This window comes from Sander lucioperca, chromosome 21 (genome assembly GCF_008315115.2).
Source record: "Sander lucioperca isolate FBNREF2018 chromosome 21, SLUC_FBN_1.2, whole genome shotgun sequence".
NCBI classification, from domain to species: Eukaryota; Metazoa; Chordata; class Actinopteri; order Perciformes; family Percidae; genus Sander; species Sander lucioperca.
Window position 1 is genome coordinate 24808545 of NC_050193.1, and position 143668 is coordinate 24952212.

Here is a 143668-nt window from a genome sequence, read left to right on the forward strand (position 1 = left end):
TGGACTTTGGGCTTTTTCACTTTGTAAACCTATAACGTGCACAAAAAGATACAGTATATAACACAATAAAGGAAAGGGGAAAAGCCAAAAAGCATAATATGAGCACTTTAAGGGCTTTGTCAAGCTCTCCACATGCTTGATTGTGCATTGTTCACATTTGTCTTGTATGTGCATTTTTTTGCACATAAACATACATGTGCAATCCGGCAGGAAAAGCTAAATTGGCTTCAAGAGATCAAAGCGGTAATTTAATCAGTCTTTCAAACAAAGGGCAATTTGTGCAGGAAGTTTTGATTGAAAAGCCTGTGCATCAGCGTAAGGAGCCACCTCCATGGCAGCCTGTTAGCTGATTAATACCCCAGAGGACCCAGTAACCAAAGACCTGCCCATTACTACTGCTGTCTGAGAGGGTGAGCAGGGAGGGAGGGGTCGGAGAGGAAAGAGGGGCGGATAGAGAGCAGAACGGTGTGCTACAATAAATTACCTCCGTTCAGCACACACACTTATACACTGTAATACTTTTATTTGTGCTCATAAAAACAACAAGCACTTGAACATAAACCATAACTAGTGCAAAAGACTGCTGGGCACTGTTTTTCCATGTTTACACACCACACCCAAGTAAGAACACAAATAGCAGCACCTCCAAATGTCATTAAAACATTGAACATTGAAACAGAACATAGCAGCACCTTAGCAGTAGTCATTTCACGGCACTCCCCCAAATCTCTTATTAAGACATTAAAGACGAAGGCAAATATAAACACAAGAAGTGAACATGTACGCAGCAGTTTTTTAAAATTATGTATGCCTACAATGTCAATGTGTCAAATATTGTTTGGTTAGAGTTAGGCAGCAAAGCACAACATTTAAAGTACTTAGATTAAGAAACAGACAAAGAAAATAAAGTTTAATGTTAAGTTTCAGTTGAACATACCATTGCTATGGCAACCACTACTTGCACACTTGTTTTATAGCAAAAAAACTGACTTTGTTACATTCGTCGCTGTTACCATAGATCTATTATAAAAAACCTGGATACAGTGTTTGAGGCGAAGCCCTGTTCATTCCCAGAGAGTTGCTCAGTGGCACATGAAGCCTTCATGGAGCCAAAAATGACCCGGATGATCGGCGCTGCTTCCGTATTGTGCGGCCCATAGAGCAGGGACACTAGAGACCTCCGCCAGCCGAGCCGGCTACTTCCAGTTTAGCTCTCCACTAACTTGAACAGGGATACAATTGTTTAATCGTGCAGAATGGATCAAATTCTGATAGTGATAAGAGTCATTTGCGGGTGTTGTGATGGTTAAAAAAAACCCACTGATTTACATACATGTCTTTCACCATGTAAGTTAATGGGAAAAAGTCTTTTTGGGCCAGAGGGCATCACGTGCCGGCCCGGGAGTTGCAATTCCACAGTTTGATCCGCTATGTTCGATTTGCTTCAAAGCCTGGTGCACTTCCTGGGGTCCTGTCCGTTACTAGGCAAATACTGATTGGAATCTTTTTCTTTCTTTCTTTTTCTACTCCCCCAAATTTCTGCAATTTGCTAACTAAGCTAGCATTGTACTAGCTGTCTAACGCTAATATGTTGCTAATAAAATACTCTAAGAAACTGTTAATATACAGTTGGGCTAACCATAGACTGTATTAAATATGACTGTATAAAATATGGACGTAGTCTCCGTGAAGTCACCCATAGGTTTCTGAAGAGCCAAAATGAAGCTCAAAGTGGGTTCCAGTAGCTCCGACGGTAGCGATCTTGGCAGTGCCTGATGTCCAGACTGATCTCATGAAGTGGCGTATGTATGACACACCAATCCGTATGCCATTTTTGCGTGTTATCAAGACGCATAATCGCTTTTTAGCATGTTTATCAACGTTGTTTGGCCTCCATTGACATAATTACATGTGAATTATCGCCGTAGTATGGAAGGTGGCGGATGGGTAAAACACAGGACCCTCACCCAGGAGAGCAGGGATCGTGTCCCGCGTGTGGTGTTTATTAACCTTTTTTTTTTTTCTTTTTTTTTTAAAGCCTTCGCCAATATTCTTTTCCTAAACCCAACCGTTTATTGTTTTCCTAAGCGTGTGATGTTGGTCACCGTCGTGTTTTTGTGTTACTAAAGCCTTTCCCAATGTTCTTTTCCTAAACCCAACCTTTTTTTTTTTACACGCGTGTGACGTTCTCGCGATAGCATGGCATGTTCTTGCGATGACACGTGTGTATGTTTACATCCGCTGTCTACAGCGTAGACATACACGTGGATAGCTCAAAATGCGTACAGATAACACGCCATTTGGCTTTAGGAAAGCGTGTATGTTTACGCAAAGTCATGATGCCATGTTGTGATGTCAGGTAATCCAAAAGTGGGCGTAGAGGTGGAGTGTGGATGGAGCTGAGGTGGGCTGAATGAAGCCTACAGTCTATACTCGCCTCTTCTGATGGCAGCCACCTGTCATGTAAAGTGGAACTCCCTTAATTATGCAGAACTTTAAGCCCGAATATAATTTAAACGGGTGAGGGTAAGTGATTAAAACATTTTTGCTATTAGCTATAGAGACCAAAACCGTTTTTTTTGTATCTGTTTACATGTTTAATTCTGCTGTAAAGTTGGGCATTTTAACATGGGGGTCTATGGGGATTGACTCCCTTTTGGAGCCAGCCTCAAGTGGCCACTCGATGAACTGCAGTTTTTGGCACTTCCGCATTGGCTTCAATTTTTCAGCACTGGAGGTGCTTTTACTCGTGTGGTCTCTGTGTACTTTTATGTTTACTAGATTAATTACTGTGTTGTTCTTTCTTTCACTGGTGATTCTTTGTTTGTTTTTTGGCAATAGAAACAGTAATCTAACACTGGTCAAGTTTCCATCCAAATGTATCAAATTTGAACAGAACATCCAGGAAATCGGCAAAAGAAAATGTATGCAGATCTCCATTCACTACCATTATGTGAATATTACGAGTTAATCCAAGTGTAAAAACTTTTTAGCAATATTTCAACTTTCCATTCTGTTTGTTTTTTAAGTACAAATTTAAAATGTGCATAAAAAACAGTGGCTTGAAATACCTATTTAGTCCATACTTTTGTGAGACAAGATTCCTTGTAATGTACCAACTATTTTCAAACACCTTCAGTCAAACTCTTTTATGGTATCTCATCTTTTTCAGATTTGCTATCGATATCATTGAATATGTTGTCAGCACTCTTACGATTGCTTCCAGTAAAAGAGTTCAAGACTTCCTTGTCTTCAACCTTTATTATTTTCTTCTTTGTTAAACCTTGGCATTGGACAAACATCCTGTCCTGCAGAATCATCCAATTCATTTATAATAGAAAAAAGCTTCTATTATTGATTCAAGACTGAACAAAACTACAACACACCTCCAAATAAAACTACTTTCTACTACTACTTTCTAATTCCAACAATAACAAAATCTGGTAGCTCTGCTAGATAACACATTATTTTCCAACAGAGGAATTATTATATTTTCCAAGACATTGGAACATGCTGAATGACCTTATGTCCTTAATATCCCAAACAGCCACCAGCACAGTGCTGCTGTGCTACATACCTCATTAAGTCCATTAATCCGGTCTTGTGCTTCTGCTGCTACTCATATGGACCTTTTTCATTATCTGACTGATTTACTGCTAAGGATCACTGTGTCCAAGGGACACTTGAATATTCTCTGAGGTCGAGGAAGAAGTTTGATTCCTGAGTCGGAGCGTAGCTCAGTCCTGTGTGTGAGGGCTTGACATCTACAGTAAAGCGTATAATGAAACGGCATTTTGACTCATGCTGCACTGATCGGAGGTCACTAGCTCGCTATGATGTGATGCAGGAATTAAATGTCAATGAGTATTTAATCGGATTCTGCACAGAGGTGTTGCTGGATAAGGTCGCGCCGAGTATAACGGAATGTTGTTATGTTCGGTGTAATGTGTTTTTTAGTGTGCTGTTCTTGCACAGGCAGCTTGGCAGTGATGTTAAAACTATCATTATTTGACGTGCAGTGGAAAAAATATTTTTACCTTTTTTAAGAACTTATTCAAGGTAATTTGTTAGCTGTCGTTCTTGGCAGCATGCAAAAGGTTGAGATATAATCACTTACTTTGTCCATCAGCCAGACTAAACACATTTTTACGAGGTTAATCAAGAACATGTGGTTTGGGGATAATCCACCCTAATATCTCTCTATCAAATAGATAATAATAATAATAATAATAATAATAATAATAATAATAATAATAATAATAATAATAAGTTTATTTGATATAGTACCTTTTACAAACAGAGTCACAAAGTGCTTCACATGATAAACATTTGTAAAAATACAGTACAATCCAACAGAAAATAAACAAGGGAAAAAAGAAGATAATTATTGAATGACCAATGAAAATCATTTCAATGATTAAAACCTAAAACCCAAAGTTTACAAACGAGTCAAAAGCAAATTTAAACAAATGTGTCTTCAGCTGCTTTTTAAAATCTTTAACAGAGAACTCCAGACCATGCAAAGCTTTATAAGCCAGAACAAGATCTTTAAGTTGGATCCTGAACTTGATCGGAAGCCAATGTAATGAGTATAAAATTTGAATGATGTGCGACATCTTGCTGGACCTGGTCGACAGCCTAGCAGCAGAGTTCTGGACTAGTTGTAGACGGTCCTGGGACAACTTGCTAGTGAAAATGGAGTTGCAGTAATCAAGCCGGGATGATATAAATCCATGAATGATCATCTCAAGCTCAGAATGCGAAACAACAGCTCTAAGTTAGGCAATGTTTCTTAATTGAAAGAAACATGTGCGGGTCAGTGATTTGATATGATGACCAAAATACATGTTATTATCAAATATAACACCAAGATTTCTCAGTTTGGACTGTACCGCTGAAGAAAGGGACCCCAAGAGCTGAGTAACCTTGGAAGCTGTAGTGTCCGGAGAAACAATAAGGACTTCGGTCTTTAGATAGATACTTTATATTCCTTAAATAAAATATCTGAGTGGGGGATTTTTATAGGAGTGTATAAATAAGATCCTTAACCTGAGAGGAGTGAGGCTGGTGGTCCATTTGAAAATCGTAAAAGAAATGCCTGACAACTGCCTCTATTCTCTGCACACACACACACACACAGTCACACACAGAGTCCACCCACTGACCCTGTTCTCTAACATCTCCATTAACCAGAGCACAGTGTGATTTCATTACATCAGGCCTAATTGTGTTCGCTGCATCTCAACGTGCTCTGATAGAAACAGTGGCGTGAGGGCGGCTGGAGGAAAGAGATGATGGGAGCGGCGGCGGGGACGCAGGGCAGAGGGGATGTCAAAGCTTTTATTCGCTGACTTTTAAAAAGCTCTCCATTCCACACCACTGCATTCCCCCTCCGTAGGGCTGAGAGCATGTCTGCGCTGAGAAAATAACCTTCAGCCTCTGCGCCGCCTCGCAAACAAACCCCCCCGACGTTATGTACTGGTCTCTGCACTACAGGCCCAATGAGATGCAGTGTATTTTCCAATTTAATAAAGTAAGAGAGGGAGGTGATGGTTGTGGTTTATCAACTCATACTGGTGTGTGCATTTTCTTCGGGTAACAGGAAATAAGACGTGGATGAAAGCTTACCAGAAATGGATGGAAATGGTGAGAATCAGGAATTGAAAATGACGATTAAAGAGGGGCATAGGTTCTCCAAACTCATTTATAAACTGATTTACATAACTACCTTTACAAAGCTTGATTATGTTCTTACTTCTCTTGACAGCTGGTGCCTATTTACAACTATTGTGAAATCAATTTGGACAGCTGCAAAATAACAGCAATGAGAGCAGGGCCTGGTAGAGACCTCACTATTTGGTATAAGAAGAATTAGCCCCCTAAGGAATAAAAGGCGAGGTGATTTTTGGTCCGTCTGTGCCCGACACCTGACACAGTTTTGCTTTTTACTCCTCCGACTGGAGCTGAAACACCTGCTGTGACTTTGTGGAGTTTCGTTCACATGTCAGTCAGTCTATCCAGACACCCACTGCTGTCTCAACTGTCACAACACAGCAGAGACTGAGGTCCTGTCTGCTAATTTCAGGGCATGACCTTTTGTCTGGGTGTGTTCAGACACATCTGTATGCTGGTATGTTTCCTTAATGTGGTACTTGTCAGCCCCGGTGTAACTTGAATGGAGATTATTTTCAATAGTTAAAACCCATTTTGGTAGGGTGGACAGAAAGTGCCAACTTTCTCCCACTTTCTCCCCCGAGGAGATGAATCCTAATATTACTTTTAGTGATCCCCTGACTCTTCCTCTAGCGCCACCATGAGGTTGACGTTTGGCAGCACGGTGGCTCAGTGGTTAGCACTTCTGCCTCACAGCAAGAAGGTTCTGGGTTTGAATCCAGATCGTTCCGGGCCTTTCTGTGTGGAGTTTGCGTGGGTTTCCTCCAGGTGCTCCGGTTTCTTCCCACCATAAAGACATGCATGCTAGGTAATTAGGACTACAGTTGAAAATTAGCCGACTGGCTAACACTGGTGCATTTACAGAAATGTTGATTAATGTGCATTGTCCTAATCAAATAAACTTACAAACAAACGTTTGTGGTTTTTACCCCCTTAGGATGAATTCTTATCACTTTGGTGATCCCCTGACTTTTCATTTAGAGCAATGACCAAGTCAGAATTCTTAAAATCCCAAAATGTTTACCAAAGTACTTCCAAAACTGACATTCCCATCAGCCTCAGCTGTACTTTACGGTTGGTGCTAATTTGGTGCTAATTTTTGCTTTTACTAGCAACCATGTTAACATTCTAAACTTAGATGGTGAAGATGTTAAAAACTATACCTGCCAAACATCCGCATGTTAGCATTGTTAGCTAATAATTAGCTAATAGCATTAAATTGTACCTCATACAATTTTGTGTGACAAAGAACATTGATTGATGGGCTTTGTGATGTTGATATTAGCATTTGGCCTAAGTAGAGCCTCAGAGCAGCTAGCATGGCTCAATATTTCAGACCTCCAACCTTTGTCAAGAAATTCGAAACAGTAGAACTTGTCCTTTTAAACCTCTTACCTTTGATGAGCTAATCAGAGGCACATGGAAGCCACTTTGAGTTAATATGGAACCACCTCACAAGTTATAGTTGCCTCACTGCAGGAGGGAGAAAATACAGGGAGGTATTTAAGGACAAAGAAACAGGTGTGGCTGAGGAAAAAGCAAGAGGACAAAGAAATAAAAGAGTGAAGTAAGGAAAAGAGAAAAAGAAATAAACAGAGACTCCCTCACAAACAATAAGGCCAAGTAGATCTGAAAATAATAAAGATAAACTAACAGAGATTCTGCCAGCAACTGCAGCTTCTCTGTTCTTTCAATTAGGTTTTTACAGTAAATACTTCTCTGTGCAGCCGTTTGTGGGATCACAAACTGCTCCCTGATCTGCAGTAAAAAGAGGAATCTACCCCCAAACCAGTTGAAAGGCCTGTGGTTAGCCGATAGCTTCAACTTCACCTACTGCTAATATAACGCTGCAAATGTTTTCAACCAGATTTTAAGTTTACGATTCGGAAACTATTTCATTGAAATTGCATCCAGGCAGGTTCAGTGACTAACCTTTGAAGAGAACTGTCAGGAGATTTTATTGTGCTTAATACAGTGTTAATCCAAGGCAATAATGAAACCATTTACAGATGACAATGCCTATTTTTATATTTTGTTTTAAACGATTATTGCTTGTAACCATGGTTGGATTAAATACCTCCATGGGTGTGTGAAATCTGACCTTTAACAACACAGTACATTGCAGGTAATGTATGTTTTGTGTTTCCCTATTACATTTAGCCTAGTTTTTTTTGTTTTGTTTTTTCAGCACAACCTATAAAACCTCCATGTGCTTTATACTGTCATACACAGCAAAATACTGACCTATGGATTTGGATTCAAGAGACAAAATTAACCATTTAAAGTGCCCATATTATGAAAAAAACACTTTTTCTGGGATTTGGGGTGTTATGTTGTGTCTCTGGTGCTTCCACACACATACAAACTTTGAAAAAAAAAACATCCATGCTGTTTAGAGTGAGATACGGTTTCTGAATGTGTCCTGCCTTCAGTCTCTGGGTGAGCTGTTCAAAATCGGCACGGCTTGTGACGTCACAAGCCGAAACGAGCAGGCTAACCGCAACCATTAGCTCATAGTGTTAGCGTTAGCATGCTAACGCTAGCATGCTACCTCGTTCTCAATAGCAAAGCACTGCTACAACACACACAAGTTCACCATAATCTCCAAAAGAACTACTTACATGTGCGCCCTCATTTAGAAGTCTCCCAGCTAATCCTGCCTTGTAACTGACCAAAGTTGTAGAAACAGCCTTTCTTTTACTGTCTATGGAGCTAGCTAGCTGACATGATCTACATCTGAGCTACTGGGCATGTGCAGTGCAATCAAAGATAGTACAGAAGAAGAAGAAGAAGAAGAAGAAAAGAGGTCTCACTCTGTAGCTAAAACAGAGACCAGCTGAAAAGAGGATCTGCAGCAGTGAGAGAGAGCGGTGCAGTACAACAAAAATATGGTGTTTTTTGAAAATTAAACCATGTAAACCTATTCTGGTACAACCTTAAAATACAATTATGAACCTGAAAATGAGCATAATATGGCTGCTTTAAAGCTCAATTTCTTTCTTAAAAGTTGGCCAGTGAAAATGTACATTAAGTGGGTATTTGTGCCACCAGAATGCCATTTGTACCCTGTACCGGGACTTTGCCTGTTCATTTGCATTTTCCCTGAGCTGACACTGATAGCAGTGACATTGATATTAATGCACACCCAGGATACAACAATGATTCATCCATTGTATCTCCTGTACAACGACCAGAGAAAGTGCAGCAAATCGCAACAAAAAATAGCTGTTTAAACTTTGAAAGCTCCAAAGAGAAATCATCTAATTCTGCAAACATTTTGAACATAGTTTTTAATTATCAAATCTGACATAATTTCATTAGAATTGCATCCAGCAGGTTCAAATGTTGTACCTTTCTTGCAGCCTGCTTAACTTTTCCAAGGAGCTTCAGGAGAAGGTAGTTTTCTCTGGATGGAAATAACCTTTGGATTTATAGGAGGAATGAGTTTGCACACGCAAGAAATTTGACTTGGAGCAACTGCTTTCATTAATATAAAAATACTTAAAATGGGTGTAAAGATGCAATTGAGAGTAGATTTAAGAGAGTGGAGTGGGTTTTTCCCTAGTTTTAGACCAACAGATTTTCCACTTAACTGGATCCAAAAGATCTCAGTTAGGAGAACTGAGTTACACATATTTTACAGCCATGCTCCTGATTGAGCCTAATAATATCTTTATGATTAAGACGTAAAATCAGTTCCACATTTGAAATAATGCAGTTCTCTCTCCGGACCTGGATAATGTTTGGTTCACGGGTTGATGCGAGTCGATGGAAAATGTCCGTGGATGGACGTGAAGGTGAAGATGAGCTTGCCCCATACCAAAGGCACCATGCAGAGGAGAGCATCTGCCGTCTGTAAACTGCAGAATACATCAGCCGTGATGACAGCAGTGGATGCAGAAACTTTTGAACTACAGAATATGGTGTACGCCTGCAACACATGCTGCACGTTGGAGGCGGGGTTGTTATTGGGAAGAGACGTCAAAGAGTCTGCATCAATAGAGACAACAGAAACAGCCAGAATACATATCAGTGGAAGATTGCGTGTACATCAGCGTTCGTTAGTCCTGACTATGGCTTAAACCAGTTAAAGTTTATTACTAAAAATCCCCAGTGACCTTTTCCTTTTTCAAATCAAATGCCTGTGCCATCCTAATTATAGACTCACAGTAATACAAACAGCTGAGTGACGCCAGACTGAAAGTGCAGTTTACATAACTAACGTTCTTAACTTTGCCATCACTGAGCTCATTATACAGAAATGGAGAGCTCTACGCTGCACACAATGCTTTCATCCAAACCCATTAATGCACTTTTTGCATTTACGTCCAAGCTCACTATAGAGACGGCGAGTTGTGATGCATTTGAGTGATTTCTTGAGGGTGGCATTTATGAGGAACATGTCCACTCTCCTGGACGGCCCTGCAGACATAAACTCAGGTCTTTGTTTTTGATCTTCCCCCAGCTGTCTGATGCATTCATTCACTTCTTTCAGCAGATGCACTCATACATGAGTCACTTCATTTTTCATGTTGAGGAGCAGCACTATGACACTCATTGTCAAATCTGGCCCAACAGCCCTCTCTGCACAATGTGACTCTTTAGTGCATTAAGCCACCCATCTCTACGCAGACACATTTAAAGCCAGACGGTAACAAATTACTCTTATCACGATGTTGTGCATTAGTGGTGCATTATGCTGCTCTTAGCACGTAATGTTGTTGTAGTTGGCACTGAATACAAATTACGTCTAAATGATTTGCTTTATGAGGTGCTTTTTTTTTAGGCTGTTGGAGAAATCACCTCCTCATTTATGTTTAAAGGTTCTGACATCGCAATAACAGCGCCCTCACAGTTTCACTGCATGTCACATTGTGCGAGATGTGTCAAATAAAATCTTGCTTGCTATCTATGTCAGACTATATGTTTTCAGCTTTGAGGTATTTTAGAAGAGAGGAAGATGAGTCTTCAGCAAAACAAAAAAACAAGCTTTCGCCATAGTGCTGGTAGTTCTGTGCTCCGCGGTGTTTTCTTCTGTGCCAGACTCCCACAAAATGATTTTGTTTTGCCTTCATCTTTTTCATTTTTGTCACTTCGGGCTGTATTCAGGTTGTTTGATTCAGAGATGTTGGTGGTAGCTATTGTCTAAGTCTAAATGTACTGTATTTTCTTTGCTGATGCTGATTTTGCATTACTTAAATCAAAGTTGGTTCAGTAGGACCTCAACGACCTTGTTTGAAATATATTTTTTGTGGCCCATGAAGCCTATGTTGTTGTAGGTTCCAGTCTCTATGCCAATACCACCAGTGCCATAAAGCTAACAAGTGTTCATTTGTAGTTACTCTCCTCACAGCACTTAGTGCGATAATGCAGTTTTAATCACTCTCTCTACGCACAACTTAACTGTCTCTGTATTGTAGAGTGAACAGGGCCTCTGGGTATTTTGGCATATTTAATATTACAAAGGAGAGCTTCCATATCGCCTCTACAACCTCTCACACCCATTGATTAGATACAGATGCAGGGTTTGTCCAGTTGTCCTGCTCCCCTGCCATCATCAAAGACAAGAAGTAGCTAAGAGCGTGTCCTGAACCACTAGCCAAAGTAACAGTTTCTCTGCTCTGGCTGTTCAGTATCAGCCGAGTGCTGCTCAGAGAGAAGGAGTGTGACACCAGAGAGGAAGGGAGGGGAGGAACAATGGAGTCTAATATAATACAATTTAGTAGGACCACTTTCATAAAGATGGTGAGTGGATCCACGTGGGCTGACTAACGACAAGCACAGCTGCATCTGTAGATTTGCCCAATCCCTCAGCTCATAGAAAATGATTGTCTGGCCTTCACTTAGTGCTCCTTAGGTTCGGGTTTGCTGGATGTACCTTCTTAGCTTGCAAATGTTCTATTTTTCTTTGGGTAGACAATCACTGGGTCTATTCATAGACATTTTAGATGCCATTTGGCATCAACATGTCAAAAGGGAAGTAAAATATTCATCCAATGTCTGAGGAGCGGTTTCTAGATGGAAAACAGCTTTTCCAAGCATAGCTCAGACACTGGGTTTCACATACTGTGGTGAGATATTTTTATTATATTACAGCATTATAAATGTGCTATGGAATACAATCTCATTGATAAGTTAACCAATGCTTCACAGTTTACTGGTGCAGTTACAAATAAATGTAATGACGTCAGGCCACTTGGAAACCACTAGCTTTCCATCTGTAAAGGTGACTTTATGTTTAAGAGAGCCCACAATGAGTGGCGAGCTTTAACAAGGAATTGTGACTCAACAGCAGTTTGACTCCATTTATAGATCAACCTATTCATGCAAAGCCAGCATGCTACAGTGAAATCCATTGCACCATGTCCATTCTTCATGAGTTCCCATGCTGTAACAACACAAGCTTTTTCTGATCAGACTGTGGGGTTCAGGGAGTCTCTGCAGGTTAATGTGAGGTGGTGGGCAGTCGGGGGTCTTTTGTTTCACACCCTGTTTTTTTTTTTTACTCTGGGCGGCCTAAAGGGAAACTAGCAAAGCTGTTCAGGGATCCAGTGGCGCTTTAGGAAAACATGGTGTTAAAAAATGGATGGGAACACTAACTTCTCCAGACAGATGTGTTGATAAGCCCTCAAAAGGAAAATCTTCAGTGTGATGCTGTGAGAGGCATGAGGCAGCAGTGGAGAAAAGAGAAAATGGGACAGATGGGGCCAAAAAAAAAGAAAAGAACAAATACCAGAAAAAGATTCTCTTCTGCTCAGTTTGACTTGCAGCTCAGTCATATTATCTTTCAGACTATCCCTTTATCCCTCCCCCTAAATTAGCAGCTGTCAGACCCCCTCGCACTGTGCCGCTGATTGATGACCTCATCTGGGAGTTAACATGACACACTTTGTGTCAACTTTTCAGACTGCTGCACTCAAGTCTGCCTTGTCCTCTTTACTCAATATCTTAAGCCATTCATTACTTTGCCGCTTATTGTTACCTGATCGCTCAAAACCTCGACCCCACGGCCACGCAGCATGTGGCGAACAGACAAAGGCACCTAATTCCTTTGGCCAAGTAACGGGTTATAAATACTGTCAAATGCAGAGTTCTGTTAACCAAGACGTCTTATGTTTGACTCAGTGGGTTTCGGTGAGGGTGAGGCTTCTCAACACACCCACATCCTCATGGTGTTGATGAAGCTGCAGAGCTCTGATTGATGACTGCACGTCCATGCCGGTGCTCCGGGGTTCATTTACAGTTTGGGGGTGTCCTCTGAGGAAAACCTCTCGTTTCCTGCAAAGACACAAGGGTGACGTATGGAAGGGTTTTGGTTTTAGTAAAAAAATTCCACTAAGTCTTGAGACAGTTCTTATCTCAACTTTGTGTTGTCTACTTTCTCACCGTAATGGATCTTGCAGTTTTAATCACCACTTTATCTCATTAAGAAGAGTCAGCAGTCAGGGATTGGTCAGCAGAGGATTCTAGTGGGAAAATAAAGTTGTTTTTTTTATGGCAATATGTTGACATGCCAAGTGCATTATGAAATCCAGCATTGTTTCAGCATGGCTTTTCGGAACAATAAAAGCCACTGTGGTTGGTGTGTGGTTTTTCACAAGAGAAGTAATTATCCATTAGACCTGTCAGATATATTAGATGTTCTGTGGATGGTCAGCCAAAATGCATGTGTGGGATTTTATTTTTTTCTGCAAGTCAGCTCGTAATGACAGGTAATGAGCTCTCATACATGACCTAAATGAAGGTAAGAAGTAACAACAACTCCAAATCACGTAACCGTCCTTAAGTGGTTTGATTTGAATCTATATATATATGCTTTAGTATGTATGACATATATAATATTCATCTCAATTTTACTATATATATATATTTAAAAATAAACGCCTTTTGCTAAATGATTTTTCAATTGTATTTTTTTTTTTTCAAGGTAATGCGATTTTAAGTACTGATATATTGGTTCTGCAATAGTTTAATGCTTGTTTTTTTCCTGTATTACATTTACTGTCATGCATTCTTGGTTAGCTGAATGTCAGCAGTCTTTTCCAGCTAATCTTTTCCAGCTAAACCACAAATATTGGTAACATGCACAGTTCAGTTTTGTCCACATGCCATTCATATGCAAATTTTACAGAAATTCAAAATGAATGCATTACAAAAATCCGTGAGACCAAAGAAACATACTTCCAGATTCAAATTCTTTAAACTATTTGTAATTCAAAAGTTTTATGGCAGATGCTTAAAGCTGTTACTGAAAAACGAGGGAAGGAAAAGAAAAGTTGTGATTAATCACTTTAAAGGACAGTCTTGGTATGACAGCTGAGAAAACGGCAAGCATTTGTATTGACTTTTTATTATTTCTTCTAAAGAAACTGCCTGTTAAGCCTGATGCCTCTCAAAGTCAGGGAAAGAAGAAATAAATAAAGTTTTCCTCTGTTCAAGGACAGGACAGACAAGGCAGATTTTTAGGGCCAATAACTATGTATGTTAACAATAAAATGTCAGACTTTCCGTAGCACTAAAAGACAAAAAAAAAACACCATAAATTACCCACACTTAAATGAAATTAAAAAGTTGAACTGATGGTGGCAATAGAAGAAAGGTTAAGGGATCATCCAATAAGCGATTACAATTCATCCTGATGGGAACATGTGTACAGGAATGTGTGTACCGAAAGTCATGCTTCCAATAGCTGTTTTACTCAAACACAACATGCCAATCTCATTGTGGTGCTAGGGGAAAGTCAGGTTATTAGGGTTGATCCTCTGGAGACCATGGGTATCTGTACACAATTTCATGGAAATCCATCTAACGTCTAATGTTTTTCTTTTCACATTACTTTAAAAGCCAAACATGTCAACCTGCTGGGAGTCTAGAGGACAAGTCTGATGATCTCCAAAGTCAATAGGATTCATCATCTGGGGACCATGAATGTCTGTACACATTGCAATCCATCTAATGCATTGTTGAGATATTTCAGTCTGGACAAAAGTGGTACAGCAACAGCAGTTCAATAAAACAAAGTTTTGGGTAATTGGATGAATGAGGGTGGAGGATGGAGGAAAGAAAAAAGGTACAAAGGAAAAACAAAATATCTCGCTGATGTAGCATCTCGCTTCATTGTCCCCTCCGTGGTTCTTTTACTGAGAAGCAAAGGAAACAGAAAAAAGGTTAACATTGGAGTAATGTTAGAACTGAGACAAACAAAAGACAAAAGAGTTTGACTTTTTACCAGTAGGTAGACGTGTGCTCTTTCTTCCACATCCAAAATTTACATTAGGCTTATTTTTTATACAACAATGCTGTTTTTTATAGAAAAATGGCCTTTCAAAATGTGTATGTTTTTGTCATTTTAGGAAAGCAAAGCCACTGTATTTTCCTTCCGCTTGGCTTTTCAGGTATAAAATTGGTTGAGGGAGGCGAGTCGCTGTAGGCCATCTCCTAGTCTCTGCCTTTATAAATGATGACTTTCCCCCAATAGTGTTTATTCAGAGAAGAGCTGGGAGAAATGGAAATAATTCCTTCCGCAGGGAGACAGCCGTACTTTATTGTCTCAGTGTAATAGTCTCTGCCTTAACAAATGCAGGAGATAATGCTTTATTATAAAACTGATTTCCAGGTCCATTTGCTGGACTGAGGTGTGCTGTGGAGCAGAGCGAGCTGTCTGCTTACTGTCACCCACGCAGCCAGATCGGTGCAGATACAGCAAGACGTGCTGTGGGTACCCAGCATCTCCGACCACAAGGAGATAGCAACCCAACTTCTCGCTGGCTGCAATCTATCTTATTGTATCTTCAAAAACATCCCTTTCTCTCTCTCTTATTTACAACACCTTGTTCATCAGAAGCACTCCAGTTGCTGACTTGCCCACAGACCTTCTACACACACACCGGATGCCACCTATCTATCTTTTTATGCATGCGTTGGATATTCAGTATTCATGAGGCATAGTGCTGAAAGCATCTGGGCATTGCAGCTGCACCAACAGCAGCAGAGGGTCTATGCAAGAAAACATGTCTGCATGTATTGGTGTTGACAGAAATAGAGTCTATTACAAGGTGAGAATGGCAAAGTAATGAGGTAAAGCTGATTGTTACATTCGCTTCGCTTGAAAGTCAGATTCTGTTTGTAAAAGGGAGGTTTTGAAAGCAGGAGTTAGATCTCTTTCACTGTTTCACTTCATGTAACTGATATCAACAATACTCTATGAAGCTCAGACCAGTGTAATGATGTAAGATCACTTTACCTTGCCCTGTTTTTCTATATATCATCCACTGGTGTGATGCCTCTGATCAGCCTCAGTACCCCGAGGTAGTGGTTGATATGGCCGTCTGTATGCAGGGAAAAGGCATAATTTGTTCCTGCAAATGCTTAAATATATGTTTGTATGTGTGTGAGCTGTTTATCTGTTTGTCATATACAAACTCTCATCAGGATGAAAAGCCAAGATGATTAGAGAGGAGAAATGCCTTGTCTTGTAATCAAAACGGAGGAGGTGTGTCTCACAAACATTAACACAGTGTGTGTTCTGTCTGATTGTTTCTGTCTGCTTTCTATTTAAAATAATTTCTGAGCACATAAGACCAGGTGTCTCAACGTGGCACATATAGCATCAGAGAGGCCAGAGGAAGAAAAAAAGTCTGTACATTTATTGTTGGCAATGCAGATATTTATAGTAGTAGTGGTTTAATTTTGCCACCTGGGGCTCACAGATAAACATATGGTGTAGTGCTGTTATTGTGGTTTGTGTGAATGATACTCCATCACAAAGACAGAGAGAGTTATAGGGTAGTTGCATCATCTGTCGGGTATATACAGCAAGTCAACTCACAACAGCAATGGTTCACAACCCAGACTGTCTGAAAGTAAGACAATGAACACAATGTTGTAACAGTTAATACATTTTGTCTTAATCCAACAATAGGATTAATATAATCAGCCCAATACGAATGTAGTAAATCCAGTATTAAGAAATCCACAAGTTAAAGGAACGAGTCCACTGTCAAAGCTGCTGCTGGAGAGTTCTTTTTGTGTGTTGCATGAACCTTCGAGGCACAGGTTGGGTTCAGTTACTATTTCTAAATGTAATTTATTGACAAATTTCTTTCTTTCGCTCTGACTTTTCCAGTTGTCTGTGTCCATGTGTCTCATGGGTTGCAAGAAGATTAGTCTGACTCACCAGATGTAGACTGTTGGAATACGCCTGCCATTGGCTGCCTATTTTAAATGGAATTTTAGATACACAATGTCCAGTGGGAAGAGGTAAAGAGACAAAATGTAGCCTGCGAGCTAAGAGTCAGTAATGGGCCTGCTTCATGTCTCAAATGTGTCGGTATCAGCCAGACTCAGGGCTGAATTTTAGGGCCCTTCAGAAGCATTTGCTAGTTTAATATTCAACATCCAACATAACATTCTTGGTATGAGGAAGTGGTCAAAAACTAAACGGTAAAAAAAAATATTAACATGAAAAGTATTCTTTGAAATGTAAATGTGTTCAATTCATTTAAAAGGTGGCCGTCTATATTGTTTCCCTTTGCTGCAAAGTATACTTTTTGTTTTTTCTCGCATTTTGTGCATCTACACTGCGTTTCCTTCGAATGTAAGTTACTGAGTTATTTTGGGGTTTTTTCTCACATTGAAATGGCACACTGTCACTTTCTGCCTTGTTTACTGTGAAACAATGTGATCTACTACATAAAAAAAAAAGTTGTACTGGGCATAAAGTAGATGGTGCTTACATTACAGTCGCATTTTCATTTCTCTCCCTCGGATGTTGAACTGAGAAAAGAAAATCTAACCCTGCCCTGAAATTATTCATCTCTGTCTTGATACGAGGCGACAGTCAAGTAATGGATGTGGGCAAACTGAATCCCACTGAGTCTCACTCTAACGTTTCATTAGTCAAATATGCTGTCCAGTCACACTACTTTATAGCAGAGCAGGAAATAAGCAAATCAGACCCATGCACGGAAGCATATGAGTTTTTTTAGTGACTCTAAAAGTAGAGCGTTAAATAAATAAGAATAATTTAACTAAAGCAAAAAAAAAGGTTTATTTAAGAAGTAATCGGTCTGGTTGATTACCTGTCATTAAAAGAGCAAACCTTTATACAGTGAAGTTGACTATATGTTTACCTTTTCTACTGCAAAGGTGTAAATAGAAGTAGAGGTCTGTATACATATGGATTTGATTTATGGATTTGGACTGATCATAAGATATATTTGGTACTGTGTGATACCTAGAGGGTCATATTTCTAGACCGAGACAAAACGCTCTCTCTTCTTTTCATCTTCAACGTGTCTTAGAAGTCCCACGGCAACAAGTGCAACGTGATAAATTAGAATAAGTCTGACTGATGAGGGTTTGTGGTTGGGTGTGTTTGACTTGGTGGGTCGTGCTAGCCACCAGAGTGAGGTGTTACAGGATGGGGCTCCCACAGCTGGCCTCCATCACTCTCAGGTCTCATTTCCCCAGTACCACTTCTATCTTTTTCGACTCTTGTTCCTCTGTCTTTATACATAAATCTTAGTGAGTTGGGACAGGGTGGTCCCCTTCTTTCTACGTGGGATGCAGGCAGATGGGAGAGGTCAGGGGTGGATTGGTTGATTTGCTTATGTGTTAACTGCTGCTGTGCCGGATGGTTTCCTCGTGTGCCCCACACGTGATCCAGAGCTGTTATCCAGGCCTGCAGCCAGCTCTCCCACACTGATTTCTCACCCTGCAGAGACCTGTAAGAAAACACTGATAAATCAGAAACCTAGAATGGCCCCCTGTTTCCAGTTTGTTCTGTGTGCGTGCAGTGTTTTTATTCTTCTTTGTTTTGTATATTTATTTGTCAAGTGTTTTGAAATCACAGTGAGGAGTTCAACCATTTGGAGCACATTGAAAGACCGATTCACCCCTTCCTACACGGTGTGGAAAGATGCCTTTTTCCCAAAAATATCTTCCCTCCGGACGCCAGCTCACATTGTGTGCAGATGTAGATTGACTGAGCCACAGTCCAGGATGTGTCATTACAGATGTGTATCAGTGTTTCAGCATTTTGATTTCACCCCAACCTGCATTGAAATGGGAACTCTGAGGTGCGACATGTAGTGTTTTATGTTTTCAAAATGAGAGCCACATTTCCCATAAATTCTTGTGCTTCCTGTCTCCGGGGACTTAACTGTTTCTCCCTCCCGCCTGTTGTCACTTCAGTTATTTTAAAGAGAAAAAGGAAGGATAAGAACTATGACAATCCCATATGCATTGAGATACTGTAGTCTTTTGAGATGCAGATATGGCATGTAGGCAAACAAAAAGCTTGTAGCTTGCTCCAGACAATGTCAGATGAAGGCAAGATAGCCAAAAACGTTTGCTAGAGAAGACTTGTGCAATGTCTTTTACTTTCAGACAGGATGGGAACATCAGTTGCGCATGTTTAAGTCAGAAACTTTGTTAACTCGTCCATCCACCCCTAAGAGGCTTTGCAGTGTTATCATGCTACTTCTGTCTTTGCACAACCAGAAAAGAGCTTTTATCAGGTGAACGTAAACATGGTGATTTCGAGCTTTTGAACATTGACCAATTATGTCGTTTTTATGGAGAGCACAGTCTCTCTTTGTGCTTTGATGTAAGCTGAATACAGCTGTCGTCCTCTATAAAGTGGCAAGCCAAAAACTTGTCAGAGCCACTATTCAAACCCGAGTATTTGGAACTGAAAAGCCAGATTTTCTTTAAAAAAAATAGCTTTCTGTTTTTCTGTCTTTGGGCTGTCAAACAATCAGACGTTTATCGGTGTTTTTTTGCCCCCAACGGCTCCTTCCAGGCAGCGCTGCCTGGAATGCACTAGGATTAGGCAATGGTTAAGGTTAGGGTCAGGGTTAGGGTTAAGGTTAGGGTTAGGTGCCTTGGAGACAGCGGTCGCAGCGCTGGCTGGAAGGAGCCGTTGGGGGCAAAAAACACCATCGAGCCAATCAGACACGATGTTACACCGTGTAAATTTCAGTGCAGCAGGTGCTGATAGAGGCTGTCAACAACATTCATGTAACTGCTAGTGTCTTAGGCGGAATCCAGCAATCATTTACTGATTTAAAATTGCTAATAAAAACATAAATTAACAAAGGAGCTCCACAACAGCAGCACAGACATTCATCTTCTTATAGCGGAATGTGACATTTCTTTTTGGGTTGAGTTGTGTTTGAGTTTTATCGCCCTGAGCATATTTTAGTATGTGTTTTTGCTTTTCCTACAATAGGCATGTCTGTTTCCTTTTATCTATTTAAGACTTTTTTCTGCCATTTCAGCTGACTTGCAGTCTTGATTTATCTTGACGGATGGAAAATGTAGTTTGATTAGTGTCTCCATATAAGTGCTCCCTGCTGATCAAATTAAAATTCTGCAGTCTATCTGTCACCCACCATCTCAGTGTGGTTCGCTGCATTCAGGCCCTTCATATAGGAACTAGTCAAGGAGGGAAATACGCTGTACAGAAACATTTCACACTGTTGATTTTGTTTTGCTTTTAGAGACACACTTGTCTACAAAACCAATGAAGTAAACATTGAAGTACTGATGTTAGAATTGTAGTGCATCCCCAAAATGTTTTATTGTATTTGGTGACTTCCCTCCTCTTCTGCGTCCTCTTTTGTCCTTTCTGTTTCTGGAAGATTTTATCACTGAGGATTAATCTGGTCTCCACACAAACATGCATACTGTATAGCAAGCACTGAAAGTGTGTCTCTTTTGCTATTTTTTAGAGCTAAGTGCAGGTTTTGGTTTTTAGCAGTATGTGGTCACCCTTAGATTGGCAACAGTTATTTTAGATTTATTGAGTTGTTGCATATTTTGTCTCACTCCTTACTTACTGTGAGCTCATCCCAGATTTAACAGTTGGGGGTGTTGCTTAGATATTTCTTTATCTGATAAAGGTTGGTGACACAACCATGAATGTAGCAGGGGAAAACCCTGTTGGACCCCAGAATGTTTAAGTGGCGATAAGACTGCAGGGAACCACACTCTGGGTCCAATGGACACACACATATGTTCCTGCTTTTGACTGTGGTTTGGCTGCCAGTCTGCCACGCCATACTTTCTGGTTTCAGCATTTTATTTTCATTTGCTTGAGGTAATTTTCACAAATGTTTTTGGGTGTTTTGTAAAGAGGGGGGAAAAATACTAAAAGTGCATTTCTTTAGCCTAACATCAAGTCTGTGTGACATACTGTGGACATTTCCTTGAGATTTTGAGGTCTTTACAGTCGACTTTGGTAATAATTTGAATCATTTCAAATGTTTCTCTATTAGAGTCGAGCTTACCGAGGTTTCTCTAACCCTCGTATGATGTCTTCATACCTTTTTGTATTGTGAATATGAGAAGAAAACATAAGCGTATTTCACAAAATGTCAAACAGTTTTTTTTGTTTTTTTTTAACACATTTAACATCAAATTGCTCTGTGCATTTAAACATAGCCAGCCTTAGTTTAGCTACAAAGACAAATGGGAGACATAATGCAATGACTTCTCTGTTTATTGTATTATAGATGCTCAATTCATTTGCAAACATTTTAGTTGTTTTTTTTTACATTTTATAGTGTATTGTTGTATCTTGTATCAACTCTAAGAAATTCACATTTACACAATGCATTTTACATTAGTAGGTAAGTACAGGTGACATTCAGCTTTTTCAGGAGCAGGTCCTGATCCATCTGTTTCAAGTTTGTAACGATTTTCATGTTACGGCAGATTACATGTCTCGTCGCCTCTGGAGGTACATGATGAAACTTACTGTACATGCAAAACCTCTGCACAGGAGAGGTGATTTCTATTGACTAATAGCATATGTGAGTTTTAGAGTAGACGTCTCAGGTGTCATGTGTATGTTTTTGTACTGCTACATGAACCTCCTGTTAGTTGCAAGTATTTATAGCATGTTAACATACAGTATGTCTTCATTGGCAAACTGTGTACTGTAAGTCTCTCTATATTTGTGCCAGGTTTATACAGTTTGCTTGAGTCTCCAAAGTTCGTCTGAATTCTGTTTACTAAAAACCTTTATTAGCTCTCAACATATCAAAGAAATGCACAACAAAATCATAAAATAAGTGGAAAAACTGCACAAAAAAAATATAGTCGAACTTCTAAACTTAAAGACCTGACACTGTACACAGGCACTTGAACTGTGGTACACTCTTTGAGTGCATTCATATTACATCTAATAAGTGCGACAAAATAACATATTTAGAAAAAAATACTGACTCCAAAAAGTATAATACTAGTCAGAATATAAAAAAATAACAGGAAAGACAAATTTACAACAACAGAATGAGGGCAAACATAAACCTTATCCTTGAATGTGTCTTGCATATTTCTGTTTATATTCAGGTTGTACATTCTTCCATTGTGTGTCTCACTTCACAAGCTGCAGGAGAAAGAGAATAAGTCGGTTCAGGGTGGATGAGTGCGCTGCTCGAGGGTCAATTGGGCCTCAGGGGGCCACAGAGTCGAGGATTTTCTTTTCTTTAAATCAACACTCTGGTCACTCATACTGTAGCAGCGTCTGCTTTAATGTCACTGCGACAGCTAGGATCAGGATGAATCACACCAGCTCTCTCAGTAGAGGAGTGAATCATACACTGTGTGTGTGTGTGTGTGTGTGTGTGTGTGTGTGTGTGTGTGTGTGTGTGTGTGTGTGCAGAAGAACAGCAGTGTTTCATTAGTTTCCATTCATATCGCTGCACTGATTCCAGATGAATCACAGGCGAAGAGACCACAAACTTTAATTTTCTTGAGATGTTGGTGACCATGCGACCGATCCATGCAGCGTCGCACATGATTTAATGACTCACTTTCTCTGTCTTCCAGACATTTCTTATCCATCCATTGCTCACTAAACTCTACAAGCTCTGCCGACAAGTAAACATATCTTAGTTCGTACAGGTATTTGCTTTCTTTGCCAGAGTTACATAAGAAGATAGATACCTTGTCAAGAAGTTCTGGTCCAGCTTATCACCAAACATGTTGTGTTTTACACTTGTGTTTTTTGTATTAAACAAACTAGATATAATGTAGTAATGAGTAAGTTTTCAAGGTCCTGCTAGGTGGATTTTGTGATCTCTGGACAGAGTCAGGCTAGCTGTTACTCCCGTCTTTATACTCAGCTAAGCTAACCAAATGCTGGCGGTAGCTTTGTATTTACTGTACGGGACATGAGAGTGGTATTGATCTTCTTATTAAAGTCTGAGAAACAAAGTGAATAACTTTTTTTCCCCAAAATGTCCAACTATGTCTTTAAATTCAGTGTCGGAATCGTGTCGGAATCAGCTAATTAGCATATCAACCCGTATCTTTGTCTTTTTTCAACATCAACAGCTGCTTTATATTTGTACCTGCCTACCTACCTACTCTATCATACATCTACAGGTTGTTTACAGAAATCATCTACAGATCTCTTGATAATCTTTAGTCACACCACAACAAGAGGTACCCTGAGAAAGTACACGCTTCTGTAGAAATGAATGCTAAAGCAGTGCAGTCAAACTCTGCTACACTATACTTCTTTTACTAGATATCTATGTTGACTTCTTTTACAGTTACTGCAAGCAGCGGGAGGGAGGCAGATTAAAGTGGTCCTGCGTGATAAAAGGTGCCACCCTGCCTTGCAACTAAGTGCTTTTATATCACCATGGCGATATAGTAAATGTCAGTGGCTTCAGACTTAGATAAGGGATCTGTAATGTCATGCTGAGGCTTCAAAGAGAGCCGTGTCGCCCCTCTGTTGTCCGCAGCATTAATCCCGATGAGACGTGGCTGAGCCGAGCCAAGCAGAGGGTAAATGAAGCTGAAACCCTGAGGTAATTACTACCTGCCTGTCAGGACGTCTATCTAATGGGCCCCGTGTTGACGTGAGCGCCGCCGCCACCGATGCATTAGCGCCTCTGCACTGTTTATCAGGCTCTATCACGCAGACAGAGTCGTACGCAAGACTGTAAGAGTGAGTGTGGAGAGGGTGGGTGTCTCTGAGGGGTGTCCCAATTTTCCACTCAGTAAGCGTAAAGAACGACAAATGGGATTCCTTTTGTACAGTTTCTTTTCAGTACCGAATTCATTGAAGCATCTGTTTAATGAGCAGCTCTGTATACTGGGTCACTGATGGCGTCATTAGACAGCATCACAGTGAGTCAGCAGAGCTCCACTGTCCCGAGATGTTTTTCTTATGTCAGGGCCATGGAGGCACCCTGCTGAATCAGCCGTGTAACTCAAGCCACAAAATGAAAGTAATGCACCACAAACAGGAGGAACGAACATTATGGGGTGTTACATTATAAGCATGAAATTCAATCCCTGGAGGCGCTGTGAAGGGGTCAACGTCGAGTTCCGGAATACACATCTCACCCAAAGAAAAAAACTGTTGATAACCGAGCGGGCTGCGCAGCTATTGACCTTTGTCTCAAATATGAGTCATTTGCATCTGTCGGTGCAGCCAATCTCAAACAATGACACGTTTTACAAGACAACATGCCATGAAAAGCGTCTGTGGCTAAATGATAAAAGAATAAGGAACTTCAGAAGTTTCGGGAGTGACTCACGGCTCCCCCGCTGCTTTTTGTATCGCAGATGATGGCGGGGGTCTAATAGAGGGAATTCTATGGAGAGAGACAGAGGATTATCAGAGAGTGGGACGCCACAGAGGAAGATGTGAGAGAAACAAAGCTTGGTCTCTGAGGAAGAAAGTCTCTTTGAGGCACAAGGAAAAGAAAGAGGAGATAATGGAGAACCTTTCTACCTATTTACCTGTCAGGCACATATGTTTCATGGCGAGTGATTGTGGAATTAAGGGGACAATGTAAAGCTTAAAAAGGGGCTGAGGAGTTAGTGAGAATTATGTCATTATTAGATACTGGAATAGTCAGTTAATACGAGATGCCCTGGCATATATCTATGATTATGTATCTGCAGTGACATTGGTACAGATATTGGTTGATATTGCCGTAGAAGTTGTGTCCAGGCACACACTGATTGATAGAGTTGGACTCTATATGCAGGGATGAAGAGTCAGACTGTGGCCCAAAGGTGCTGAAAGGTCCATACAAGTCTTTGCTCCTTTGTCCACTTCTGATATGAATCAGTCAGTTTGACGTTTCCATGTGGTCCTCGCCCCTGCTTTCTTTTTGGTCCACAGTTCAAGTCCCTGCTCTCCTCTCCCCGTCCTTAGCTCTGAAGCCTCCTCTTCTTCTTTTTCTTCCTCTTCCTCTTCCTTTAGACTTCAGGAGAAGGCGTGTCAGGCTGGGGGCCGCCATCCACCCTCACCACTGCAGAGAGAAAGTAAAAATGAACATGATTTGTGGTGATATTTAAATAAGCGGTGGTTCGTGAACATTATTCTTACACACACAATTAAGCATATTCTCACTTGTACCAACACAGTCTTCTTGTGTTTCCCACTGAGCAGCTCTTCTTAGTAAGTGGGAAGTCCTTTGATTAAGGGCACCTTGATTAGTGTCTGAATGTTTTTCAGTGCGATTCCCTGCCCACAAATATTATAACTTCCTATCCACCAAAAACCTTCTGCATGAAAAAAAAAACAAACCCTGATAATCACCCTTTTCCCTGCAGGGGGCCCTGTGGTGTCACTCACTCACTCACTCACTCACTCACTCAATCTGAACCTCTTAAACTGGAGTCATTAGCCGGATGAGGATGGGAGACAAATGCACTCTTTTCCCACAAACCTCTTAACCTGTTGTTCATTGAGGGAAGCCATGGAAACGCCTCGGGAATGCAGAGGCATTTCTGAGAGGACCCACGAGTCCGGTGGGTGTATTCTAGTATCAATGTATCCTTGTGCCAGGGAAGTTTACAAGATGGTATATTTTAAAGAAGAGGGGGATTCTTTTGTCGAGTTGTAATGTCATACCTTCCCTTCGGTTTTCATTCCTTTTCCCTTACTGAAAATCTTCTTCCTCACATTTTTCTGTTATAAAATACACTTTGAGTGCTATACTCTGCCTCTCTGCTCACTGGTTCTACCCACATTGATTCTGTCCAGTGACGGATAGCACTCCTCTCTCTTCCTTTCAGTCTAAACATACACGACAGGCATCAGCAGTGACAAAGAGCAGAGAGACACAGATGCTGGCCAATGCACAGCCATCTGTAACGCACAGGAACAGGATCAGTGGCTTGCACCTGTACTTCTACCTTCAGTGCAACTGTTTCTGTTTCATTGCACCTCATTTTGGAGGCAGCGGTGATAATAGTGGCCACATGGCTGTCCGATGTTTTCAGTCCGACCTCATTCCAAGAATCAATACAAGCTGTCTTTCACTGAATCAGTTCAATCTGTTCTGAAATGTGAACTCACAGCAAAGCTTTGTTACCAACTTTCTTTCTTTCCTTTTTAATCAGCACATTGAGGCAATCCTGATTGGACCCTAAGCTACGATAAAACCTTTTAAATTTGCTGATTGGGAGGGAATTTGAGATGGTTTCATGGTAATCACAAGAACTCCTGGGGAAAATTGAATAGACATTGGGATTGTTTTACTAATTTGAAAAATATATTACTTGTTTTGTTACTTGACTAATCGCTCCCTTGAGAGACAGTACTTCACTGCATTATTTTATTACCCCAAATTCCATGTACATATTATAAGTCAATGAGCCCCTGGGCACAGTCACATCTTACCAACCACAGCTCCAACCCTTTTACTCATTTGCATCTTTCTCCAGAGTATTGTGTAAGATAATGATAACTCTTAAAGACCCAGAAAACGTATTTTCTCAATTAGCTTCTACTATGAGAGATTGGATCCCACATAAACACAGTATTTTTTGTTGTTGCCAAAGTTAGTTTTCTTTATTTAAATATAGAGATTTATGTAGTTATTTTTGTCTCTGTGCTCATTGGTTTTAATTTCATTTGTCAGATCTGTTAAGCAAATATTAAAGCAGCCATATTATGCTCATTTTCAGGTTCATAATTGTATTTTAAGGTTGTACCAGAATAGGTTTACATGGTTTGATTTTCAAAAAACACCATATTTGTGTTGTACTGCAGTGCTCTCTCTCTCACTGCTGCAGATCCTCTTTTCAGCTGGTCTCTGTTTTAGCTACAGAGTGAGACCTCGTTTCTTCTTCTTCTTCTGTACTATCTTTGATTGCACTTCACATGCCCAGTAGCTCAGATGTAGATCATGTCAGCTAGCTAGCTCCATAGACAGTAAAAGAAAGGCTGTTTCTACAACTTTGGTCAGTTACAAGGCAGGATTAGCTGGGAGACTTCTAAATGAGGGCGCACATGGAAGTAGTTCTTTTGTAGATTATGGTGAACTTGTGTGTGTTGTAGCAGTGCTTTGCTATTGAGAATGAGGTAGCATGCTAGCGTTAGCATGCTAGCGTTAGCCATAGCATTAGCATGCTAACGCTACGAGCTAATGGTTGCGGTTAGCCTGCTCGTTTCGGCTTGTGACGTCACAAGCCGTGCCGATTTTGAACAGCTCACCCAGAGACTGAAGGCAGGACACATTCAGAAACCGTATCTCACTCTAAACAGCATGGGTGGATTTTTATCAAAGTTTGTATGTGTGTGGAAACACCAGAGACACAACATAACACCCCAAATCCCAGAAAAAGTGATTTTTTCATAATATGGGCACTTTAAGTCATCTTTTATCTACTCCCCAAAGGCCTCCATGTATTTTCTTGAAATTTTATTCTTTTTTCTGCTGTCAAATATAATAAATGGTTTTACTCATTTGGGGTACGTTTAGCGTTAAACCTAAAGCATGCACTATGTAGCTGTATTATGTAGGGGGAAGAAATGATCCGAATAAAACAAAAGTTAATATTTTGAATATATTTGATCAGACTCTGCAGATTCCAAAGCATCAGGAGAAATTAATGTGATTGGGACATCTCTTCTTTTGACTGAGCCTTGTGACTTTCCAACAAGAAATGCTTCGAAAACAAAAATCTAGAAGGGCACTTGGAGAGCGCAGAACTCCGCCAAGGCATGGCTTATCTCACAATGTTAATGCAGGGTGAATGTTCCCAGTTGTGGAACAAATTTCTCCAATTTTTCCGACACCACATGAATGCAGCACAAACGCCCTATCTCGCAATGTTAACGAAAGTGAAAAATCATTTGTGTTTTCCATAATTCTGATCCGCTTCACATCTACTCAACCATGAGAGCTGGGTAACTGTAAATACAAAACACAAAAGAAATTGTCTCTTAAACAGCGCTATCATTTATCAATCTGTTCATCAAACTACTTTGCCCAATTTAACTCACGGATCTCCAGATGCAGTGGGAATGCAAAAAGGAATGTGGAAAAAAATGGATTTCTAGTTCTTTAGTGTATTTCCTGAGTCACTGAGCTCTGGCTTTGGGACCCTTGGGCATGTGAACTGTAGGCCAAAAATGAGGAAAGAACATGTGAATCCCATCACCTCTAAATGAACAAGGCAAATTAATATTAATATATTCTGTTAATACACTACATATATCTATATTATTCTTACTACTAGTATAATGTCACTGCTACTACATTGCACATATCTGTACATGTTGATCATACATTGTTCATATTACATAGCTATATTTATTGTGCTCTTATAACGCTGCAATATATTTCTTGTCCTGCCTATGCACCACCTGTCTATACTTTGTATATCACATTGCACTTTTCTGCTTTTTTTTGCACTTCTGCTTGGACGCATACTGCATTTCGCTGTCTTTGTACTTGTACTCTGCACAATGACAATAAAGTTGAATCTAATCTAAAATACTGATTACTGTATGTCTAATGTTGTTGTCACCCAACAATGATGGGAATACTTCCACACGAAGAAGTATCATCAAAATGAGGGAGAAATTATGAGTCATCCATCCTCTATTATTGAAATTGCATTAGTAATTTGTTACATGACTCAGCTACATTATTACTGTAACTTTCTGCTGGATAGTGTTACGCACTGGACGTACTGTTGAGCTCCTGCAGGTCCCTCAGTCTCTTGTCCATAATCACAAACGCAAACTAAACTGGAACCCCTCTATAGCTGTTAATTGCAGTGTTGTAATAATGACCCTCCTCCCTCAGGCTTTTCAGTAAGGCTCACATACACCTGATTCATGAAGCATCTCAGTGCATTTTGGAATGCATTACATTGTGCTGTCTACATAGAAAAGTTTATTTGAATAACAATCTGTGTTGTTGATATTCAGGACTGTACGCTTGCTGCTGCATGATTTTCAGTCAGTTTTAAAAGCTCGAACACCAAGATGTGTACCCCTTCTTTTTCAAAAATCAAGATTTAACCCTCCTTCAAATTTTCTTTTTTGACTGACATTTGCCTTGATTCTATTTTGTGTAGACTCTGAGGTCAAACACAGGACAGTAATGCACAGATGGGCGATGGGAGTAAGGGCTTAGAGTCTTGTTTAAATTTTAAACACATTCAATATGCACGATTTAGAGGGGGAAGCAGGCATGGAGGAGTGCTGCACAGATAGACGGTCCTTTTTAATGGAGATGAGCAGACAGAAATGAGGCAGAGTACTCTTTATGTAGGAGCGCTCACCCCTCACCAGTGACTCATGCAGGGAATACCCTCTCTGAATGTTGTCAATCAAAACACAAGACATTTTCATTGCTCTATTTCTCTTTTTAAAGGCTTATTTCACTTGTTTTGACTGGAGGTGTTCCCATTATTTTAGCCAGCAATAAAATATGGTTCATTGGAAACAGGAAACCCCCTGCGATTATTATGGATTTATTGTGCATATTCTCACCCTCTCGCATATTTTAACAGAACCAGTTGATTGTGGAAGAACCAACAGCCCCCAGCACAAGAGCATTTGCTGCCTTTTTAATGGCTTCCGTACCCGCAGACGCTGCTAATGCCAATTAGCACGTGCTAAACGCTGGCACTGGATCAGATTTTGAAAAGCAGCGAGACCAGGCCTGGATCCCGTTTCAAAACACCTGCTAATGAGACAATTAGTTAAAGAGGCGACAGGGTTAACTGGGCACTCATCTTCTCAATGAACCAATCCCAAGCTCTTCCCCCAAAAGAAATTCCTTCTTTTCTTTGACGTGCAGCAGGCTTTGCATTTGTTGAGTGAAAGAATAGAAAAAGGGACTCAAACAAAACAAAATAAGCTTTTCCCAAGCCTCATTAGAATGTAATAGTTATACCAAAAAAGACACAGTGATGCTGATTGTTCAAGGGAGGATGTATCAGCTGAATGGCTTGTTAGCACATTATTATTCCTGCATAACCATTTCGAGGCCTTACTATAATTCACAAGAAGACTAGGAAGGAAACATATGAGATCCTTAGAGAGAAAGTCTGGGAGAGAAGCATGAATGACTGAATGAATAACAAGATTAGGACTGAACTTAAGAGTTCTTCTTCAAGTAAAATGCCTCTCAGGTTTACGTGTACAGTATAGTTCGAGTGAGAGCGATAGTTTCATCTCTTTAATGTGAGTGCTATTTGAGTATTTGAGGTCACATCTCATTCCTGCAGCACTTGCTTTTATTCTCCAAGCTGTTTAAAGGTTATCCTCTTTATGTAGCCACTCTGCAGTTTCCCGACAATGCACCAAGCCTCATTTTGTGTGTGTTGGTACCTAGTGTGAGGGCTGCTAATAGGTCTGAAATATAAATATTAATACATAATTCACCAATTTTTCTCTTTTCATCGAAGTAGGAGTAGTTGGTTTTGGTCTTTTCATGGCATTTAGCAATAACTATAAAGCATGTCTTATCCTTCAAATGCAAATATATGATTAAATACAAGAGATTTGGAAAATGTGCACTATACATACGGACTGTTAAAAGCAATACAACTAAACACTGCACTGCACCGAAAGAAGTAAATTAAGCTCATGGTAAGTTGCTTTATAATAGATCTCTAAAGTGCATAATGTTGTTTTTATCCCTCCAAGCCCAGCATGATCTACTGAGTTAATCTCCCTAAACCTTTTTAGATTTTGTCTGGCTTGTAACACTACATGGTAAAGTCTGTCCCACAAACAAACACCCAAAATACTTTAAGAGTCAAACAGAGACAAATATAGATACAGAGGAGTAGTAAGAGTAAAGGCAAGTATAGATCAAACATATGCAGTTACGTACTTTCCTTATACATTACATGTTTTAAATGAACTGCGCACTAAGATAGAAACTATGTCAACATCTGTCAGCGCTGTATTCTTCAGCCTCATACTGATGGTATAGCTCAACAGTTATGATTAGGAGGCATACAGCCAAACTCATGTTCAGTACGCGCCATATATTCATGTTACTACAGGTGCCTCAATCATATTCTCTACATTCCTGCAGTCTAATACATCATGCATGTAAGATTTGGCTGCTCTTGGCAGCTAGGTGTCCTGTGCATAGGTGATGTATTGTTTTTGATCGCAACCCCCAGAAATGTGTCTTTTATTCCAGGGAAAAGACTTTCACACTGCTGGAGAACCACTACACACAAAATCAGAGTATCTTGATGTAATCGATAAGGACAACTAGAATATCACAGCATCAAGGAGGAATGTATTCAAGCTTGGAGGAGTGTCTTATGTTAAGAGTTTCTGTTATAAATAAAGTCGTGGGTCCGGGCCTGGAATCTTGACTATATTTAACAGATAGTAGATGTAAAAATGTTGACACGCCTTGGGGTTTAGTTACAGTAACTGACGCTAGGACTGGGCAATTTGATTGAAATCCATATAACAATATTGATTACAATATTTTCCACACTTTATTAGTTATTATTATTATTAGGTTTATTAGGTAAATAAATTTGTGATATTGGGTTATGTAAATTAAATGTACTTGATAGGTTACAATAATATTGGGTTGTCACCCAGCCCTAATCAATGCTCTGGTTCCATCATTAAAATATTCATACTTCTGTTAATCACAAAAACAAAGAGTGAGTTTTATGCTTACCTATCTGTTCTTGTGTGCGTGAGTGTGAGGGCTGAGCCTGGACTTCAGCCTGGGCCTGCTGCTGCTGCTCCTGCAGACTCTGACTGTCCACCGAAATGCCGCTGTCGCTGTGCAGCTTCTCTCCCTCCGGCGTCACCATCTGGTTGTTTGTAGCTGCGCGGTTATTAGCTGCCTGCTTGTTCTGCTTGCAGCTATTCCACCTGTGGAGAAACGGCATGTCAAAGGAGGATAGCGATCCCCTCGATAGGATTCATGGTGTGATCCTATCTCTAGGTCGATATTTGGATTTCACAGCAGTTATAAAACAATAATGACAATAATTGTTTTCAGATTTTAAGAGGTGGTGTGTCATGCTAACGTTTTTTACTTTTTTTGCTTTTTCCAGGAAATATCTTAACCATTTGTATACTTTCGAAAACTAAACCATACAAAAGGAGACAACAGCGTTAGTCTGCTCTAACATCAGCTGCAAACATTAGCATGCCCGGCTAACCATTTCAGCTACAGTAACAGAGTGTTTCCAAGGGAGCAGCTAATTGCATTAGCTTGTTGGGTTACAGGTTATCTAACAAGAAAAGCCATTTTCACGACCAGCATCTGCACAGTGTTGTATTTCCCCACTGTGTGGAAGCTGCTCCAGGATTCTATCAGAGTTCAGGCTCTAGCGGCTCTGTCCTGCTCTTTATTGGACTTGGGGAAGTTAAATTTACACTCCAGCAACCCCAGCCAACGTTACCATGGATTACGCCATGTTTGCAGAACGCATCAGTTAGTCCTCATCCTAAAAGCCTTTTCTCTTGACATTAAAAGTGAAAATATGAACATACTGTATGTATGTAAGTATGTAGAGTAAGCGGCCAAACAGGCTTGTGGTAGAACAAAATGACAGTCTGATGTTTCATTGCACACTGCAATACAAGAACAATGCTGTTTCTTTATTAAAATGTCTTCTACATGAACTGTTAGATGAGGATGCTGCCTTTCACCTGGGGTATGCCTGTAACCTTCAAGAACATATTCAAGACCCCTTTTACAAGATTCTTTAAAACAAGTGAGCTTGAAACATTAAAAAAAGTCTAGGTGGAGACTGCATTCTTTTCATTCAAATCATGGAGCTAACGTTAGCTTATTTAGCTAGCTGACTACAGTGCCAGTCGGCAAAATCAACAGTCGCCCGCTAGAAATGAGGATGCTGCTTTTGTCTGCCTCTATCCGACATCGGGAACTCCCTGTTCTTAGAAATTACTATGAATTTTAATTATAAATCGTTATCATTGTAAACTGTATATTTACGTATAAAAAAAGATACTCATAAGAAGTTCACAACACATAAAAAAGCTTTACAGTTCTCTACTAATGCTTCTCTTTGAAAGATTTTAATTGAATTACTCAATCAATTAAATTATTCATTAGGTATTGAGTTGTACGGTATATTTAACACCTCTCAGTGTTTTACTTATTCACATAATTTGCAGTCCGTTTTCTGCATGACAACAAATACATGAGGATTATTAGCCAGATGTGTGCGTGACTCTGGCACTCGAATATCCCCCGGTCGGCACTTCTCAAACAATCAATTCCACTAATGAGCTTGTTTACTTGTTTTAGATGTGTTTCAGCCTGGGCTTGTATCTGTCTGTATGAGTGCTTGCATACGTGTGGTTCGTGTCCTCATTAATGTGTTTGTGTGTGACCTTTTGTAATGCATTAAGTGTTGTGACCTTTATTTAAAAAAAAAAAAGCTCATTGTGGTACATTTGAGTGATTCTCTAGAAGTGGGTCAAAACCTCTTTGACCATCGCAGGCATGAACATCTCACCACCTTCCTGCCTTTTTTTTTTAGCCCAGAGCAACATCTGTCACTCTATCCAACGCCACCCAGCAGGCTACTATCTCCATCACCCTCTTTGTCCTAGATTATATTGCGGCTGAGGTGCAAAACCCAATTGTGCTAATGTCTTTAACTACAAAGCAGCTTTTCATCCCGTTCTTTTCTACTAACTGACCGCTTGAAAACGATGTAGGCCACAAGGCCCACCACCACGGCAGCCAGGATGGAGCAGTAGATGGGGATGAGGTTTTCGTTGAGCCCGTGGCCGAGGAAGCGAGGAGAGCCGGCGCTGGACGTGGTCGTCTGTCCTCCTGGCAGCGGGCTGTCGGAGCCATCAGGGAGGAAGTAATTGGTGAAGGAGGGTGGAGACAGACCCATATCGGAGGTGGGAGAGATATATGTTGGGAGCAGAGGATCTATGTGGGAGAAAAGGGAACATCTGTGAGAAAAGAAATGCCTAGATACAACTGAGAAAGAGACTAAACTAACTACTACTACTACGGCCATTCTAGCAGCTCTGTGAGGCTATATTTTATTTGCTGACTGGGTAGCTCTAGAATCAATTAAGTCTTTTCTTACAATAATACATCATCAATTAGTAAATGGAAATACTCAAGGAAAAAATACCTGCGATTTGTACTTGTGATACAGTGAGTAGCCTAAATGTTCTTAGTTACTTCCTACCATTGTGTGTTTAGCAGTCATAATGTTCAAGTTAAATTAAGTAGAAGGGCAATTGGTTCAAATGTTCACCATTTTAATTGAGTGTGTTTGCATGTTTACATTTGCTAATTGGCACAAAACAGAAAGTTTAACGTGATGATGGTGCTACCATGAAAATTTAGAGGATGCCAAAGTAATTAAAGTACATTTCACCCTGAGTAACATGAACCTGTACCAAATCTTTTTCAAATTCATGTTCAATGTCAAACTCATACTCTCACAAGAAAAGACAGAGTATCAGCAATGTTCTTATGAGTCATCATCTGAGCACCATGAGTATATGTACCAAATTTCAATCCAGCCAGTTTGTGAGATATTTCAGTCTGGACCAACCAACCTACATTTCCATCCACAGAGCCATGCCACTTGCATGATTTAAAAAAAAAAGAAGAAATCATGACGAGACACTTTCATATCTTCTCTGAGAGCCTTCTCTGAGTTTGTTGGGGGTTTTAGTCACCAAGTCCCCAACCAGATGTCTCATACACTGCACACATGTGGCAGCTGTTTCAGATAGACAGATGGGTTCTGGCTGAGTTGTTGTGTGCAAAAAGAAAAGGAATGTTCCTCGATGAGGGGGGCAAATATCTGCCCCCCACCAGCCCACCACACACCAGGCCTGTGCCCTGCAAGCCAGGTCTCTTCTCACCACGATCCCATCTATGTGATCTCTGCTCATTGCATGACATCAAGGCCATATGGATCCATGTAGAACAAAGTCGGGGGCTTTAGGGAGGTCATCACTTTGAGTGTAGCCTTTGCTGAGGCCACAGAGGCAGGAAGGCTCTGTGCTACTGGACGGGTCTGGTTTCTATCAAAGCAAAGCCTGGAGAGAGGAGTCATTTTCATAAATTGTCCTATTTCCTCTTTCTCTGTGAGCTCTATTAATGATTCAGTGTAATTTCCTATATTGCAGCAGCAGCACCATGCCCACTCTGATGGGCATGACTTGTCCTGAAAACACAGTTTATCCATCAGATCTCTCCTACAAGTCCTGTCATATTATACTTTTGTTTTGAATAGCGCTGTAACTAACACTGCAGTGATTCTGTCAGATGGTAGAAAAGCTCAAAGAGTTGTCTGCAGGTTATTCGCTCCCTCAGGGTACGGTACAGCAGGAGAGAAGAGGGCCTGTCCAGCCAAAATCAAAACTCCTCTGAGCTCAGCAGCCTGGTGGGGATGGAGAATGTGCAGCCTGGTTCAGATCTGAGCCCGTAATTCCCAGCAGAACCTCAGGCTGCTCCTCATTAGCTTCGTACAGACGCTCACAGGTTTAACCCTGTGGAGACCCCTGAGGCTTCCTTCAAGGCCAAAGACTGGGACGCTCCATCCCAAATTATTAAGGGGTTGTCCTACTTTACAATTGTTCCGTTTTTTAGGGGTTAAACTCTATAGTGTGATGATTTACAGCGAGCGAAATGGATCACTAACTGGTTGCCATGTATTGTAACTAGATTTCAGTCTTAATTTTTAATACATTACATTGACTCATTCAGTATCTTTAATACTCACACCTACTAAATATATTAATACTAGATCCCTTTTCCAATCTACAACATATTTCAAAAGTAGGTATAACTGACTATATATACATTAGTGTCATTTTAAATCATAGCGGAAATTTTAAAAACTTAGTGACTAGTAATTTGCACATTGCACATTTTCTAATTTACGTCCACGGGCATTGAGGCTAGCACCTCAAGTCATTTTCATATTTGTCCAGGGTTCCCACAGATATTGTGGACAATCACATCACTATTGTGTATGCTGAATGATTGTTCTAAACAGAAAAGCTAATTATCTGCTCGGACATATGCAGGCTATTCCTTTTAAGTGAAGAATTTTGAGAGGGTGATGTGGTCAAATACAACAGGAAGAAGAAATTCAGCAGACCATCACGGACAAAGGCTGTCTACACGTATATTCTCTTTTCACTGACATGGCAGATAGTCAAGTTTCTCCACATTGATTGATTTGTTGCATAATTTACACACGGTTACTCGCTTTAATAGTCCGATGGGACCTTGATGGGCAACTTATGTGGACATATTTAAAAAAACTTCTGCTGGGCGTTAAGAGTCCATGTTGGTCTCTCTGCCTGCGTGGTGATGACAAGGCATTGCTGCCTCGTGTGGCGGGGGGGATTGGTTTACTGATATGGTAGAAAGTATCTTTCACGGACAGAAAAATACACCACATGTGCATGCCATACTTAGAAACACAGAAATAATGCAGAGGCCTATTTAAAGCTGTGCTATTGATTCGGATCTGTCTAAAAGGAGGGACCGCTCAGAGGAGTGGAACACGGGTGTCTGTATTACACGCATTTCTTGACCTTTCCTGGGATGTAGTCAGGTTTCCTCAGCTCCGCCTTACATCACCCAGCTAATGCAGGGCTGGCTAATGGTATTAGCAATGCAACACGAGCTTGCAAATAGAATAGATTGTGAATGGGAAGGTGTGAAAGTGTGCAGACGGTCTGCCTTTATATACAGTTTGTCAAAGAGGCCTTTCCTTTACCACACAGGGCTATCATTCATCCTGTACTACCGTGAGTGCCTTTCTTTGGTGCAATGACATGTTCTCTCCATGCAGATGTCTATATTCTTCAGTCACACTTGAGGACTCACCGTAAATTGTCTTCCTCATTATGAGCCAAGATGACAGCTCTCCTGGGAGTCTGCTTCACATAACACTGACTCAACACAGAGCTACAGCTTAAGTACAGTATACTACATCTTTCCTGTAAGTCCCCCTCTTTCCCTCTTCTTCTCAAGGCTGATGTAGAAAACACGACTGGCTGTAGACCAAAGGATAAACCTGGGGCTCCAGAGGCTGCATACCTCAGCTGGAACAGAATGGGAGCTAAAAGGCTGCGGTGGAGCTTTAACAATTTAATTTTGGCTTCAGTGGGTTTAAAACACTCATGAAGCAAAATAAAACTAGCCCGGGATTTTATGAGCGTGGGGCTGTGTGTGCAGGGAGATGTGTTTATTAGCGGGGTGTGGACGAGAGGGGAGAAAAAAAGATTTAATTTTTATGAGCCATTGAGGTCTTTATGGTGAAGTTAACCCCAGGGTCTTGTGCAGAGGTTAGTGTCTTGGCTTCTGCCAGTTCAGGGTGGAGATGAGCAAATATCAGGCGCAGCACATGTACAATGACCTCTTTATCAGCCGCCAAACACTCCCTCTCTCTCAGCTCTGCCTCTATCTCAATCTTCCTCTGTGTTTGTCGCCGGACGCACACACATCCATCACACTCACACACTACAAATTATTCAAGTGAGCGCTCTGTCTTCTATTAGAGAGGGTTAATAGGAAGAGCGGAGGGGAGGGTAGACAGAGAGGCAGAGTGTTGGGAGAGAGTGAGGAGGGGGTTCAAATGAACAGAGGAGCTGCTGTAAAGTGCTCTGATTAGTAGGAGTAATTATACTGCAGTGGTGAAGGCGCTGAATGCACACTGGCCACCTTCCACCACTCGGCTAGCCGAGCCACTCCAGGGCCACTGTGGGAAGAGATAGAGAGAGCAAATGAAGGGAGGAGGGGCGAGAGTGATGAGCGGTGTAATAAAGAGAAAAAGAAGTCTGTGATTATCTGTTCTTTTTTTTAATCTTTTCCTCTATTGTTCTCGAGGACAAACACTCGACCAGGCGCTCCACACTTTGATGTAAATCTCCTCCACTGGAGACTGAACAGCACCTTTTGGAAAACTGACAGAGACCTTTCAATAAAAGACGCAGGAGGTGTTTTCAATTTCAGATCAAAGAGGTTCACACATGTGCGGGGTCCGGAGTTTAATGAAAAATGTACAAGTTAAAGCGCGCTTGGTCGAGTTAGCCTGCTATCAGCTGTGATTTTGGATGCTCATAAAAAGTGTTTGTGTGTCTGAAGCTGGAGACGACCGTGTGTGTGTGTGTGTGTGTGTGTGTGTGTGTGTGTGTGTCCTGTAGTTGAGTGTGTGTGCTCATAGAGGTCATTCAGCGAAACCTGAGCATAAGCAGAAGAAATCCCAGGACTCGAATCGACCCCTCAGCATAGAATACCAGCACAGCACATATGCTGCAGCTCCCTCTGTCTGTTTTCATCTCTATTTCTTTCTCTCGCCCTCGTTTCGTTTCTGTCATGGTATCATGTAATTTAGACTTGGTGACAGCTGGATATGAACTGGGGATATAGGGATTTGAAAATGCCCCAATCATATCTTCTTCTTTTTGAACTGAATGCAGAAGAAAGTGAGAGAACAGGATTGGAATAAAAAAAAATATTTTCCTCACCTAAAAAATACACAAACAGGATGTCAATCCCAGCAAGGCAACTTCCTGTTTGCTGTAGAAAACATATCTGCATGCATCATAGACCACCATGAAAGGCCTGGAAACATCATCACCACCACAAGTGACTACAGCCATTACCCACAGGCTCACTGGTGCTATATGACAGGGCTCTCCTTTCAAACGGACGTCCCACAAGGTCACTTATCTCCAGCGGCTACCGCTACATTACTATCGCCTAGGACGAGGCGGGTCAAAGGTGGGACCAGCTGCATGGGTGGGCGCTAAATGGGCAGCAGAAGGCTGTATTGTGGCCTACCGTACATCAGATATGTCTAGAATACAGTAGATATTCTGCGTGTTTTAGGGGGCATAGGGTTTGTTTTGATGGCTGTCAGTCCTGTCACACAACAGCCTGATGAGTCTTTCAGAGTGGACATGGCTTTCTCCTTGACTAGACTGCATGACTGTACAGCAGAAGTCTTTGTTAGATATATGTGGAATTTGGGATCTGAGGAAAAAAAATAAGGCAGAGTTTTCAAGCAGCAGGGAAAATAGTCATTCCTGGCATCTCACCATGAGAAATTTGGTATGCACACTTGCTTCCAGGACTTCTACAGAGCTTTCAACTTCAGACTTGTTGCATTAGTTCAGAAAGGTTTTGGGATTTTTTTCTTATGTCCTTGCTTCTATTCCATAAAATCAACTGAACTTTGATCTTAGCTTGCATGGACACAGTTGTAGACGTTGCCTGGTGCCATGACCCTTTGTTATTGTTATTTAGCATCATCTTTCCACTCAATCATGTAAAACTGAGGTTGACGTGAATTTCTGAGATGAAATTTCATTGCAATCCAAACAATAGTTGTCAAGACATTTCACTCAACACCACAACCTGCTGGTGGCACTAGAGGAAATCTGTTTCATGGCAAAAGCTACTTAAGTTTGGGCCAAACAGGTGGACGGAGAAAGAGTCTGACATTTCCATCATTCATCATGGCTAAAAACTGCACAAAAAAAAAAACTATCTCTGTTTGTGCTTGAAGTACATCACCTTAGTACTTTTCTGTGTCCTGTTGTAAATAAATCTTGGGAGATTTCATGCAAAACTTGACCTGGTGGCACATGATTTAAAATGCCGAGCAGAAGCCACAGTTTGAATAGTCTTGTTTGTTTTCGAAATAACTGTGGTGACAATTTATTGATGATCAAAGTTTTAATGTTGCGTTTCTGATGGTGTGGACCCCACTTTGGAAACCACTGGGCAATGTTATTAGCCCTTCTTCCACCTTATCTACCACTCCTGCTCTTATATTTCCCCATTCTATCTCTCCTCTGCCTGTCAGAGCTATTACAGTCTATTAAAAGAGGAATGTATACCCATCCTGCAGTGCGAACGCATCCTTGTTACTATGGGTTACTAACAGGGTGTTGACAGATTTTTGAGGTTCATTAACTTGGTGGATCCAAATACCTATCAGCGTATTAGGCCGTGGAATTCCTACCAAGCACATGGGAGATTGATAAATGCCCTGCATTAGCAAGTGCTTGTGGTATTAAACGCTTTCTTACATACATTTAATCACTCCACAACGTAAGTGCCTCTTTGGTCAATGCATGCATAAAAAACCTCAAGTGGAAGGAAAAGAGCTTTTTCCCAGGGATGGACCATAACCACAAACTTCCTCTGAAATCAGGGTCTGTTGTTGGGAAAAGGTTTACTTTACTGTCCTCACTTATCCGATATTGCGTTAAAGGAAGATAGCAGATTTGTATCAAGGAAACCGAGAGCAATGCCACCTAAGGCATTTTTACCTTCCAGATTTGAACCTCGTAGCCCCCCTGATGAGCTCGATTTCATGCCTCATCCGACCTCAGAATTTACAGCTTCCTTAGTTACAAGCTACCTCTACTCTTAAATACAAGCAGCTCGACTCTGCTCCTTGCATGTTGCCTTCTGCTTTGTGGGAGAGCAGATTATTCATTGTCTCTGTGTTGACACTGCAGTAGTCTTTGACCTTTTAATGCTGAAGCTTTCAACTTCCTGCCATTTGAAAACATGACCAGCACCGACCTCTGACCTCGCCTGTTCCAAAAGACACATGTGGGAGTCACTGGTGGCTAGATCGAATGTGTGATTGAGACATATATGAAGGCTCCTACACAGCTTTGAAATTCCTAACAGTGTGCAGTATGTGCTCTGCTTTTCACACCTAACCTGATTGATGCCGCTCGAACAAACTCTGGTGCACTTGACTGATTGGCTCAGTTAATTTTGGCTCGTGTGAACGTAACTATCAACTATCCCTCCCCATTATATTAGAGTACGAGAAGCTTAGTTTCTGTCAGGTCAGTTATTGTTTATGTCAGGTGAGGTCCAGTTGCAGTTTCAGCTAATAATACTTTCAACCACCTATTCCACTAGAGAAAACACATAAACCCATAATTTTGCAGCAAGACTTTATTTTAAGGGCTGCAACTAATGAATATTTTCTCAATTTAATCAATTTTTTGGTCTATAAACTATTATCTAAGCCCAAGGTGACATCTTCAAGTTACAACCAACCAACAGTACTGTCACATTAAAAAGAAAATAACTTTAGAAGACATTTAGAAGTGTGAAGAGTGTTTAGAGGCAATTATGCCTGTAGAAACACTGCCACGATTAGTATTAGTCAAAATAGTTGCCAATTAATTTCCTGTCAATCGGCTGATCATTTCAGCTCTTTCTTCTCTGAGTCTACGTGATGCTGATGATGTCCAATGAATGATTTACCCGTCGGTCATAAGAGTTCATGTTTACACCTCTTGGTTTGTTTGTAATAAGTCAGACAACAGTATATGTCTTTCTTTTATTTGGTCTGGACCGAGTTGCGTGAACTGAAGGTGTGAAAGCGACCTGCGTGTGTGGCAGACTTACTGTGACAGACCGAGTCGCTGTTTGGTGTGCACACAGCCAGCTGTATCTCACTGTCCTCCTCATCACAGATGGTGCAGGGCAGGCAGGGGTCGAGGGAGCTTTCGCGGTCGGAGAAGGTATCATCCACGCACTCCTCGCACACCGTGTCATGGTCGTGTTCGCAGTGCGCGAACACACCCTGGCCCACTGGGCACACTGTACATGGCTCGCACTGGCCGGATAGCCCGTTGAAGAAAAAGTTGTAGTTGCAGACGCAGATGGCGTCGTTGGAGTCGGTGCAGGGCGTCTCCATGCGCATCAGGCCGGTACACTCAGTGCAGGGCCTGCACTGCTCTGTGTGACTGTAGTTCTCTGAGAAGGTCTCACCTGCAGGTGAGAGGACAGGTCAAAGGAGACGAGACAGAAAAGTGAGAGGGAGGAAACAAGAGAAGGGGCAAAGAGTTAGACATGGAGGTTAGACGATGGAAAGAGCAGGAAATATGAGGAGCTAAACAGTGAGTCTAATGATATTAATCATGTTTACTGCACATTCATTAGAAGGGAGGACACATTGATCCACTGGGCTCTTAGTGATTTGTGCTCCGGGACGAGAAAGGTGCTTTTGTAACGGAGCGAGTCAAAAGCCTGCAGTGCTTATTACGATATCGATCCCAATTTGTTTGTGCTATGCCGAGTAAACTGCTTTGAAGTGCAGGTGCATCAACATGCTTACGCTGATGTGCAGATGATAAAGACTTGTGTTTAGTATACCCAAGTGATCAAGCATTCAGTCAGGTATATTTTAAGGTGAGTTAAGAGAGTGTTGGGAGTCATTCTGCCAAAATGGGGCATTTCTGTCTTGCTTGAATTAAGTTTGTGTAAATCTTTTGCCAATAGTTTATTCACATTGCTAGATCTAAACTCATCTAAACACATACACATTCTGTTGGATTACCATTATATCATCTATAATGATTAATTCATTGCTAAATAGAAAATGTATTCAGTATATTGTGTTCTTGAATATACTGCTGTTCGAGCCATTCATACAGAAGATAAATATTTGTCAAAATGATTTATGTATTGTTTAATTTGCTAACCTAGTTATTAACTTCCTGTGTAGAATATTGAATTAGGACCAATAATGACCTCAATCAGTTCTTGCTTCTAATTGGTTAATACTTATGTCTGTCTTTGTGAGTCCGTTTAGATGAAGCTAAGGAGCCTGGAGAACACACTAGTCTTTGACTTTGCTTAACGTCTTTCCTCCGCCAAGGAGGTTGTGTTTTCGTTTCGGTTTGTCCCTTTGTGGGTTTGTTTGTGTGTCAGCAGGGTTATGGAAGAACTAATATTTATCATTTTCCCTATTTTCATTAAGCATGTTAGCATGCTAACATCAGCTAATCGGCATAAAACGCAAAGTAAGCTGAGGCTGAAGGAAATGTCATTAGTTTTGCAGTCATAAACCAAAGTATTTGTCAAATTTAAACTTTTACCTGATGAAGGATTACCAAAGTTATTGACTTTGGGAATCATACATATCTGTACAAAATGTCATTGCAACGCGTCTTGTAGTTGTTGAGATATTTCTGTCGGGACAAATGTGCCAGCGTGGTTCAAAGTTTGTGTTAGTTGCGGTTTGTGTCAAACATTTGTCAAACAAATGTCCTGCAAATTGACTGCATCGTCTTCCCCATTTTAAAGAACAACAGCATTGAGATAGAAGACCACAGCTGAGTTGTGGAGATCCGTGTTGAACAAGCAATGCTGACTAATTGCCCGCTGCTTTTCAATTACTTCAAACACTCAGATTTGCTCTCCAGGAACGTTTGCATCAGGAGGATTCGGGGGAGTTCATCGCTGAGGAAGTGATGACCTCAAATTAGTTTATTCTTACACAGAGTTCCTAGGGGCTCAAAGTAATTTATTAATATTGCATGTTCACATAGAATTATTTTCAGATATAATTGGATGCCTGATCAATTATGCATACAGTGAGAGAGGGGAGGGGGGGAGGGTCCCTGAGTGTGTTTTAGTGGTTGAATGAGACGGGAGTGGAGTAGAGAGGCTGACAGGGAAATAAATCTCCAGCTCAGATTCACTACAGAGGCAGCTTCACTGTTCTCCAAATCCCATTTTACTTTTTCTGTGGCGTGCTTAACATGAGAGCGGTCACCTTGCAAGAGCTGCAGTTCGGACACAATGTGTGATGTTTTGCTGACTGCTGCATACAAAAAAAAAATTGCGGGATGGCAAGGAGCAGCAATATGAAATTATCAGAAAAGAATGTAATTCGAAACAGCTTTGTAAACTGTTAAATTACTGCCTGTGTCACTCTTGATTTCACAAAATGAAGCAAATAGCAAGTTAACACTGGTTTAATCAATCTCCTTAGTGTTTGAACGCTCTTTGTCTTACAGTGAAATAAATCATTGGGACTGGATGTAACTGTAAATAAAGCCACATGACTGTGTGGATGTGTGTGTGTGTGTGTGTGTGTGTGTGTGTGTGTGTGTGTGTGTGTGTGTGTGTGTGTGTGTGTGTGTGTGTGTGTTTTTTTCATGGGAAGTGCTTAGTGGGTGTTGAGCAACAGCATATTGTCAGTGTGAAAAGCCCTGTAGCAATGTCCCAGCACTTGCTTTGCGCTGTAGTGCGGCTCTGGCAAGTAAACACTGGCACAGACTGAAGCTTTAAACACCTTGTAAACAGCATCACAGCTAAGAAGCTGACGATGAAAGCTGTCACATTATACAGGCAGACTGAGGAGGGCAGACACAGGTAATGATATAGAGACAGGTAGGGAGTAGGCAGAAAGACGGATCAACAAGTAAGGCTGGCCGGTCAACTTGCTCGAGAGAATCTCAGGACTGTTTTGCTCAGACCATCCTCACAGACTGTGAGTCAGATGTCCAACCTGAGTCTAAAAAACATGATTTAGAGATCAAAGTGTTGATGTATGACTGAAGGATCAGGGGAAATGGGGCACTCAGTGAGTGAGTTCAGTTTCCTTCTCGGATAGATACACACACACACACTACTAGATTCAGTGTTTTTTTTCTTTTCTCTATCTGTCATCAACATTTGCTCTTATTACTGTCTGGAGGCAGAAGTGATAGAAGAGAGTGACACCGACTGACCGGACCAGACAAATAACAGACCTCGGAGGTAAAGGATTATTTGAATTCGTGAGCTTGAAGTCTTTGTTTTTCTTTGCAGTCAGGCTCAACCAGCAAAGCTGTCCTCATTCATTTCAATTATCCCACAGCGCGCAGGCTTCCTTGGCTAATTTTAACTTGCATGCATGAGCCCCTTTGCAGTCCTTGTGTGTGTAAACACGTCTAAATGCCACCATATGCACTGAGAGAAGTGTGTGTTTGTGTGTGTGTGTGTGTGTGTGTGTGTGTGTGTGTGTGTGTGTGTGTGTGTGTGGTTTGTGTAATTTGTGTCAGCGCTTTCATCTGGGGGCTATAAGAAGAAAGTAAAAGGGCATTGAGAATCAGGTGGAGAGTGTCGTCTTTAATAAAATATGATCCTTTTCTTCTAATTGCCCCCAATTGAGCGATGACCGGCGCATCTCAGCAATCAGAGTTTTCATGTTCGGCAGGAAAAAAAGGGGCCGTTGGTAAACAGGGATTTGGCTGTGTACCGGGGGATGATGCACTTAAAATGTGCCACTTCAGCCCGTGAAGACCCCCCACCTCCAAAACACTGATGTGTTTGGGCCCCATTAGTGTCATCAATAATGTAGCTCTGGACGGCCTTGAAACTGCCTGATGATCTGCACAATCAGCACTTTAGGTGTAAGCTTTTAGTGAGGATGGCCATTTCTGCCACTCCACAGTGTGTCAGGGTCCCCGGTTCAGCAGAGGCACCATTTTCTTCCTGACCCTCTGCTGACTGCACATACATTGTCAACATGGGGAAAGCTGCGTGACGGCTTTATTTGTCTTTTTGAACATAAAATATTTTTGTGTGTAATTATTGCCATGCTTCATTGGTCCACTAAGCTTCCCTCCAGATTTGAAACTGGTGTTTTAGGATATTAGAAAAGCTATTATAAGGAGACCAAAGGAGGGACGTTGTAATTTAACAATCAACAGTTGCTCTTGTATCCTGTGCTGAGCAGTTTTTTTCTGCGTTAGGGTGCCATGTACGGACGAAGCTTCACCTGAAACTGCCACAGAGGACCTGCCAGAGGAAAATCTTCATTTCCCCTTTCCTTACCCCTCATGATCCAGCGTTGGCAGCGATTCTTGATGCTCTGTTTCAGCCATCACCAGCTGGGATTCTACTCTACTTCCCCCTATAAAACCCCAGTGAGCTCCAGTCGGCCAGCGGGGCTCTTCTTAAACGCTACAGTGACTCGTGAGTCTCTGTCTTCTTCTTTTTTTGTTTTATCTCAGATCTTCAGTCAGTTTGCAGGGCAAGTTTTTTCTGAATGGTTCACTTAGTGAGGCAGGACCGGTTGTCTTGTCTCCCATGACAGCAGAGAAAAGTGGAGGAGACTGATAAATATTTCAGCGCTGCTGACGCTGGCACTCGTCCCGAGCCGCGATCGGGAGGCCATGAAGAAGGGGGTGGTTACACTGGCAGGAAGTGGGGTATTAAGGGGGTAAATAAAGATGCTCCCATATTTACCATGAAACAGGAAATGGATGTGTTGACTTTTACTCTTCAATTATTCATTTCTGCACTTTAGAAAATGTATTCATAGCTTTAGTTTTCCAAGTAAGGTCAGTGTTTCAGCCTCTAACTTCCATATAAATCCCACTCAGTCTTATTTTAGTTTATGTGCTCCTGTGGGCCTCAGGTACATTAAGATTTTATCTGCTAAACCAAATTTTTTTTTTGAAACCAACGAAAATGCATTCGCACCGGAAATTGAGTGCAACCACCTGGGTGTTTGATCTTAATTGTTGAGTGTTTATCAGCATCTCATGTAGTGCAGAGCAAGATAATTGTTCACTGTTAGAGGCACAATAGGCTTTTCAATATGCTTTAATTAGCTGGATCAAATGAGTAAAGATGCAATGATGTAACAGTATGCATGATGAATGAGCAGATCGTGCCCTTTGGTGCCTGGCTCTCTAATACCATTTTATCCACTAATACAGACGATGAGTCATAGCAACAGAGAAGAGGAGGGGGGGATGCTCCCTGAGAAAAGCGAGTACAGGATGGAGAAACTAGAGTTGGTGGGATTCGCCCGTGTGAAGGGGTGGGGGAGGAGGGAGTGAATGAAAAAAAAAAAAAAAAGAAGTAGTTACTACACGGACAAAAACTACAGTCCTGAGGGCCAGCCCACATTATAGGAAAATGAAGCTGTGGTTTTCCATCTACGCATCGTCTGCCACTGTTTACGGCAGGAATATAAAAAAGGAATGTGACGCACTAGACAAATTCCTCATGACGTCAAACCGAAGATAAAGTCCAGACGATTGTGAAGCTGCGACCTGTGTCTCTACAGACTCAAGGCACCTCCACTCAACAAATTCCCTGCTCCAGTCTATCATATGCAACATTAGATAAAGACTATTAATTAATCACACTGCTCACTCTCATCTACTGGTGTGACTGGATTTCTAACACATAACCATAAGAAGTCCATAAGAAGTTTTTTTTTCTTTTCGTTTTGCACAAGAAATATTATTTGCAAATTTTACACCACTACCTTTCCTAACATTGATTTTGTTTGACAGAGAAGCTTCATGTGAAATTGACTCGCAGTCCTTTTCCTTTTTACCCTGTGGCACTGTTGCGCTCTAGATGTAGAGAATTGGCTTTCTGCCCTGCCTGAACCCATTGCTGCAGCTCTTGAGTTCCTCGAGGCAAAGAATAAAAACTTCAAAGGGGTGATATCAGCCAGACTTGAGATTCTTAATAACATAACACAACACTGAGATTAGCATCTGTTGTGCAAAGAAGTTCACAAGTGCAAGGATAATCAGAGTATCAATTTTCTTCACAAAGAACATTCCAGCATGCCAGCCTGCAAACATTCCTCCAGAATTTATCATGACAACATCCAGTTGATATTATTGTGATTTGCTGTTAAAAGACTTCAAATTCTTGTTTACATGCATCATTTGTCAGTGTTTACATGTGGCATGTGTGTGAGTGGATTAATGCAATTAATCATTGTTCAACTGAGAGTGCACTCTAAACAATACTCATTTTGGATTTCGGCTCCATGTCAGTCACCTCGAAGTCTCAAACTGACACAGCGTGGTCTTTCAAAAGGTAAGAAAAGGTGCGACATTTGTTTCGTCACAGTTCTTCAGCTCCTCCTGAACTATGTGGTGATGCTCGTGACCTATACTTTGACGTTTACTTAGCACTCTGACTACACCAACGTCTCAAAGGGCACAGAGAGCTGCAGGAATGTGACGCAGAAAGACGCCCCAATCTAGAAAAACACATTTGTTTGCAGCATTGGCTCTTCTTCTTCTTCTTCTTCTTCTTCTTCTTCTTCTTCTTCTTCTTCTCTGAGATGTTGCGGTCTTGGCACCTCTCCCAGCTCTGGTCTGTAGAGCGAGTGCTAATGGTTCACAGCCTGAGCCGAGCTGCGAGCGAACACATTTGGACCCACTTACAAGCATCAAACATGTGAATTCCTGTCTTATTTCTCAGGACACTCGATAAAGGCAAAACAGACATATCATACAAATGAGAAAATTGGACAATAGGAGTTTGTTTTGTTTTCATTTCAGGGCCCAAGCTGCCATTAAGCATTAAATTAGGCACAGAAAATGAATGTGGATGTATAAATAAAGATGATGTCAGTGCAGAAACGTTGCATTAATCTGTGTGTGTGTGTGTGTGTGTGATGCTGGTAAAGACAGGCCGTTTACATGTGTATTTCCTGTATTTTGATTGTCTCCAGATTGAATGTAATCCTTTTATTTTAGAAAGTGGAGTTTCTGTTAAGTCAAGTTTTAGCATTTTGGTGTTATAAGTTACTTATCCAATCTATTAAAGTGTCAGTTCACCCAAATCAATCTAATAAAAACATTTGTTGACCCGACTATGCGCAGATTTCATTGGAACCACATTGTAGCAAAGATGAAAATTGTTGATAGCAAGTCAAACATTGTTTGTGGAAAGACTTGTCGCTGTTGAGTTTTTTAAAATGTAATTTTTCATTTTGAACACCACGAATGAGGCTGGCAGTACAAGCTTCAGAGGAAAAATTCTCAAAACCTCAGAACACAAAACTGACAACTGATGGTAACAAAATGAGAGAATGTTTTGATACCACTTTTAACAACCTAGCAAACCAAGAAGTTGTTGGTATTGATGGCTAATAACTGATCTATAAATCATTTCATGATTTATTAACCATTTATTAAACCATTTGTTACAACTTATAAACCCTATATGCCTAATGCCGACCTTACACTTAACGACTTTTCAAGCGATTCCACTGTCGCATACTATTTTCCAATATCGGAATGAAATCATGAGAGTCTTGCTAGAGTTGGGGCGCACTCCCGTCGTCTCTATCGTTTGGTGTAAGGTGGTCATAAAACTCAGCCCGAGTCAGTCTTTTTCCCGTCTTGACGTTCCGACAAAATCAAACGTGTTTAATATTATCGTAAGTTTTAAGTCTTGGTAGTGAAGTTAAATCACGTGAATATTGTCAACAACCAATGGGTGCGCTCCCTCTAGCACCAAACAGGAAGCAGCAACAGCTAGAGCCAGTGTTGTTTATGGTTGCTATGGCGCCGCGCTAAGCTAAACGCTAAAGAGGGAAAGTTTGCCGATTTCAACCCTTCTGCAGCATGTCATCCAACGGGAGTTTTACCGGTGGATAAACGCGGACGTCCGAGTACTGCCACCATTTATCTGCATGTACGGCAGAACAGAAAATCTGCAAACTTTCCCTTGAGTTACCAGCAAATGCTAGCGGTAGCTAGCTAGCTTGGGTAAATCTTTTAAAACGAATCTAGTTGTAGTCTTGCAATTTGTGACCCTGCATATTATAATAGTCTTTGATGTTAGATGTGAGACGATAGTCTTTATATGTGAGATGATGTCAGACTTTAGTCTTTTCACCAAAGTCTTTTCGCAGTATTCTAGTGTATGGTAGGCATAAGTGGTACCAGTGTCTTTGATTTGATCAGAATGTACAGTAGTTGACAGTCCTGGTGTGTAACTCCATAACTTAATAAAACATTTCTACTCACTGTCCAAACACTGGGAGCAGACAGTCTGTGTGACGCCACATTTCTTCACCACTCCCTCTCCAGGTGGACACTCCTGGCAGCATTCTCCATTGGTGGTGTACTGGCCGGAGTCACAGGGGAGCTGCACCGCCCGCTCCGTCTTAGACGCCAACGCTAACGCCACCTGGGACAGCAGTACAGTACGTCAGAGCAGCACTTTCACACAAACACACACAGTACAGGGCCACTGTGACTTAAACATACACAGCAAAACAAATTGGTATAAATTACTGCCAGGTGTCCAACCTGTTCCTTAAATCCAACCGCTATCAGGATTCATCATAAATCATGTTGTCTCCACCCGAATTAGACACACTTTGAACAAGTCTAAACTGCCCTAATAGTTCCCCTGAAGGCACATCAGCTCTAATAGTAAACCTTTGACACGCTCCGGCCGAGGCAGTTACCATAAAATAATGTGTGCACGACATTATACACATGCCCGTCCTAATTACTGTCTAAAAGTGAGAGTAGCTGGGAATGTCAGCCCCTGCTTCCGATCAGCGTTGACACACACACACACACACACACATACACACACACATGCTTGTACTTCTATACTTGTGAGGACTTTTTTTATGGGAATAATGCATTCCCTACGACCTAAATTTAACCATCACAAGTGCAGGCTTAAATCCCTCCCTGAGCCTATAAGTCTAACTGTAACCCTAAATGCTCAAAGAAAAACTCTGACAGCTCTATAACAAAGTGAGGACCGTCTAATATGTTCCCCGTTACCAAAATTGTCCTCGGGGTCCAAAACTTTGGAGGACAGTGCAATTTAATGGTTTACTTTGTGGGGACATTTTTTTTTTTTTACCTAAATGGGAGATGAGTCCCCATAATATAATTGTGTGAAGAGATTTGTGTTCCCAGTGGATCAATAGAAGTACGCATACATGCTTTATTTCTATAACTCTGTCCTATTTTGCATATCAATCATATAAACACATTTTAACTTTCCCTTAATGTGGCATGCAGACATTGGACTGTAAATACACATGCATATGCTCTATTTTTGTCCTTCTTCCTGACACATAAGTATTCGCGTACATGGTTTGGTTTGAATGTCTTCATCCCTTCTAATCTACTCTAGTTATCACCTTCTTACTCTCCCACCTCTCTTGTTGCATTTCCTCAGTCCTCTGATATAAATGCCACGCAGCTCTACTGGCAAAAGAACTGAGGCTTGTTCCACTGGTGTGTATGCAACAATGTTAAATAAAAGAAATTCATATCCAGACATTTTAGAACAAAGAAAACCATTATACTGAAACACTTTCATGTTCTGTGACTCTTATTACGTAACAAGCAAAAACTAATTTCCACTTAATTCACATTTGCTGAGACATCAATTCAATCTTTGCTCTGTCATTTGTCCCTCCCCTCCATCCTCTCTCTGCATTCCCTGCTTTCATTCAGAAACAGATGTACTGAGCAGCCAGCAGCTCTCTCTCTCATTCTCGCTGTTCTTGCTCAACATTTTCCTCATTCTGTCATCCCACTTTTTGCTCTTAAGGTGCATTTCTCCTCCTGACCATACAACCTGCTATCTCAACAATTCTGCACAAATCTCTTAAGTATATCATCAGGATTAAAGTCATGTTTTTGTCTGCAAAAATGAACTCTGGATACAGTCCAAAATCTCAAGAGAGTTCCCTCCTGTATCTGCAGGGGGAGGATTCATGTCCCTGACTGCTGCGCCAGCTCCCTTTCCTTTCCTGTGACATCTCCCTGGAATATCACTCAGCTCAAATACAGATTAATGGCAAAAATCAGCAGGAAATTTGTTCACCAGCAGCAGGAACATGCATCCACACACACACACACACACACACACACACACACACACACACACACACACACACACACACACACACACACACACACTCGCAGCAACAACAACGTAGGGTTACCCAGCTGTGATGTGCTTGGTTTGTACTCTCCCCAATTTCATGGTCAATTTGAGAGTTTATTTCTAAATTTAATTCTACCAAAGTGCACCCGACCGTCGCCACCCTTTAAACCAGCTGTCATAACAGAGTGTCCCCTCACATCCAGGGCTGTTCACATGATGACTGAGCTGCACAGCCCAATTAGACCAGCTGCTGTGGACATACCAGAGTGCTGGGAGGATGTGCCCTCTCTATCTGCTCTGTGCTTCATCACCACCATCCTCCCATAATCAACTTTCTCACATTATCAGAAGACAAGAGCCTCGTGTTTCATGTAAAAATGAGGCAAATAATGAACTGCTCGTGTCGGCTAGGAATTCAATAAATCAATTTACTGCAGCATCTTTATCTCTTCTTATTTTAATATCCTGAAATTAGACTAAAAATTAGAAGGAAATTACTGCTTCTCATTAATGCTATTAAAGTCTGGGCCAAGGCGCCTTTCAGCAGACTGCTCCTGGATAACTGGATGCAGCTCAATATGAAGCAGAAATCTCAATTTGCCAGACACTAATCCCAGCAGGGCTGTCTACTGTAACTTTTCCTCTGTGGATGAAAACCAAGACGTGTGTGTGTGTGTGTGTGTGTGTGTGTGTGTGTGTGTGCGTGTAGCTGCATGTGTGGAGCTGAAGGGGGTATAACATAACCGGCATAATATCACATGCAAATCAGTTGTTTTGCTACATGCAGCACCTGCATGTTTAGCAGAGGAAAAAAACGACACATTGGTCCTTTTAATATGGCTTTTTTTTTAGAGGGAAACATCACAGCACTGATACAGTACACATTTAAACCCTGTTCAAAATATCGTATAGGCTACATGAATCACAGGCATCACAAAAAGGGATCATAAATGCCACGAAGAGCTCTGAAGTCAAGAAAAACTCACTACTAAAGTCCCAGCAGGACTAATAATGTTATATTATATCAATCTAAGAAAGGTCTCTATAAAATGTTCACGCAAATTAAAAACCATAGAAACAGGGAAACGAAATGTTTAAAAATATATATATTACAAAGTGCATTAAGTCACTAAAAACTAATTTACATTCTCTGAGTAACCCAAATTATTCAAAATATTCCAGCAAAAACGCACTAGTTACTGTACAGAGTACTTACCAAAGCGCACAGAATCACCAGAGATAAGGTAGTAGTCATCCTGCGTCGCCTGCTGGAGTCACACAAACACACAAACAGATCTTGTGCAGAGAAGGCAGCGCTATGTGGAGGAGGAGAGCCGCTCAGCGGGAGTGCTCATTTTAATTCCAGCGGCAGCGGATTTTATCAATGAGTCCGCACCATCACGCCTCTGTCCGGGACCTCTGGACTGGAGTCAGCTGCGACCGTCGGTGCACTCCTCAGCACCACCACCACTACCAGCACACACAAACACACAGAGAGGAGGAGAAGAAGAGTCCTGTCCGGAGTGCTGCTAAGCTGCAAGTGCACTGCGGAGGAGAGAGGGGGCACGTCCACCCTCCAGTTTATTACCCCTGATACTCCTGCAGTATTAGCTATACAACCCTCTCTCTCTCTCTCTCTCTCTCTCTCTCTCTCTCTCTCTCTCTCTCTCTCTCTCTCTCTCGCTTTAATCTCACGTGAGGTCTGACTAAATTCAAAAGTGACATAAACATGATTTACATTTGTAAGGACCAACATCTTCTCTATCTCTTTATTATATACAATGTGGTCAAAAGTATGTAGACACATCTACTTTTGTGTACTTTTGGTCTGGAGCTGTTTTTCATGTATTTCTCTTGTCCCAGTGGCTCCATTTTAAGGGAAATCTTAATAATGCAGCATACTGTACAACCATATTTTGTGGCAATGTGACCTCATTAATGCTGTTGTGGCTGAAATGGAGCAAATCCCTGCAGTGTTTTACATGACATATATACATTACATGTTTAACAATAACTTTGGGTGTAACATCAGGCTGTCCACATATTTTTGGCCGTATAGTGTATACTCCATCACCTAATCTAATTTTCAATAGTTGACACTGTGCCGTTGTTGGGCTGGATTGAATTATCTTGACGTGTGTTTCTGATATTTTTTTCTTCCCCAAATATGTAAATGAGGCAGCCAAAATATTAGAAACACCTTATGCACTCCAAAACAAGACCACCACAGAGTACAGCCTCAAAACTTGTCCTGAGAACTGGGTCAGCACACAAACAACTACCTCAATGACTGTAGGGATAACAGGTGTTTTTATTTTTCTATTGATTTACTTTTTTGCTCTGCAAATCGGATGAGTAAATTGAACAAAATCTGACTTTTTAAATGAACTCTGTGACTTTTTGTTTGTGCAAAACAAATGCTTGTGTGTCTCAGCTAATTACTGAGCAACATCAAAGTCCAAACATATTCCCATCAGTCAACTTCCAAAGGTGAATTATCATCATGCACCACAAGAGGGCGACTCAGCTGAGCTCAGATCAGCAGCAGCTTAACAATGAAGGATGAGGTTGTTCTTCCCTAAAGAGAAGTCCCTTCACTGAGGGATGTGCACTGTAAAAAGGCTTCATTTTCACTGATCTCAGGCTTCACACATTACTGTAACATACTGCTATACAATTTAGTACTTTATACATTTACAGTGGCCTCCATTAAAACATGGCAATTTAGATTTGATGTATCTGTAAATGGGTCTGTGATGCTCAAACGTGAGTTTATAGATATGGTATTGTAATTTTTTTATAACAAGACGTTTATTTTTTCATTTTATTGTGGTGATATAATAGTATTCTATTTTCCATGACAGGCTGTACCATACAGTGTTTAGCACTTCTGTTGCAGAGACGGATATACTGTAGTTTGGAACACTTTTTTTGGAAAACTGCTGAACATGTTGAGGTTTTAATCCATTAAGTGCTGCCTGCTGCATCGCGGATATTTTTATGTTAAGATGATACTAAATTTGGTGAGACCACTCCAAAACCACTAATGCACATCTAAGTATTGTAATTGGGTTTGATGCTCATCGAGGTACTTAGCCTTTACACTTAAGGAGAACCAGTGTTGATGGATATTGATCCAAGACAATGTGACGATAAAGCAGCAGTAGTCACCAAAAAATTTACAACTTTATCTGCATCCAGCTATCCATACATCAGCTTTCCCGATCTCCATCTTGTACGATCCTCCTGACCCTGCTACTTCCACCTTCTTCACACCGATCATCAGCTGCATCAGAGGCTGCTGCCCCTGAAGCAGCAGCAGCAGCCACAGGGTGATTTAGTTACACTGTTGTAGATCCAAATGCTCTCCAGTATTGATCTCGGGACACATCAATTTTCCCACTTCCTACATCCTCCTTTGAGATCACCCCTGCAGCACCTCCGACTCACCCCCATTCTGATGACTCTGACAGCACTCCTCTCCATCAATACCCTCTTCTTTGATATTGTATTCGCATGTCGTGTCCTTTGAATCCAGTATTTATTGTCCGCAGTCTGAGGAAAGGCACTCTATCACCGTGGGCGTGCAGGTGGTCAATGATGGGCTCCAACTCGTTTGTCAAATAAATGCTAATAATTAATATTATCACTCTCCAGGCATGTTGTTGATATTATTTGATCCCAGCAACAGTGTAACAGATGTACTACAACCCTAGGCTGAAATGGATCCACCCAATAGCCAGAAATAGAAAAATGTCCTCTGGATGTGAGCTCTATTAATAGTGTTATAGATATATGGATATGTGCTGACAGGGGTCTTCGGTAGGATACATGTAATTTTCTCTGTATGTATCACATTTCCAGCCATATGATTGGTCAGCGAAAGGAAATGTCATGTCAGGCTGCAAGGTCACTAATAAAATACAATCTTGATGAAGATGACTTGCCGCCCAGCGGAAGTCGTCACGTGAGCAACTCGAGGGGCAGCAACACATGAAATTCACTGGAACACGGTTTTATTCAGTCTGTGTAGAAATCTCTCTTGACTTGTCATAGTTGGAAAAGCAAAGGTGTTTAATAACGATGTCTCTGTTCTATTCAAGTGTTCCAGTGACAGTAAGCAGGCATGCACTAATACCCAAAGCTGCTAAATGGAATTCAGCCATCATTCCTTTCATTATTTACACCTGTGCTTATGCTACTGTGGTGAAGTCAAAATGTCTTCCGTGTAAAAAGGCCTATTACTGCTGTTAGTCATTTCACTGCAATAGTTAGACGTTTTGGCTGCTGAAAATCTTTATTTTGAAAAGTAAAATTTAATATGAAGTATAAAATGTATGTAACGACATCAAGAAAGTGGTGTGTGGTTGAGGTGTGTCTCAATTCGGATACATCCATGAGTACACTTACATGTAGTACACTGTGTATACTATGTACTTGTGTAGTGCGTAGATTTCAACGAACGGCCGTTATACATCGACCGGAAATGACTCTTCTTCTTCTTTTTAAGATTGTTTTTTTTGGGGCATTTTTAGGTCTTTATTTTCACAGGACAGAAGAAGACATGAAAGGGGAGAGAGGGGGAATGACACGCAGCAAAGGGCCGCAGGTCGGAGTCGAACCCGCGGCTGCTGCGTCGAGGAGTAAACCTCCACATATGTGCTCCTGCTCTACCAACTGAGCCACTTCTTCTTTTTAATGATATATTGCAGCCGGCAAAGCATTACCGCCACCTATTGTCACTCATTGGCCTTGCATATAAAGAGAATAAATGTTCGCGTCCTGATTGCAGGAGTGAAACAAAATAATGTCCAGGTTACCAGCACTTTATCATAAACATGGCTTGAGATCTAAAGAGAACCGGTGAAATATTCAAACTGGAGGAAAGTATTTCTTCTCTTCAATGCAGTACTTGTTAAATATAAAATACAGATGCTGTACTTTTTAGACACAGAGAAGTCTAGTCAAGACAAGAGGCTTCAGTGTGACCCTGGTGTGATGTTACAGCGGTGCTGTGATTTCTTGTCTTTGTGCTATTGGGGTGACAGATTGGGTCTGATATAAGAGTTGGATGGCCACAGTATAAAGTTATTGCACAGCATGCATTGAGAGAACTGCTCGGGGAGGCATATTGAGTCCAGAGGGTGGACACCATATGTTTTGAACATTCTGCCAAGTAGGGGATAGGACATCACCTGTGACTGGTTAAACATCTAAAAACAAGAATTATAGTTCCCATTCGAAACAGGAGGAGATGCATTCACCCTTCACAAATAGTTTGCAAATATAAACCACAAAAAGTACACGCTGAAAGCTGGAGCAGAGCCAGAGCTGCCGGGGAACATACACTTTTCTTCTGGCAGGCTGTCTTTACGCTGTCATATTCATGGTTTTGGTTTTTTCTCCTTGGTTAACTTTAACTCTGAAAGATTGCCTATGTCCAGAATGTTAAGCTTAAATATCAGAGGTTCAAAGAGAAGAATACAAATGGATTTTTAAGCAGACGATCCCATCGGAGTCATTTAACTGACCGTGTTACAGCATAATTACAGAACCCAGAGAGCTTTTCTTGCAGAAATATACCCATATATCACATATATTTATGTAAAACAGTACATGCCGACCAAACCTTTTCAACCTTAAAATTCCAGTTTTATTTTTTTTACCCCAGACTGGCTCAAGCTGTAATCAATGGGTTTAGATATATGGCCAATGGTAGTGGTTTCTCCTTCCTGTGGCTTCCCTACATTCAACAACATTTACTGCTGATATATTAAGTCTGCCAAGACTGTTACATGTTTAAAGACACACGACTGAGCTTATTTTTATTTTTATTTTTTTTTACTAGCTCTTCTCACTCTGAGCAGTGCCAAGTGAATTGGTGAAGTAAGGGATAATCACGAGAGGCAGGGCAATAAACAGTTTGATATGCCCGGCTCGTGGACGGCTACCTTACCTACGGTAACCTTCCACAAGCCGGGCATATCAAACTGTTTATTGCCCTGCCTCTCGTGATTATCCCGTTTATTCTACTTCTTGCTTGCCAACATAATAAAACAATTAAAATACTTTAATAATTATGCTTTTTCTTATTCGTATTGCATGCTTATTAAATGTATACTCTGTTTGAGTTCATCTCCCTCAAAAAGTAGTCCACTTTAGAACTACGGTGAATAACGTTAGCTCAGCTGTAGCTAATTAGTTTCTATAGCAACCACAGTCCGGGTCAGTTGTCACTGTCAGTCTATCCTTCTGGTGGCTCTTCCACTCGGTGAAAACCTTGATAGCAAAGGCAGTTGCCTTTTTCATGTTTGATTCAAGGGCCCCGTCTTCAATTGTACGCAGCTCCTCATCTGTCAGATCTCCGAAACGGGTTCCCTGGACCTTGTCTTTTTCTTTTGTCATTCCGTCGTCCTCGTCGCTCTTTAACCAGATCTCAAATGTTTTCCCTCCTCCAAATATATTAAAATTGACAATGAATTTGTCCATTTTTAAAACACTGTAATGTTTAGAACTACGGCAAATAACATTAGCTCAACTGTAGCTAATGTTAATTAGTTTCTATAGCAACCACACAAGGCTACATCTGATCACTAACGTTAGTAGTAATAATAGTTGCTACATTGTATCTCGCTTGCGAAACTATGTATCGACTGACCCTCCCATAGATTTCCGACACATTTTAGAAACTTTTTTAAACAAGGTTTATTTTTACAATGGACCTCATGTTTGAAATTTCTGTGATAGAAAAAAAATACAAGCGGCGTATTGATCTACTATTTGATGACGCTGTGCTCAGTCAGTGGGCAACCTGCCGGGTTAATGCCCTCCTCCCAGCCAATCAGAATCAAGCATACTTAAACGAAGTAGAATAAGTATAAATTAACGCCCTTGCTAATCACAGTCAGTAAGTGATTAATGACTTCCACTGTTTGGATCCTCTGAACAGGATTAACCCTAATTTCCCTTTATGTTATTTTACATAAGGTGTGTGTGTGTGTGTGTGTGTGTGTGTGTGTGTGTGTGTGTGTGTGAGAAAGAAACAAACACTGTCTCCCTGGGTAATGTTCTGCAATGACTAATGTTTACTGTGCATTTTTACAAAGCCAGAATTTTCTCTCAGAGTTCAAGAGCAATTTATTGGAAACACTGCTCTGCACAAAATCAAAGCAGAGAGTTAAAATTCAGGACTTTCCATCATGCAGTTTCCCTCTCATTTGTTGTTCTTTGATGTTAAAGCATTGTTTTCAGCCATATACTTTCAATGTACATTCCATACTGACGGAGCAGGAGAGCTGACCTGCAGCTAGCCGCTCATGTGAGACACCAAGTTGGACGCAGACATGACAACGTATATAAAGTAGATATACAGCATAACGGTTTACATAAATTACAACAATTCCTGAGTAGGTAACAAGAAACTAACAAGGAATACATTTAGGAACTAAATGCTAACAAAAAATTGGCTCTACACTTATGTCTGCACAGAGCCTATGCATATACCTTCTGATGATGACATTTACATCATGCAGAGTCCAGCAGACCCTCACACACTCGCTCACGCAGACAGTATTTAATTTAAGGTTAGTTCTTCTAATGGTGGGTTGATAAACTGATGTACTGTATGTGCTAAAGGTTTGTGTATGTCGCGCGCATGCGTGTGCCTATACACGCAGAGTTCCTTTGTAAATTTTGCTTCATCTGTGTTGTACACAGCAGCAGTGCGCTGTACACATCAGCTCTAATATTCTTAATCGCCTACTAGAAACCTAAAACAGCAGTCTGGCTATTTGTATTGATGTAGGTAGTTTGCAGATCTATATATTATACCTGTAGTTTCATGCATGGCAACCTATTGCCCGCCCATCAGATTTGTTCTGGCGCAGACACTGTGTATCGTTCTGGATCAGCATCAACATATCTATAGAAATGTGCTCTATATATAATGATTACCTTTTTAGATATTGCTAGTGGCAGTCAGTCTAGTCATGTTCCCCAGATAATTAATCCTACTGACTTTGGTGATCCCCTGACTTTTCCTCTAGCGCCACCATGAGGTTGACATTTGTGGTTTTGAATAAAATCAAATAGCACTTTTGGATGGGTTGTGATGTATTTTTGCTACAGACATTTATCCCCCCCCCCCCTCAGGATAAATAGTAATAACTTTGGCAATCCCTTCACTTTTCATCTTGCGCCATCTTCCAGTCAAAATTTCAAATACCTAACCAGCATTCCCATCAGCCTCAGTACGTTGTGTTTAGTGCAAATTAGCAAATGTTAGCATGCTAACACTAAAACTAAGATTATGAACATCACACCTGCTAAACATCAGCATGTTACTTTATCAGCATTGTCATGGTGAGTATGTTAGCATGCGGATGTTATCATTTAGCACAGTGTCGAAGTACAACCTCACAGAGATGCTAGCATGGCAGTAGTAGACTCTTAGTCTTAGTTAGTATTATTAACTGCTTTCAATTTGTTTTATGTTTTATGTAAATCACTTTGAATTGCATTGCTGCTGAACTGTGCTATACAAATAAAATTGCCTTGCCTTGCTGCCTTTTCCCTTGTGTCATACATTCCAGTAACAAGCATGAAGCCCCTCCTGTCCCATTGCATATGTGGTCATTATTAAGCCATGGTTTATTTACCATGTTGATACAGTTTAAATGGTGCTTGTGGGCTGGGCAAGCTCGTTAAAAATCTGGTTTTGATGATATACGGTATATTTCTATAATAGAAGTTATTTTTTTCAATCAAAACAAAAATTTTGACTAAAATGTATTTACTCCAGCACAACTGCACACCAGATCTCCAGAGGTTATTTACTCATGAGATAAAAGAGTGTGTTTTTGGAGCAAGCGACATATTTTGCATCCAACTTTCTGAGTGTGAAATGTGTTGTCCGCTCCAGAAAACTCATTTATCTCATGCGGAAATGAAAAATAACTTCCAAACATCTGGTGCGAGGTAAGGTTACAATATGACTACAGTATAATCAGTGCTAAATAAATGCCATTAGATTTGCAAATGCTGTGAGTGAGTGTAAATGAGGGACCACAATTGGCAAGTGTCTGGCCATCATAATAACTGTAATACCCAATAATTCATTTTGGGCAGGCTATTCATTTAAACTTCCTTCTTCCTGGGTAGCTACTCAGGATTTTGTGCACCCAATTGTAAAGTATTTCCAGTTGACATTTAAATTACAGGAATTGCATAAGCACCTCCATCAGAGTGGTGTTCATGGCCCTGATCCACATGTGCAGGATGAGCATATCTCATCAGAAAGCCTATATTTCCTGACAGAGTGGGTGGATTCTCTGCAGACCCCAGAGGCTCGTGTTCTGCACTCCCTCTGTGTCCCAGACAGCGACAGGATGCAACAGAGGTGCAGTGAAGCATCTCAGTCCAGCCTCATACAGCTGACCCAACACACAGACACTAAACACCAATCGTTTCATACCTGACAAACCCAGACAGAGACATACAGGGGATGGTATCGTTGAGCAGGTGCACTGTCACATTCCTGTACAGCCGTAAAAAAAGCCATCAGTGCTCTTCCTGTTTCTGTCTCCACATGGCTGGTGGTCGAAGCGTGCTTCAGCCTCAGATCACCTGCTGTCACGGTGTGGTGGGGAGGCAGAAGCACCAGGTTGTAAAACATATGACCCCTCAGAATAGATGACCCTGATGAACCAGAAGCTAAAAGGTGCAGAAGAAGAACAGCAAAGACAGGTTGTATTTACACAGGTGATGATGCTCTGGAAATCTGTCTACAGATCATTTTACTGACACACTCGCTGCAAAAAATGTCAATTTTACCAACTCACTTCAGCTCATGTTTAGTTTTTTGAATTATTTTTCTTGGTACAAGTGGAAAATCTCTCTCAGGAGGGTGAGGTTATATTAGTCAGATGTTTCCACAGCAGCAGTAGGAATTTAGAAACAAAGAAAGTGTCATCAGGAAAATACGACTTATTGGATTAGTTCATCCAAATTTCGAAAAACACATTTTCTCATATACCCCCATACTGTAGTTGTACTGTACTGTAGTTGGGACTTTTGAGGTAAGTTACTAGGTACTTTTTTGTAGTTTTTGAATTATAACTACTAAAAACAATTATGTGTATTGGTTCCTCGGAATAATCACAGACATCACTGTGAACATTTGTAAATACTATCTATGGAAGAAATAGTTATGATGACAGTGAGGTCTGTGGCTTATACCATGGAGGCCAGTGCACAGCTGCAATGAATACTATGGAGGCCTCTTCAAGCTTCCCAATGTACTCTAGTGACTTTTTGGCTTCCAAGCAGCAGGCTTATACTGTGTTTGTGGCAAATGGGAAGTTGGAATGGGGAAGTTTGCTGGCATCTCGGCCATTGGAGGTGCTGGCCATGGATTTTACAGTATTGGAGACATCAAGCGATGGTTGCAAAAATGTGCTGTTCACCGATGTAGCCACACCACCCCATATCACCCCCAGGGAAACGGACAGTGCGAGCGTTTTAATCGCACCCTTCACGACCTATTGAGGACGCTGTCCCCAGAGAAAAAGAGGAGATGGGTGGAGCACTTGCCAGAGGTGGTTTTTGCTTACAACACATCAGAACATGCCAGCACTGGCTACACCCCCTATTTCTTGATGTTTGGCAGGTCCCCCAACCTGCCAGTGGATGTCCTGTTGGGAGTAGGAGAAGATGAGTTTGAGGGGACGGCCAATGATTGGATATGTGCACATTAGCAGCAGTTAAAGGCAGCTCACAGTCATGTGCAGAGGCAAATGGCACTGCATGGAGCTCTGGCCCTGTGGTAAGGATCGGTCCGTGGAACCAACTCTGGGGCTGAGTGCGGAAGCTGGCATGCAGCAGAATGTCTATGGGTGTATATTGTTTGTTTCATGGTATTGGTTGTATCCTTAAATGTGTTATTCTTTTGTTGTATTAAGGGGGAGTTGGAGCAGAGTGTTAAGACCTATGCCACTGTTTTGAGGTAGTTAATGTTGTTAACCTGTATCGCCATCAAAGACAAACTAAAGTTGTGAATTGAATAAAACTCTTGCCTGCTGATAAAATAGTTTTCGGCATTCATCTTTAATTAACCTGCACACGCATTACAATATGTTGTTTTGGAAAGAAAGGCTCCAGTTGAGTTTTCGAATTTCATTTTTCAGTGTTTTTTACACCACAAAATCTAATTTACTTTTCTTCACACTTTCTGGGTAGCAGCAGAAGGATATAGATCTTTCAAAACACAGATAAAACAGAAACTATCTGTATGGTTAGATAAAGGCTTTAGGTGATCGAATCAGGAGGGTACATGGGAAAATATGTATTTTTGTAATATACTGTAGGCCCATTTAACACGTATAACATATTTTGCTTCAGTTTTCTGAGGTACTGTAGCTGGACTGAAAATAGTTTCAAACATAACCCTTATTCCCATTTACAGTAAACAGAAAGGATCATAAACACAGAACATCTGCTGTTCTCTACCAATAATTAGATTTAATAAAAACACTTTAAGACTGGATTAAGAGAAAACCATTTAAAAGGTTTTAAGTGCTACATTGTTCTAAACGAGATTACTTTTTACCCTGTTTAGATAAGATAACTTATTTTACAAAAAAAAAACAAGCTATATTAGTTTTGCAAAAGCTAGCAGACTTTTACATTTTCCCATGTAGATTGTCTGATTGTGTTCAGGGGACCAAATGATGCTTTGTTGCCTTTTTTTTTGTAACTTTTTTTCTCCTGCTGCATCTTATTAACAATAATCCCATCTTTTGTATTATACCAGAGGGGCTACTTATTGCCTTAATCATTTGTTCCTCTTGAAAACCACAATAAAGATGTTTATAAAGTGGTTTTCAAAGCATCCTTTAGTTCCTTTATTCCTCACCTACTCCTCCCCCTGCAGTGAGGTGAAGCGCTGCCTCAGATAAGACCATTTATGAACCACTGTTATCTAGAGAAGTAGCTCTTATCTGCTTTCTTACCGGCTTTTCTCCGCCCTCTTCAGCTAACCACTATAACAAGCCAAATGGATGGGCTGCTTCACTCAAGGTAACGGTGATGGAACATTGATGGCGTTGGTGTGATTTTAAACCTTGATGTCTATTGAGGCATTATTCCCTGCTTCTTGAGTGCATCGAGTGCCTCGGCAGATAAATGGGCTGTCTCCTCAGCACCAATCAGAAGAGCCATCGTTGTGATGCACAAATTGCGATTCAAATATATTCAAATTTGAGTATTGCAATTATATTCTCTCTGTTTGCTCAAATAGAAGAAATAGAACATCTGCATAATACCCCTCTGCAGGCAAATACATTTACATTTCACTTGCCTTGCACACATTGTCTCACGCAGGCATGACGTCCTGGGATTAAAGGAGCTACATGTCTGTGAATAAGGCAGGATGTTGTTGTTTTAGGCTTCCTTTGGCCTGTATGAGCATCCTGGGATCATACAGGCCGCCACTGTTGCTGCTGACTTCTTCAGCACCTGGAACATCATGTGGAAGGAGACAGGAGAGGGATGCACAACAGGCCAGGAGAGAAATCGAAACAAATGAAAAGAGGTGTTAAGAGCAAAGAGAAATAGAGATGGTTGTCAAAAGGTGAGCTGTTGACTGAGAGCAACCCTAGGATGAGTATCGACAGCAGCGCACAGAAAGGGAAATAATACGATTAGCTGGTTGGATGGTATTGAATAGAATCACAGATAACCTGATCCTCTTCCTCTACCATCCTCCAAGCATCCTTAACTCTTCCTAATCTTCCTGAGCTCTGGACTTCCACAAACAGCTCAATACTCTCAAATAATATTAAGTAATCAAGGCTTTAAATCAGATGCTTGATCACTTTTTGTAAATCCATGTGTGGTTTTCGGCATTTCCTCATCTTGATTGGAATGCATTGTTGCATGCAATGTGTAAAGTTATTAGGTGCATTTGTGCGTCATGTTTGTTAGGTGTGTAGTCGTGTTCTGTTTCTGTCCCATCATGCTTTTCGTCTCATTGGCAGTGATCAAAGGCTGTAACCTTGTTTGGGTCGGACATGTTCACTCAACCAGCGTACATGGCTGGCTGCTAATGTCCTGGAAATCCTCAACACAGGCACAAAAAACCTTGTGTGTGTGTGACACCATATTGTATTTATTGCATTAACTACAATTCACTGCTCTAAAGATAAAATCTGTATTCATTCTTGGTTTTCTTTCTTGACCTCTGAACCTTGAACCCAGTACACGTTTGAAGGCTCGTCATTTAGCAACAGAAGGGGCTACACACATAGGACAAGCTGTTACAGAAAGCTCTGGACCTCAGCTGTCATGTAGATATGGTCACTAAAGTTTACCCACTGTAAGCACTGTCAAATATGGTAATAACCTATTTTCACCTATTTAACGATTTGATTTTCAAAATCTGATGACACCAGTGTGTTCCCCATCCCAAAAAAAACAGGGTGTATCCAAAATTCTACACTGCCAACTTCTACTTATGAGAAATATACAATTTTTTTTTTTTAAGTCCCACTAGGCCGGCGGGCGGCAGCAATCTGTACCTGTTACAAAGCTAGTGTACTTGTAGTTCTTCTGGGGTGGGTGGGCTTCTGTTTTTCTGCTGTCTGCCATGAATGGGCTTCATTCCATTTCAGATTGCTGCCCACCGGCCGAACAGTACATGAGACAAGTACATGAAACTGTATTTTATTATTATTGTTATCTTTATTGTTTAAATCCTCAAATACAATGTTAGACAAAAACATCAATATTACGAATATTATGTATTTTTGTCTTTCCTATCCGCCGAGCGGTAATCACTACGTCACTTCCGGAGTATTCCGCTGATTTTTTTAAACGTTATTACGGTGCATAACTTACTGGAACAAAACAGAGCAACGTGTTGTTGCTGGTGACAAAACCACTGATTAAATATGTACATTAAAGCGATACTGGCGTTAAAGACCCGCCGATCGCTGTCCGATTCTCTGATATGAATGTACTCTGAGTTGATTGAACCAACTCAAATCAGCTGTTCGGGAACCGAAAACTCAGAGTTTCCCATCTCAGGGTAAATCAACTCAGAGTTCAGGGTTAGACTCAGAGTTTGTTAAACCTTACTGAAACGGGCCCCAGGAAGCACCATGACATATCTCTCTTTACACAACATACATCCCATCCCATTAACCTCCTCACATCCCTTTATGCTGTTGTCATTCAAGCCACAGAGGCTCAGGCTTCTCCACTCAACCATACATTGTCTTCCTCGGGAAAAGACTGCAGTATCATATACTAGCAAAAGAGGATTGAAGTCAGCCACCCAAATATAATGTCAAAGATTGTATCAATGCCAGAATAAATTCATGTATCCTGCCATGTATAAAATAATCACTATTAGCATGTTAATGTGACACTGCAAATAAATTCATGCACATTCTAGCCAATGAACCAGTGGATCCCACACTTTTTGGCTTGTGACCTGTTATGACTCCTTGTTTAGAAACCATGTTTGGATGCAGTTCAACCATAAAGGTATTTTCCAGGGTGCCACGCTGCAATCCTGGACGCAGATAGTGGACATGTTGTGAAAGCAGATGTTTAGATTCTGTATGATATATATCTCATTTAAGTGCTTTTGACATATCGCAGTAATAAAACGCTGTGAAAGCATTCTGCCTCGTTGGCCGGCGTTGGGAGCTAAATGTCTGAAGGTGAAATTGACTTCAGGGTGAAACCACAAACCCAGTAAGCCTCCATTGATTTACATGGGGCTCTCCTCTCATCCCTCCCTGTAATAGCTCTCGTAATAGCCACTTGTGAAGCAGATGGCGTCTAAATTTTTAACATACAACTGTGTTGCTTTTCCTCTTTTGTGGTCTCCAGTCGCGGGGTTAATGATTTAACGAGTGAGACCTTCTGAGAAACAGAAACATATTCAAAATGGAGCTGGAATTCGGTCCACTGGTGTGCAGTTATTTCCCTTAATTGTTTCCTGAACTTTGCCCTTGAGGTTTTCCCTGACCCGGCATATCCTGATGGGGCTCAATGACAGACGTGGATTTGAGAAGATGGAAGAGGGTGAGTCCTGAGTGTGTGCATGTGTGTGTGGTTGATGCTGGTCCAGTCCAGGTGCCACCAAAAGCTAAATGTACCTCATTTACTTCTGACACACACTCCTCCATCACCTCCACATTTGAAGCCTGGACTTATTCAGACTATTCCTGAACAATTCCAGCGGAATTGTTCCCACAGGCTGAACGTGACATTGTAATGGGTTCTCGATGAGGCCAGAAGCTCCCACATTAATGGCTTGTGCTTCCTTGATTGATTACAGTTTGGAATCAGAGCTGAAGACTTAAGACTTAAGGTCACTAAAACAAGGACTTGACGTTGACTTGGCTGCTGTGAGACTGATTCATGAAGACTTGATTTACATCCATCCTTCTGTCCATCTATTCTCCATCACAAGGTAGCCCAGAAGTCTTTCTCCATATAGTACCACCCTGGGGGATCTGGAGCTTTCTCAGTCCTTAAAGACTTGAAAACTGGAAAAATAAAAATAAGACAGCAGCAGGTAGGCTTTGTGTAGCATGATCACATCTTGCATCATTAGTGCTTTGACCCAAAGTTCTGCTGAATTAAATGAACAGAATAATACAAAGAAAAGCCTGCTGTTGTAGAGATGCAATGGATGGCACAAGAGTGGATTACGCCGCACACTTTCGGACGGTCTCTCTGGTTGTATTCACGAAAAGTGACAGAGGTAATTTTGTGAAAAATGAAAAAGAGAGCTTTGATTGTCAGCAACAGGTCACCTTTCTAATTTATTAAACTTTTACTCTGAAAGCACTTAATCTCAGCTGGGCAGAAAAACACTCTTAACACAGCTTTGAAATAAGAAAGGTTTAAATGCTGTTTCATTTTAATGGTCGGCATTCAGAGACCTGAAAGATTTGCAAATTATGTAATTTGCTTATGAAGACTTGTGGATGTTGGACTTGTCCTCAAGGACTTAAATTAGACCAGAGGAAACACCAGAGTTGACTAATTGTTTTGAGTTGCTTGAGATTTGATTTAAATGCTCTGGTTGGGAAATGTCGGTGTGATATTGACACAACTGGAGCCTAAAGAGGAAGAAAAGTTTACTCTAAAAAATAATAATGCATCCATGCCCACACTCCGTGTGGCATCACCAAAGTGACATCACAGCCTTGACCTAAATGGTGTTTCAGCCTCAGTGATTGGGACTACACTTTCCAATAACTTGCATCACCCAACCATGATGACGGGGCCTGATCGCCAGCTGTTTCAGTACTGTACTCTCTGTCAGTAGCACTGTGAGGTCGTGATGCAGACTTTCTTTATGGGCTGGAAAGGGTGGAAAAGGTCAGTCCTCCCGCTGAGGTGCACTGGTCGAGAATGTACCCTGTCCCAGACATCACCCCCCGGGGGGGCGTCATCGTATCAGAGCATGAAGGGAAGTGGAGGATGGATGATTCCTTTACACCAGGTCTAAATCATCTTTTCTCCATCCATGTTCCCAGCCTCTGCCCAGATCTCAGCCTGCTTTTCTTTTTTCCACCTGGAAAAATAGCAGGCAGTGAAACGTGATACAGGGCGGCGGGTGGGGGGGGTCATGCCGGTCGCTGCTCTATCCCGCTAATGGAGATGGATGTGGGCTCGGAATTGTCTTCCGAACAGCCTCAATGACGGAGAGAGAGAGGAGATCCATTTCTCCTGCGCTTCCTCCCAGGCTGCTGAACTCCTTTTTTGAGAGGGGGGGGGGGGCTGAGCACTCAGGACTTGATTTGAGAGAAGGAGGAGAGAATGGGATGGAAGACAGAAAAAATGAGAGTGGGTTGAGAGAAAATGAGCGGCAGGAGAATGGAGAAATGACATGTTGACAAACGGAGCAAGATAGATGATAAGACAGCAGGTAGAGGGGATTGAAGGAGTAATGATATTCAAAGAGGTACAATGCAAAGAGAGAAAGCCCCAAGAGGAAGACTGACAGAGATAAATAGACCATGATTACCTACAAATCACTCCTTTGCTATTATGCCTCCAGTAAGTCCATTCTGGGAATGTTTTCATCCCTTTCCTGTATTCCCACAGTTGAGATTCCTCTTGTCTTTAATCACAGTTATCACAACATTTTTGGAAGCTTTTGGGCTGAACACCGGGGTTATCTATCAGTCACTGTTAATGAAGAGGCAGGAAAAGACCACTCATATAGCAAGAGGTGATGTATATTTAAAACTGAATTACAAGGTTTTTATCTCAAACGGCTGTTTTGATCATCTACATTCACATTGCAGAAAAAAGTGGCCAAAATCTGATTTTGCTTTGCTCATATGTGACTCAGCTCAGTTTTTTTCATGACAGTGTGAACGGTCAGGGAAATGGGACGCCTGAACTTAGTGTCTTGCTGCGCGAGTCCTGCAGTATACCTTGACATCCGGAAATTCAGGATGAAATCTGTTTTAGTGAAGCCATTCACATCACAATCCCACCACTCCTGGCCCTGACTCCGCATCCGCACACACTGAAAGACTCTTTTCCTCATTCTTGTCCTGGTTATCATCTGCTCACAAATTCGCTGGCTTCTATCCTATCCAATATTTCCTATATTTCTAAGCAGATTTTCTATGCTGTATTTGGATAAAATGTCATGTCATCATGTTTTTCTTTTATTGGCAAAAATGGGTTAGCATACCTCTCCGCTCACCGGGAGCATCTAAACAAACTGCAACAATCCAAACTCTTAAAAAGCAGCGAGTCAAATGCATAAAGCATCACAATGCAGGCATATTGTGCAGTGGCATCAGCTTACATGATAGCTGGCTATTTTTAGGTTTAGATTTTCCAAGCATTTATCTCTCACTGCCTAGTGCAACTTTAATAAAAGGGAGACACAATGATATTGTTTGGGAGAAATAAACACATCAGATCTGAGCAGAGATACTAAATAGAAAATGTATGCTTTTAGATTTCAGTCTCACACATTCAGATCAGGAAACTAGATCAAACAGCTTTAGCTAGTCTAAAATGGCCACCTGCCTCCTGGTGTTACCATATGTTTTTATCCTGCCTTGACAGTAGAGGATCTTCACAGTGTTTACTCTGCCAGAGCCTAATTAGCCTCAGCAGTAGTGTGTGTCTCTGTGTGTGACTCACTTGAAAGCTCTTGATAAATTCCGGGGAAAAGCCTTTTCGATGGAAGCCGCAACAGATTCACTGTTTTCTCAACAAAGAAAATGGTCGGTTGGATCGACTTCCTGTTTTTAACCACTGTCAGAGTGGTTGGCTGGAAACTGGGCGAGGCACACATGTGAACTATCCTGCGCAGATGAACAAGGTTCATTTCAACCATTCAAGGCTTAAATGTTTGTGCAGGAAGCTGGCACGCTGCAGGGAATCACTTGATATGAAAAGTGATATATTAACATTTTCATTTAGATCTTGTTTACTCTCGAGTTGTACGTTATATGGCCAAAAGTATTTGGACACACATGCTTCCAACATGGGGTCAAACGTTTACGCCCCTGCATTGTGACGATCACGACTTCCGTGAGATTATAACCTCTGTGTACACTATTTTTAAGTTCTTCATCCGCAGTTACTTCCACAGACCCTGTGTTGCCAAACTTATATAATCATTCCTAAATATTCTCTCGGCCCCCTACCAGCTAAACTTTTTAAACATCTCTGGCCATTTCTGTCACCTACGATGACGAATATTGTCAATTTATCACATACGAAAGGCTACTGCACCTTGTTCTGTGGTCTTTTAATAATTCATCTCTAACCTTTCATTCTTTTTGCTTTGCTGTGTGTGTGTGTGTGTGTGTGTGTGTGTGTGTGTGTGTGTGTGTGTGTGTGTGTGTGTGTGGTCTGTAACCTTTCCAGGTCTTTGTGGCAGAGCGGAACCTGGAAGGACATCTTCCTGGGTCCATATTCCTCATATATGTCTACTATCTATCTACCTAACATTGTCATTTTATTTCTCCATATTGTAATTTTACATACATACATTATGTGTATTTCTGTCTACTCTGTACGCAAAACATTGTCTGTATTGGAAGAGGGATTCCTCCTCTGTTGCTCATCCTGAAGTTGTATTCCTTTTGTTAGGGAGTCTGAGCCTAAAGAGGAAGATACAGGGTCTCATATGCTGTACAGATTTATCTTGACAGGCCTGTACAGTGCCCTGACCTCAACCCCATCCAACACCTTCGGGATGAACGGGAATGGTGACTGCGAGCCGGGCTTCATCGCACCATGCTCTTGTGGCTCAATGGGAGCTAATCCCCCAAATTTTATGGGAAGCCTGAAACCAGAAGAGTGGAGACTGCAGATTAATGCCCATGGTTTTTGTATGACATGTTTCATAATCACATATGGGTGCAATGTCAAAGTGTCCACATACCATATAGTGTATGTCTCTTCATCAAATCATCTAAACTTTAATTGTCTCAAAACTTACCTGCCATTTAGATCAACAGACAATCAACTAAAGAAGTCTCAACAAAAACTAAAAACCTTTGGCCACATACTGTAGTGCATATTGTGTATATTGGAAAACATGAGAAAATGTTTTGCTTTTCTTTCTTTGACTACTGCAGAAGTGTGATGTTTCGGCGGCCACATAATAACCTACTCTTATACAACAGCTCCCCCTTGTGGAGAACTAACAAACAAATCAAAGAAACAACAAAATTGTAGCTCCCTCAGTCAGAGAAAGTGAAGTTTTGACTATTTACTTTTTACTTCTTAGTCAGAAAAACACATATACATTCATTTTCTTTTATTTATTTTTTTTAAGATTATTTTTGGGGCATTTTAGGCCTTTATTTTGACAGGACAGCTGAAGACATGAAAGGGGAGAGTGAGCAAAGGGCCGCAGGTCGGAGTCGAACCCGGGCCCACTGCGTCGAGGAGTAAACCTCTATATATGGGCGCCTGCTCTACTAACTGAGCTATCCGGGTGCCCATATACATTCATTTTCACTGTATGAGAAAACAACATACTTCATCTTTATATCAACATGTATTATTATCATCCTGTTTACTTTTTTCTCTGAGTTCCTGTATGGCCTTCCAGGTGTGCTCCAGACTCGTCCTCATCTCGGCCAGATCCCTCCTGATCTCCTCAAGCAGCTCCAGCTTTGACAGTTTCCTGTCGATAGATGAGAGCACTTGCTTCTGTCCAGCCTCCTCCTCGACGACAGCATCCCGCTCCGCGGTGGGAAACTCAGCTTCAGGTTCCTGAAACGACCCCATGGCTTGCTCCCAAATCTTCTCAAAGTAGGAGTCGATGAAGGCTTCCAGCTCCTCCAGGCTGCAGCTGTCATCCCACTGGTCGATCAGCGCCTGCAGACCTCCGGATTCAGTGAGCCTCCCAAGAGTCCGCTCTCTCAGTGCAGGATGGCAGAGGGAATGCACACTGATGCCATTTTCCTCCGCAATCCGCATCTTGTGTTGTGTTTGAGGTAAAACCAGAAGCATTGTTGGATATCTGGATGAGAACAGACGGCATTCACCGTTCAGTCTCAGGTGCAGATCATCAGTAGGGAAACAAACAGGCAGATTTATAGTCCACCTCAGTGCTTCTCTACCAGAGAGCATTGAGGCCAAACAGGACATGAAGCTGTCTCTGTCTTGGATGTTGAGTCCAGTCCATCCTCGTCTTCCTGCTGGTAGTGCCACTACCAGGCCACCGTTATCTGGGCCTCCTGAGCAGTTTGGTGATGTTTGAGTAGTGGGGTTGGCTGATTCAGTCACTGTAAAGGAAATAATAATGGTGGTAAGATTTCACGCGAGCCATAAAAATACCAACTGATGCTTTAACGACCGATATAAATCATCTTATCTCTCTATTACAGATATTGCTGCCACACTGTTTACACCATACACCAGTTTTAATTTGATCCCTCCCCATGTTACACCTGATATGACTTGTCTTTTCTTATTTTAGATTGTATGTGCTGCTTACTCTGTGATTTGTAAATGTTTTTGTTTTAATTTGTAGCATAATGCTGTTTTGTATAGTGCATATTATTTATTTGTTGTGCATAATTACATCCTATTTCAATAACCAATTTTAATTTAATAGCTACACATTTAAAAAACACTGTTTATTAATGTGCACTGCCGCTGTCAAGTTAAATCAAATAATATATAATTAGCTGATATTAGCTTATCACAGATATATCAGTGTGCGTGCTGGCAGATGTACAGTGCAGTACATAGTAAATGTTGAACAGGCTGCATGTATTATCAACACTAAATGTTATTTATTTGCAAAATGTTAACTAAAGTTTTTTTTATATATTTGCATTTGTTGTATTTTATTTATAATTATTCATTTACAGTCAAATTTGCTGTTACTGTCATTTTTTGATAAAATAGCATCTTTTATTGTTTTATTGTGAAATAATATCCTTTTTTTGTAAAGCTATTTAAATCCAAATTTGTGGGAACTATATATTATATTATTACAAGCGTACATTTCCCTCAAGTTATCAGTGAAACAATAAGTTGGTATTTTTAGTTTCTGTCTCCCCAATGAGTTTTGTGGAGCTGATAGTCTTAATTAGCTTTGTATCAACTCATTTGGCAATGGCTTGAATGTAACGCCGTTCAAAGCTAAATAGGGCTACAAATAACAGTTCATTGTTGATTAATCTGTTGATTATTAAAAACGTCACCCTGTTTTAACTACAAATATGTCAGATTCTCTAAAACAGTGGCTTCAGATCCTTTTTAACACCTTAAAAAAAAGTAAAGTCTACTTGTGACCCATCGTCAATTGGTTGCATATTGCAAGTTAACATAATGAAAATAAGTGATAGTTCAAGTAATTTTTTTGGAGGCCTGAGGAAGTAATATTATCCAGTAGATCTGTCACAAAGTCTGCCTCTCTGTCCCTCCCTTCAGCCCCCTGTATTGCAATTCTCCCTCCATCCACCAGATACTTACAGACTTTCCCACCTGCCCCACCTTACCTTTTTTCCATATATTTTTTTTAAAACCTTTTTTTACCCTTGTCAGCCCTGCCCTATATAACCGGTCCATTTCCACTCGTTCTCTGTCAGATTGTCAATGTTGTTTATACCTTTCTGTTCCAGCTAACTAAACCTTGTTCTGTTGTAGTTCCAGCTTGTGTCCTAACCGTTCTTGACGTGCTCAGCTGTCATGCCCCCTTGGATTGTGTGAGTGTTCGGAGTGCCTTCCTTTTGCCAACATAGGAGCCTGTTCCTGACCTTTGCCTCAAGTACATTTCCCTTTATCCTTTTGAGTCCTCCTCCCTTTGTTTCCAGAATTCAGCGGCCGTGACAAGATTAGTGAAATGTATAATTTCTCATTTTCTTATTTCTATCCTGTTGATATGCGACCTCTTATCGGGGGTCCCTATTGGTTGGGTAGGGACCCCTGATATACAAACCACTGCTCTAAAAGAACCATATTGTTACAAACTTCGGTCCAAAGAAAACTGTCCGGGGAAAAACATCAGTGCATCAGGTTTACTTACAGTCATGGGACAGCTGTTGTCTGCAGCTCCTGAGCATCTCTACATCTTTTTTACGCAGCGTCACGTCTCGTGAAGAAACACTTTTCCACATGGGATCACCTCTGTGAAGAATAGCCAGCCTTTCTTTAACCAGCATCTCGTCTATCAGTTCGATGAGCTCGTAAACCTGAGCTCCATCGTCCCGGTGTTTATTGTCCAGGACGTGATATCTGTTCCCACACTTCTCAACCAGCCTCTGCAGCGGCGCTCCTTCACTCTCCATGCGCTGCTCGATGCTCGTGTCGCCCAGCCAATCGCCGTAGCTGAACAGGACCACGGCTCTGCTCCACATCTGGCCTCCTCCTGCCTCCAGCTGTTTCTCCATGGCCTCCATGTGGCTATTTCTGAATGAGGAGCTCACATTGACAACCAGAAGGATGGCACAGGATGCCACGAGGAGGTCAGAGGTTATAGAGAAGCAGCCCGGTGTGTCCAGCACTGCCACCGTCCTGCCGCTGATTTTGCCTCGTTTTTCGGAGCAGGAAGTCGTTGGGGTTCCTGTGTGGAAGCACTCTTTGCTCAGGATGGTGTCTCCACATGAGCTCTTGCCTGTTTTCCTGCCACCAACCAGTACTATTCTCAGTTCTGGAACAGGGGTGAGCTTCTCTGTTGGAAAGAAGTTTCACAAATCAAACAAACTCTTACTGGTTGAATTGTGTCCAAAAATCTAAACAGAAAACAACATCATTCTCAATAGCTACATTAAATAGTGTTTATTAAATAAGCAAGACGAGATAACGCTGACACTGTTCATCACTTTGAAATGTATCGAACGCACCCAGCTGAGACCTCGCCATCTGCCTTCGTTTCTCCTTCCTCGCCACTCTCTCCTTGGCTCTTTCCTCCTCTCTTCTCATCTTCCCCTCCAGCTGTTCCATCACTTCCCTCTCTATTTCATAATGCTGGCCAGCGTTGCAGCCGGCCAACATTTCCTCAATCTTCCCAATCAGCTCTCTGACTTGAAATCCGTCCCCTTTAGTTGTATTGTCCAGGACATGATACCGGTTGTTGCATCTTTCAACAAGCCAGCGCAGGGGCTCTCCCTCGCTCTCGATGCACTGCTCCGTGGTCGTGCCTCCCAGCCAGTCCCCGAAACTGAACAGCACAATGACACGACTCCAAATGTGGTCACTGATCAGCTGGAGGTGCTCCTGCGCTGCCCTCCTGTAGGTTTCGCTGAAGGCTCTGTCCACACGGATCAACAGCAGGAAGACATGAGGCCCCGGAGGGCAGAGGGACAAACTGAGCACCAGCTGTCTCCGGTCGAAGACGGGACTCTCGTCACAGAAGTAGTTCATCCACCAGCCCGGTGTGTCCACCACCGTCACCTGTCTCCCAAACACCACTCCTGTTCCAACCACGCACTGGGCGGTTCTCCTCACTCGCTGGCTGCTCTCTCTGCTCAGGATTGTGTTCAAAGTGGAGGTTTTCCCAGAACCCTTTGCTCCCACCAACACAATCCGGATATTAGTAATGGGCCACAAGCTATCTGAAAGAATGAAGTGTGTTTTTTAGACTTCTATTTAATCCATTTTCAGGTAGCACTGATTTAATGATTTGCAGGTACAGAAACAGATCGGTTACAGTAATAGTTCAACATTTAGCGAATACACTTTTTGTCCTGAGTTACCAGTAGATGAAAAGATGAATACCCCTCTAATATACTGTATGTCTGTTTAAGCATGAAGCTGGAGCCAGCAGCAAGTTAGCTTAGCATAAAGAGTTGGTGAAATAGTTACCCTGGCTCTGTCTGAAGGTCAGGGGCGTAGCACAGAATTCTGGGCCGTGTAGAAAGGCATTCTCTATGGGCCCCTCCCCACATCCACAGCTATTCATTCTAGCATCTTTTTGGGCCCTCCTCACATGAGGGCCCTGGGTACTCAGTCCCCTTTCCACCCCCAGTCCAACACCCCTGCCGAAGGTAAGTAATTAACTCAATAATTAACACGTTATATCAACTTTGTTTAATCTGTACAAAGCCGAAGTGTAAATACGTTAATTTGTAACTCTACAGACATTATGGTGCAGACTTGTTTCTTAGTCGGGCACAGTGATTCCCTGGAGTATGTTCCAAAATGTTTAAAAACGTTCAAAAGTTTTTTAGACTTTAAACGGTTCTTGGAAATCGAAAATGAAATGTGTATTAATCCGCAGCTGAAAATAGTCCCCAACAAATGCACTATTTACTTCTGTTTAAGTAATGTTTGCTAATACCCACAGTGCCCGGCTATTTTAGGAAATGAGTGAGGGTTCTTTTTTTAAATGACATACATATTTGTGACCTGTTTTGTCAGTAGGAGCCAAAGAGCTTGGAGCGCCCAAGCCACGAGCAGAGTAGGAAAGTCAAAGTATTAAGGGATGGACAAAGGCATTTTAGTTTCAGTTTGTTGACTCTAGGACACAGGGAGTAACTGTTAATAATCAACTAATTATCTGCAGCAACAAAAATATCTTTGGAATAAATTCTGCAATAGTTTACATTAACAGCAATACAAATTAGGGCTGACCCCAACCTGGAGAAGAAGATCTAAAGACAGTATACTCAGCATTGTGTTTGACTGATCGGAAGGAAGTCTCTGTGAAGAGCAGTGTACAAAACACCAAAATCCAGATTGTGGAGATTTTCTCTTTAACAGCCAAACATAAGTGAAACATTTCAAAGATCATGATTCACTCACCTCTCATGAGAGACCTGTGTTTCCTCATTCTCACAAACCTCTGCTGAGCCCTCTCCTCCACTCTCCTCTTCTCCTCTGCAGTCACCTGTAAAATGTTTTCTTGCATTTCAAACACTCTGTTTCCATTTCCCGTGACAAGTTCCTGTATCTTCTCCAGCAGCTCGGTGACTTCAGTTCCATGCCTCGAGATAACACTGTGACACCTCTGACCGCACTTGTCACTGAGCCAGCGGAGGGCCTCCCCCCCCCTGCGTACGATCTCTTCAGCTCCTGTGTGTTCAGACCAGTCAGCAGAGATGAAGACAACCATGCAGTGACTCCACACCCTCTCACCCAGCAGCATCACGTGCTCCTCTACAGCCCTCCGACGCTTCTCGGAGAAGCCCGACCTCGCCTTAATTATGATCAGAAATACATGTGGGCCCGGTGAGCACAGAGACATGCTGCTTACAATCTCCCTCTTCACCAGCTTGGGCGTGTCCTGAGAGCTGAAGTCGCACCACCAGCCGGGAGTGTCCACCACCGTGAGCCACCGTCCCGCCACCATGCCCAGCCTCCGGGAGCACGAGGTCCTCTCTTTGGTCCCAAACTCCTCTTTGCCCAGGATTAAGTTCCCCACAGAGCTCTTCCCAGAGTTTCTGCCACCAAGAAGGATAATCTTTAACTGTGATGTACACCAGCCGTCCCCTGACAAAGAAAAAAGAAGGAACACACAGAAAGGGTTAACAGCAAAGCTATATTGACTAAAAACTAATTTCTTGTTGCTAGAAGAAAATACCAAATGCATTCAGACCACAAGCAAACACATGCAACTGTGAGTCATTTAATCCATGAGTTACTTTACGGAAACTGAAGCAGCAACAACTTTGATTGTGTAACTAACGATTGTTTGATTACTTTTCTAAAGCAAGAATTTAGTAATGATTTCCTTTCTTTTTTATGATAGTTTATTAAATATCTTTGAGTTTGAATATACTTAACTTATTATGCAGCGACAATTTTGATAATTGATTAAGTGTTTTATTTTAAGCAAAGTGATAACATATTTCCTTGTTTAAGCTTCTCTAATGTGTATACTTGCTAGTTTTCTTTTTCTTTTTTATTATAGTAAATTAGTATATTTGAGTGAGTTTTTTGGGTTTGGATATTAGTAATGGGCTGTAACCTGAAAGAATGAAGTGTTTTTTTTAGACTTTTATTTAATCCATTTTCAGGTCACACTGATTTAATGATTTGTAGGTACAGAAACAGCTCAGTTACAGTAATAGTTCAACATTTAGCGAATACACTTTGTGTTATAAGTAACCATAAGATGAAAAGATTGTTACCTGACAAAACCAGACAAAATAATAACTTAAATGCCATTTTATAGACCAATTGGTTGATCAAATAATTGAAAAATAAAGTGGCTGTTTAATTGATGACAAGAAATAAGCATAAAAAGCCCCCGAATGACATAAAACTACAAAAACGTATAGTATAGAGTTGATTCTGTTTGGTCTTATAAATATTATAAACTGAACAAATAATATAACCTTAAATCCTTCCCTTTTAAATCATATCATTGACATATGATTGTTATATAAAACCAAGAGATTACAGGCTAATCAATCAAATACAATGCACAAAAAATAATGTAAGCGTATGGGATGCAAAAAGTTAAAACATGCCCCAAAACAGTAAAAAATCAATAGATTATAGATAAAATATTAAGAAGACATTTAAGATTATGACACTAACAATGACTACATAACTATTACAACACAGGAAGAAAAATAAAGACAAAGATCATCGTGGGTATAATGCAGTTATTATGAGACATCAAGAATTAAAACTTACATGCTGACAGCTCACTGGTTGCCATCCCATGTCTCATTCTGAAAACATCTAAAAACAAGTATACTTTAAAACAAACACCATTTATTCATATGTCACGTCCGTTTTTCCGTGTTCTTTGTAAAAGATCTGGACAAAGCTTTCTGCTGAAGGAGCGATATACTGGCAGAAGTTTGTGTTTTATGTGTTTATGAGTCTGAAGGTTGGTTGTAATGAGTAATCAGACACATATGCAGTGGACAGTAACAACCACACCTCTTAGGTGCAGGTCGACAGTCCACTCTGAAGAGAAACATAAAGACTGTGTTAAGCATTTAGTATTTACCAAACACAGACAGATAGTGAAGACAGTTCATCCACTTAGCATTACAGGGTTATCAAGTGAATTTACCATCACAGGACATTGGACATATGGAAAGAAATAAGAAGAACTACATTAAACTAGAGGAATAGAGGATTGTTAATATGAGCAGCATTTTAAAAAAGTTGGTAGTTCTCGTGAATAATGATCATTAAGCTGTTGTGGGATTTATACATTTAAGTACTGTACACTTTGAGGTACTATTCACTTGAGTACGTCCTTTTCTATTTTAATCTTCTAATCCACAACAATACACAATAATTTGTTTACCCTCTGTCCATGTATTTTAAGTTGGGAAGCGAACCCTGTAACTTCCATGTTTACCTTGGAACAGCTACTAACTTAACAGTAAGCATAGTTATATTCTTCATTTCAAAGCTCTGTATCTGAATGATGCTAATATTCCATAATGTGTAATTCAAGTCATGGTTCTATGTTCCAATGTTATAGTGCATTGTGTGTGTCACCCTGCATCATTGGTGGTACTCTGATTAAACACAGCTTTATTTATGGATATGCACCCTGTAAGAACAATATGAACTAAAATGATACTAGTCTTAAATAGATTTTGACAGTGACCCATCTCACATTAGAGACAGCAGAATTGGCCACTGGAGGTTAATGGTGCATTCATGTGCTCCTCGGAGGGTCGTTCTTCCGACTTTGGTGTGGTACTGAGCTTTAGGCCTACATCGTGCAATAAACATATATTTTATCTTTATTAATGTAAACTTGATGACTGGTAAATGCATTGAAGAGATGTTTTTTGGGGCAGCTGTGTTGAAGAAGATGACGTCATAACTATAGCCTGCATGACGACATGTGCTACGGACTGTGTCGCTGAGAAACTGACGACATATTTTGTAAAAAGTATCAAAACTCGAAATGTTAGATACATTTTCATGTAATAACCTTGAAGGTAGTCTCACATTGCCAGACCTTACTTCACAGCATTGTGAAGTAAGGTCTGGCTCTACCACAGATACTTTCTGGGATAGGAGAAAAAAACTCTCTAGGTTGTTTGCATTTCTTTAAACCAATCAGAATCGTCTTGGGCAGCGCTAAGCTCCAGACACAGCAACGGTGGCTCTGCAAAATAGTCTCGGGAAGGAACTTGTTTCGGTGGAACATTTGCACCCCACAATAGAAAACGTCACATACAATATTAAATGAAGCGTGAGGTATTTCAATTAGCTGGATACATTAAACCTCATTTGCACTGTACTTTGTCCACAGCAATCCCCACCAATCTTTTTCCCAAAACATCCCAGTTAGAGAGTAAATGCTGTAAACATATTCTTTTTTAAATCTTTACAATCATTCCAAAAAAGAACCAAGGAGGCCTGCTTTGTTGCATGATCCAAATTTTCTTCAAAACTTGCCATTTTGAGCGTGTAGCTTGCTAGCTCGAACCCTTGTTTCCCGAAGAGTTTGAGAACGGAAACACACAGAGAGCGGAAAGTGAGGCGCACCGTAGCAGATGTCAGGCAATAATCCTGGAAATGTACTTCCGTTGATCCAGACTAACTCGAAGGAACCGATTCTGTAAAAAGAGTCTGTCCGCCCATCACCACAGACAAAGGGGGCACATAAGGCTACACAAGGCAACGAGGGTGGGAGGGAAAGGTGACATAAGGGCTGATCATGTATGTATTATAAGACATGAGGTGAAACACATCAGAGCAGAGCAGGCAATCACACAGGCGAGAAAACATTTAAAACAAGTGTGACACGTGAGGAGAGTGACTTTGCAAAATGAATAGTAAACGGACTAACCAAAAACCCAGGACCATGACAAGTAGTCCAGTGCATGGTTACCAATTTAAGTGTTGGGCCCTCCAAAGGGTCATAAGATGAATATGAGGGGTTGTAAGACGATTAATGGGAGAGGGAGGAAGAAAAGGTTCAGCTACAAACATTTCTATTCAATGTTTGTGAAATAGGCTGGATCATTTTACTTCCCCTGGGCCTAAAACAGTTATTGTTTTACACCACTTTGTTGAAGGGCCCCCAACTACACATATATATATATATATATATATATATATATATATATATATATATATATGTATATATATATATATATATATATATGTATATATATATATATATATATATATATATATATATGTATATATATATATATATATATATATTTTGTAAATGATCACAAGCCAAAGGACACTGGATCACATGTTGTTTAGGTAAAAAAAAAAAAAAAAAAAAACGTGAATGTAAAAAGTAGGCCTACTTTTTACATTCACGTTTCAGACGGGTTTTTTTTTTACAAAATATTGTAGGCTAGTAGCCTAAAACAAGACTTCACCCGCCAATCATGCTTTCTGGAATGATCTTTGCCTTGAATAGCACGGTCCTTTACATTAACGATAAAGATCAAGACACAAATAAATCGTTGGTCACAGTTAAATTATAATGCTCTCAGCTGAAATTTGCAAAACAAATATTGTAGGCTAGTAGCCTACAATATTTTGTAGGAAAGAGAAGTGTTGCATTAAATGGAAATACTCTAGGGCAAAATTGTAGTAGTACAGACGTCCTTAGCTAACATTACATTTCAGCCATGTACTGTAAATAAAATTGCATCACTTTCCTGTTGGAATGACCAGAGACGGTTGGTATGATTATGATTTCAGCTGTGTTGATTTATGTCTCCCACTCCATGCTCCCAGAGGCTGTCTCCCAGTTTAAACCCCGCCCCGCTGCCCGACTCGGTGTTACAAAAGCAGCGAACACAAACCCAGCTCCGTACCGCTGCCACCGCCGGAGTAGTCTCGCTCTCGCATAGCCGCTAGCCAGACCGGAGGAACAACAAACAGCAGCTACAATGGGGGTGGTAACAATTAAAGTCGAATACTGGTATGTACATCTTTTGTTGTACTAATTTTTATTTTGTGAACGTTTTTAGTTAACCTGCGTCTGTTTGTGTCAGGGTTCGTGCCGTGAATCCTACTTTAAAGACGTAGCTACATTGTCACTACAGATGAATTTAGCAGCATTAGCTAGCTCAAAGCTAGCTATCTTAGCTTGGTCACTGGGCAACAGTAGTAACGTTAGCTAATGTTAGTAGGGCAAACAGCAAGTATTCTGCTTTTAAAATGCATGTATGTTTCCCCTTATAGTGGTAGATGAGGTTACGAAAGCCGCTATCAGGAGCTCGCCCGGGTTGTCAAGGGTGAGTTTCCTGATGCGGATGTGTCAGGCTTCACGGGAAGACAAAGTAAGTGTTGCTAATTTGTTTTGCAAATTTCAGCTGAGAGCATTATAATTTAACGGTGACCAACGATTTATTTGTGTCTTGATCTTTATCGTTAATGTAAAGGACCGTGCTATTCAAGGCAAAGATCATTCCAGAAAGCATGATTGACGGGTGAAGTCTTGTTTTTATTTTTATTTTGAAGGCAGCTTTGAGATTGAAATCAACGGTCAGCTGATCTTCTCCAAGACTGAGACGGGCGGGTTTCCATATGAGGATGACGTGAGTACATCATAGCAACAACAAACCGGTTTAACAGGCCCGTAAAATGTAAATCATACGGGTGAAGACTACGTACATTTCGTCAAGTAGCTACTGTACTTGAGTACAAATTTGAGCTACTGGTACTTTGAGTATTAACTAAAGGTATCAGACAGCTTTAGTTACTCTAAAAATTAAGATATTTTTTTATTATATGCAAAACATATTAAGCTTATAAAAGTTTTTTTTTGTGTGCAAATTTCCAAATATTTTGATAATTGTTTAAGTAGTTTGACGGCTTTTAATTTTGAGTTTTGGACAAAACAAAGAGTGAAGTTGTCACTTTGGGCTCTCAGTAAGTGTGACTATTTTCTTAAATTTTTACAAATTAATCAATCGATTTTTGATGAAGACAATAATCACAGATTAATCCATAGTGAAATCATTAGTTGCATTCAATATTCAAAATTGTTATAAATGAGCTCCACCTCAAATACAAATAAGTACACCACTAAAACCCTGCTTTGTCATTAGTGCATGAGTAAATAAAGTTTTATTTATATAGCACCTCAAAACCTAGGTTACAAAGTGCTTTACAAAAAAATTAAATGATTTAAAAGTACAAAACACACATTACAACAGGAGAAAAAAAGCACAATAAAAACAGGAACAATTAGAGACATCAGGGATCACTATTCATAATAGAGCACATGACTCAAGTAACAAACATTTATAAAAAAAGAACTTCAGCTGTGACCTAAAACACTCAAGAGTTGGCTGAACCGAATCCCAGGGGGAGACGGTTCCACAGCCTGTGACCCAGGACAGCAAACGCATCGTCCCCTCGTGTTTTCAATCCTGTATGAGGTAGAACTAGCAAGCCTTGTTCAGAGGACCTGAGGGCCTAGCAGAGGTATACAGCATCAGTAGTTCACTTATACACTAGAGCAAGACCACTCAAAGCCTAAAGCTGCCTACACATGATCCACGGCAAAACCGCGAGCAGTGCGCGACGCCAAGTCTAGCGCTCTGCCTAGTTGGGCGGCATCGCTCTCTCCATAGGAAAACAATGGAATGGCCAACGCAGAGTGATTTTTACCGCGAATGCTGTGTAGGCGGCTTGATAGATAAGGAAGAGGATCTTGTATTGAATCCTAAATTTAATCGGAAGCCAGTGAAGAGACCTCAGAAAAATGGTGATGTGAGAGCGATATGAGGTCTTGGTGAGTAGTCTAGTCTTGCTGCAGAGTTTTGGAATAACTGTACAGCGTCTTGGCTTCGGCTGGAATAACATTATAATAGTCTAAGCAAGATGACACAAAAGGCATGGATAACCATTTCCAACTGCTGGAAAGATAACAGTGGGTGTACATTTTTTATCTTTTTGCAGTATTCCTCAGGTGGAAGTAGTGGGACTGAATAACTGTTATGACGCGTTTATATCAAATTTCAGCTGGTAGTCAAAAGTGATGCCTAGGTGTTTTGGCAAAATATTTTCTATTAGTGGCCAATGACCCAAGGTGTTGGGAGGATGTTAGTGGAGACACAGATGATAATAATAACATAAAACTTTGAAACATAATAATGATAAAACGGTCACAGGGGACATTTTTCTCTGCTGGTATATATATCTATCTATCTATCTATCTGTCTGTCTGCATTCTTTTTTTAGATTTTTTGAGCATTCACGCCTTTTAATGGATTCCTATCCATTAGACATGAAATGGGAAGAGAGAGGGGAAAGACAGGTTGGACTCGAACCCTCGAGGCATACACCTCTACATATGTGCACCTGCTCTACCAACTGAGCTAACCCGGCCACTCTGTTGAATACTTTTAATACTTTTTAATACTAACTTAATTTTCCTGATTATACTCAATGCAGGACTTTTACTTGTAACAATAGTGTTTTTACAGTGCGGTATTGGTACTTTTCCTTAAGTAAAGGATCTGGAAGCGTCCTTTACCGCTGGTAACTCAAAACAATAACACTCTGAGTTTATATTTTTCTTTTTCTGCCACAGGTCTTGAATGCAGTCCAGCAGGCCCACGATGGCAAACCTGTGCAGAAGATCACCAAAAGCCGTGCGCCATGCGTCATCATGTAAACCTCCCCTCAGTCCTGCAGCATCAAGACAGGCCAGTGCAACTGTTCACTGCCAACAGAGATGCACTATGACCACTAGCTGCCGTCTTTGACGCAGATCCCCAAACGTCTGGCTCCCCCTCTTAGTTCTCATTGTGGTTCTCCAGGCTGTTAATGATTACTGTAGCCTAAACTGCCTTAACGGTTAAAGGGTTATAGTATGATGAATCCATTCCTGGAGTTTCCTTATTATAGGAGCTGTGATGGGGAGAATATGTCACAGAAATTTTGAAGGGATTCCACTTTACTTCACTTTTTTTACAGCCTCATTGCCTGGTATTCTCTAACTGCCTATTTTATGTTTACTGAGCTCACGTACAATTACCAATTTCATTGAATGCAAGTACCATGCAAAGTATTTGCACGTATAACTTTTATTTTTTTTAAAGGCAGACTGCCTCTTGGTTTCTGCGTCATGCATTGCTCTATGCTGAATAATCTTTTACTGAAGCATTTTTCTATTAAACTAATTAAAACACTCTGATTACTGTAAAGGCTGTGAATAGTGAAGCAATGTTATATATTATGAGTGAATGCTAAATGAAATTTATACGTATCAAATTGGAATTTTTCTTTTTATGCTAAGCTCCTCTGCCACCAAAAACATGTATGTTAGCTTAGTGCTCCTCAAAAGGCACTGGCTAAAGAACTTGTTGGTTCTCCGGGTACTGCAGAACCTTTAACCTTTTTCTGTAATTTAAACTGGTCAGGTACTAGAGCGATCATCAGAAGTGCTTCTGAAGACCACCATCCACTGGTCTGTCAGCTCACACTCAATTGATGTCAAGCTCATTTTCCACAAATCATCTTGCATTGTTCACTCTGATGTCAAAACTTTCAATAAATAATGGTTCTCTAAGTACAGTTTGTCACTTTTTCATGATGTCATCATTTTCTTATTTCAAACATATGTTAATTAAATACAGACCAAGAGCTATTATGCAAGAATCTCTTGTAAGTGCGCTAAATTTAGCCTTCTCTTCATGTACAGTTTTAAACAACGCACATCTATTATCTAAGAATTTCTTAACTGGCTGTGGTGATGATGTGCAGCCTTAACATAGAGCTGCTCATCTGGGAGGTGTTTGAGTAATGAGTCTCTCGATAATGTTGGCCAGCAACTGCCAATTATGTTGGAGCACAAGTTGAACAGGTTTCTCTTTGTTATGTTCGTGGCCTGCATAGCAACAGTTGTTCGAGTCAAACAATGAACATAACAACAGTCTTATTTTTATGCTCAAGTTCCTCTCTGCACCCACAAAGAAGTGACATTTCTGACAATGAAAATTATTTATGTCACATTCTTCTGATTTGTTAAATTGGACGTAAGTTAACAATTAAAAAGCAAACAACTTGTTAACCCTTGGGGGGGGGGATACAGACTGGTTGACCTTTTCAGTATTACAAAACAAAACCAGATGGACAAGGGTTGCAGTTCATGAAAATCATGATTTAGTTTTATGATGAATGAGATCATCCTAATTATCATGCAGAGCAAAATACAAATCATTTAGTCATGCCGTTTCTGCCACATTGGTTACACTAAGGGGCGCCAAAGTCAACAAAGACTGCCACCTTCAGTATTTGGTCTCTGGCATTCCCTAGAAAAATACCATCAGACTGATGTCAAATACATAGAGAGAATTCAAGTGAAGACATACTGTAAGTATGCAGCAGTCTGAAAAACTGCTACAACCCTGGATGGTGTTCACATAACTTCCTGGCACAAATTGAGTTTTTTAATACAGTAAATAATGAGAATATTTGATGAAGTTAATTACATACAACTCAGACCACACATTCAGGTTGCATGCTACAAACACTAAAGTTGTTGTAATTTAGCCAACACAAGGAAAATATAACCTCAACTGAGAACATTGTTAAATTAATGTTGTGTATGATTGTTTTTAGATGGATATTCAGTGACCATTGAGCACAAACCTTTGGTTTAGGAATATAGGAAATGAGAGGCACTGAAAAGTCTATAAGCCTTAAATAGTATTCTGACTTGAATAATAGCAATACTGGTTTAAATGTACTCTTTAATTTAGTTAAAGTGAAGTCATTATGGCCCACACTGTATGTACTACTTGGTAATGGATGGCAGGTTTTGTATTTTAGTGTGTTACACTGTGACTAGGTGGGTCTTTGATGCTGCTTCTGGCTCTCAGTGATAACTCCCAGCAGCCTGCTTGTTCTAATGCTGATAGAGCCCATCTGTGCTGCCCCAGTTAGTCCGCCATTTAGAGGTTTCAAAATGCACAGTGCATGAAAAGTATTCAAGTTGGACCCTACAGATACAGGTGCATTTATACACACCCACAAATCTTTTACATTTAACTCATTACATGAGTCTACTACATGTATTTTGTATTTGAAATTATTTTAGATCACTTTTTAGAAATCTGTCTCTTTAAGCCACATCAAATCTACTTTGATCCAACATTGTAAGACAATAAACCTTGCAATGAATGAGTGAATGCTTTTTATACAAACTAGCCATATAAATTGATGTTTTGTCATTGGTTGACTGGGATTTTATATTTGACCCCTCCGAAGTATCATAATCATCTACAAACACTAGCTGGCATAATGTATTTCAGCCACTGACAGTAGGTTTCCCTCACATCCTTCTCTCTTAAAAAGTAGGTAAAAAATCCAAATCACATTTCCCCCACATGCCTTGACGCTTATGTTATAGACTTTATGTTTTATTCTTTTATACTGGATTGTTGAAAGGAACCCTACACATTATATAGTCTATTTTATACAAATTTCAAATCTTGCGCTGCGTAAAGCAAGATTTCAAACTGTCTTTGTATCCCAATTTGCAATCGTCTGCTTTGCATTAAACAAAACTCCACAAATAATAATAATGCTGTCTGGATGAAAATGTCCTTATGAGGACAGGGAGTGTCTGTATATGCTGTGTGTTGAGACACATGGGCACAGCAGATAGCTTCCAGAGACTGGTGATAACAGGCCTTAGCCACAGTGTCTTTAGCTGGGGGCCCACTCTTTGTGGCTGTAGACTTTTTTTTTTAATTGTTTAAATATATATTCAGTGAGTTTCTTTCTGTGTGCAATATGCTGTTTACCCACACTCACAATCACACAAATCACCTGTTGCAGTGTAAAAAAATCCATAGCAAAAATCCATAGCCCTTCTGTTTCTGTTGTATTAAACTGCTACAATTCTACTTCCATCTTACAAAAAAAAAACCTTACCGGAGCATCAAATCACAGTAATAGTTTGTTTACACAGGCAGGCAGTCTGCTGAACAGCTCCCGTACCCATACGCGCCTCACTTGTTGTGTTATTGTGTAGGTCTGTAGTGTGTGTCCCTTGTGTTAAGGCAGAAAGAGCCAGAGCACAAGAACGTTATTGTGTTTCCAACACACATGACAATAAAGTTGAACTACAATTTGCACAAATTTCACATTACCTGAAACAGCATATCGATGGGTGAGAACAGTTCATTGCAGGTCAATTTTGAGCGGGGATGACTCTTTCTTTTAAGGGACAACACTGTCTGCATTTTTCCCATAATTACCTAATGCAGGAAACATCCCTAACAACAACATTAACTATCGATTCATTATTGTGTTCCCTATTAGTTTCAGGACTTGTGAAATCAAGCATTACCTTTTCTTTTTGAGTATGAATTCCTCAACGTCAAACTTGTGACTGAGGCTCATTCTCTGGCTAAGCAAGACTCAAATAACATTCATTGGAGGTTTGATGACAAAATGGAATAGATGTAAATTGAGATGAAGATGAAGTTGGGGCCCACAATAAAAGTAGCATCTGCCAGAGATAACATTCTACATTGTGATAGAAAATATTTTTATTCTTATGAGATTTGACGTGACTTGAACGAAACCTCCAAACAATGGACTTGTTCATGTTAAATCAACCAGTATAGCCATGAGCCCATATGACTACATGGCCTTGTTGAGACTGGAGGCTGAAATTAGTTATATCAGGGACATTTTGTGTTTGATTTCACTGGCAGAATTTATGTTTTTGTCCTTAAGAAACCTTTAGAGGTATACCTCATACATTTTTTATTTACCTCTTTTAAAGAAAATTAAGTTTTCGTGTTATTACCCCAATCAACAAATCTTTCCTTCTTATCAGTTACCTTCGTCTATATAGTGTGTATATACACTGCCGTTCAAAAGTTTGGAATCAGCTGTAATATTGGTGTTCTTCTTCTTTCCTTCAATAATAACTATGAGATAAAAACAGTATAATTCAGACACCAAATGTATTATTTACATTTGAACTAGTTTTGGCCCCAAAAGAAGAAAAATTAGATGATTAAAACTCTCATTTAGTCGTTGTCCCCACAGTGTTAGATGACAGGCGAGAATATTGTTGTAACAAGTATATAATAATCGTCTAATCGCAATATTTTTTACGTAATCGCCGTTGCTTTGTTTAACCGTAATGAATTGCTAACATTAGCCTAGGTCCTAAGAGGTATGACTGTTAATGGTAATTGTCAATTTTATGTTCATTTAAGAAAAAAATACTATGTTTTATGATAAAAAGAGGCGTGGTTTGCTTCATAAGCTGTGTACTTGTGTTATTACATTATCTGGGTCACATAACAGTGACATATAACCAAAAGATGTATCCTGGGATTCATTCAAAACTTTAATTGTTTGAAAATAAAATTATATAAATGAATTTGACTGAAGGAGACAATTATATCGTTAATCGCAATTATTTCTGAGACAAATAATTGTACAGCAAAATTTGGAATTGTTACAGCTCTAGTTGGAACTTGGATTTTGAATTTGTTTTCCTGTCCAGAAAAGCGTAACTGGCCGGTACAATTGGGCTCTGAGAATTTAGTTTGCCTATTTTTCTTTGATTCCTCTGCAGTCTACTCCATGGTTAGATTTAAGAGGTTTAAACTGTGATATGTCAGTCCATAGTATGTTCAGCTGATATTCCAATAGAGCTTACCCTAGACTAACTTTCTATTTCTAAGTTTAAAGAACAGCTGTTTTCTAAAGCAACACATTGCCTGTTAATTCCAGCTTGTTCTAGGCTGTATTATTGTGCATTTGACACTTAAACAGGAAGCTGTTATTTAAATCTGCACACATTTTGATGCTAAGCTTCCAGTTTATTTTACCAAGGACTGCTGATTTCTTCTATTATTCAACTGTTGAGAGGGATCTTTGTCTCTTTCTGCCCTTTCAGTTGTCAGTCTGGTTCAACCATTGAACAGCGTTTTGTTCTCCATGTACAAAACAAACCCTTCACACAAAATAAAATCTTGTAAAGAGGACTTTCTACAACCTAGAAGCATGAAAGACTATTCAGAAATATAGAGTAGTCCTCTCAGCCATCTGACTCCTTCTAAGTCTGAGAAGGAACAATAAATTGCTTGTGTCCAGACTAAGGTGATAACCTGTGATGAAGCCTTACAAGTAAACATTGCTTCATTTTAAACCAGCTAAAACAGTTGGGAACCTCCAGTTTAAGGTACTGGACTCTTGTGTATGCTGCTTAATTTCACTAATTTGTGTGATGACAGATTGACGTTATGTGATACAAAGGCTCAGCAGCACCTCCACTGCCTATGTCAATTAAACTCTTTTAGAGAAGAGCAGAAAATATTGACAATGTTTTACAACTGTTCTATTGACCCTAACCATAACCCTATTTTTTTGATTTAAAATTTTTTACAGGTTCACATCCTCCAATTGCAAGGTGTTGTTAACCTCAATTCATAAATTATTGGCAAGCATGAAGATCTCTTGCGCAGCCTACAAGTCCTCAAAAAGGCATATAAGATAATCTTTCACCCACACATGTCCTCTGTGACTGCTTTAAAGTTAACACATTTAACATAGCCTATATGTAAAACAGATATAAAGAAGGTTATTCCAGAAGCAGTAATTGAATTGTCATTTTGAGGGACGAATAAAAGTGTTTTGAATCGCATTGAATTGAATTGTCATTAGTCCAATGAACGATTTTTCCATTCTTGCAGCACCCTTGCAGAAACTGTCAAACTGTCACCACTGTCAACAGTGGTTTTACAGTTTTAGGTTCTTTTTTCTTGTTCTTGTAATAATCTGTGTGATATTTTCCTCTTTCACCAGTCTGCGCTGCATCTTTGTGTCAGCGTCTGCCATCAGGCTGGGTTAGACCACCAGCATCTACCTCCAGTCAGCTGCAGAAGATGTCTTACCCTGTCGCTGCCATGTCACACTTACCGCACAGGAGACAACCAAGTTTGCCTGAGGGCTGTAATGAAACAAGTTGGGTTTAATGTGTTTATCTCATGACTTTCCTCAAGATAATCACAAGCAGAGGAACTACCCCCCCTTTATCATGAGGGAATCCCCAGTCTGTAAACAAGATGACGTACTAAGATGCTGTCCTCCTGATACTGTATGTTGCCCCCCTTTTTCCCCTCTTTTCCCCCTGTGTGTCCCCCAGACAGAAAAGTCAGGCCTGCTGGTCCAAACAGGTTCCTCTGTCCAGCCTCGGACCTTGGTTCATGCTGAGAGGGCGGAGCGAGCAAACCAGGGTTGGGATATCCCTGTCTCAAGGTGTCCCTGGCCGATAGGGCTGTTTGTCTGTCACACAGGCCTTATCTCCCCCACCCCCCCGTCAGGTTACTCAGCAACCAGAGTGGGGTACAGCGCTTCTTAGGGTCTACGTAGTTTCATATGGGTGTTCCCGCTCCTCTCGTTCTCTGTCTGTACTCATCTTTTTCGTTTGTCCTGGCTCACTTTATCACCGGGCTCGTCTACGCTGATCGTCCTGTTTCCAGTGCTGGAGACCAGGTAGCAGTACCTGCATACAGGTAAGGGTGTGGCCCCCTCTGGGCAGGGGTCAGACACACTTTGTGGCACTACTGGACTAGAGGGTAGAGGTTGGATAGGATGGATATATCTGAATGTACCCTGATAGCAGAGGAGCATATTCAATCCCCTCATGTCGTTGCCATGCTTGTAAAATGAGGGCGGCTGAAATTTAAAAAAAATTCTCGAGTTTAAATTATATTTTAGGTAAATAATATAATATAATATATCTTTACAAACAATTTCTGCTGTGCACATTTTCTGTAACGACAATTCAAGCATTTTTAATTCATTTGAGGTCAAGTTCTAGTGGGATTATCATCTTCGGTTTTCATAATGTGTTGTAAATATTACCAAAATATTATTTTGGCTTTGTGTTAAAATATCCGTTTATTCTCAGTGTTACAGGGGGGAAGAATTGTTACCACTAAATGTATTTTTAATGTGCAGCCCCATATCTGTGTATGTTATTCTTTCAAGCATTACTATCCATCATTCCTTACCAATTTTGTGCATGTGTAAAGTGAATGTGAAGTCACATGACCTCTATTAATGCTATCTGCTAAGAAATATTTTCAATTGCAATTTTGCAACAAAAAAAGCCAGGCTTGTTCACTTGTTTGTGAAATTGAAAAGCCGTCTGCTAAAAGCAACAATGTTACAATATTTTTGAGTATTCCTGTATAAATGTAACACTTTTGTATAACTTGCTGTTACAGTACAGCTGTATTTCAAGTTTTTCACTGTACTGTTACTGAAGAGAACAGAGGATTCTGGTGGAAAAAGGGTGTAACCCAAAGATAAGGCTCTGTACATCTTCTATTTAAACTATAGCGTAAGTAAGTTCACATTCTCAACGGCTGGTTATCTGTCCTGAGCTGGGGCAGGGCAGGCAGACTCAAAGCAGCTGTTTGGTGGTAGATGGCGGTATCCTCATCAAAGCCACTTTAAAAAGGCTCAAATCAGGCCTTATTGGTGTTGGCTAAGAATCTCCCCAATCTATCATAAACACCCTGCCAAATTGACAACAGGATAATGGGCCTTTTGCTATGATTGCTGCAAGAATATGATATATATTTATTGCAAATGATGGGCTTTGGATGCTTGTAGCTGCACCTGTTTGCAATAAAAGCATGTCAGAACCCACAAGTCACAAACCACCAGTAAAAAGTTGAAGATTTAATATTAATAGTCCCCACTGAGTCAGTGGTTATTTCTAATTGTATCTCAAACGTGACTTTTTATGTTCCGTTTTTTTTTCTTCTCTGTCTTAGGGAATGCATAAAAGTGCGTGAGAGTTCAAAGACATCTGAAAAACATCAATGGAAAACAATTTATTTTTGGAGGTTAGTCTTTTTCCCTTTAACACCTTACAGTGTAACATTAAGATTCAGTACAACACTTAGCAATACAGTTGCTACAAGATACATTGTAACATCACACAGAGGAATGGGATGTTGGAAATTTGGTCAGGATGGTGAGACCGTGGAGTGTGATCAATAAATCTTAGCAGCAATACATATTTTCCCTTTATCGTTCAATTTCCATTCAACTTTCTTCTTTTAATTCTGCTTTAACTTTTCTCTTGTCCAGGGCAGTGATATGTCCTATGAAGACAACGACTCAGCCTTTCCCTCTCCAGTGAGACTGTGAGTTCTTTTATATGTACATGTATTGTAGATGTACACTGTAATTCTGCATCATGTTTCTGATAAAACAATGGTAATGGGCCTTGCTTGCCCTGAACTGAGCCTGTCAGGCAGTGCTCCCAATATGTGGACCTCCCAAACTAGTCCCTCATCAAGTGATTATAAATAGGTTTAAGTTGGTATAGTTGTTAAACTGCTCTGATCAATAGTTGTAATACTTGACTTTGTGTAATGTGAAAGGGGACGCATGTAGTGATGAACCCGCAGAGAATCAGTTCCGCCCAGCTCTACGGAGCATTTTAGCCTCTTTTGGCTCATTGTTTTGGTTATTATGGGCCGTAACTTTAATGTTTTGATTTCTTTCTTTTTTTAAGTGAAAACACAATTTACACTTCCTACCCAGAACTAAACACAGTGGTAATGCTGAGAAAAAGAAAGTGAACTCTTTATAATTACCTTTTTATGCACAATTTATCCATAAAATGTAGTCTGATCTTCATCAAAGTCACTATAATAGACAAATACACTCTATGTAAACTAATAACACTCAAATAATTGTTTCACCAAATGTAAATAATCTCAATATTAAAAATCCACATAGAAAATAGTAGGCTATGTGAAACCCTTCATAACCTCTAAAAAGGTTACAACAAGTTCCCATCTATGAGTTGAATTGTAGTTAGTGGTTAGTTGTATCTTGTTCTGTACAAAACTGACACTCATCTCTTCATAAGCTGATGTGAACCATCCCTCATTCCCATGTGCTTTCAGTTTTCAGTATGGTAAAGAAAGGTTTAAAAAGGTAAAAGAGAAACCTTGGGTTACAGTTAAGGACCTGTATAAATATCTCAAAGTCACCGAAGTCTTATTTGTGTCTCAGCAATACAAAAAAAAGAAATAGGGCTACAATGGTGCGCATGGAAGGGCATCAGGAAGAAAAGCATGATTCTCCCTTAAAATAAATTGATGACATTGTACATCTCAAATTGGCAACCTGAACTATGTAACAGGGACATTGTTCTGTGAAAACCTGAAACAATAGACTATATTTTGTTTCACACTGTTGAACATCAACCTTAACATGAGGCATGAAGTAGGAATCAACATGATCTGTGGTCGTTTTCTTGCCCCTGGGCCTGAACAACCATTACTCATTGAGAAAAAAATGCACTCAAATGTATGAAAGAAAATCAGCGTAGCTGTCAGTCATCTGATACTTAATAGAAGTTGGGAGATGTTACACTAAAATGCCCCTAAACCCAGTGAAACATGAATTACAACATGTCTCAGACATAAGAAAAGTTTCAGAATGGTTAAGGTCAATCCTGGCCTCAAATCAATTGAGATTCTGTGACATGAACTGAAGAGAGCCATTAATGATCAAGACATTCCTGAAATAGCTATATAATTAATCAATTTTGCAATTGTTTTCATGTTACTATTTCAGGCAGATGTAGCTTAGTAGTCCATTATTGTGAGTTTGAAAAATATCAGACCACATTTTCTGACTAAATGCAGAGAAATCCAATGGGTTCCCTTACATTTTATTGGCACTACATGTAGCAGCTAAAGAGTCAGACATTTCCCTGAGGAGTTGGTGGAGACCAAACCAGAGCTAAAAAGAGAGTGAATATTGGACATTCATCAAGTGGCCCGAAATACAAATTCAAATGAAAGTCTGCTGAGATATATATATATATATATATATATATATATATATATATATATATATATATATATATATATATATATGTATATATATATATATATATATATATATATATATATATATATATATATATACGCCTAATGGTTTTTATAGCATTCTGTAGCTTTCCAGTAGGGTTCCTTATAATTTCGAATCCAAAGTTTTGACAAAATTTTGGTCGAAATACGTATGTTTTAGCGTCAAAATGTTTTCCCAAGCCCTTTTAAAAGCCTTTTCCTACTTAACCTGACTAATTTCACTATCAAAATTTGATCCATTTTGTCCGATAACATTTGGAAAGTCTAGAAGAGCCACATTAAATCCTTAGGAATGAGGAGGATAGGAATGAGCAGGGCACCGCCTCCAACGCTGTTTCCATTTCCTATTATACATCCTTGAGATGGACTCTACCTGGTGATAATGTAATGACAACAGCTTGTTTGCACTACCCCCAAGTGGTCAAAAAAAAACTTTAATTAATACAGGTTTAAGGTGAGGTTCATGCTGAACTCTGGTCATATTCCCATACTTATAACTTGCAAGCATTCAATCCATCTCATAACTATAGAGATATTAAGTATTTACCAAAATTACAATAAAATCAGCGTATAGCTACCTTCAATTATGGAAAATAACTGGCTGAGTTTGCTTTTTAGTTTGTTTACTTTCAGAAAAATTCAAGTTTTACAGACATATTTAAATCTTGGATGTTGACATGAATGAGGGGCCAAGGCGGTGAGGTGAGGCTCAGTCAATCCTCGAAGGGAAGTGGTATTTTTAATGCAGCTCGTGGTAAATATGCATGAGTCTTAACTCAGGTCATAAAAACCAGCAGTCAATGATGAGAAATATGTTGAGCAATCTTGCCCTCTTGTGGCAAAGGACAGGACAGCACTAATAGAATTTCACAGTTATAGGGAACTTGGTCAGCCTAAACTGAGACCCTTATTTGGATGAATTTTAAGCTATTTGCTATCTACAACTACAGGCTTCAAAGTCTCTTTAAAATACAGACGCAATTATAGAAGTGCATTTTCCAAAACAATATTAAAAATTTCCTCTCCTGGTCAGGGCTAAGTTGAATCACATAGGTGAGACATTAGGAGGTGTTGTTGAGAAGTTCTCATGCCCAAGTCTTTATTGATGTTTCTGTTTCTCCACACCACCAGGACTCCACTCTATGACCTGGAGGGGGGGAGGCAGGAAGAGGAGGAGGAGGATGAGGCACCTGTGGAGGCCATCGTCATCCCCAGCGATTCAGAGGGTAGGTTCACCTCACAGGCCATGCAGCTGTTGGTGATTTTGACTTTTTAAATCACTTTTCTGCAGTGGTGGAATGCAACTCAGTATTTAGACTACTCAAGTACAAATTCAAGGTTCTTGTACTTTTCTTGATTCTTTTCATTGTATGCTACTTTATACCTTTTACTCCACTACATTTTGACTGACAGTTACTTTTCACATTATATTCAGACAGTTTTTCATCCCCTTCCTGTTCAGTGAAAACCATGTATCTTCAGATGTGTTGATGTTGAATGTTTAAGTGTTCCTTTAATTTGTTAAGAAAATTCTCCTACTTAGGCTAAATAAACTACTTAAATACCTCTTGGATCAGCTGGAAAAGTCACCGTCACAAAGCTGAAAACAGGGCTGTTTTTCTGACTGGGTCTGTAGTTCTCACAGGACAGCAACACTACAAACATTTGATGATTTTATAGAATATGATGCATTGCTGTAGATTAAACTACCCAACAGTATATAAAGGAGTAAAATTAGCACAACCATAAACGTCTACAGCAGTAAAATGCTGCTTAGACATTAATACAGCAGCAATATGAATCCAGAAACATCAGATAGAATAGGAAAACACTGAGAGGAACATTTTACTGTGCAATGAATTCTTTTACTTTTCATACTTTAAGTACATTTTGTTGATACATACTATTACTTAAGCACGTTTTTGAATGCAGGACTTTTACTTGTAGTGGAGACTTTGCTACTTTTACTTAAGTAAAGGATCTGAATATTTCTTCTGTTTTTTGGCTCTTTATTTCAGCTTATCTGAACCTGAACACCAATGCCACCACAAGAGGGGATGCTCAAGTTAGTCGACATTCTTCTCACTGATCAGATATAAAAGTTTATAAACCAACATTAGCCACTGGTGTGTTTAGCTAACCACATTGCATTACCACAGGCCTATGTGGAGCTGAACGAGCTCCAGGGCAACACCTGGCAGGAGACTGGCCGCTGGGTGGGTTTCGAGGAGAACTTTAACCCCGCCTCCGGAATATGGGGTCCTTCTCACGTCTCCCATCTCACCTTCAAGAGCCTGATCCAGCTCCGCAAGACCATGAGCACAGGTGACTTTGGAACCTTAGATGAAATGGAAAATTTGTGCATACAGTAGGATAAAATCAAACAAAACGCAATGGACTCATGTTCTTGTGAATGCACTGTGTTACTTGTGGCTATGGTTTTTGTGATTATTTGTTCTTATGTGTGTACAGGCTGTGAAAACAACTTTCTATCTATCTAGTTTGATATATATGACCAGTTAAAAGCAACTCAAATTTACTCAGGTGCTGTCATCCTCGACCTGAATGCCAGCAGTCTGTCTGCTGTGGCTGAGAAGGTGGCTGATGAGCTGCTGGACAAGAATGAGATTCGCGCCAGTGATCGGGACGGCCTGCTGAGAGCTCTTCTCATGAGACGCAGGTAACCCACCTGACCCACTGTTTCTCCATTTCTTTCTACAAGATGTCAGCCATAAGAAACATTTCCAGCATGCACTTTGTTCTCATTTTATTTGTCCTTCCAGTCAGTCTGAAGGGCCAGTGGTTACTGACACTGGAGACATTGAGATGCAGACATTCTCTGTAACCAAGAAGGTATACATTTAGTTTCTTTTCATTTTATACAGTCTTATCCACCTTTATCATTTGGGTGATCATCAATATCATGTTAATGTATCAACATAACATTCTTCTTGCAGCGAGACACCTCTGACAACATGGAGGCCTCAATTGTCCTCTCAGGTATGTTCATGTAATTCAGATGCCGTTATGTGTCTCCATGTGTGGTTCTGGAGCAAATCTGGCTTAAAGAGGATGTTTTCGATAGGTGTCCTGGACATCCTGCAGAAACCAGTGGTGGCTTTTGTGAGGCTGAGTGACTCTGTGGTGATGGACTCCTCCCTGGAGTCTCCTGTCCCCGTTCGCTTCGTCTTTGTGCTGGTGGGCCCCAGCCAGAGCGGGATAGACTACAGTGAAAGTGGCCGCGCAATGGGTGCACTGATGGCCGACTGGGTGAGAGAGAAGAGACAGTATTGAGAGAGGAAAATAATAGCTCAGCAGCGAGTAGCTTTAGCAATGGGCTAACACAACAATGAGAAGTAGGCTACTTCGTTAGGTGCAGGTGAATAAGTGTTCTGCTCTCACAGGTGTTCTGTCTGGAGGCCTTCTTGGCTCAGACTGACAAAGATCTGACCAATGCCATCGCTGACTTCATGGATTGCAGCATTGTGATCCCTCCCACTGAGATCCAAGATAAGGAAATGCTTGAGCCAATCATTGATTTCCAGAAAAAGATGCTGCGTGACAGACTCCGTCCCACCGACACCCGTCTTGCCTTTGGTGACAGGGTCATAGGTCAGTATATTTCCCAAAATGTCAAACTATTCCTTTACACTTACAAAGTGATCGACACATTTTCAGTTCCTTACTACAACTGCTCCCTAAATTCACCCCTTTAACTGAAATGCAATGATTTTTATTTTTTGTCTCAACCCTTTATTCCTTAAACGTGGCACATGGCATTAAAAAGGATAAGGGTGGTGTTTTTGCTAAAACAAGTAGATAAAAAAATATTTCCAATGTGTGTATCCACTTCTGGTACATGACAGAGACAGACAAATGAAGCCTCTGCTGGAGAAATCCAAAAAACATAAAACAACCTGTAGTGTAATCAATATTAATGTCAGTTTGATTTGTTTGACCAGTTGAGAAACCTCCAGAGAAGCCTCAGGAGGACCCTCTGGCCCGTACAGGCTATCCTTTCGGTGGGATGGTGAAGGATCTGAAGCGTCGTTACCGCCACTACATCAGCGACTACACAGACGCTCTGAACCCTCAGGTCCTCGCTGCCGTCATCTTCATCTACTTCGCTGCCCTTTCCCCGGCCATCACTTTTGGAGGGCTTTTGGGTAAAATAGAGATCCAGATAGAGAGATGTGTCTGATTTTTTAGGCTCAATTAATTTGATTTTATTGACCTTTAATATTATTGATAATTCTCTCTGTTGTCTGACTCTAGCTGACAAAACAGATCAAATGATGGGCGTGTCAGAGCTTATGGTCTCCACCAGCATCCAGGGTGTCATCTTCTGTCTCATCGCCGCCCAGCCTGTCCTTGTCATTGGCTTCTCTGGACCACTGCTTGTGTTTGAGGAAGCTTTTCATGAAGTACGTATGAGTTGTCGGATGTTGAAACCCCTGAAATAAAGCTTTTATTAGCTATTTTCTTTTCTTTTCTTCATTAGCATCTATTTTCTTTTCTTCATCCCATACTAGTTCTGCAAGTCCCAGGGCATTGAGTACATTGTGGGACGTATCTGGGTGGGGATGTGGCTGATAGTGATCGTGATCATCATCGTGGCCGTGGAAGGCAGCTTCCTGGTCCGGTTCATCTCCCGCTTCACTCAGGAAATCTTCTCCATCCTCATCTCGCTCATCTTCATCTATGAGACCTTTTATAAGCTCATCAAGGTTTCCCCCACCTCATCATCTCCGTCCATTTCACAACACAGAAACCATTTCCCTGTTATTGCCTTGTGTGTTGCCTCATATAATTTGTTTCCTCATCTCCTGTTGCTCAGATCTTCAAAACCCACCCTCTGATTCTGAACTACGACCACCTGAACACATCACTGGATAACCCTTTCCACCCAATCATCTTGGAGCACATTGAGGTCCACGTCGATGGCAACGTAACCGTTAAGGAGCTGGAGATTGAAAGGCCTTACCCCAACACTGCCCTGCTGTCTATGTGCCTCATGTTTGGTTGCTTCTTCATTGCGTACTTCCTTCGCAGTTTCAAGAATGGTCATTACTTCCCCGGCCCGGTAAGATCTACTTTCTATGTCCAATGACTGTGTACTTTTGAAAAGACTAAGTAGGTTCTGTGATTTAAACCATGGTGTATCCTGGTGTCTCACTAGCTTCGTCGTTTGATTGGAGATTTCGGTGTCCCCATTGCTATTTTCTTCATGATTGCTGTGGACATCTGCATTGAGGATGCTTACACTCAGGTAAGCGTTGTGTTGTGGTGGGTTAAGTCAACTCAAATAAGTTCTAACAATGCTCATACTTTTTTCTAAAAACAAAACAATCTTAAGCCTCACATCAAGTAGGTAGAAAGAAAATAGTTCCTACATGTAACTGCTCACAACCAGGTCTGTGGATTATCTTGAGTAACCGGGTCATGATTTCTAGAGAGAGACATTGCTGTTGAGTTTTTCAAATGCATTTTTTTGAGTGCCATCTAGTTCCATTATATTGGAGAGAAGACAGCCATCTGTCAGCCAATACCTCCAACACTAGGCAACTCACACCAAAACAATCTAGATTCATAGAGAAATGTCTCTGTAAAATATATTTAAATGTTCAAAGTGTATACAGTGTATGCAATTGACAAAATATAGACATATTTCTATTAAAATGGCTTTCTATGACAGTCGTTGATTAATGGTTGGGAGAAGATTTAAGAACAGGGAGTTTGAGCAATTTAAAATTAAGAATGGTCATATCTTGGTCTTTAATTTGAAAAGATCTGACTTAAAATCCAAATTTTGCTCAGTTGAATGCATTTGTATTTTAACAAACAGACCTTTGCACTGAGGTTTATAATACACTCATACACTAAAGATTTGGATTATTTTACACCCCCGTCCTGAAGAAAAAATATCATTTCAACTGTAATTGTTTAGAACTGATGACAAATGACAAATAAACCTGAACTTGAAAATCAATTTATTTTTTGATCAAATCAATCAAACTAGAACCTTAAGTCATTCATATTTAGTGGGAGGATTTTCATGGAGCAAGCAAACACCAATAGACCAAAAAAGTTATATTTCTGCTGATGTTCTATCATCTATCTGATCTTCTATCTTTGTAAACCCACTTCCTGCACATAAAAAGGATGTTTACACATTCCTGGTTACAATGCTCTTTATGTTTTGCCTCTCTAATATCTGACTCAACTCACACTATCCTCATTCTATATAAATTCATTTAAATCCTTTATAAACTCATTTCACATCGGTTGGAAAATATCAAAATTATTGATGCAGAAGAAAGTTTTTTAAATTTATTTGTCTTTCTGGGATTTTTATGGTGATAAATGAGCTGAATGAAAATCATTCTGTCCCCTTGTAGAAACTGGTTGTGCCAAAAGGCATTGAGGTGACCAACCCAAAAGCCAGAGGCTGGTTCATCAACCCCATGGGACTGAAAAAGCCCTTCCCCATCTGGATGATGGGCGCCTGCTGTGTACCAGCACTGCTCGTCTTCATCCTCATCTTCCTGGAGTCCCAGATTACTACGTAAGTGACACTATAAATAATGGCATTAGAGTCTGTAATATCATTTAAAGGTATAATAAGAAATGTTAATCCAATACACTTTTTGTCAAATTCAGTGAATATCTCCTCACGATCACCTAGCTCTCTATTTTCTGTGTGCGCTGAAAAAAACCTGATGTTAATACACAGCCTTGGCGGTTTAAATAGAAAACAAACAGAAAGGAGTGCACGAGCCACAAAACACTATTTCAGCCAATCAGCAACCGGCAGCGACAGTTGATGGTAGGGGCTGGAGGGGGGGAGGCAACATTTGAATGTGCTGGCCGGTAGTTATCTGTCAATCTGGGGGACGGAGCTTCTGAAGGGGGGGGGTCAACAATCTTTGTGCAGAATCACTTACTGCACCTTTAATGTGAAGTTAATGAACCCTGTTGTTGTCTGTTTGCCAGGCTGATTGTGAGCAAACCGGAAAGGAAGATGGTTAAAGGATCCGGTTTTCATTTTGATCTCCTCCTCCTGGTCACCATGGGGGGCATCGTCTCTATTTTTGGAATGCCCTGGCTGAGTGCTGCCACTGTGCGATCCGTCACCCACGCCAATGCTCTCACTGTCATGACCAAGGGCCCGAAACCAGAGATTGAGAAGGTGCTTGAGCAGAGGATAAGTGGCATGCTTGTGGCCATCATGGTTGGTAGGTGCTGCCATCTACAGTGTTCATGCAGACAAAGCAGGCTCATAACAAATTACTTAAATAATGATTCACCTTTTGTGATTTCCAGGTGTTTCTATTTTCATGGAACCTATTCTTAAGATGATTCCTATGACAGCCTTGTTCGGTATCTTCCTCTACATGGGTATCACCTCTCTGAGTGGAATCCAGATGTGGGACAGGATACTTCTGCTGATTACACCAAAGAAATACTTTCCCGCTGACCCATATGCCACCAAGGTACGCAGCCTTCTCAAATACACTGTAATTATTCATATATTAAGTCTGAAAAAGTCTGAAAACGCAGTGCCAGTTCCATATATTTGCACAATATATTTATGGAAAGATTAAAATAGCAGAAAAAATATGAAAATATTCATTAATAATGAATGAATGAATAATGCTCTTTTAATTTTTGTTGCCAGTGTGTCTTGATTCAACGGCTATCTTGGCTGTAGTTTGCGGTTATAGTTTATACTAAAACATGTTTCTAATATTTTGCATGTAGCGGCCTCACTTGACAAATATAACGAGACCATGGACAGAGACAATGGGCACAGACAGACATGTATAAGGCCCACAACCCCTCCTAGGAGCGAAACAGACATAAGAGTTTTGTGTCTCTTTGTGGTTGTTGTGAGCGTCTTTGTGGTCATTTGCATCTGTTTGTGGTCATCTCACGTCTTTGTTGTTGTTTTGAGTCTCTTTATGGCCATTTCATGTTTCTTATTGGTTATCTTATATGTCTTTGTGGCCCTTTTGCATGTCTTCAAAGTCGCCTCACATCTTTGTCGTTGTTTTGAGTATGTTTGTGGTCATTTCATGTCTTTTGGTGGTCGTTTTGTATCTTTTTCTGGTCCTTGAACATCTCTTTGTGGTTGTTTTGAGTCTCAGTGCTCCCTGACCCTTTGGACCCGTGGACTTGTGCCCTGTAGACCCGTTCAGTAACCCTTACATGCACAATACTGTCACATTGGATTGTATAGGGATTCCTATTTTCCCTTGTATTTCAGTGTTCTTTAGCCTATGACAATCTCCCTGTATAATTACCCTAACATAAATTAGCATTTTGTATATTTTCAAGTTAGACTTTGGCTGTGTGTTCCCCCCCTAATGCTCTCCTCTCTCTGTCACTTGTGCAGGTGAAGACACTGAAGATGCATCTCTTCACTCTGATCCAACTTGTGTGCCTGGCAGTCCTGTGGATAGTGAAGATGAGTCCTGCATCTCTGGCGCTGCCTTTTGTTCTCATCCTCACCATCCCTCTGCGCATGCTCATGACCGGCACTCTCTTCACTGTCAAGGAGATGAAATGCGTAAGTACCTCTCGGTATCTGTTACATTCACTACAATCTCAGGCACACAGTATCGTGTTGTTTGTTACGTAGGTTTCTATAGTCTAAAGTTGTAACTGTGTTGGTGTTGCAGCTGGACGCAGAGGGTGCCAAAGTGACGTTTGAAGAAGAACCTGGGGTAGATGTGTACAATGAGTCCCCACTGCCATAAACACCACCATATCATTAATGTTTCATTCACAAACTTTCAAATGAACTCAGTTCTCAACTGCCAGTAATTAGCTGAACATTTATTATCAGGTGTCTTTAAAAATATGTATTTGTACACATACAGTTTCAAACGTTTCTGTTGTTATTATTTATCTTTAACGGAAATTACCTCTCATTTCTAGAATTCATAATTCATTAAACACACTCAACTTAATTATTGAGTCATATTTTGGTCCAGGAAAAAAAAAGTTAATTTCTTTAAATGAGAAGTATTTTCCCTTAAGACATGAGGTAAATCCATTTATCATGTTTTTTTCTTTTAGTGCATAACTACAGTATAGCTTTAAGTGAATACCGGTGCTGCCACATTGTAGATCTGCCTATATTATAATAATATATGTTAAGCAAATGTAAACCTATTAAGCTTTTTACACGCACACAAACAATGAATTTTCATGGGATTGTCACGCCAGCCCTTTCCCTACACATTAGCTGTTGTTTATTCTCAAAAAAATGTTTTAAATTGTGTTGAGTTTGCCTCATTTTATATATTTGATGTGTATAGCAAGATGTGTAATGCTCTTATATCTGATTTAAAGTGTGTAATTGCTTTCATGATTATAAAATGGGATGAGCAGTAATGGGTGGATAGTGGATGATGATATAATTGTTTGAGCTGATTGTTGTACTAATGATATAATGAGGGAAAAAACTTATTTGTAAATGTATCTTATTATGCCTGTTCATGTGTTTGTGTGCTTGAAACATGGTACATGCTTGATTGGATGGAGTTTCATTTTATTAAAAGTAAAAACAACTATTAAAGTGCTTGTTTTCATTAAAGGCATTAGAAAATACAATAGTTCACATCACTGGCAGCTCACTATTATAATTTGTTATCCTAAAACTAACAGGAGAGGGGTGTTCACTTGAAGCAAAACGCCTGCCACTCAGCTGCATGCTGCGTTCTAGGTTATCAAGTAAACTCCCAACTTCCCAATACTCCTATTTGGAAAACACTGACCATAGACGTGGCCGTAAAAACTTTTGTCCTGAAATAAGAAAATTAAACTCAATGACAAGATAACTAAATTAGGCAGCATTGTATTTTTTTGTGCTGTGGCTGTCAAAATTTGTTCAGATGTAAAAAAAAATGTTTTAATTTTTAAATCGGATTACGTCATACAAATAATTTACAGATACCAATAACACATCAATATGTCATTTATGCAGGACAAAGTGCCAATAAATAGGACATTATTAAACAAATCACTAGACAATGAAATTACATTTTTAAATAATGCAAACCTTTTTAAAACTCAGCTAATTATGGAATGTTATTTAATTCTGCTTAGTGTAAAAATACTTTATTACAGGTCAGCTTTATTTCTTTCAAGCAGTTCCTATGTATCACATATCTTATTTCATAAATCTACTTTCATCAAAAAGTCTTCAAATGTCAAATCAAGACAAACACGGAAGAGCCAAATATGCGATTGGCTGTTGCTTTGATCTGAATGAGCAGCCAGAAATAAAATACAATGAAACAGTAATTATAAATAATAATAATTCAGTGTGCAATAACAAAACGCGTTCTGTGTGCAACAACATAATGTGAACATTTTCAGGTGCAATAATGTCTATATTCACAAGTAGTTTTTATACAGTGTATGTTTTATTAGAACACTCAAATAATAATTCTAGATCAGCTTCCATGTTTGTGCATGCTCTTGTGCAATGATGGCAACATTTCCGACAGCAAAAGAACGCAGCACATTTTAACAAGGCCGAGTGCCTGAAAGTCATTTGTTTTCCCTGAATCGGACTGACTGGATTGGACGGCCGGAGGTTCCGCCCACAAACACACAAGGTGGAGTTGAAAAGAAACAACATGCTGGGCCAAAATGAAGCTGTCAAACAGCCTCTTACTGTTTGCTAAAAGAGGATTCGAGCAACGTGAAATACATGGAGGCTTACATTGAATACCTTTCTCTAAAGTGGAAATCTGACATTAATAAATTAACATTATAAACTTTTTTTTTTTTTTTTTTTAAAGTACAACAATAGTGTATGTGATATGAGCTGGTTGCACTAACTAACCACTGGCACAACTTTGGCTTTTCTGAAACTCTTGATAAAATATTCGGGTTGCAAACTTGGTGAGCAGACATTGTCTGCCTACGGGAGTAAAAAAAAAAAAATCGCTCGGTTTGGTTCACAATCAACGGTGCAAGTTCGGAAAAAATGGATGTCTCCGCGTAGCGAAATGGTTGGTTGGATGGAGAGAGAGGAGCTGCTGCGCGTTGAGTGGAGGGAGACGGTGAGTGAGATGGAGGCGGGGGGGAAGGACCATCTCTGCGGGGACTGGAGCCCAGGACCGACGGCGCAGTGCTGGCTGTCGTTCAACCCTCCCCTTCTTCCTCTACAACGACACCGAAGCTCACGCCGAGAGACAGGTAAGCCAACAAAACAGCCGCTCGGTTTCACGGTGAAAGTGCGTGATAAACAATCCAGAATACGCGTCTAAAACTCGCAAAATCTACCTTTAATGTTTGCTTTTGTTTACTTATAAAGCACCTCGGTCGGTAGCCTCTTTGTAGTAGCGAAATAAACCGACCGCTGTGGCAGGGTACAGACGAGGTCGGCCATAGCCGAATTTCTTGTCCTCTACAGCGGGGGAGAAACTGGATGTGTAAACCCGGAGGTAAACGTGGTATTTACCCTATATTTACACCAAGCGACTGTTGTATGCGAATTCCCGTCATCGAAACTCGACTATTTGTGCTGCAACCGGGGTATTTGCGTGGGGGAATTAACGGTGGTTTCCGCACCGAGACCTCCATGCGGCTGTTGGCGGAACAACCAGCCGCCTCTCTCGGTTAGCCATCAGGGATCTCGGTTTAATATCTCACCGTGCATAGACTCGCCCTCTCTCTCCCCCTCTCTCTCTCACTGACTAGCCCAGAACCTGCCCCGACGACCGAGCTCGGAGAACCCGCCTTCTTGCTCTCGCTTATACGCTTTTGGATCGAGGGAAAGGATTCTACAACGCCCTGGGTTTAGTTTTGAGCTCCGTATTTCTGTGTTTGCAGTGCGCCATTGGACCTTGTCACGGTAGGTTTCCTTGTAACGTTAGAGCAGAGCTGAAGCATGGCGGACCTGGAGCTGTTGTCGCGCCAGTGAAGCTACTCAGCCTCGGATGTTAACATGTTTCTTTTGAGCGTTTATCTCACAATTTAGGTACAGTTTAACCGCGTAATATTGTAGCCGAAACCGTTAACAGCTAACGTTAAAATGAACTATTTCGTAAAGTGAGCTCCAGGCTGTAACGTTTGACCGTTAAAATATTTTCTTCCTGCGCCTCCGCAAGTCCTTCCAACCCACCACCATGAAATTTATCTCGGACATTATAATTTGTTAGAGGATTTTTTACAAAACACGGTTAATATTAAATGTAACAACAGATTGTGTTTCTATAGTAACGTTTAACGGTAGCTAAAAAAAAAAGCACATTAACTGTTTTTAATGTTTTGTTGGTAACAGTTAGTCCAGGTCTACCCCCAGGAAACAGGAGATTGTCACTACGTTAAATGAGTTTAACGTTTTTGTATTAAATGATAAAACATTTTTCAAGATATGGCTGTACATATTAGAGAAGTCAAATTTCAGCTTCATTTGGCGTACTAAGTTGCCCTTGGCCATAATGCCTCAGTTCCCAATTTTTTTTTTATCATCCATACTGTTTTAATTTTCTTGAAACTGAAGAAAAAAACGATGTTTAAACGGTTCCAGATGTACGTAATAGTAGCTTTTTAGTTACATATAAATGGTGTTATCGATGGTTTTAATGTAGCTAGGTCACACCGTGGACACCACTGTGAGCTGGGGCCATCAAGGACACGATGAACAACGAACAGCCGCCATCATTGGAGCACAGCTCGGCTACGCCTCACTGAAGAATGCACTGGTTTTTGCACTAAAATCTCAATATTAAACGCCAGAAACCTGAATAAACCGGTCTGTAAATACTCTTGAAACACATTTATTAGCTGTAAGCGAATATTATATTGACTTTCTCGCTTCAGTCTGAGGAAACATTTGAAGAGAAGATTATAGGGTTGCATGGCGGAGCTAGATCCGCATCCATCGGTGATGAGGCGCCTCTACCGAGTGGCGCATTTGGCTGCAGTGCTTCCAAGCACCATTCCCCCTTGTTGGAGACCGAAAGCAGATCCCCCGTCCGTGGTCAGCTGGTCGCCTACAGCTGCCTGTCCGTCCACGTCCATTTGCTTCCTCCTTCCGTGGATCCTCCCCAACCTCCCGTTCGACAGAAAATCCTCCATTACCGAGCGGACCAGGCGAGAAAATGGTCGCTCCTTTTCACGATACTTTGGTCGCGGACTAAAGGACAGCACTAATACGTTAAATTCCGTCTAGCAAAATTTGCTCGACGGAGACTCCTGTTGTCGTAGCTAGCTGTGCTAGTTGAGCCCTCCGCAGTGTTATTTGAGATTTGAAGCCGTCACAAGCAATAGCCTATGTCTCACCATGTAGCGTAAACGTTTAAGGGGCGGTGTAATGAACATAAACCATTATGTCGAGGCAAATTTAAATTCCACCACTTGAAAACATCAGTTTTACCTTTTTATATTACAGACAAATCACGTTTATATGAATAATATGTTCATGAAAATAACTATCATAAAATGTGATTTTAAAAATACAGCTTGTTGTAGGAGCAAAGTATGAACCTATGGATTGCAATGTGTTTTCTCTATAACAGTTAATGTGTTTGATAACTAACGTTAGATGTTTTTGTTTTGTTGCTTTTGTAGATACAAGGCCATACACTCACAATGAATGGAGAAATGGAAGCAACCACCCAAGACCAAGGTGGGATTTTGACAAGTATGGAAATAATTTTTTAATTATTAACAATAACAACACATCTGCTATTATGAAAACCTTGTATATTAAGCCTATAAAAATACAATTTATTGATGTACTTTACAGGTTACTGTAGCAATTGTAGTGGTGATGCCCTTTGACAATAAAACCAACCACAAATGTATGATTTAGTCACTGAAACTCCAGTATTACATACCTTAAAGTGGATATAATAGGGTTTTCTATTCAGAGAAGAATAATTGGACATCATTTCAGACATACAAAGGGATAGTATAGTTAGTTTTGTAATTTAGCAGGCAGATTTATAATGTTTGTCTTTTTATTTGTTATCACAGTATGGGCACAGGATGACCTCTTAAATCTGCTGGAGTCCATGAAATTGGCCCTGCCTCAGAAAGACCTGACTAAATACAAAACATCAGAGTCCCACCTCGACTGGCAGAAGGTGGCCTTTAACTCCTTCACAGGAGAGATGTGTAAGCAGAAGTGGCAGGAGGTCTCCAAAGAGGTAAGCCAGTTTAAGTGTGTATTTGTATGGATTGTGCAACAGTCATATTTGACTGTTAGAGGCAAAATGTTGTCTTGATTTTATGTAATAGTATTTTTTTGTCTGCCTTAACCACAGATTCGTAAATTCCGGACTCTAACAGAACTCATATATGATGCCCAAGATTACATCAAGAACCCTTACAAGGGCAAAAAGATAAAGGTTAGTTAAAACATACATTTTACTCGACTAATGAACAAGTAGCAGTTATGAATACAACTCATAAGAGTTTTAACTTCACAACCCACACCCCCTGATTTACAGAAACATCCAGATTTCCCCAAGAAGCCATTAACTCCATACTTCCGGTTCTTTATGGAAAAACGGGCCAAATACGCAAAGTTGCACCCTGAGATGAGCAACCTAGACCTAACTAAAATCCTGTCCAAGAAGTACAGGGAGCTACCTGACAAAAAAAAGGTTGGTTAAAAGCATCTGATGTGCAGCTAAAATAAATTTGATTCTGTTTCTGAACTCGTTCACTTCTAACAGAAACATTGTTTTCATTTCATGGCTACAGAAAAAGTATGTTGAGGACTTCTTACGAGACAAAGAAACATTTGTGCACAGCATGATGAAGTTCAGGTAATATTACTTATTACCATTATTCACAATTGTGTCTTATTAGCACTGTGGATATTAGGTCTGCACCTGCAGCATATTTAAGGATGATAATTGTGCTTAACTGTTTGTGTAAATGAAGAGAACTACACCCGGACCTTATGGAGAGCATGACCAAGAAAGGTTCAAATGCACCAGAGAAGCCCAAGACACCCCAACAGCTGTGGTACAACCATGAAAAGAAGGCCGTCCTCAAGACACGCCCAGATGTAAGTTAAGGCATTCACAACACAACATATAAAATGCACATTTGTATGATGGGACTGATGTTAACTTTCTGTGTTTGACACCAGGCAACCACCAAAGACATTAAGGAGAGTCTTGGCAAACAGTGGACACAGCTGTCTGACAAGAAGAGACTAAAATGGATCGCCAAGTCCCTGGAGCAGCAGAAACTGTATGAGGTAAGCCTATAGTGGTGTGTGTGGGATTTTGTTGTTTCTATACAAGGGCTGTAGAAATATGAAGAGCAATGATGACACACAGTCTGTCTTTTTTCAGTGTTAACTGTGTTTGCAATATTCTAGGAGACAATGCGGGAGTACATCCAGCAGCATCCGGAGTTAAACATGACCCAAGGGGATATCGTCAAGTCCACCCTGACCAAGGCTGAGAGGCACCTGAAAGACAAATCTGACGGCCGACCTGACAAACCACCTCCGTGAGTCACTGCTTCAAATACACTGTTGACACATCTGTATGATGCTGGTTGTAGGTCACTGCCCTGTGAATAAGTCATTTGAATATGATGTATATGTGCTTTCAGAAATGGTTACTCGATGTTCTGTGCCGAGTTGATGTCGAGCATGAAGGATGTACCCAGCACAGAGCGCATGGTTATGTGTAGCCAGCGGTGGAAGCTTCTGAAGCAGAATGAGAAGGACGCCTACCAGAAACGCTGTGAACAGGTGAGTTCCGAATCATGTCAGATAATCAAAAAATAGTACTTGAGTACTTGAATTTTACCTAAAAATGTCAATTTTTTTTTTTTTTCAGAGGAAGAAGGAGTTTGAAATTGATATGAACAGATTTCTCAGTGTAAGTCTTAATTTTTGGTTTCTACTTCCAGCATATGTTTTTGTTGCAACCACCAGTGTTCTCATTTGTGCGCTATACTTTTTGCTGAAATACCTTCTCATGTGTATTTTCTCTGCTCTATGGATCTGTAGTCTTTGTCAGAGGAGGAGCAAAACCGGGTTTTGTCTGAGGATAAATCAGGTTTTAAGAAGGGTGGAGCTAACAGTCCTGCCGCCAAAAAGAGGGCTTCTAGAGCAAAGGTAAGACCAAGTATACACTCTTCACATTTGCTCAAATTGAACTGTGTTTTTCCGTGCTGGATCTATTTTTTATTTTTGTGTTTACCACGTTGACCACTGCAATTTTTTTTTATCCATAGAAATTAGACTACAAGTGTAGCACGTTAAGCTCAAGTCCCATTCACTACATGTTTGATTCTTCATACCATTAAACAGTAAAAGTTCAAAATTGTATCGGTATTCAGAAAGTTACTTGTGTTGTCGTATCCTTTTCTGATATTCCCTTTCTCCATAACCTGCAGGTCAATCCAGAGAAACCCAAAAGGCCAATTTCAGCCATGTTCATTTTCTCTGAGGAGAAGCGTCCCAAACTGCAGGCGGAGCGGCCAGATCTTTCTGACAGTGAGCTCACAAGACTCCTGGCCCGCATGTGGAATGAGCTGCCGGATAAGAAGAAGGTAGTGTAACATTATACTGTAAAATGAATGTAAGATCAATAGAGTGGATCACAGGAGGCACATCATGTCAACATGTACGATTTTTTTTTAATTTTTATTTATAATTTTCAAAATAAATGTCCTTATGATCTTTTTGTCGTTTAGGAGAAGTATAAGCGCCTAGAAACAGTCCTGAAGGCAGAGTCAGAGAAGAAGGAGAAGGAGGATCGTAGTCGTCTGCCGGACCCACCCAAGACTGCACAGGACATCTGGCAGCAGAGTGTCATCGGAGACTACCTGGCCAGATTTAAGGTATGCATTGCTCCTAGTCTCAAGAACACAAATGTTACACTATAAACACTAGTTTAAAGGGTGATACTAAACCTAGATGTATTAAAAGAATGTCCTAAAAAGACAGAGGGATATGCTTTAAAAGGTTAAACACTTGGAATACGTTTAATTTGTGTACAGTGTTTACCTTTTCACTACCAAGTCTCGTTACTAAGCCTCGGACATCAAATTATGGCAGATAACACTAGAATAAAAGTGGAGTAATAATAAGTAACAAACGTGAAAGTATTGGAACTTTGAATACATCTATACATTTTCTCTTCTAAATGAAGTTGAAACAGAGTGTCCACAACATTCACACTATTAGTAATGAACTGCAGCTGCATAATTTTATAACTGACTAAGTGCTGGAAATTATACATAAAATAATTTCTACAAGTGCATTTAATGTGAACCTGTGTTTTGCAGAGTGACCGGCCAAAGGCACAGAAAGCAATGGAAGCAACCTGGAGCACCATGGAGAAAAAAGAGAAAATTATGTGGATCAAAAAGGCAGCAGAAGACCAGAAAAGATACGAGGTTAGTGATAATTCACTGACAATGTCCAGTAGAGCTCCACAGCATCTGTTTACGGTATCCGTGAGGGCTAACCGTTGACTTGACGCTTCTCAACAGAGAGACCTGTGTGAGATGCGCTCACCTGCCACTGCCATTGCCTCAGGGAAGAAGATGAAGTTTGAGGGTGAACCCAAGAAACCTCCATCGTAAGTCTGTCATGTCAAACTTGTCTGCGTTGCCTGTTCTGTGTCTTCTATTGAAACCCTAAAGTTGTGATTTTTCGCGTCCCTCTGACTGTCTAGAAACGGATATCAGAAGTTCTCTCAGGAGATGCTGTCCAACGGAGAGCTGAATCACCTCCCGATGAAAGAGCGGATGACAGAGATTGGCAGCCGCTGGCAGAGGTTAACGCTGAAGGAGAAGGACCGCTACAAGAAGATCGCAGAGGAGAAGCAGAGACAGTACAAAGTCCAACTGGAACAGTGGCTCGCTGTAAGAAGTGGTTGTTTGAGGAGGAGGACATTTTGTCAAGACATGTTGGGCACTTGACATGCACTCTAACATGCATTTTAATTCTTCCACAGAGCTTGACTTCACAAGAGAGAAACACTTACAAAGAATATAATTCACAAGTAAGTCCGTTATTTCACGTCATGCTAAGCACTGTGCTGTCACAAACTGGATTAGAAATTGTATTGTAGCTCTGTAATGTTTTAAGCTTTCTAAAGTTGGCACGTTTTAAAACTGTTTATCTGCTTGACGTTTCAGAAAAGGAGAGCTCCAGCCAAACCAGGAGGCCCCAAGGCAAAGGTCAAGAAATCTGTAAGTGCAGACTCTCATTCTTCTTCTTCTTCTTCTTCTTGTCTCATAAATCAGCTGTATTGATCTCATGATGAAAATCTCTCATCCCACAGGACACGGAGGAGGAGGAGGACGAGGATGAGGACGAAGATGATGATGATCGTGAGAAGGCTTCCTCTGAGGCAGACTCGTCCAGTGAGGACGATGATGACGACGACGACGACGACGATGATGATGTGAGTAGTACGCAGAGATAACGACAGGAAGTGCAAGTTGATTGTGCTAAATATAAATATATATTAAAAAAAAAAAAATATCTATTGTTTGCTTGAAGAAGGACGAGGATGATGACGATGACGATGAGGCGGAAGACAAGGAGAACAAGTCGGAGGACAGCAGCAGCGAATCGAATTCAGAGGGGTCGTCGGACTCTGATTCGGACTGAAACTGGCCGACGTCTACGTGAGACAAACTGAGCAGCGCTGAGCTGAGCCAAGAGTCAAGGGAGCTCTGCCACTGTGCCAACCCCACTCTCCTCCCACCACCAGAGGGAGCCCCTGCATCACCTCATCCACTTCACACTCGCCCACTTTATGTCGCTGCATTGGTGATCTACTCCTGGAGGGACCCTGTCCTTATGTCCAAAATCTATTTCATTCCCTCCCCGGTTTAATGATCATCTCACAACACGGGCCGCTGACGTTATGCCAAAAACGGCATCCCGCTGGTTTGGTGATGTCATGAACTTCTGCCACTGGTTTCAGTCCTGACTTGCAGGTTCAATGGTTTAAGGTTAGAGTTTTAATGTTGATGGTAATTCATAACCTTCCAGTGTTTATTTTATTACTCTGGTAATTAGTTGAAGACAGGCGGCATAAGTTGTGAACGGGCTTCATAGAGCCAAAGAACAGTATGGTGGATCACTTTAGGGAGCGAGAGGGGAAAGGTACAGGGTACTGGAAAATTGCACTCTTCAGAATGTTTCCTTTTTTAAATATTATTTTTCCCAGAGCATTGTCGCATTGTTCTGTATTCTCAATTTATGATGTAGATTTTATCATTTGGTTCTTAAAGAGGTGGTATTTTTTCAGGAAAAAAAAATCAAGCCATTTTGAATGTCTTTTTGTTGCTGGAAAATTTCAGTTGTTACTTACCCATGTTCTCATTTAAAAGATAACAGTGCCTGTATAAAGTATTCACCCCCACTTGGACTTTTTCATGTTTATTGTTTTAAGACGTTAAACCAAAGTGGAAGCTTTGGTACTCATTAACATAAAATTAGAGCTTGTACTGCAACATTTAGGGGGAATTTACTTGAATGCTTTCTAATTGAGAGGAAACCTGCCCACAGCCAGCTGTGATGTCCAGTTTGTTTGAAGTGTAGCAGACATTTTAACACGAAAACTGAAACTGACTAATCTCATCTAAATCTCAGTAAGACAACAAGCTCAGCAAATGTTCCTGTTATTTTCCAAGTAAAAATAAATATCTACAGTATCTAAATGAAGTGCAAGTTTAAAAAATGTACAACAATTGAGTCTGTGGATGAGTCGTTGCACATGTGGACACTGCATTTCCCCGTTCCTTTCGTGAAAATGCCCGTTTGAGGTTTATAGTGGCTGTAAATGAGCCGCTGTTTCCAAGATCTGCCACAAATTCTCTATTGGATTTAACCTCACCAATGCGTTTCTTGCACCAACACAGCCTGCTCTAAGCAGATTTACAGCTGTGCCATATTAATTTTTTTTTTTCTTTTTAAGGATTGACCTTACTGTAGTCTGCAGGCTATTCTGTGCCTTGAAAATATGCTTGTATAATTCCCCTTGAATGGTAGCTTGTTTCAATTTATTTGGCATGTTTCTTTATCTTCACAATGTAGTTTTTAATACAAAAGAAGTTGTTGGTGCCTCCAGATACAGCTGTATTTACTGGTCACACTTTTAATTTAGTGTGATCTCTCCATTCAACTTATAAAGAAACTGTCTGCACCAGTCAATACTCATGCAGTCAATTATTTACCCTTTTTATTTTTTTTTAATCAGGAGTTATTTTATATCAGTTGGTGAAGATTTGTTTTGAGTGTCAAAAAAGCCTGATTGCATCCACTGTGCTTCAGAGATGTAAAACAAAAAAAGGTTTAAGAAAGGTGAATATTTTATAGGTACTTCATGATCCATTGCCATGTGTCTGTCATTGAAAGGTGTCCTTTATCAAAGTTACCTGACATGTCTCGTACACATTAATCCATCAGTCTGATATAATTCAGTTTGCCTCAGTTAATTCTGGCCTGACAGTGTTTATTTGGAGGGATACTTGTTTTCCACATGTAGAGCTCAATCGGATTCTGTGTTTTTAAAGAATATGTCATACAGTTGGTGTATGTTTCTTTTCTGAACCGTTGTTTTACGTTTACGGTTTATTTTAATTGTTAATTGTTTTGTTTTAATTGTGAGCAGTTGTGTTCTGATCCATCTGGAATCATTTTTTGGATGTCAAACTGAATGGTCAAGTTTTTTTTGTTTTGAATTTTTAATGGTATTTTGACCGTAATCCGTATGGGTTTTAGTCTGATGCTTAATCCCAAAAAAGTGTGCACTTATTGTAAATCTGTCCCTCTGTGTGAGTTTGTGTGCATGCATGCACAAAACTGTGTATATATGAGGGTGTGAGTGTGTGTTTCTTTGCTTTAATGTGTGCTGTTTTTACTGTTTTGTTGCATACCGTGACGTGACTGCAGCAGGCTTGTTTGTGCCTGTGTGGGGACGTCATACCAACACCATGAATGTAGATATTGTTAAATCTTTACATTTTTTTTCTTTAATACTTTTTCTGCTCGACACTGTTGTGTCATTGGTTACCTGAAAACAGACTATTGACAAGACTTCCATGACTGTCATTTTGGGTCCACAGACAGATGAGTACATGGCAAATATTAACAATCTGTTAGTAATGGACTGCTTTTGACCATTTGGAATCTCATTACTGTCTGAAACTAAAACCAGCATGGACTGTTTAAATGATTTGGGGAGGGAATGAGAAAAGTGATTGCTGATATCGATAAATGGGAGTTTGTAAAAGGTATTTGAGGAACTGAGTTGCCAGAGGAATTGGGGTTAAAAACTTGTAATTTTTCCTGTAAATACTGTTTTTGTATTGAGTGCTTATTGTTTTGTTAGTGCTTTAATTTGGCAAACCCTCATCTGTGACTTCTGAGGCTAGTGAGTTTTTCACTCACGGGGGAGAGAGTTTGATTTAATTCACCTGTTTTAGTTGTTTCTTCTCTCCCTTATGTTGGTTTATAGAGATATCTAAGACAGCAAAGCTTTCCAAGTTTGTACTGCTGGTCATTTGACAAAATTTGATGTTTTCTATAGCTGAGGGTGTTCTTATGTCCTTGTAGTTCCAGTATTTGGGCAAATAAAAATTATCTTTAACAGTTAGAAGAGTGTGTTCTGTATTGGCCCTACACAAGCAGACAAGACGTGGATCAGAACAGTGATGTGTAGGAAGAAATACACTGTCAACACCCCTGTGTACATTTGGTCTGGAGCTGTTCCAATGAAGGAGAATCGTAATACATCATAAAATAATATTTTACACAGTGTGCTTTGGAGCTGCAACTATTAGCCGATTTATCAATTAGTTGATCAAAAGACAAAGGATTCTGAAACAATTTTTTAAAAGATAATCATTTAAGTCATTTATCAAGCAAAAATAACCAAAATTCACTAGTTCCAGCTTCTAAAATTTTACAATTTCTGGCTATGCTCTGTGTTAAATAATTAAAAACTGAATGGCTTTTGGTCTTGGACTGTCAGTTGGAAAAACAACAATTTGAATCGCTTGACTTTTGCTAAGCATAGTCATAATGGCCATTTTTTACTATTTTGGGGTATTTTATAGGTTACATGTTTAATAAATTAATTGAAAAGATAATCAACAAATTAATCCATAATAAATATAATAATTTGCTACAGACTTAATGTGCTTCCAGCTGTTTGTATGGCCACATTAACCTGCTAGGAGGCCAAAAAATGAACTACTGGCCCCAGGTTGGGAAAACACATAATTAAGTAATATGCAACTATAGGCACTAAACTAAAAATAATGGATTTAAAACTAAACAAAAACACCAAGACCAGATCAGAAAATAAAGTAGGACTCTTATTGTGTTGCAAATTCCCAATTTTCAAAAAACAAGCACGAACCAGTTGATACAGGGGCTCCTGGTTCTGCGGTGTCCACATATTTTTGGCCATAAAGTGCATATTGCTGTTACAGATGACCTCATTCAACCGCTCAGGCACAACTATGTGATCACAGAAAACGAGCAAAAATATCATGTTCATTTATTAATGTCTTAAGGAGATGAAACTGCGTCAAGTCTGTCAGTAATACCGGAAAAATGCTGATTGTACCTTCAAAATAAAATCATCCATAGGGCCTTGCTGCGTCAAACAAGATGGAACAAGTAGTTACCTCCACCACCAGCTGTAACATTAAAATACTAATTGTGTGTTAATGCTTTAGTAACACTATTCCTAAAGCGTTACCCACTATTCAAATAATATGATGATATTATTAACAGTACATTTTGCTGAAATATTTTCTACTTAAGTCAAATTATACTTTTTAATTATAATATTTTTTACTTGTAACAGGGTATTTTTTTTACATAGTGATATTGCTACTTTTACCAACGTAAAATAAAATGAGTAATTTGACAGCTCTCATCCTCGGAAGCAAGGCTTTTATTGTTAAGGTTAAACCCGGAAGTCAGTAGTTATATTTTTATGTTTGGTCGGTTCGGTCCTTCTCTGTTGGCCTCCTCTGTGTCAAGCTGGCTTGGAGCGTCTGGACACCTGCGACAACAAACAATCTAAACGAGGGATTTTTGTTTCACCGGCGATAAAAGGATGGATGTAGCTGGGGACCAGGCTTGTTATTAACGTATTTTGTTATGATGACTGACACGGTGATGTTGCCTCCCTCAGAGAAACTGCCAGTTTCAGGCTGAGTTTTCGGCATGACAGGGTAACATAACGTCACTACATTGTATCCGAGTATTTCACATCAATATATTCCACAAACGCGTCTCCTTCTCCAACTAGCTAGCTAATAGAGTAGCAAGGCTAGCTAGCAAATGATAACACTAAAAAGTAATGTTCGTTGACGTTCAGCAGTGTTCACGTTAGTTTGCTTACAACCATTACCTGCGTTTGTTTGGCCTTTCCCCCCTACTAACGTTAGCTAGAGTTGGCGAGGTTGTTCAGATGGGTGTTTTATGTTTAAATGTAGTCATTGTCGCAGTGTCTTTAAATAAAGACGCATCTTACCTTGATTAGGGATAGGGAGATGTAACGTTAATGGTAATGTTAGAGTCCAGTTGCACTATATTCATTAAAAAATATACTTATTACTGTATCTAAAAATGTCAATCATGATATTGCTGTAACTGTAACTATATGTCTAGACTTAAGATGTGTGATCTCAAATTGTAGCTACTTATTGTTATGGGATGGATGTTTCCTCCAATGTTTAATTTAAGACGTATAGCTTAACTTAACGCCCAACATCTGACACATGTACTGCTAATATTATAGAGTAGTATAGTTTATACCATACGCTACACTATATTTGATACTCTGTATACTGCATCTCATTTCCCATACGTATTATGCAGTGCTATGTTATACTATATTGTAATATGTGATACTGTTTTATTACATTATATACTATACAGACAAACACTAAGTATCCATATTAGTTTGATGTACACTGGGTACATATACTAGACTTTCTGACTTTGCTGCTATTATTTTTACTACTGTAATGTTGTCATAAATTACTCTTGTATAGTTTCAACTTACTTTCTCTTTTCAGCTGTACTTATTTCTTCGAAAACAGGCTTATCATATCCATGAATTTATATATTTTCTTCACTTCAACAGAATGAATATATATCTGCAACAAGTGTCCATAACTCTTTTAAAAGTAAGTATTTGTAATTATCAGTTTGATTCATAAACCTAGCTCTTGATGACAGATTACATTTGTCTCTCTCTTTAATCTGTTACCCGTTGACCATGACTATCACCATCTAATGGATGTACATTTTTTTTTTTTTTGTTCAAAATCCTCAGGTCAGCATCTCATTACCTTGCTATCAAGATTTCCCATACAGATTTTCAAATGAAAATGGAGGATATGCCCCTGTCAGGCCCAGACAACACCAGGCTGGAGGTGAGTGAATATATATATATATATATATATATATATATATATATATATATATATATAATTTGTAATAAATGTAACTTTTAACTTTCACCTGCACTGCAGACCATTGGTATGTCTTTCATCTGTTTCTTCGTGGCATCCAGTTTGAATTTGTTTTAACATTATCTTATTATATAGGCCTTGGTCCATGACATCTACTCTGAGCTGGTGGAAGATGCCTGTTTGGGCCTGTGTTTCGAGGTTCACCGTGCTGTGAAACAGGGCTATTTCTTCTTGGATGAAACGGACCAAGAGAGCATGAAGGAGTTTGGTTGGTGCCATGGCTTCCAGTTTTGTTTTTGGTCTATTTGTCTTCTCATTTTCTTCAGTGTGTTTCTTTATCGTATATGTGCCTTTAATCCCTCTCCCAGAAATAGTGGATCAGCCAGGTGTTGACATATTTGGCCAGGTGTACAATCAGTGGAAAAACAAAGAGTGTGAATGCCCGAACTGCAAAAGATTGATAGCAGCTTCTCGCTTCGCCCCGCACTTGGAGAAATGTCTCGGCATGGGACGCAACAGCAGTCGCATCGCCAACCGCAGGTCTGTCAGTAAAGGTCATTCAGGACTGATAGTTGTAGTGATCCAAAATGGGTTTGATCAGATTGTTTGATGGTTGTTGGGGTTTTTACCTTTTAACAGACTAGCCACCAACAATAACATGAGCAAATCAGAGAGTGATCAGGAAGACAACGATGACCTCAATGATAATGACTGGTCGTATGGTGCAGAAAAAAAAGGTGAGCATTTAAAAATAGTTTACCCTTAATTTTTACTGTGCTGAGTGAATAATAAAGTAAAACTCCAGATTGCTTTCACATAATAAACAAACTTCTTATTTCCATGTCACAGCCAAAAAGAGAAAGTCAGATAAGGTATTTTATGCATTTGTTTCCTCTTTTGCAGACGGTATTAGTGTTGATTGTATGTATAATATGTTTTAATATGTATAATGAGTTTAATCTAATCTGAATGATTTTCTTTTTGCAGAATCAAAATTCCCCAAGAAGACCCAAATCTCTAAAACATAAAAATGGTAAGTCTATCAGGTGTTTGTCTTTTTGTGTATTGGTGATGTTTTTGTCCATGTCATACCCTTTCTAAGGTGGTGTAAATGTTTGAAATGATTCTGGGCTGGACCTGGTCCGCTCAATGTCAGCACAATGCAATATCGGGTGAATATACAAACACTAAGAGTTGGAAGAGTGTAGCAAACATTCAGCCGAACTTTGGGATTTGTATGCGAATCATGGTGCATAGCAAAGTAACGATGTGCAATAATATATTGAACAATTTATTTGATTATTGTTGGCATTTGTGTAGTATAATAGTCTATAATAGTATGACATTAACCTGCAAAACCGAAGTGTAAAAACAAAACAATTTGTGGTTTAATGGATCAAGCTCTTGCAGGAGTTTTTCTATTTACAAGGGAGGAGCAAATAATATCTGATTGGCTGCAAGCTAGTTTCCAAGTTTATATGTTGATGTGGTTGGAAAGCCTCTTTATTGTGACTTAATGTCCAATTCTGATGATGTTTTAATAGTTTTATTGGTGCATGTGGTAAAAATAAAGAGGATAAACAGTTGTGTTTTCACCCCAGGTGAGCTTGGGAGCAGCGTCAGTTCAGAGCCTTACAAGGTGACAAATCTCCCTTTGTTCATGTTGCCTGCCAGACCTCAAAGTTCTTTCATCTTGTATTGAATGTCTGTTCAAAGTATTAATACCGGTTCTTGGTCTGTTTTTCATTTCAGTACAACTATAACACTGGCATCAGTTATGAAACTTTAGGCCCTGATGAAGTCAGATCCCTTTTAACAACGGTGCGTAGCCTGCATGAATGCACCCAAGCTTAGTGATCGTTTACAGTCTTACTTCTTTGGATAAACAGTCATTTTTGCTGCTCTGTTGTTTTTAATTAAACACGTTGTGTTTGTTTCTACAGCAATGTGGGGTGATCTCTGAGCACACCAAGAAGATGTGTACCAGGTAATTACTGTATAATCCACTGGCACGTACTACACAATACAGCTAGTGATGAAACTTCTTTAAACTTAACTGCTTTTGTGGTCCTGATATCTGGAATACTGCAGAATAGTTTCAGGTGCTGTGACACCCGGCCTTATGTTGGTGTTGCCATGTTATTTAATCCAAATGCTGAGGTCAGTGTCTTTATGTCCCTTCGGTCAAACTTTGTCATGAAGACTAAATGACTTCATCCATGTATTTATGAAAACATGTATGTTTGGACTAATTCGGGGACACAAGTGGCAACTCCTTGCATTTCATTGTTTAGGTTAGGTAAGTTTTTCTGGAGCAGTGATTGACTTCTTCTTCTTCCCAAAATGAAACACCAAAGAACTAGATTTGAGATAGTTTTAATTAGACCATGGAGGACCCTGTCAGTGACCAACGTCTACAGTAACATTTCATAACGTCTAACACAGCATTGCTGCTCTTCCCTAGCTGATTGGTCACTGATTGTGTCTGCAGCAGTCCGTCCGTCCCACCTCCCTCCCTCCCCTGTGGCTGTGTGTATGCAGGCAGGGTGATGCGAGAAGTGAATGTGTCAGGGATGTATAATGCCACCTTGTGTCCCACCAGGTCTCATCGATGTCCCCAGCACACGGACGAACAGAGGAGGGCCGTCAGGCTGTTCCTCCTGGGGCCGTCCGCGTGAGTTTCGTCCCCCCCACCCCCCTCCCCCCCCTCAGTGTACTTAACAAAAGTAATATTTGCATGACTTTTGTGACCCTTATGGTGCAGGTGTTTGCTGATATGGTGCTGCTGGTCAATGTAGTAAATAGTCTGACACAGGGGCAAAGGCAGAGTTGTGACTATCATCTAACTGAAGTGTTAACCAAAGCTGCAGCTGATAACCTTTTACCGTTTAAAAAAAGAAAAGAAAAAGAGACTCCTACATTACCACTAGGGAGGTTTTCCTGGCTCATATTGGGTCTCAGTGGAGGAGCATCTGTGCCAATCAGCATGTGACTGACATGATTCAACAAACTCTGTGATGATACCTGCAAAATTGTTACAGGCAATTTTATGCCACCCATACATTAAACCATTCACACACACACACACACACACACACACACACACACACACATATATATATATATACAGTGCACAACATAAGTGAATACACCCATGCTAAAGTTGACTAAAAAGAGGAATAAAAAAATCATCTTTTGGAAATTGATCTTAATGCCTTAATTAAAAAAAATTAGGAAAAATCCAACCTTTAAGGACACCAATTTTCTTTGTGAATGAATAATGTAGTGTAAATGAATAAATGTTCTTCCTTAAAATATAGGGGGAATAAGTAAGTACACCCCTATGTTAAATTCCCATAGAGGCAGGCAGATTTTTTATTTTTAACGGCTAGTTATTTCATGGATCCAATATACTATGCATCCTGATAAAGTTCCCTTGGCCTTTGGAATTAAAATAGCCCCACATCATCACATACCCTTCACCATACCTAGAGATTGGCATGGGGTACTTTCCATAAAATCATCTCTCAATGCAAATCAAACCAGCTATTAGGCTAACTGAAATAAAACCATGCCAATCTCTAGGTATGGTGAAGGGTATGTGATGATGTGGGGCTATTTTAATTCCAAAGGCCAAGGGAACTTTATCAGGATGCATAGTATCCTGGATCCATGAAATAACTGGCCTTTCAAAATAAAAGTCTGCCTGCCTCTATGGGAATTTAACATAGGGGTGTACTGACTTATGCTCCCTGTATTTTAAGGAAGAACATTTATTTATTTACGATACATTATTCATTCACAAAGAAAATTGGTGTCCTTAAAGGTTGGATTTTTCCTCATTTCTTTAATTAAGGCATTAAGATCAATTTCCAAAAGATGATTTTTTTATTCCTCTTTTTAGTCAACTTTAGCATGGGTGTATTCACTTATGCTTAGCACTGTATATAAAAAAAAAAAATCATATTTCAAGCTTTTTAAAATCTTGATTAGTATATTCATTCATAATTTTAGATTAACATATGTTTGAAATGTTGGTTGAATTACAAAAACAAGACTCTGGTTTATCACAAAAAATAAAATGTGTGTACTGACGTTGACGTCTTGCTGTATAGTTGTAACATGTTTAGCAGTTTGCAGACTCAGACTTTGTTTCTACTGAAGTAAAAAATGCTGATATTCACCAATAGGAACCAGGTGGTCCAATAACAAAAAGAAAAATCAAAGGTGATGATATTATAGACTGCTTCATCAAAGTCTCTGTATGTATGATACAAGTGAACAACATGTATGTACACAGCATCCAAAACAAATATTTTTCACAAAAACAGTTCAGCCAGACAACAATAAATAACTACATTAATAATTATTAATTAATTAATGAATTAAGCAATTGGTAAGTTAAGAGGACAGAAGACCAAAAAGTTATAAAAAGATAACAATAACTAAATAGACAGATAAAGAGAAAAAAATAGTTAAAGAGTTTAATAAAGCACCAAATGAACCTAAATGAATGTAATGCACAGCCTCTGAATCCTTCTCCCAGCAAGGTAGCGTATCATATTGGCCTGAGACCCACTCAAGTGAACATCCCTTGGGGAGGGGGGTTACATGCCTTTTATATATTTTTTGAAAAAGTGTCAAAGTTTGATTTAGCACTGAAGTGTTGGATCTGTGGCCTAAGTAAAGAGGTACTATATTGCTGTTCATAATAAGATGGTGATTAAAAATGCAAGTAGGTGAGGAGCTTTTGTTGAAACAAAGTCAAAGTATCTTTATTAGTCTCCCTAAGGAGAAATTCGTTTTGGACACAGAGAGAAATTGCTGCAAGAGTTACAACAGAGAGACACAACAAACACAGGGTTAAAACCGTTAGAAGACAAATGTACATTGAACATCTAGGCTACTCAAAGAGCTGTGCAAATTACAAATTACCATCTTCTATAGGCTACTTGAAACATGGCCGGTAGGTGTTTGGTGTTTTAAGCTAGCCTGATAATTGATGAGTCACTGATACAGATCATTGGCTCTGTGCTGTAGCGACTGCATTTAGTTTAGCAATAATATTACAAATGTATAGAACTTTTTATCACTGTGTGGTCAATCTGAGTTTTGTCCTCACCAGTCTAACCAGTCAGTATCTCTGTCTGGGTTCCATGTAACAGGCCGACGCTGCCTGATGCAGACGCTGTGGTGGAGAGCGACAGCTTTGACATTCCAGATGGACAGACCCTGATGAGCCGCCTGCAGTGGGAAGATTCTCCTGATATTTCACCCAGTGACTCGGCCTCATCTAAAGCCAGTAAGGAAGTAACATGCATTACACTGAAAGTATTTGTTTTGATAAAACGTACAGACCGTTGATAGACCGTTCTCAGGATTGGCTTACGCTTTCTGTCCCTCCAGTAAAAGGTAATCTTGGAGAGACAGCTATTAGACATGTTGCCCCATTTCTCTGGAATAATTTACAGAGTAATCTAAAATTGTATGCACTAATACCAATGGGTCGATTCAAAATTTTGAATAGAGACCTCATTCACTTTACTGTAACTGTGACTGTTTTACATAGTACAGTCATACGTCTTTGTATTTGCTTCAGTAGTAATGTTCTATCAACGTACTTTTATGCGCATTTTGAAGTATTAGAAAATGTTGATGGAAACGGCAAAATTTGGAAAAACTTGCTCAAATTCGCAAAAAGGTTTTTACGCGTGGCCGGGGTTAGCTCAGTTGGCAGAGCGGGCGCACATAACGTAGAGGTTTATTCATCGACGCAGAAGGTCCAGGGTTTCCTGCATGTCTTCCCCCCTCTCTCTCACCTTTCATATCGCTGTCCTATCCAAAAAAAAAAGTAAAAAAAAAAAAAAGGGAGATGGAAACAGCTTTGCCGAATAAGTTGTGACGTAACGAACATGTAACTCACATGACTATAGTCCCAGTATCCATTGGATGGGGGAAGGATCGGGAAATGGGTCCCATCCAGTGCGCCGTACACTTGTGGCACAAAGTGTGTAGTGGAGTTGCGGTGCGCTATAGCCAAGGGGGTAAGCTTCTCCTCGGACCGCGAACCTCCTATGGCGCCATTTTAATGCTACAAAGCGATCACCTCCCGTTAGCATCCCATTGACTGCCATTCATTTTGACGTCACTTTGACAGTGAATAACTTTACATCTGAAGAGTTTAAAGACTCTTTTTGTCCATTGTTTATTTCTAAAGAAACACGACAATGTATAAAAGGCTCCATTACCTTGTACCTCACCTTATGGCTCCGTAGCAGACGTTTTTGTAAAAATAGGCTAACGATTGTGTCATAACCATGCGACTTACTGTCGCATAGTAGAGGAATTACCGTATAGTACAGGAGAAACGCGCAGGCAGTTTCGTCTCACATTAGCTGTTTAAGTGTAATTACTAATGTTAACTATCATTTTAGTTAGCAAAAATTAGCCTGTGCCTATGTTATCTCCTTACATATACCTACGCTCTCCGTCTCTGCTAGATTGGGAATGATTGAGATTTCTCTTGGCACAGCTACCAGAAGACTTACAACTTCCAGACACGTTGCTCACGGCACATTTACGTCGTCTCTCTCAGTTGGAGGCTGCGCTTTTATAAATGGGTTTTTAAGTGTTTTCATTCCTATTTGTATGAAATACTTTTATAATTTTTTTTCCAATTATGCCTGCATACTGCTGTCTTGATATTTAAACCTTTCTTATTTTAATTTGATTGTATTTTTGTTTGATTTTTCATTTTGTACACAGGTCTCACTTGTAAATGAGAAATGTGTTTTCCTGATTAAGTAAAGTCTATATAGATACATTTTCTGTCCCTCTCATAGGCACCAACCATTCAGATTCTAGGAGGCCCAAGAAAAAGAAGAGGACGTCTCTCGGTTTGAACAGTGGAGTAGTAGGAGGAGTAGTAGGAGGAGGAGGAGGAGTCGTAGGAGGAGGAGGAGGAGGAGGAGGAGGAGGAGGGGGGGGGGGAAGCCTAACAGGAGGCGGCGGCAGCAGCAGCAGCTCTCAGAGTAATATCAGCTTTTCGACCAAAAAAAAGAGGCCCAAACTCTCAGTACCTTCTATTTCCAGTATCTATGATGACCTAAACTAGCATAAGCCCTGTCTGTCAGAGAAGCTCTCTGTTCATACCTACATTTACAGTTCTTATTCATTCAGCCTTGACACGTAATTCAATTTAATGAACATTTCTCTAAATGTTGTGGTTAGGGGTCAGAGTGTCCAATCAGAGTATCTGCTGGAACCTATTGGGAAAATTCCACCTTAAAACAGACTTTACCTAGCCTCACCTAGTTTTAAATGAATAGGAAGTCTACAGCTGTGAATCAGAAAGCGTGCCTATATGCCGATAAAGTCACCATATATGGTGTCACAGTGTCCAGGCAGGTATTTCAATTTGCTCTGTTGCACTATATGTCCACACTGTATGTGGACACAAGGACAGTACACCCATATGCGATTGTTGAACATGTCATTTCAAAACCACAGGGTTTCCATCAGATGTTGGAACCTGGCACAAGAGCATAAGTGAGATCGGCCACTGATGTTGAGTGATAAGGTCTGGCTCAAAGTCTGAACTCCAGTTTATTCAAAAAAGGTGTTGGATGGGGTTGAGGTCAGGGCTCTGTGCAGGCCAGTCAAGTTTTTCTGAAGCCTAACTGGGAAATCCATGTCTTTATAGATCTGGCTTTATGCACGGGGGAAGCACCTTATTGAAAAAGGAAAGGGTCTTCCATAAACTGTTGTTGGAAGCACACTATTAGATAAAATATCATAGCATGCTGTAGCATTAGATATTCCTTAATTTGAACCATTTAGTTCAACAGGGGTCTCCACATATTTTTGGCTATAAAGTGAAAACAGATCTTGAAATAGTCTGTAACGGTCACCATCACCACATTATGTGTCTTCCAGCAAAAGTAATTCAAATTAAAGAATTAAAACTGATTTGTACAATTTGCACAAACGATAGGAATATCATTAATTTTATGTTATGGTCGAAAGAAAACTATACAATATCACTTTTAAACTCCTAAAAAGACACCGTCAATGGCCTTTTAACTGCAGGCATTTTGACATGACATAGCAGGAAAATCACAGGTGTAATTAACAATGTTATTTATAAGGGGCTGCACTCCATTTAGCGTTCCTAATTTCAGGGTCCTGCCACTGTGCACGCTTGCTCACCGACAGGGTTTACTGATGCACTCGAATGGAACACAGTCAGCCATTGTTAACAGAATTAAATGCACCTGTGCTTTTCCTGCTGTGACAAGTCAACGTCTGCTATAAAAAATGCCCATTGGGAATATTTGTCCACCCTTTTCTGGAAGTCTGTACAAAATGTTCCTTTACATCTGAATTCCTGATGCCCTGTTTTACTTAAACAACGTATTGAAGTTATTTGAAGACCTTTTATTAGCTATAGTCAGTCAGAAAATACTTTTTGTTGGCCCTTAACCTTTTCCACAAAGCATGAAAAGTCTTAAATTTGGCTTTCTGAAACCTTCAGGTGCTCATTGTTGGCAATTCTGCGACCTGTATACGAATATACTGGACTCTTCATCAGTGGCTTTTTAATTCTAGCATTTTATTGCACTGTGTGTGTGTGTGTGTGTGTGTGTGTGTGTGACATTTTTCGCGTAGTGTGTCTAAGTGTGGTGGTTAGTGTGTGTGTGATCATTTATATTTTCATAAAACTATGCATCCTAGAATGTGACATTCTTGTGAAAGTACATGTGCCATTTTAATTATTTAATGTTTGTTGTTTACATCAACAATATATTTAAGTTTTATTTGTCACTGCCTATAAAGTGATGAAGTGTATATTATTTGTGTGTAAATGCAGATTTTGATATTTGATGAGCCAGTAGGCTTTTTGGGCACATGTACAGTACATGTATGTATGTACGCGTGAGATGGAAAATTAATCATGAATCAAATTTTCGTTCCTTGGTACAAAACTTGTCTTGTGTGTTTTCACTTAGTTTCTGCTTATAGATCACATTACGTAGATCAGTGCTACAGTTCTGCTTGTCATTCATGATCATGAGTGATAAGTCTGTAAGCCTATATAATGTCTAATGTGAAAGTTGTAAGATATATTACATGCTTTTAGAGGTCAGATGCACTATTTGACTAATGTTGTACTTGCAACTTTTCACAGTTGATGTCTTAGAGAAGTTTTTTTATTTGGGTTTAAACAAAGACTTTACAGTTTTGGATATTATTTGTAGAGTTAGAATACAAGGATGATTTATTTTGTTTGTATGCATCAGGACATCATCGCTGTAAAACTTAGGGACTGCATGGAAACAGTCACTTTACGTTGTGATTGGCCAACTGTGTAAAGGTGAGAAAGGAGCCAGAGTTGGATCTTCCCTCTCTTAAGCACTCTTTTTAAATTATTCAACTATTTCTGTCACTTTTAATGCGATTGACCAAGTGCATGCAACGTACGCCATTATCTCCATATACATAAAGCAACACTACAGAGCTTTTCCCGCTTCGTTCTCCCTACAGGTTGTCTCATTGGAACTACAGCTCGCGCTACCAGATCGGGCAAACTTGCATAATGTAATGTAATGTAATGGACAATTCCGCTTCCAACCTGTAGGGGGACCAAAGTGGGAAAAGTTCTCTAGTGTTGCTTTAAGCAATATGGTGTCTCGCCCCTCTCTATGAATGACAGCTTTTCACTTTGCCTTTGAATCTGGCTGCTCAGAACAATTATGAATACTGTCGCTTTTTGACTGGTCGGACAACACGCCGTATGAACTAGTTCTTCTCAAGCATAATCCGACCCTTATGTTTTGTCTTTTTTCTGAAAGGTTAGATGGTTTGAAATTATTGAGGGTGCAGGCAAGAGTCTGACTTTCTCATCCCAGATTCTATTTTATTTCATTCTTCCCTTGTAAGATTTATTGTAAAAAAAAAAAAAAAAAAAGTCTTTATTTTATTTCCTCATCAAAATCAACTAGCTAGTAAGACCAATAACTCAGTTTTAAGGAACAGGATAGATAACTTAGCCTGATTCACTCATTTGGTGGCCAAAAAAACTGTTTATTTAGCAGCTCTTTATTTAGAAATAGAGAATGGCTTGAATATTCACCGTGTTTTTGTGTTTGTTAGAATTTTATTTCCAGGTATTGGGAAAATTGCCAACTAAATAAAGGATTCAACCTCCCTCCCCACCCAAATAATTTCCATACAGTCCTTAAATTCAAGTGCATTCGGTTGTTAGTCTCAAATCTGTTGAGCCTGATTTCCAGTACAGTTTACACTTTGACATGTTTTTGTAGTAACTTTGACCGTGCCCTTTTTAATCTTTTTCAGTAGAGTCTTGTGATGTGCACTAAAGTTAAATGACCTGTTATTGAGATATTTTGGTAGGTGTGATTTAAATTTTTGAGCCACCTTTTGTGGATGAAGCTAACAGCTGATTTTTCTCTTGTGGATCTTTGTGTATGTGTGCAGTACGAGGGCAATGACAAAGAGGCAATGTGAGTTTCCAATATTTTTTCATGCACAAATCAGTGCATGTGTGAATGACTGTTGTATGTGATCATAATGTGATTATGTTCTTCACTACAATGCATACTGGTGTTTGTATATAAATAAACACAAAACATAACCAGAGACTCACTTCTTTAGACTACAAACAGATGCTGAAACAGGTTGGTTTGAAATGCTTTAATTTGAGACATCACTGAAGCCAGAGCAGTCCAGCATAATCAGGAGGGTTCCATGTCACCCTCCAAATCTTTAAGTGCCAGATGCAGGTTCATCTGATTCATTCTATCATTTTATTTACAGAAAATACACAATATATTTACAATATCTTCTCAAAAAATGTCTATTTTCATGTCTAGTGATTATTTAAATTAGCCTATTTCTACATAGCAACAGTATTTGAGCAACAAAAATATCTGAACATTTTAGCCTAGCACTGGGGCAGCTGCACAAGTCCATATTTGCTTACACAGAGCTTGATTCATTCAAAAATAACGGCGGTTGAACTGGCACACAGCACGTTGAGTGGTTCCAAAAGGTTTTAGATTATTGCATCTATCAGTTAATTATAATTGTTTTTAACACAGAAATGGTGGCCTAAAAAACAAAGACAAACAAGAAAGCATTAGCAACAATAAAAGAGCGCATAAAGCTAGTGTTTGAACATGGTGTGAACCACTAAGTCATGTTTGGAGAGGAGCCAAAGTATGGTCCGGTTTCAGCTGAACTTCACTCACTCACAGATGATTATTTATTCCACATATACTGTACAATCACTTTTATCTTGTTACATGCACAAACAGCCTTACCTAGCCACCCACACACACACACACACACACACTCTGCAGGCATCCAATCAGCTGTGGCGTCTGTTCCAAGCCCCGTTTTGATTAGTCCATCTCTCCAGGCACCGCCCACTGCTGTAGTTATTTTTATTTTACCACACAACATTCAGCTGTAAGCGTGTTCCCCCTCTCTGCCTTTTTAGCGGCTGTGCATCCCAAATATCAGAAAGCTGAAGAACACAGTGACTCCCACAAGGGAGATGGTCGCAGGGGTGGTGAAGAACTGCCTGTAGTTGATGCGGAAGTACCACACCACGGCCAGTATCACCACAAACACAGGCACCACCAGGCTGCTGGTGCTGATGGCCACACCAGCAGCCCTGAATCCTCCAGAGACCCCAGAGCCAACTCCTGCTCCGGGCCCAGACTGAGCCCCTTCCTCTGGAGTAGCCTCGTGCAGGGCCTGGGAGATGTGGCAGTGGATCACACTGTTGTGTGTAATGTTTAGGGATAACAGAGTCTTCTTGGGATCCTGCAGCAACTGGCCTTGGTAGATAAGTTTTATTTGATGCTCCCGACCTGAGAAGTATTTACTGGGGAAGAGATCGAGGGAGACGAGAAAAGAAGAGAATAATGAACGGTCATTATGGCATTTTGGGATATGCGCTTATTTGCTTTCTGGCAGGGAGTTAGATGAGAAGATCAATACAATCCTCGCGGGCAAGCTGTTTCCCCTTGTTCAGTCTTAACTGAGCTAACTGACTGCTGACTGTAGCTTCAAATTTACCGTACAGACATGCATGTTGCATCTTCTCAGCTAGCTCTCTGCAAGAAGCAAATAAGCGCATATTTCCCAAACTGTAAAACTATTCCTTTCACAATCTATGCTTGAAGTCTGTAGGTGGATGTTCGGGGTTGTTTTACCTTTTCAGTACTCCCACTGTATCCTCTGGTTCTAGAACAGCTACCTCCTCCGTGTCATTTAAATACTTCAGACGGACAGAGATGGAAGCGGTAGTAGAAGTGGTGGTGGTGATGGGGCAGATGGTGCTGGACAATACTGGGATATGCTTTATAATCTTTTTATCTTCCTCCTCCAGCTCTTCCTCCTCATCATCATCATCATCATCCTCCTCCTCCTCCTCCTCCTCATCATCATCATCATCTGACGTATGCACTCTTCCAGCCTGTAGTTGTTTGCTCTGTATGTCTAGCAGGAGATCAGGCCGAACCCCCTCAGCTCCCTCCCCAGTCTCCTCCCCCTCTCCCCTCTCAGTCCCAGGCTCGCCGTCATCCGGCTTGTTCTCCTGAGAAGGTGGAGGAGCTTGCTGTTCCGGAGTGTCGGCGCTAGGAGAGCCTCCGCTGTAGCTGTCGTGACCTCCCAGTCCGATCAGAGAGGCATGAGCACCCACAGTGAGGATGGTGCCCAGTATGTGGTCTCCCCGGTCGGCCACGTGGGTTGAAAGCCAAGCGAAGACGAGGGCCAGGACCAGGAGAAACACACCGCCTGCTGCCGTGACCTCATCCTCCATCCCATCCAGCATGGTCAGTGCACACACTGCCATCTCTGTCCTCCAAACCTGAAGAAAAAACACAACAAGTTTATGTGTGTAGCCTCAAATCACATATTTGCCTCAAAGAGGTTTACAATCCATACAACAATGTAGCAACTAAGCAAAACATATAAGCAAAGGTAAACCCAATCTTAAAGGCTATCAGAGTGTAGTCCAACACTTACCATTCTCTCATATGATAGGAACATCTAAACAAATCCAATTTGATTTTATTGGAAAATAATCTGGCTTTGCATATAAGAAACTCAATGAAAATGACTTATTTTCACAAATAACTTGTCTAGTTATTTAAACTACAACTTTACTAAAAACACAGTAGGGTTGAAAGATATAATGCTGTATACTCATTACATCAACCGATGGACATTTTGCATTACCGTTTATTAGCCCTTTATTATCTATATTTGTATTGGGCCATTAGCAGGACTGCTTTATGGCAATATTGGATTTACAGGATTTTTACGTGTGACAAAGTACCTTTTTAATTCACTGGATTCGCCAAAAACTGGTTATTTTTTATCTGTAAACAGTTACTCTAATTACTTTTACTACACCATGCTATTATAGTAGGGCTGCAACTAATTATTAATTTCACTGTCGAATAATCTGCCAATTATCTTTTAAATCAATCTATACATTGTCAGAACACAGTAAAAGAAAGGCCCAAGGTGACCTGTTTTGTCCAACCATCACTCTAAACTCAAAGCTATTATTTAATTACCATCACACGAGATGAAGAAAAGCAGCAAATCTCCACAACTAAAAAGCTAAAAATAGGATATGTTATACTTGTGACAGAAGATAGATCTTATATATCCATACCTCCCACCCACGGCGTAGCTCTAGCCTATATGATGACAGAAGAAAACGTCCTGTTCCTGATTGTTGTAATAAATTGGTTACAGAGTGAAACCACCATAATCTTTAAAAAGCTCTGACTTTGTAGCAATGATACAGTTGTATTCTTTGAGTGAATTGAGCCCCTGCGCATCCGGACAAAGCTACTTCACACAATACACATTACTCGGGTTTGTATACGTAGAAACGGATTATAAAGACATTATGTCATAGCTCTGTAGCAACATAGCTACATGTTATACGCAGGGTTGCTGGCAGATGAATAATCTTTTAACGAGGTGTTACCAAAAGACATTAGCGTTATTTAGGGTGAAAGTTACTCAACGTATAAATCCGCAGCAGCTATCAGGGCTGGTCATCAGCTGTTGTAGCTGTGAAGCTATGTCTATTAAACCCAGCTGTTCAAAGACGTGTCAACAGGGATGTCTTATGCCACGTTAGTCATTACACTCGACATTTAGCTAGCTATACAAACAATGTGCCGTTATGTTACCTAATCTTCTGAGCTGCTAACTTGTCATGTTGTAACAGTTGTTAGGTTATGTTGCTAGTTAGCGAGCTAAGTTAGCTTGCAAGCTAGCCTACCTTGCTAGCTAGCTAAAAAAAAAAAAAAAAAACGACCTTCGGCTGTTTACGACTCTCGCCGCTCTGTTTTGTTTTTGTCGCGACTGTTTTCAAACTGAACACAGAGGTCGTGTGAACGTCCGTGCGTCTTTGTTGTATTGATATTAAACAATCTTACCGGCCAGCTGTATAAATCAGAGCATGTTTGAAGCCGAGGCTCGATGCTAGTTAGCAGCTGCTCCTTAAAAACCACATAATAAACACAGAGGCTACGGGACGAGACGGCGTGACGTCATCGCCGGGCAGTTGGGAGCGCTTGTTTTGGAGACGGGTCACGCCGGCACGCTTGTTGCTCCTCCTGCTCATAATAACTATACATATAATATATAATAATGTATGATATTTACTATGCTGGTAATTTAGAGACCTATTCACAGTGGTGAAATGTAACTTAGTACATTTACTCAAGTACTGTACTTAAGTAGCTACAAGTTCAAGGTACTTTCTACTTCTACTCCACTTCATTTCAGAGGGAAATATTGTACTTTTTACTCATTTATTTGACAGCTTTAGTTATTTTCAATTTAAGATGTTTGTATACAAAGTATAGGGGGAGCTTATAAAAGAAAAAATAATTGGCAACTACTTTGATAATTGATAAGATACAGACGTAGTATAAGGTGTAGTAATATAGTATAACATAATATAAAGTATAGCACAGCAATATAACAGTACATGCAGTATAGCATATAATTGAATAGAATATCAAATACAATATGGTGTCATATAGCAGGCTGTAGTATAATAGACCTATATAACGAGATATCCACAGTATGGTGAGATATATAATCCCTCTGGCACGGAGACAATGAAGAGGTGAGTGTCTCGAGTGAACCAGACTGTCATTTTACTTTTCATTTATTTTTGAAAATGTTGTGCTATTGGTTGGACAAAAAAAAGTGAGGCGTCACTTTTGGCTCTGGGTAATTATGACGGCATTTATTTCTGTTATCTGAATTTTTTTTTTCAAAAAGCAATTGATTGATTAATGGAGAAAAAAATGACGTAATCAATAATGAAAAGTATCAATAATTAGTTGTAGTCCTATACAAAAATTGAGTTCCAGCTCAACCAACTACAACCGTAATATCCTGTTTTAATGTTACTGCATGAGTGATAATAATTTTATAATATAATATATAATAGTATAACAGTCACAGGGGACATTTCTCTGCATTGAGTACTTTTCTTGTAATATTTAAGCACATTTTCATGATTATACTTACAAACTTTTACTAAAGTAACATTTGCAATGCTGAACTTTTACATGTAACAGTATAAACAGTAAGACTATTTTCACAGTGCTATTAGTATTTTTTCCTAAAGGATCTGAATACTTTCTCCACCACTGCCTATTCAGGACAATAGAAAAACGTTTCTATCTGCACACAGCGTGCAACATTATATCCAAGATACATACTGTACATGAAGTATTTCATTTATCTTTAATTACATTTTAAACGGAGGCTGAAAAAGTAATTATGAGGAAAAGTCTTGCATTCACTTAAGTAAATACAGTAGCATAATTTGCACGCTGATCTCTTCATGTATATTCTGGCCAGTTTTTATGGAAAATGCAAAAATAACAAAAGCATATTACAGCCCCAATATTACTACTACTGTTAGTACTAGTGGTGCCTATTTCTCATATGGTATTCCATTTGTGTATACCGTGTTCAAAGAAGCTATGCGAGTAAATACTGTAGGTTTATTTTTGCATGCAATGGTTATGTCATATTAAGTTTAATATGCAAGCACTTTGTTGCTGACATTAGTGTTAAAACAATAGTACCAACCAACCAATACAATATAGACAAATTAAAAGTTAATAAATAATATTCCAACAGGAGGTAAAGTTGTGTTTATTTGTATTTTCTTACAGAAAGTCCATCTGAAAGTGTTGACAAAGTTGACAAAAGAAAAGTATTAGTTTGAAGGAAAAAAAAAAGTAACTGAAACAGGTTATTGTAATCTAATAAAAACTTGTTTTCAAATATAAAAAAAATAAATATATATAATATATATATATATATATATACACACACACACACACACAATATGAAGTTATTGGAGTGTCCCGTCCTTACACAGCAGCAGGTAATCCCTCACAGAGCTGGGAATGTCCAGTTCACTGACTGCTGCGAAACATCGGCCTCCGAGGCGCAGGCGTAAAGCACATCGGCAGAGATGCTGCAGAGAGCGAGGCTGGCCGCTCTGCTGACGCGCCAGGTCGAAGAAAGGCCGGTGCTCCTGAGGCAGCGTAGGGACAAACAAAACCACTTTAGAGCACTGGATAGTACGAGACGAGAAGAGGTGATTTAAACGCTGCTCACCTCATATATCTCAGTGGGCAGAGAGTCCATCCACTCACAGGGAGGGATGGATGTGTACGAGTTCAGCATCACCTCCAGAGTGGCAGGAGAGAGGACACACTGCTTCAACATCTGTGCAGAGCAAAGAAATAATCACACTATCCAACTTGTTAAAAAGATTTCTAGAGTCAAACTACCTGAAAAGATGATAGATGTTAGAGGTTAATCCTCGTCTGTCTGACTTGATATTTACAGTATTACATGTGCTAGAACCTTTTATGCTTTGTATTTAGATTATTTCTTGGCCTCATATTGTGTTAGTTTTTCACTATTTTAACACCTGTCTTCATTATTATTGCATTAATATATTGGCCGAATGTGTTGTAGTATTGGACTCTTTACTTTACCTCTAAGTAATGACCAGAAAACTGTCGGCGCGTCTACATGATACAAGCCTTCCGTGATCGCGCACCGCCCCCACCCCTCCTCCACGCAGTTGCTAGTAGTCAAGGAGGACACGGAAGATTAAAAAAACATGATGGACTCTTCAGAAGAGGTAATTATCTTCACTTGAGTTTCTGCGTGCGAAACGCTGGACGATTTTCTGAACAGCCATACTGAGAAATACAGAGAGAGTTGGTGGAGCTGATAGTCTTAATTAGCTTTGTAGCAACTCATTTGGCAACGGCTTGAATTTATCAATTGGTGTTTATTTGTGTCAAGCGGTACAAGCGGCCGAAATGGGTTTCCTCAGGAGGGTGGCTGGTGTCTCCCTTAGAGATAGGGTGAGAAGCTCAGTCATCCGTGAGGAGCTCGGAGTAGAGCCGCTGCTCCTTCGCGTCGAAAGGAGCCAGTTGAGGTGGTTCGGGCATCTGGTAAGGATGCCCCCTGGGCGCCTCCCTAGGGAGGTGTTCCAGGCACGTCCAGCTGGGAGGAGGCCTCGGGGAAGACCCAGGACTAGGTGGAGGGATTATATCTCCAACCTGGCCTGGGAACGCCTCAGGATCCCCCAGTCGGAGCTGGTTAATGTGGCTCGGGAAAGGGAAGTTTGGGGTCCCCTGCTGGAGCTGCTGCCCCCGCGACCCGAGACCGGATAAGCGGACGAAGATGGATGGATGGATGGATTGTGTCAAAACGTTACGCACTAAAGCTTTAATAGTAATGGATTCTGTTGTCTTCATTGATATACTTCAGAAACATAACATTTTGGTATGTTTTTTAATGAAGTTTATGATGTGGGAGTGCGGAACAAACAAGACGGAGGAGTTAAATTCACTTGAGTCTGTTTACTCTCACTTTTTATCAACAGCTGACAGCTTCAGGTTCCACTTCCAGTTTACACCGACCTACTCACAATCTACACATAGCCTGAAGTAGTGTCCCAACAACGCCCCCTCTTCCCAGTGAGCTCCTTACTTAAAGGAGTCGCAGTCTCCAGTGAATGTCTCAATATTGTGGGTCACCACACAGGCCCCCCCAGAATTCTCCCCCCCAAAAAAGTGCAAATCAGTTAAGTCCACAAGTACAATAACAGGCCCACAGTCCGCTCAGTGGGGGTCGGACTAGGCGGCCAAAGCGGCTGCACTTAACAGGTGTAGGGACGAGGACAAGGGCCGGAGCTGGCACGGAGACCAAGGCAGGGGGGGGGGGCCACGACTTTGAATATTTCTAGTTCGGATATAAGACTTGGACTGGGTATTGTTTGATCTCCCTCCCCTGTTCCCTGTTCGAACATTTCTTGTTAATAACAGTATTATTATAATAATTATAATTTTATAGATTTTACCATATAATGTTTCTTCATTATTGATGTGGTAATTGTCTCAGTTGTTGAATTTGGCCCCTTTTTTGATTGGGTGCTTGCTACAGCCTTTGGCCTCAGTATAAAGATGTTCTTATTTCACATTGAGAATTTGGGGAGTTTAACCATTTCTGTTACCATTTACTCACCTGTCGACCAGGTGTGCATTAGAAAACAGCTCATTTGACATGTATCAGTATCAGATTCTCTCAGTGTAGTTGTTTTTAACCTTTGGTGAAACAGGCTGAGCTCCATGGTTCAGAAGTGACCGTGCTACAGCTTCCGGTTGCTGGCCTAGGTAATCTTCAACCACCTTAAAAAACAAGCAAAAAGTGTTAATCGTTTTATAATAATAATAATTAATAGTTATAGCTCTCTACTGGATTAATCAGATTCTAAACTTCACATCTTTGCAGTTTCACATAACTGTTATTATGTAACAGTTATATCAGATAACTGTAATCAGATTGTAATAACTGTAATAACTGTAATCAGATTCTAAACTTCACATCTTTGCAGTTTCACATAACTGTTATTAACTAACACTAACCCTGATATCCACCCAGCCCTCATGAGCTACCTGTAACAGACAGTCCATTGGTGTGTATCCTGCACAGTTGGCAACATCTGCCTTGGCTCCATGCTGCAGGAGGACGTCCACAATTCGGGGGCTGCAGTTTGCACAAGCATTGTGCAGAGGGGTGTGCTGCTTCCTGCCTGCAGTTCTGGGATCAGCTCCTGCATCCAGCAGCTTTTGAATCACACGTAAATAGCGGCCGGCCTCAGAGGGCCTCTCGGCACCGGAGCATGCAGCGTTCAGAGGGGTCTCCCCCTCTTGATTTGTGGCTGACACATCTGCTCCGTGGCTGAGGAAGAGCTCCACATGCTCCTCCAGGCCTCGCCGGGCGGCCACGTGCAGAGGAGTGAGCCTCGACTCCCTCATCCTCACACTGACCTCTGCACCTCCGTCTATCAGCAACTCAGCACACCTGGAACAAAAGGCTCACATTTGCAAAAACATCTAGTCTTTTCTCTCTAACAATAGTTGAAGTTAAAATTTTCTTGGAAGAAAGAAGATTGAAAATCTTTCGGTTCTCAAAGAGATTTAAATTTTCTTACACTCTGCATGAGCCATTTGTCTTATTGTAAGACAATTAGGTTTTTAAATTAGACTCTTATTACAATAGGAGGAAATTACTCAAAAAAGAACATTTTTGATCAAAAAGAGAAGATGAACTTAAAACTCAACTTCAGTTAACCCAGTGGTGGTTATTGATATGAATATATTGTAGGCCTACAAACGGTTAGTCGTCAGCTCCTCTAACAACACTCACTGCAATGACTGGGCAGAGGTGCAGAGGTGAAGAGGAGCGCTGCCGTCTGCCGCCAGCAGGTCAGGATCTGCTCCGTGAGAGAGCAGCAGCTGGACACAAGCCGCATGGCCGCCCATACAAGCATCATGGAGGGCCGTGTTACCTCCGGGGTCAGCGTTCACCTCAGCCCCACGGAACAGCAGCTCCTCCACACATCCTGTGTGTCCTCTGCTGGCAGCCAGACGTAATGCTGAAGTCTGCTTCACCTTGGAGCTCAGCGTCCACATTCCTGACAGAGGAAGAGGAAGCCTGTTCAGTGTTAACAGCATTTATGTGAGATTATATAGCCAATCAGATAGCTTTATTTATCTCCAAAGGGCAATTCAGTTTGTACAGTCCACTGAAACATAGGCCTACAGTCATGTGAAAGAATTAGGACACCCATGCTAAAGTTGTCTAAAAAGAGGAATAAAAAAAATAATTTTTTGCAAATTGATCTTAATGCCTTAATTAAAAAAATTAGGAAAAATCCAATCTTTAAGGACAACAATGTTCTTTGTGAATGAATAATGTATCGTAAATAAATAAATGTTCTTGCATAAGTAAGTACACCCCTATGTTAAATTCCTATAGAGGCAGGCAGATTTTTATTTTGAAAGGCCAGTTATTTCATGGATCCAGTATACTATGCATCCTGATAAAGTTCCCTTGGCCTTTGGAATTAAAATAGCCCCACATCATCACATACCCTTCACCATACCTAGAGATTGGCATGGGGTACTTTCCATAAAATCATCTCTCAATGCAAATCAAACCAGCTATTAGGCTAACTGAAATAAAACCATGCCAATCTCTAGGTATGGTGAAGGGTATGTGATGATGTGGGGCTATTTTAATTCCAAAGGTCAAGGGAACTTTATCAGGATGCATAGTATCCTGGATCCATGAAATAACTGGCCTTTCAAAATAAAAATCTGCCTGCCTCTATGGGAATTTAACATAGGGGTGTACTTACTTATGCCCACTGTATTTTAAGGAAGAACATTTATTTATTTACGATACACATTTTTTAATTAAGGCATTAAGATCAGTTTCCAAAAGATGATTTTTTTATTCCTCTTTTTAGTCAACTTTAGCATGGGTGTCCTAATTTTTTCACATGACTGTATATACATATTCACACTGCCAGTCATCAGTGACAGAGGGAGCACAATAAAAAGGCCTATGGGAAAGTGCGAGAACCAGAAGTATAGGCTGCAACAAGAAAATATTTGAAATAAGAACTGAATAAAGACGATAAAGTAAGATAAAGAAAGACGAAATAGAATAATAAAATCGATAAAGTGCAGAGTGTATTGCACATAACCAATTACAATCCACCAATTTTACACACACAACCAATATGAGGTTTGTGCAAAATACATTACATTCAGGACAGCTACTCCGCATTCAGCAGCTTAATTGCAGAGGGAATAAACAATTTGGAGTAATGGTCTTTCTGGGAGGCGGCGGATAGCGCCGTCCGGAAGGCATTAGTGTAAACTCACTGAACAAAATATGGTCATTATATTATAAGAGGTTTTGAACTCGTACCCATCTCTGGAGCCCACAGCATCTCCTCATGCACCGTCTCCATCAGGGCGTTGACCATCGCAGGGTCCTTCAGCACCGCATACACTCCTTTCATGTCCCCCCACATGAAGGTGTTGTGCACGGCCGTGTCTCTGCACCGGACCTGGGGTGGAGGGGCCCGGACCTCCTGGAGCCGTTGCTGCCTGGGAGGAGGCCTGGGGGCCCGGGGCAGCGGGGCCCTTGTCATGGCTCTCCTATGAGCCAACGCTTGCCGAGCATCCTCCCACTCCTGAAGCTCCTGCTCCAGTCTCAGGGAGCGGAGTGAGGAAGAAGTGAACGGAAATGTGTCCTTTGACATGGCACCTTAAAGTGAGCCCACCAGAAAGTAGTAAAAAGAAGGCGAGTTCAAAGAAAGTAGATTTTTATGCCATGTTCATGTAAGTCCACACATTAAACTCCTCTAAAAGCAACAGGGTCTTGCCTCTGAAGCACTGTGCAGTTACTTTTCAGAGGAAATGACGACGCTGAAGTTGGCATCCGATTCGCAGCTTCCAATTCGGCAGTTAAGGGGAAATTTAAGGGGAACTTAAAACTGTCCGATTTACATCGCTAAGTGACTGATCCTCCGTTTTTTGAACCTCTTACTGTATTGAATGAGTGTTAGTCATTAAGGTAAATTAGTAATTATGTCTAAAACACACTTTTAGATTTGTGAAAGCTTTATTGTCTTTATGAGAACACAATAAAGGGAGATTTTACTGTTTTTTGCATATGTAGACCGCATTAGACCAGGTCCAGATCCAAAACCACAATACTTAGACTTATCAAATCAGGACTACATGATCCCAGAGAGGCTAAGGAGTCTTAAAAACACAGTTTCAGATTTGTGAAAACTTTATTCTATTTGTGAAAATGCAATAAAGGGAGATTTTACTGTTTTTTGCATATGTAGACCACTTCAGACCAGGTCCAGATCCAAAACCACAATACCTAGACTGGTCAAATCAGGACTACATTATCCCAGAGAGTCTAATGAGTGTTAAGAACACATTTTCAGATTTGTAAAAGCTTTATTCTATTTGTGAAAATGCAATAAAGGGAGATTTTACTGTTTTTTTCACATATAGACCACATTAAACCAGGTCTAGATTCAAAACCACAATACCTAGACTTGTCAAATCTGGACTACATTATCCCAGAGAGTCTAAGGAGTCTTAAAAACACAGTTTCAGATTTGTGACAGCTTTATTCTATTTGTGAAAATGTAATAAAGAGAGATTTTACTGTTGTTTGTATATGTAGACCACATTAGACCAGGTTTCCAAAAGGTAAAAATAACTTTTTCTACTTTTCTTTTGAAGTGAGAAGGAAGACCTGCTCATGGATATAAGAAATGACATGGAGAGACGTGGACTTCTACATTGAATGTCAATTAGCAAAGGCCATGCTGTGGCAATAAATAAAACAGTGGACCTGCTATAAAAGCATTACTAATCTGAAATCTGTTTTTAAGACTCTTTAGCCTCTCTGGGTTAATTCTTGTCCAGTTTTGACAAGTTTAGGTGTAGTGGTTTTGGATCTGGACCTGGTCCAATGTGGTCTACATATGCAAAAAACAGTAAAATCTCTCTTTATTGCATTTTCACAAATAGAATACAGCTTTCACAAATCTCAAACTGGGTTTTTTAAGACTCCTTAGCCTCTCTGGGATAATGTAGTCCTGATTTGACAAGTCTAGGTATTGCGGTTTTGGATCTAGACCTGGTCTAATGTGGTCTATATGTGAAAAAAACAGTAAAATCTCCCTTTATTGCATTTTCACAAATAGAATAAAGTTTTCACAAATCTGAAATTGTGTTTTTAAGACTCCTTAGACTCTCTGGGATAATTCGGTCCTGATTTGATAAGTCTAAGTATTGTGGTTTTGGATCTGGACCTGGTCCAATGTGGTCTATGTGTGAAAAAAACAGTAAAATCTCCCTTTATTGCATTTTCACAAATAGAATAAAGCTTTCACAAATCTGAAAATGTGTTCTTAACACTCCTTAGACTCTCTGGGATAATGTAGTCCAGATTTGACCAGTCTAGGTATTGTGGTTTTGAATCTAGACCTGGTCTAATGCGGTCTACATATGCAAAAAAACAGTAAAATCTCCCTTTATTGTGTTCTCATCAAGACAATAAAGCTTTCACAAATCTAAAAGTGTGTTTTAGACATAATTACTAATTTACCTTAATGACTAACACTCATTCAATACAGTAAGAGGTTCAAAAAACGGAGGATCAGTCTAGAGCTTAGATCGGCCCAAAAAATCAAGCCCAAACCTGCCCGAGCCCGAGCACGTTGTGCCCGACACATTAACTGTAATTATGAACCCGAGCCCGATTTAAACCCGACCATTTTTTTAATACGTGGGCCGTTATAACTGACGTTCTCAACTACAATTCAGAGTTGTTTGAACTACAGAAATCTGTTTAGAACAACAAGGACGAAGCATGTAAACTGCGCTGTTTGTTTAGAATGGAACGGATCGCAAGTGGATCCGAATGAAGAAACGTAAAAAAAAGAAACAATGATGAACAACATATTGTTGTCACTGCCCACGACTTGTTTAAACTTCTTCCATACCTCCGACTTTCCTCCACACTTGCTCAAAGTTAATTTTCCTGTTTTTCTTTTTTTCTTTACATCTTCAAGCTCCCGGTGTGATGCGTGCGAGAGGAGGAGACTCCGCGCATGAAGTGCTGCATTTTGTAACTGCAACCTAACTTTTGTAGGCTACACATTTGTTACTTTTATATAGCCTATATATATGTTTATAATATTTCTGATTATGGCATAGCTTTCTCCCCACCCAAATAGGATAATAAGGTAATGGATAATGGCCCGAGGATGTGGCGGAAAATAACGGCCCGAGCCCGACCCGAGGTCCGGTGTTGCACCGAAATCTGTGACCCGTCGTGATCTGTGTCCCTCCTGTTAAAAGCGTAGCGCCCCCTTCCGTGGTTAAGGTTAGGGACAGGGGTTTGGTTCAGGTTGAGGTAGGGGGACACCGATCTCGATGGGTCACAGATTTCGGTGTAACACCGGTCTGGCTCGGGTCGGGC

At 40.3% G+C, this 143668-nt stretch overlaps 8 protein-coding genes across 21 annotated transcripts in view; 4 read left to right on the top strand and 4 right to left on the bottom strand.

Moving 5' to 3' along the window:
- Positions 1-21160: 21160 nt before the first annotated feature.
- ngfra (nerve growth factor receptor a (TNFR superfamily, member 16)) lies at positions 21161-53059 on the bottom strand. Its single transcript, XM_031318981.2, has 6 exons — positions 52636-53059; positions 49523-49685; positions 41358-41723; positions 33620-33860; positions 31614-31813; positions 21161-24959 (listed from the first exon to the last, which is right to left on the bottom strand). The coding sequence occupies exons 1-6, from the start codon at positions 52672-52674 to the stop codon at positions 24907-24909; spliced, it is 1062 nt and encodes a 353-aa protein (XP_031174841.1). The 5' UTR covers positions 52675-53059; the 3' UTR covers positions 21161-24906.
- Positions 53060-63836: 10777 nt separating this feature from the next.
- On the top strand, positions 63837-85364 carry selenow2a (selenoprotein W, 2a). The gene is made up of 5 exons (XM_031318816.2): positions 63837-63848; positions 81667-81756; positions 82020-82117; positions 82299-82375; positions 84379-85364. Exons 2-5 carry the CDS (start codon positions 81725-81727, stop codon positions 84460-84462), a joined length of 291 nt encoding a protein of 96 aa, XP_031174676.1. The 5' UTR covers positions 63837-63848; positions 81667-81724; the 3' UTR covers positions 84463-85364.
- Positions 70190-79100, bottom strand: si:ch211-214j24.15 (GTPase IMAP family member 8). 3 transcript variants are annotated; one of them, XM_035996751.1, is made up of 5 exons: positions 76683-77540; positions 74783-75493; positions 73966-74610; positions 71504-72214; positions 70190-70761 (listed from the first exon to the last, which is right to left on the bottom strand). In XM_035996751.1, exons 1-5 carry the CDS (start codon positions 77467-77469, stop codon positions 70751-70753), a joined length of 2865 nt encoding a protein of 954 aa, XP_035852644.1. In that variant the 5' UTR covers positions 77470-77540; the 3' UTR covers positions 70190-70750. The 3 variants fall into 3 exon arrangements, with proteins under 3 accessions (XP_035852644.1, XP_031174653.1, XP_035852643.1); XM_031318793.2 differs by lacking the exon at positions 70190-70761 and adding an exon at positions 78522-79100 and having other exon boundaries at positions 71398-72214; positions 76683-77369; XM_035996750.1 differs by lacking the exon at positions 70190-70761 and having other exon boundaries at positions 71398-72214; positions 76683-77539.
- A 5768-nt stretch (positions 85365-91132) lies between the features above and the next one.
- slc4a1a (solute carrier family 4 member 1a (Diego blood group)) lies at positions 91133-104312 on the top strand. 2 transcript variants are annotated; one of them, XM_031318796.2, is made up of 21 exons: positions 91133-91336; positions 92609-92680; positions 92928-92983; positions 95861-95955; positions 96748-96794; positions 96889-97054; positions 97274-97409; positions 97513-97582; positions 97687-97729; positions 97815-97999; positions 98134-98341; positions 98692-98895; positions 99005-99153; positions 99262-99456; positions 99567-99812; positions 99909-99998; positions 101128-101294; positions 101723-101964; positions 102053-102222; positions 103125-103298; positions 103411-103488. In XM_031318796.2, exons 2-21 carry the CDS (start codon positions 92657-92659, stop codon positions 103486-103488), a joined length of 2745 nt encoding a protein of 914 aa, XP_031174656.1. In that variant the 5' UTR covers positions 91133-91336; positions 92609-92656. The 2 variants fall into 2 exon arrangements, with proteins under 2 accessions (XP_031174656.1, XP_035852645.1); XM_035996752.1 differs by lacking the exon at positions 91133-91336 and having other exon boundaries at positions 92657-92680; positions 103411-104312.
- A 1264-nt stretch (positions 104313-105576) lies between these two features.
- Positions 105577-116346, top strand: ubtf (upstream binding transcription factor). 10 transcript variants are annotated; one of them, XM_031318806.2, is made up of 21 exons: positions 105577-105943; positions 108323-108380; positions 108731-108903; positions 109021-109104; positions 109207-109362; positions 109463-109527; positions 109646-109772; positions 109857-109967; positions 110091-110224; positions 110330-110471; positions 110560-110601; positions 110733-110840; positions 111122-111277; positions 111422-111568; positions 112016-112126; positions 112223-112311; positions 112408-112597; positions 112690-112737; positions 112874-112927; positions 113020-113142; positions 113241-116346. In XM_031318806.2, the coding sequence occupies exons 2-21, from the start codon at positions 108344-108346 to the stop codon at positions 113349-113351; spliced, it is 2208 nt and encodes a 735-aa protein (XP_031174666.1). In that variant the 5' UTR covers positions 105577-105943; positions 108323-108343; the 3' UTR covers positions 113352-116346. The 10 variants fall into 10 exon arrangements, with proteins under 10 accessions (XP_031174666.1, XP_031174661.1, XP_031174663.1 ...); XM_031318801.2 differs by having other exon boundaries at positions 105578-105943; positions 108323-108395; XM_031318803.2 differs by lacking the exon at positions 105577-105943 and adding an exon at positions 105955-106191 and having other exon boundaries at positions 108323-108395.
- A 1344-nt stretch (positions 116347-117690) lies between these two features.
- On the top strand, positions 117691-129233 carry atxn7l3 (ataxin 7-like 3). Of its 2 annotated transcripts, none has more exons than XM_035996755.1 (15): positions 117691-117952; positions 118857-118900; positions 119050-119149; positions 119324-119456; positions 119557-119728; positions 119828-119925; positions 120038-120060; positions 120176-120221; positions 120790-120827; positions 120941-121009; positions 121132-121175; positions 121791-121862; positions 124354-124490; positions 126031-126356; positions 129218-129233. In XM_035996755.1, the coding sequence occupies exons 3-14, from the start codon at positions 119099-119101 to the stop codon at positions 126300-126302; spliced, it is 1155 nt and encodes a 384-aa protein (XP_035852648.1). In that variant the 5' UTR covers positions 117691-117952; positions 118857-118900; positions 119050-119098; the 3' UTR covers positions 126303-126356; positions 129218-129233. The 2 variants fall into 2 exon arrangements, with proteins under 2 accessions (XP_035852648.1, XP_031174673.2); XM_031318813.2 differs by having other exon boundaries at positions 117691-117940; positions 118858-118900.
- Positions 129234-129886: 653 nt separating this feature from the next.
- On the bottom strand, positions 129887-133831 carry tmub2 (transmembrane and ubiquitin-like domain containing 2). The gene is made up of 3 exons (XM_031318815.2): positions 133681-133831; positions 131431-132086; positions 129887-131099 (listed from the first exon to the last, which is right to left on the bottom strand). Exons 2-3 carry the CDS (start codon positions 132069-132071, stop codon positions 130706-130708), a joined length of 1035 nt encoding a protein of 344 aa, XP_031174675.1. The 5' UTR covers positions 132072-132086; positions 133681-133831; the 3' UTR covers positions 129887-130705.
- Positions 133832-135598: 1767 nt separating this feature from the next.
- The window catches only part of asb16 (ankyrin repeat and SOCS box containing 16), a 9190-nt gene continuing 1120 nt past the window's right edge, over positions 135599-143668 (bottom strand). The window contains exons 2-7 of the mRNA XM_035996754.1: positions 140582-140923; positions 139010-139277; positions 138256-138664; positions 137905-137988; positions 135896-136006; positions 135599-135812 (exon numbers count right to left, since the gene is read on the bottom strand). Of these exons, the coding sequence (XP_035852647.1) occupies positions 135627-135812; positions 135896-136006; positions 137905-137988; positions 138256-138664; positions 139010-139277; positions 140582-140918 (1395 nt within the window). The 5' untranslated portion in view covers positions 140919-140923 and the 3' untranslated portion in view covers positions 135599-135626. The remainder of the gene's footprint in view (positions 135813-135895; positions 136007-137904; positions 137989-138255; positions 138665-139009; positions 139278-140581; positions 140924-143668) is intronic.

Excerpts from the sequence above, each read along its gene's own strand:
- ngfra (XM_031318981.2), bottom strand. The coding sequence starts at position 52,674 with ATGACTACTACCTTATCTCTGGTGATTCTGTGCGCTTTG. Across the intron at positions 49,686-52,635 it reads TGGTGATTCTGTGCGCTTTG|GTGGCGTTAGCGTTGGCGTC; the intron begins GTAAGTACTCTG and ends CTGCTGTCCCAG. Across the intron at positions 33,861-41,357 it reads CAGCGACTCGGTCTGTCACA|ATCCTCTGCTCCCAACATAT; the intron begins GTAAGTCTGCCA and ends TCTCCCACATAG.
- si:ch211-214j24.15 (XM_035996750.1), bottom strand. The coding sequence starts at position 77,469 with ATGCATTTGGTATTTTCTTCTAGCAACAAGAAATTAGTTTTTAGTCAA. Across the intron at positions 75,494-76,682 it reads ACACAGGTCTCTCATGAGAG|ATAGCTTGTGGCCCATTACT; the intron begins GTGAGTGAATCA and ends TCATTCTTTCAG. Across the intron at positions 74,611-74,782 it reads GATGGCGAGGTCTCAGCTGG|AGAAGCTCACCCCTGTTCCA; the intron begins GTGCGTTCGATA and ends TCTTTCCAACAG.
- slc4a1a (XM_031318796.2), top strand. The coding sequence starts at position 92,657 with ATGGAAAACAATTTATTTTTGGAG. Across the intron at positions 97,055-97,273 it reads CCGCAAGACCATGAGCACAG|GTGCTGTCATCCTCGACCTG; the intron begins GTGACTTTGGAA and ends AAATTTACTCAG. Across the intron at positions 99,154-99,261 it reads TTGAGGAAGCTTTTCATGAA|TTCTGCAAGTCCCAGGGCAT; the intron begins GTACGTATGAGT and ends ATCCCATACTAG.
- ubtf (XM_031318801.2), top strand. The coding sequence starts at position 108,344 with ATGAATGGAGAAATGGAAGCAACCACCCAAGACCAAGGTGGGATTTTG. Across the intron at positions 109,363-109,462 it reads AGCTACCTGACAAAAAAAAG|AAAAAGTATGTTGAGGACTT; the intron begins GTTGGTTAAAAG and ends TCATGGCTACAG. Across the intron at positions 109,968-110,090 it reads AGCAGCAGAAACTGTATGAG|GAGACAATGCGGGAGTACAT; the intron begins GTAAGCCTATAG and ends GCAATATTCTAG.
- atxn7l3 (XM_035996755.1), top strand. The coding sequence starts at position 119,099 with ATGAAAATGGAGGATATGCCCCTGTCAGGCCCAGACAACACCAGGCTG. Across the intron at positions 119,729-119,827 it reads AGTCGCATCGCCAACCGCAG|ACTAGCCACCAACAATAACA; the intron begins GTCTGTCAGTAA and ends ACCTTTTAACAG. Across the intron at positions 120,828-120,940 it reads TCAGTTCAGAGCCTTACAAG|TACAACTATAACACTGGCAT; the intron begins GTGACAAATCTC and ends TTTTCATTTCAG.
- tmub2 (XM_031318815.2), bottom strand. The coding sequence starts at position 132,071 with ATGGCAGTGTGTGCACTGACCATGCTGGATGGGATGGAGGATGAGGTC. Across the intron at positions 131,100-131,430 it reads ACAGTGGGAGTACTGAAAAG|TAAATACTTCTCAGGTCGGG; the intron begins GTAAAACAACCC and ends TCTCTTCCCCAG.